Below are 144,179 nucleotides of genomic sequence, written 5' to 3'. Positions count from 1 at the left end.
TTATTTCTCACGCAATCAGTGTCTATTTCCTTTCTTTTTCTTTTTCCTTATATCAAGCATGTCATGAATCTCATTTGCCAGCCGGTTACTTTCCAATTAATTACCCTCTATTTCCGTTCTCTCTCTTTCCATGGGCTTTCCTTCTTTGTTTCTCAATGAGATATTCATGCCTTATTCTTTGCTTAATTTCCGAAGCAGCTCCGTGATGACTGATAACCTAAGAACGTATATAAATTGGTAAAAATTAATGCAAAATAGCAAGGTGGGACTATTTCATAAGTAAACAAATATGAAAAAGCCTCCGGCCTGTTCCTTGTCCGCCCCGTGGGCCGCGGCAGCCGTCTCGGCCCAGCACTCCCGTGCCCATCAAGCGTCCAACTCCCTTGGCCCCAGTACGCCTTGCTTTATGTTAAAGAGCCAGACACCGACGTTGTAATACCCACAAGCCTGGATTGATTGGTCTGCTACGTTAGCATCTACACAGCAGACAAGAGTTCGAATCCCATTGTCCACATCCCAATTTTATTTATTTTTCTTCTTCTCGCATTCAACTGAAGCTGGGCCAACGACCCAGCCTGCAGGCCCAAGTCGGTAGGAACACACATCGAACCTGATGGTTTTGATGCATGGGCACGTATATAGATTAGTACCACCTTGGGTAAACCTCGTGTATATATTTTAAATTCAAACTGAAAGCGTAAAATCACGTGAAGAAGCGTATTGTGACGGTGAACCCGACAAAGTCAATCCGTGCTTTATTATTAGAAAAGACTAGTAGAGTGCCCGTGCGTTGCCACGGGCCTGAAAAAAATGAGAACGTTCTTTTGTTCATATTATTTATCAATATTCGATATTGGGCAATTCTCTGGCAAACAATTACACATGAAATTAGGTACTTGAAACCATACGGGTACTACACATACCTCCTACCATTTAGGAACCATGGCAAGACAATATATTTCAACACTTCCTCATCTACTATTCATAGCTTGCACATGCCCCACCTACTTCTCTTGGCTCAAAAGGACTGAGTCCCTTCTAGGATATCTCTTCCTTGAAGGCCATGAAATCAATCATTCAGTAAGATCATTTGTGATCGTAAATGGCATTTATAATTAGTTGATATTATCATTTGCAATATCTCAAAATAGTAAAGTTTATAAATGCAATACTTTAAAAGAACTAATGCTCTGGTATCCATAGAGCTAGAATACATAAATACAAAAAAATAGAGGCATGTAACTATAACATTAGATAGCCCCTGTAAATTGCATACATATAAACCCTTGTAATTTTTTCTTGAATTTTTTTGCAGTAGGCTTTTAACCTAGTGTTTTCCTGAAACAAGATACTTATGTGAATAAAGCACTACTTGAGATAGCATTGTCAGTTGGTTCGCGCTAATATCAGGCCAACTTTCAAAAGGATATTGACAACAACCACTCCAGCTAGTAGATTCTCCAAGGAAAAAAAATACTACTCTACACATATAGCAAACCTATGTAATTTTTTAGTACTCCCTACGTTTCTTTTTAGTGAGCACATAAGGTTTGGTCAAAGTAAAACTTTATAATTGTGTTTGTAGTAGAATGCCCGTGCGTTGCCACGGGCTCTTGAAATAGTTTACAAGAGTTACATGTTAAATTCCACACGTACAAAGAATATAACACAAACACAATTATTTAATACCTGGAGTCCATTTTTGCAAAGTAAATTGATAACATAAAGAAAAATTAACGACATGTCCATGTAACAAACTGAGGGATGTTCCAACTAAACATCTATTACAAAACTATTAATATCTAGATGATGCGCTTAAGAAATTCTTTCACAATGTCAGGGAAGTCTCCTTTAGCTTCATTGCCACGATGTTTTAGCAAGTATAATAAAAACTGCTTCCTCAATTCATACCCATCCTGCACAAACAATACATGTAGTTAGTATGAAAATTACACGCCGAAGATCTTAAAACATGTAACGGACAAAACTCACCGGGCAAATCGGCTTGACCAATTCTTTACCGTTCCACCAGAGCATAAAATGGAAAACAAAATAGCCAGACACATTCCTGTAAAACTTTAAATTAATAATATAAAGAATATAGTGATAACAAAAGTAAATGTTTTTGTTATGAATTCATTACCTGTCTATACTCGTTGGAACACCGAACGGAAATAAACGTTGCAATTTAGATATATCATAATTCCAACCAGGCAGCTTTATTTCGAGTGCTTCTTTGAAATCCCTTGCAAAACTTTTTAATTTCAGTGCATGCCTCATCTTTTTTTCCTCTAACGATTGTGATGTTTGAATAGGATCCATAATATATAGAAGACGTGCCTCTTTGTCGATGACGTACAAGATGTATCGGCCGATGGATGCATAGGGAAGATAAATCTACAAGTGGGGCTATTAGAAACAACAATAAACCATGATAAAAATGGACAAAACACTTTACTTACCTTGTTGCACGATGAGATGTCGTTGTCCATCCCAGGCCAGCTATCAAATAATGTTGCCAACGTCTGGATAGTTTCCTTCTCGCAAAACTTCTGACCTCATGTTGACTCTAGCATCATGGACTAAGCAAAAAAAGAAATATTGTTTCAACATGTTGATACTAATGACACATAGAATGAAGAGTTATGATAATTTACACAAAATCGTAGATCCATGTAGTGTACAGGAGGGTCTGTGAACAGTACTCCCTCGTCACATGCCAGCATACGCACGGCGGTGTTGAAGCAATCATTGTCCATGGGCTGCTCCATGTTAAGTATGCACTGAAGTTTCTTAAGATTTAAGCCCATTGGCTCGGGTGTCGAGCTCCGGACCCATACCTTCCTAAAAATTGGACGGTAAGAAGAACAATAATATACATCCGCACATTAAATATTGATACATGATACTTACTCCAAACACCCGGCATCATCGATCGACATGACGTAGTTGCAGAGGCCGGCAAGTAATTCACGTTGGTCCGTGGGTATGATAGTGATTGGCGCAGGACGTTTGTCTTTGACTACGTCAGATGGATTCTCCAGGATCTCGAGATCAGAATTCGCTAAAGTTTCTTCATCATCAGGTTGATGGTATATGGGACCTCCTTTTAGCTTATTCAGCTCTGAATCGAGCAAAATGACAGCTAATTTTTGTCGAAAATGTTTCATATCCTCCTACAAAAAATATATATAAACAATTTATATAAAATTTTGAGATAAAATAACGAGATAATGTATAAAAATGAAATACCTGGGTGAACTGGTCTGACAATCCATGTGAAGTCCAGTATTCCATATAATTTAGCATAAACAGTCCACATGATACGCTAAAATATTATAAAATAATGCTTTAGAATATCACACAGATGAATCAAATGAACAAACCATTGTAACAAGTGCTTACCCATCGGTTTGTATTGCCTCATGAAACTGCTCTACTACCGTCCATTTTGTAACATTGAGATCGGGCCACTTATGACCTCTGATAAAATCCGGACTATGCTCTACAAGTTTCAGACGCTTCTCGAGTCCTAGTAACTATTTTATATATAAGAAATATTAGGGATCAAGGCAAACAAAAACATATGTTAAGATGAATAAAAATAATAGATAGTTACCGTAGTAGCAAGGTCATTGCGTTTGACCCGAGAACCAAGTGAGTCCAATACTTGAATCTCACGTTTTTTGGCATTAGCGACTGCTAGATACCAATGGTAGCCCGGCATGTTAATCGAAATGAATAACTGGTGTAAATATCATACAAGTCACGGTTGCAATTAGATATAAATATTAATAAATCATTATACATATGAATTGAAAAAACAATCCATAATTATATGCATGGATAACGAGACAAAAACTAACCATGTCTTGCTGTAGATAAGTATTAACATGATGCACAATGTGGTGATATTTTGATGGGTCTATGTCTCTTTCCCCGTCTTCTTTTATCTGGCCAGATACAAACGTGCTAACAATGTGTACCTTTTCACCAGCCTTGTCTTGTAGATGGTCATGAGCAAGCATGCAATATATGTAAGCATTTATCACCTGTAATCAACATTTAGATTATATTGTACATTTTATGATATTAAATATTGTTCATATTATTAATTACAAAGTTTGTGCAATTGGTCTTACACCATCATGTAAGAACATATCATCTTTCATAAGGCATTCCAAATCGTCGGTTGATAACAAGGCATCTCCAATGTCCATGAACTGGGCATTCTTGGGGGCAGACTTGATTGATTCGATGACTGTAATATCCCTAGGGGTACAAACATAGTCTGTCGAATTCATAAATAAATAAGCCAATTTAGCAATCAAACTGAGCAAAATTAGTTGAATACAAAAGGCAATATCACAAAAATAAGATTGATAGTAATATTAAAAAATACCTTGTGGGATAACATGTAAATTAGCATCCTTTTTGGTTTGTTATGAGATATAACCTCTTCGACATTTTTATGTTATGAATTTTCGTCCCCTTTCAGCAACATCGCATCTGAACCCTCAGTGGATTCTTTCCGTGCATCTCCAAAGTCCATATCCATGTCTCCTATATTCTAAAAAAACAAAAATATAAAAATAGACCATTCGTGTTTTCATATATAATATACATACAGAGGAAGGTTAGCTATATGCACATCTTCTCGTGGTGTTTCAGTGCGGTCTGTCATCGTTACATCAGTGCATATGTCGGAACCAATCACTTTGTATCTACGATGAAATATATATGATGAAATATAAATGATGTTTTCTACTGCATAATATAATCATATATAATATCTGAAAAAATAGTAGTGAAAATAACACACTATTTTCTCTATAAAAAACATAATTGACATTATTAGGAAAATATGTTGATTAAATAATTTAAATAATTGTACTAACACAAAATTAGGGGAAAACAACAAACTGTACTGTTCATATATAATGAGTAGTCATATGAACATTATTTAAATTATTTATATAGGCCATGGAAATTTGTCCAACAAAAGAAAAAAAACATCAAACAAACATTCTTCAACCAAGTAGATTTATTTATACATCAACCAAGTTTTGTTGTGGTACCCTTAGTATATGAAAGGTAAATATAAAAAATATTTATTTTTATGAACCATATTTAATAAATATATATATATATACTTTTATTGTTTCTGTGAGGTATGTATACTTTTAAAATCCTACACATGCGAGTCTAGCATTTCTATCGTTGAGCAAAATTTGCACACAAGGCCCAAATTAGCTACCCAGCATGGCCGAACCTGCACCCAAACTTAGCCCCATAAAAAAATAACTATAAAATAAATTACCTTATCCACATTATATTTTTTCTGAGGGATTACATTATAACTGGACAAATGGGCCGGCACTTACCGGCCAGGAACGCGTGGTGGCCTTCATGGCCCAGGCACTATAAAGTTGCCTAACGGGCCGGCTCGACGGCCCACCTGGCACGCTGGCGTCTGGGCCCAAACCCTAACCCCACTCACTGGCAACCCTAGCCTTATCCCGTCCCCCCGCCGCATCCAAACCCTAACCCCACTCACTCACCATACTACCCTCCACTCACTCATTTCCTCTTTCCCTCTCCCCTTCCCCGCCGCGTGCCTCGACGAGCCGGCGCCTGCGCGACTCCGCTCGCCGACCGCCGGATCCCATGCCGCGGCAAATCCTGGGGCGGCCTCACCGGCCCTCTCCACCCCCACCAGCAGCTCGGCCCTCTCCCCTCCCCCCGCCGCATGGCCGTGCGCCTTGACGAGCCGGCGCCCGCGCGACTCCGCCCGCCGGATCAATCCCATGCCACGGCAGATATTGGGGCGGCCTCACCGGTCCTCTCCACCCCACCAGCAGCTCGGCCATCTCCACTCCCCCCGCCGCATGGTTGCGCGCGTCGACCGTGTGACTCCGCCCACCGACCACCTACCTATGCGGCCAGGGGATCCGACGAGCTGTGTGCGGCGCGACCAACGGGGACGGACGCAGCGAGCTCAATGAAACGGGCGCGGGTGCTCGGTCCGGTCCCATTCCCCTCGCATCCGCGGCGGTGTTCGTCTCCTCGATCTGCATCGCCAGTAGCTCAGGTACGTCGCCCCCCTTCTTGATCCCGCCCCTCTCCTCCTCTTCTTCTTTCTTTAGATCATAGTTTGATGTGGTTCCTCTTTCCTGATGAGCCGAGGCGCCGTGACCCGGCCTCACAGCCACGGGAAGGAGCGACGACTCCCCAACTCTGCGGCATGGCGTGCTTTGCCAGTTCGTCACCAAGTCCCCAACGCTGTCATCGGCCGGACCTACGACGGTGCTAAGATGAGTCTTCCTCTCTAAAAGCTTCTGTTTAATCTCTAACGGATCTATTCTTCTAACCAGGAAGCAATTTAAGTAGCAAGTTCGTTTCTCGTTGGTTAGTTGTATCGTTGTCTCCCAACACTGACACTAATTGACAGCCAACCATGACCATCAATTTAATTTCATTTTTTAGTTTCCTACTATTTTTCTAGCTAAGTGAAATATATATGAAGCTATGAAACTTACCTACGCCCATGACTTGACTCTTGGTTGTGAATTCTAAATGGAGTACATGCAGCCAATCTTTTTGAATGAATTTGCTCATGATTTGTCTGGTTATTCTTCACCATGGGTGCATGGCTATTCTTGGGTTTGAGCCTTAGGCATGCAACAATGAGATCTAATTGCATTGTTTTGTTGACTATTTAAACCGAAATCATTCATCAATTTTGATCGGAAATCTTATCCCAATACTTTTGATACAACAAAAATTGTTTCAACTTGCCATGTGGAAAATCAAGTAAGAGCATATCCATGTGTTTGTTTCCTAAGAATGGTACGGGATTTACAAACTTAAAAGGTATTAGATGTTTGACAAATATTTTTAACCAAAATTGTTTGAATTTTTTGTTCTGATATGGCTGTTTGACTGATTGCAATGTTGTTTTGTTCGTAGTTTTTTTCAACTGTGTAAGCATATATTTATATTTTGTACACCCGGTGCAACGCACAGGGCATTTGCTAGTTCGTTACCAAGTCCCCAACGTTGATGTTCCTGATGCTGACGATGATGGCATGGGGAAAGAATGTGTTATCTGCAAGATAGGACCAAGGGACACTGTTGTATTTCCTTGCAGGCATTTGGTAAGATAATTAATTGTAGCCTGTAGTTCTACTTTTGCTTTCTCAGGTCTCACTTATACATTACTTAATATTGTTATCTGATTGGTCCTATCTTGTACAGTGTATGTGCAGTGAATGCGCACAAGCTCTAAGGTTCCAATCAAATAAATGCCCCATATGCAGACAGCCTGTTGAGAAACTAATGGAGATCAAAGTTAGGAGTGCTGAGCCATAAGGAAGACTACTGGTATGGTTGTTGCTGCATCCTGTTGTTTATTGTCCATATCTTTCTAAATAATATCAGTCTCCAAAGTGCATAGTTATGTTGTTGGTTGTGATCTAGTAATAAATATTAACGCTATCATATTGACACTTGAACTATCTTGCTTTTCACTTGTCACCATACAAATATCTACTGTAAACAATCAGTTTCAACTTGAAGAGGTAGATTGCTACATTGCACAAAGTTCAGTTTCTAATGCATCCGTGCATGTTAGTAGGTGACGGCATGCAGCGAGCACTATATATCATTTGTTTTATTACCCTGATTGCTTGATTGATTGACAGTGTATTGTGTATTGCATGTTAGTATGTGTTGTGCAATGTGTATTGCATTCATTGACAGTGTATTGTATATTTGAGCAATTTGCTGTTTTATTTCTAAGCTGGCAATGGGAGCAGCATAATTGACTTGGCTTCTCAACAACTAATTACCAAGAAAGAGGCATGCTACGGTAATTATTGTTGTGGTCTTGTATACCCTCGTAATTATTTGTTGTTGTCGTCATGTATAAATAGCCAGATTCTTTTTTGGTTTTTTCTTGGGCGTCGATGAGCACAGTAGCTCGGAGGAGGCCACCATGGAGCTGATGCCACCTCAGCAAACAAAACCTGTGCATAACGAGAATGACGAGGCGAGCCAATACTACAGAGGAGCTGAACCATAGTGAGGTATTAATTTTAAGTAGCAATATTGGTTGCTAGTATAGGAAAGGTTTGACGTATCTGTCCACCTTTTAAAATATAAGTATCTAAATACTGAATAATGATTATAGTGCTTTAAGACAATTAGGTGCCGTTTGGTTTAGCATATAAGTGTCTAATTACTATATATAGGTATCTATCCACACTTTGCTTTAACAATCAGGCATCGTTTTCTTCATCTTGCTAGCTCCAGTTTGTTGCAGAGGAACTATAGTGATCTATGACCGGACTTCCTGTTGATTTAGTGATTTATGATTCCTACAAGTATATAGGAATATTTTAGCTCCATCATAGGAAAAATAATCTGAAATAGAGTTTCGGTGAACTTGAATATCATGGCGTGCACTTGCTTCATTTACCTAGTTAACAATAAAAAGGCCAAGTCTTTCATATTGAAATGGCATTTTTTTGTTCAACATGATATTGTGATTCTAGCCTCATTTAGTCTGTGTTGCAGGTTAAGAAATTTACAGTTTAAAAATTAATATAGCAGCGATCCCCTTCCTATAGTAAAAAATGCTTATCAGGAATCCTGATATTACAAAAATCCATCAATGGTTATGTAAAATACATAATATTCACTGTTGTTGGCATTTTCACAATTAGCTTGAATTTATCTCACTGCAATTCATTGCTCATGGCTTCTACTGGCTTTTCTGTTTTGAATGTTCTCTTTCTTTAGGAATCTGGCTATCTGGCTATTGTTTGGTGCTAACTGTTGTGGTAAGTCATATTATATCTTGTGTCAATAGTCTGTATAATTTTTTGCATCATTTGCACTCATACGCCTTTTTTTAATGATGGTAATATAGGGAGCGCATGTACGTGCAACTGTGGAATGATAACCCAAACCACCTCAATCAGAAAGGGGAGGCCAAAATATGATATGGTTTAGTACCAGTTGATTGAGCAACAGAAGGTAATGCCTATCTTAGTAATTCTAAGCTCATTTCCCCCCAATAAGTGTTCCTTTGTTACCTGTATTATAATTATTATTCAGTGAATTAAATCAGAAGCTACTTCTATCAAAAAGCAGTTTCCTTTCCTATGAGGCTATGATGGCAATCAATATTTTTGTAGTATACCTCAACCAAACATACTTTTGATAGTACACCTCAAGCAAACATAACGACTATTACAGTTTTCGAGAAAATAAAGATCCAGAATTGTTCATACCTAGAGGTACTCGCCTTCTTGATGCTCCTTGCTTACACAGAGTACTCCTTGGGAACTTCTCCTCCGGGTCTGGCTGTTGTGATGGACGAAAGAAGAGCAAGGAGGGGGAGGAGGGATGGCAGAGGAGGTTCACATATATAGGTAGGCCATGCGGAGGATAACTGGCTAGCAGATCATTGCTTAATCTAGCACTACCATATATACCTGTCCCCTGCACATCTATTTCCTTTTTCCATCAAAATCACACCTGTTAATAAATTAGGCATTGACGGATTTTACAGGATGTTAACATAAAATGGTAGGCCATGCAGAGGAAGGCTGGGTAGCACATGTCTTTGCTTTTTTATATATATACTTATGTATGGTGCAGATATCTTTCCTTTTTTCATCAAACGCATAACTTTTAATAATATATTAGAAAAGAAGTCAGAAATCAAAACTTACTATAAAATTAGATTGTCCTTAATGTCCTATCCATACTTTAGATCATGATGATGTCAATTGTCATGCCTTAATTTTTTTTGTGGTACTCATTTTTTCCAAAATGCTTATGTTCTTACACATAAGCTTCATGAACTTATCATTGATTAGCATGTATCAAAATAGAACATTCACGGCGTGCACACGTACATATCTACTATTAACGTGGTTCTAGTTGTGTACTGTAGGGTACTGATCAATAAGAAAAACCATGCATATATCATTTATTTTACTCTATTCAGGAACAGATAAAAAATAATCAGCGTTTATTCGCTAGCTGGAATTTAAGGCAATGACGAGAGAGGAAGATCAAGGACAACTTCAGGATTAAATAATATATGCAAGGTACGTGCCGTATGACCTTCATATGCTTATTTACTATTCTATAGCTGGAATGTGATTATTTCTGAAGAATAAAGTATACATCGTATCGTATAATAGTGCGTGTATGGATGAAGTTATACGATACGAGATTAGCTACAGCAAAAGAAAATTAACGACGTGCACAATAACGATGAAATATTAATGAATTTATTTGTTCACTTAAATAATTCACTGAAAAAATGATCAGGAAAGCACTACGTGCTAATCATGCATTTTAATTTGCATTGAAAAATTAGGCAGTGAGAACTGTTCATCGGTACAAAAGCTAGGGGTGTGGCACAATTGTAATCTAAATAATAGTCTAATAGGCTAAAATATGTGTATAAACAATTGCCAAAAGCTAGGGATCGCTGGCGCATTGTTTCCAATGATGGGCTCCATCGCTGATCGATACGCGTGAGTGATCGTTCACTGAGGTGTCTTGGCAATTAGGATGTCGATGCAGCATATATATAAACGGATATATTTTTAATGCTTTTTATTGCCTGCCAAATATATCAAGTCGTTTTTAAGACGTAGATGATTCTTTCTAATTATAAAAAAACGTGACGGGGGCGTATCAGATCTTTCTCCTTTTTTATAGTTGAATATTTTGTTCCTAAGGCATGACATATTTACAGTTCAATCTCAACGAATCGAAAAAATCAACCTTTGTATAAAACCAGATATCCCGAATTAAGTACGCGTACAAATAATACATACTGCCATAATGGCTACACTTAGAGTTGACAAGCAAAAAGAAAACACACTTTAACAGAAATGATTGTTCTGTGTGAATACATTATTATTCCAAATGTAGATAAAAGGACCGAGGGAAACGAGCTTTTTATTGAGCCGTGTTGAAAAACAAAGTCATCTACTGTCCATTTTTCCTGGCTACAACTGCAGCATTGACGTATGATAGTGCTTCGTCAAGTGTCATTAAGCAGGCTTCGTGGATATCTACGAAAAAACAATTTGTTAGTACTAATAACATTGTAATACAGAAAAGAACAAAAAGCCATAAAAATCGAAATAGTTTATATAACTTACCTTGAAGATGATGAACATCATCATTAATGTTGGGGGAGAACAAGAATGTGCTCTCCCTCATAGTCTCCATGCACTTATCCCTCCGGTTTACCTATATGTACGTAACTGTAGTTTTCTCGAACAAATTTTCAGTGCTCTGCAAGTGGTACAAGTGAGGACCAGCATGCTCTTGACTTAGGCGTATAAACAGTATCTCCCGTCTGGAATGATAAAGATATGTTGATGGTAGGCAACTATCAAATATTAATAATCATATAAAACCTCAAGTACTGATTGGAATTTACCGAAAATTCATGATGCCTATCTCAACAAAATGGACCTGCCGTCTATATACTGAATCCCACCTATGTTGTATCCTACCAGCATAGACAAGAATACCAAGAACATCTGGAAAAAATTAAGTCTGGGTGAGACAAAATGTTAAATTGATAAATATGCAAAAACAAACTAAAAGATGTTGCACCAGTAATGGTTTTGTCCCGTAGCAAGGATATGGCACCAAGTTGTGGGAAAAATGGTGGACAGATTGTCAATGCAATACTGTGCACCGATGTCCTAACCATGGTTATAGCATTTAGTTCAATGACAAACTCCATGCATAGATATCAGAAGTGACCATCTAGCATTTCCGTGGGGTTTATCCCGACGCTACTGAAGTCATATGTTAGCCCGGTCTGCAGAATGGCGTTGAATCGATAAGCTTGGTTGCTGAAGGCAATTGCTTCAATCTTTGTTCCCTAGAAATATTTAAAAATTCAGATAACAAGACTTTAGAACACATGTGTATATACATTAAAAAAGGTTGCTATATTTAGTGATCACTAATCTCATACTTCCTGGTCCAGAAGTATGCAACGAAAGTATGGGTTTCCCATTGCATGCACCCTGATATGGGACTTCCACATCACCTTAGCTCGAATTATCCAACATCTTTGATAGATATGTTCCATCTGTACACTTTGAAAATCCAGGTACCTACATAAAATAATACGAAATGATGGGATAAACAAACGGTGATGTCAGATAAGCGTGCATGAAGATCTGTACACTTGCCTGTTCATTGGAGGAATGGTAGGCAGAGGCATGATGGGATCCGGTGGATTCGCCATCACGCTCCTGGAGGGCCTCGAGCTGTACGGTATCACCATGGTCAGGGAGCTAATGGATGAAGTGTTAAAGAAAGATAGAGGGGCGCACGGGCACGGGTAGTGGCATTTATATATATAGTCCAAGGGGCCCACAGGCGGGAAAATCAAAATTCTTTCAATATTTGCATGTGGCCGTCTAGCGAAAAAAAACCTCTACTATCGAAACTATTATAAATAGTAAGTTATGAGAGTTCTTTGGCAACAAAAAATTTATTGCTAAAACTTTTTGAATCAATTAATTATTTATAGATATTTCAGATTCTTAATCTGATCGAAATCATGTCAATTATTTCACCAGTATCATTGTTTCCTTTTCGCATGTGAATCCGCTATATTCAATATAACAAACTGCGGGAATATAATGATGACTTCAGATTTTTAGTTAGGAACGCAATAATTGGATATATCAAAATAATTAAGGTGATAGTGCGTTAAGGTAAGTGTAGTCACGCAATTAATATATTACCATGGATTCGCCAATATTTCGTCGATTAAATATATTACCATTAATTACCAACATGTAATCAATTTCAAAAATCGATTATTTACTCAGCTTTTATTATACTATATGTTTTTTTAAATCCCAACATATTTGATTTTATAACATGTGATGAGACGTCGTTGTGTTACTTTGCAACAACTATTTTACGGGCATTTTAAAATAGTAACAAAAAATTAAATCGAAGTTATTAGCAATAGTAATAATTTGTTCAGTCGGTCTTTGATGGCTTGATTCGTTGGTCGCGGTTGCATGCACAATTGAGTATGCACGTGAAAAGCTAACTTTGATCTGTTTTTTAATTAGCGTCTCTTTTTTAATTTGATTCTGTATGCACAGTGTAGTAACAGCCGCAATTTCAAAACAAGCATGCTTAATTGAGAAGCCTGTGCGTTTTGTGACGTAAGTTAGTTAATATAGCACAAACGCAGTAAATGCCATTTGTAATAAAAAGAATATTTCGATGGAAGTACGGATTACAGCATTTGTACCGCGTATTCATATAAGAAAAAGAAAAAAAATAGCATGTTCGGCGATAAACCGATTAGGATTTTTTTAAAGGAAGCAAATAAAATAGTTAACATGCACGTATTGTACATTTTTCAAAAACACTTCTAAAATTTCCTTATACACGGGATTTTTTTAAAACTATGTTGAATACTGTTTTCTTCAAATGCATTAACACTTCATTCAAGTTTGTGCCAGCTGTAACATTTACTTACATTTCCTTGTTCAAACAGGAAAAAGAGAACATCAAAAAATAAACATGAATTAGGGAAATAAATAAAAAGAAACCTATTGAGATCAGCTTACAACTCTTTCTTGCATTTCATGTGTAATACCTCATGTATATCAAAAAATATAATTGGACTACAAATCATTCAGTCCAACACAGCATTGCAAAAGATCATATTTATTATTCTTTTTCATCACAACAATCTGTATAACATACATACGTACATATGAGAAATAGTAGTAGAAGTACACGCTCCCATAGCTAGGAAATAACATAAATTTGTGTATTTATGCGTATGCATTAGCAGCAACGGTATTACACACATGCACTATCTGTTTATGAATTAGCAGAAGTAACACATCAGCGGCATCATTCGTTAAGAAAAATTACGCTTGTAGAAAATCTATATCAGCGATGATGGTGTATACATACAAATATTTTAGGTCTGAACTATTACAGATGCGCAGTAAATTCATGATGGTAAATGAACCAATGCAAGAAAATAATATGTAACCTGAACTGAACTGTTAAATAATTAGTTTAGATACGTGAAAGTATCAAGTATTCTAATTTTTTTCCAAATATTGTACACTTCAGCAATCAGACATGTCAGTTGTCACATTTTTTCAAAGTCGCACGGGCATATAAAGTTATTCGCATGTACGCAGGCTAGCTTTTTATTATTTATTTGTAGTACATATGCAAAATATATATTCACAAGCTTCACAAACTTCCCTCCTGCGTGTGTTGGTCTTATAATTCAGACCAATCAGAATATTATAGTTCTGACCTAGCAGATGATTGTAGAGGATCATAAGGACGTCCATAAACTTACATTCAAACATACTATCAAAATACCAAAATAATAAGAACAAATATGTTAATTTGCCGTAATACAATAGTTTCATTGGATGTTCCAGGTCTTTATCCTGCCAATCACTATATCTGAATCACATATTACACATGAAAAAGTACGCTTGTAGAAAATCTATATCAGCGATGATGTTGTATACATCCAAATATAAAAATACCAAATAAAAAAATATATGTAAAAGAAACGAAATTCAGCATATCTTGACCATCGCAAGAGTAAATGCTCCGTCATTACTAAACCTGCCAGTCTATTAAGACCGAACTTCAGCCTGTAAGGACTTCCTTGTAGACGATGTTCTTGTTGGAAATATGCCCTAGAGGCAATAATAAATGGTTATTATTATATTTCTTTGTTCATGATAATTGTCTATTGTTCATGCTATAATTGTGTTATCCGGAAATCGTAATACATGTGTGAATACATAGACCACAACATGTCCCTAGTGAGCCTCTAGTTGACTAGCTCGTTGATCAACAAATAGTCATGGTTTCCTGACTATGGACATTGGATGTCATTGATAACGGGATCACATCATTAGGAGAATGATGTGATGGACAAGACCCAATCCTAAGCATAGCATAAAAGATCGTGTAGTTCGTTTGCTAGAGCTTTTCCAATGTCAAGTATCATTTCCTTAGACCATGAGATCGTGCAACTCCCGGATACCGTAGGAGTGCTTTTTGTGTGCCAAACGTCACAACGTAACTGGGTGACTATAAAGGTGCACTACGGGTATCTCCGAAAGTGTCTGTTGGGTTGGCACGGATCGAGACTGGGATTTGTCACTCTGTATGACGGAGAGGTATCTCTGGGCCCACTCGGTAATGCATCATCATAATGAGCTCAATGTGACTAAGGAGTTAGCCACGGGATCATGCATTACAGTACGAGTAAAGTGACTTGCCGGTAACGAGATTGAACAAGGTATTGGGATACCGACGATCGAATCTCGGGCAAGTAACGTACCGATTGACAAAGGGAATTGTATACGGGATTGATTGAATCCTCGACATCGTGGTTCATCCGATGAGATCATCGTGGAACATGTGGGAGCCAACATGGGTATCCAGATCCCGCTGTTGGTTATTGACCGGAGAGGCGTCTCGGTCATGTCTGCATGTCTCCCGAACCCGTAGGGTCTACACACTTAAGGTTCGGTGACGCTAGGGTTGTAGAGATATTAGTATGCAGAAACCCGAAAGTTGTTCGGAGTCCCGGATGAGATCCCGGATGTCACGAGGAGTTCCGGAATGGTCCGGAGGTGAAGAATTATATATAGGAAGTCCAGTTTCGGCCACCGGGAAAGTTTCGGGGGTTATCGGTATTGTACCGGGACCATCGGAAGGGTCCCGGGGGTCCACCGGGTGGGGCCACCTATCCCGGAGGGCCCCATGGGCTGAAGTGGGAAGGGAACCAGCCCTTAGTGGGCTGGGGCGCCCCCCCTTGGGCCTCACCCTGCGCCTAGGGTTGGAAACTCTAGGGGTGGGGGGCGCCCCACTTGCCTTGGGGGGCAAGCCACCCCCTTTGGCCGCCGCCCCCCCTCAGATGGGATCTCCAGGGTGGCCGGCGCCCCCCCAGGACCCCTATAAATAGTGGGGGGGGGGAGGGCAGCAGTACTACAGCCCCTGGCGCCTCCCTCTCCCCCTGCAACACCTCTCCCTCCCGCTTGCGCTTGGCGAAGCCCTGCCGGGATCCCCGCTACTTCCACCACCACGATGTCGTGCTGCTGGATCTCCATCAACCTCTCCTTCCCCCTTGCTGGATCAAGAAGGAGGAGACGTCGCTGCTCCGTACGTGTGTTGAACGCGGAGGTGTCGTCCGTTCGGAACTCGGTCATCGGTGATTTGGATCACGGCGAGTACGACTCCATCATCCCCGTTCACTTGAACGCTTCCGCTCGCGATCTACAAGGGTATGTAGATGCACTTCTTTCCCCTCGTTGCTAGTATACTCCATAGATGGATATTGGTGATGCGTAGAAAATTTTAAAATTCTGCTACGATCACCAACAGTGGCATCATGAGCCAGGCCTATGCGTAGTTACTATGCACGAGTAGAACACAAAGCAGTTGTGGGCGTAGATGTTGTCAATTTTTCTTGCCACTACTAGTCTTATCTTGTTTCGGCGGTATTGTGGGATGAAGCGGCCCGGACCAACCTTACACGTACGCTTACGTGAGACAGGTTCCACCGACTGACATGCACTAGTTGCATAAGGTGGCTAGCGGGTGTCTGTCTCTCCCACTTTAGTCGGAACGGATTCGATGAAAAGGGTCCTTATGAAGGGTAAATAGAAATTGGCATATCACGTTGTGGTTTTATGTAGGTAAGAAACGTTCTTGCTAGAAACCTATACAAGCCACGTAAAAACTTGCAACAACAATTAGAGGACGTCTAACTTGTTTTTGCAGCATGTGCCTTGTGATGTGATATGGCCAGAAGATGTGATGAATGATATATGTGATGTATGAGATTGATCATATTCTTGTAATAGGAATCACGACTTGCATGTCGATGAGTATGACAACCGGCAGGAGCCATAGGAGTTGTCTTTATTTTTTGTATGACCTGCGTGTCATTGAATAACGCCATGTAAATTACTTTACTTTATTGCTAAACGCGTTAGCCATAGAAGTAGAAGTAGTCGATGGCGTGACAACTTCATGAAGACACAATGATGGAGATCATGATGATGGAGATCATGGTGTCATGCCGGTGACGAAGATGATCATGGCGCCCCGAAGATGGAGATCAAAGGAGCAAAATGATATTGGCCATATCATGTCACTATTTGATTGCATGTGATGTTTATCATGTTTTGCATCTTATTTGCTTAGAACGACGGTAGTAAGTAAGATGATCCCTTATAATAATTTCAAGAAAGTGTTCCCCCTAACTGTGCACCGTTGCGAAGGTTCGTTGTTTCGAAGCACCACGTGATGATCGGGTGTGATAGATTCTAACGTTCGCATACAACGGGTGTTGACGAGCCTAGCATGTACAGACATGGCCTCGGAACACACGCAATACACTTAGGTTGACTTGACGAGCATAGCATGTACAGACATGGCCTCGGAACACGGAGGACCGAAAGGTTGAGCATGAGTCGTATAGAAGATACGGTCAACATGGAGATGTTCACCAATCTTGACTAGTCCGTCTCACGTGATGATCGGACACGGCCTAGTTAACTCGGATCATGTTTCACTTAGATGACTAGAGGGATGTCTATCTGAGTGGGAGTTCATTGAATAATTTGATTAGATGAACTTAATTATCATGAACTTAGTCTAAAATATTTACAATATGTCTTGTAGATCAAATGGCCCACGTTGCCCTCAACTTCAACGCGTTCCTAGAGAAAACCAAGCTGAAAGATGATGGCAGCAACTATACGGACTGGGTCCGGAACCTGAGGATCATCCTCATAGCTGCCAAGAAAGATTATGTCTTAGAAGCGCCGCTAGGTGAAGCACCCATCCCAGAGAACCAAGACGTTATGAACGCTTGGCAATCACGTGCTGATGATTACTCCCTCGTTCAGTGCGGCATGCTTTACAGCTTAGAACCGGGGCTCCAAAAGCGTTTTGAGAAACATGGAGCATACGAGATGTTCATAGAGCTGAAAATGGTTTTCCAAGCTCATGCCCGGGTCGAGAGATATGAAGTCTCCGACAAGTTCTTCAGCTGTAAAATGGAGGAAAATAGTTCTGTCAGTGAGCACATACTCAGAATGTCTGGGTTGCACAACCGCTTGTCTCAGCTGGGAGTTAATCTCCCGGATGACGCGGTCATTGACAGAATCCTTCAGTCGCTTCCACCAAGCTACAAGAGCTTTGTGATGAACTTCAATATGCAGGGGATGGAAAAGACCATTCCTGAGGTATATTCAATGCTGAAATCAGCGGAGGTGGAGATCAAAAAGGAACATCAAGTGTTGATGGTGAATAAAACCACTAAGTTCAAGAAAGACAAGGGTAAGAAGAACTTCAAGAAGGACGGCAAGGGAGTTGCCGCGCCCGGTAAGCCAGTTGCCGGGAAGAAGCCAAGGAATGGACCCAAGCCTGAGACTGAGTGTTTTTATTGCAAGGGAAGTGGTCATTGGAAGCGGAACTGCCCCAAATACTTAGCGGACAAGAAGGCCGGCAACACCAAAGGTATATGTGATATACATGTAATTGATGTGTACCTTACCAGTACTCGTTGTAGCTCCTGGGTATTTGATACCGGTGCAGTTGCTCATATTTGTAACTCAAAACAGGAGCTGCGGAATAAGCGGAGACTGGCGAAGGACGAGGTGACGATGCGCGTCGGGAATGGTTCCAAGGTCGATGTGATCGCCGTCGGCACGCTACCTCTGCATTTACCTACAGGATTAGTTTTAAACCTCAATAATTGTTATTTAGTGCCAGCTTTGAGCATGAACATTGTATCTGGATCTCGTTTAATTCAAGATGGCTACTCATTTAAATCCGAGAATAATGGTTGTTCTATTTATATGAGAGATATGTTTTATGGTCATGCCTCGCTGGTCAATGGTTTATTCTTGATGAATCTCGAACGTGATGTTACACATATTCATAGTGTGAATACCAAAAGATGTAAAGTTGATAACGATAGTCCCACATACTTGTGGCACTGCCGCCTTGGTCACATTGGTGTCAAACGCATGAAGAAGCTCCATGTAGATGGACTTTTGGAGTCTCTTGATTACGAATCATTTGACACGTGCGAACCATGCCTCATGGGTAAGATGACCAAGACTCCGTTCTCCGGAACAATGGAGCGAGCAACCAACTTATTGGAAATCATACATACTGATGTGTGTGGTCCAATGAGTGTTGAGGCTCGCGGTGGCTATCGTTATGTTCTCACTCTCATTGATGACTTAAGTAGATATGGGTATGTCTACCTAATGAAACACAAGTCTGAAACCTTTGAAAAGTTCAAGGAATTTTAGAGTGAGGTTGAGAATCAACGTGACAGGAAAATAAAGTTCTTACGATCAGATCGTGGGGGAGAATATTTAAGTCATGAATTTGGTACGCACTTAAGGAAATGTGGAATCGTTTCACAACTCACGCCGCCTGGAACACCTCAGCGAAACGGTGTGTCCGAACGTCGTAATCGCACTCTATTGGATATGGTGCGATCTATGATGTCTCTTACCGATCTACCGCTCTCATTTTGGGGCTATGCTTTAGAGACTGCCGCATTCACTTTAAATAGGGCTCCGTCGAAATCCGTTGAGACGACACCGTATGAATTATGGTTTGGGAAGAAACCTAAGCTGTCGTTTCTAAAAGTTTGGGGATGCGATGCTTATGTCAAGAAACTTCAACCTGAAAAGCTCGAACCCAAGTCGGAAAAATGTGTCTTCATAGGATACCCTAAGGAAACCATTGGGTATACCTTCTACCTCAGATCCGAAGGCAAAATCTTTGTTGCCAAGAACGGGTCCTTTCTGGAGAAAGAGTTTCTCTCGAAAGAAGTGAGTGGGAGGAAAGTGGAACTTGACGAGGTGATAGTCACCCCTTCCGAACCGGAAAGTAGCGCAGCACGGGAAGATGTTCCTGTGGTGCCTACACCGACTGGGGAGGAAGTTAATGATGATGATCATGAAGCTTCGGATCAAGTTACTGCTGAACTTCGTAGGTCCACAAGGACACGTTCCGCACCAGAGTGGTACGGCAACCCTGTCCTGGAAATCATGTTGTTAGACAACGGTGAACCTTCGAACTATGAAGAAGCGATGGCGGGCCCGGATTCCAACAAATGGCTTGAAGCCATGCAATCCGAGATAGGATCCATGTATGAAAACGAAGTATGGACTTTGACTGACTTGCCCGATGATCGGCGAGCCATAGAAAATAAATGGATCTTTAAGAAGAAGACGGACGCGGATGGTAATGTAACCATCTATAAGGCTCGACTTGTCGCTAAGGGTTATCGACAAGTTCAAGGGGTTGACTACGATGAGACTTTCTCACCCGTAGCGAAGCTGAAGTCCGTCCGAATCATGTTAGCAATTGCCGCATTCTATGATTATGAGATATGGCAAATGGACGTCAAAACGGCATTCCTTAACGGCTTTCTTAAGGAAGAATTGTATATGATGCAGCCGGAAGGTTTTGTCGATCCTAAGAATGCTAACAAGGTATGCAAGCTCCAGCGCTCCATCTATGGGCTGGTGCAAGCATCTCGGAGTTGGAACATTCGATTTAATGAGATGATCAAAGCGTTTGGGTTTACACAAACTTATGGAGAAGCCTGTGTTTACAAGAAAGTGAGTGGGAGCTCTGTAGCATTTCTCTTATTATATGTGGATGACATACTATTGATGGGAAATGATATAGAATTCTTGGAAAGTATAAAGGCCTACTTGAATAAGTGTTTTTTCAATGAAGGACCTTGGAGAAGCTGCTTATATATTAGGCATCAAGATCTATAGAGATAGATCAAGACGCCTCATTGGTCTTTCACAGAGTACGTACCTTGACAAGATATTGAAGAAGTTCAATATGGATCAGTCCAAGAAGGGGTTCTTGCCTGTATTGCAAGGTGTGCAATTGAGCACGGCTCAATGCCCGACCACGGCAGAAGATAGAGAAAAGATGAGTGTCATCCCCTATGCCTCGGCCATAGGGTCTATTATGTATGCCATGCTGTGTACCAGACCTGATGTAAACCTTGCCGTAAGTTTGGTAGGAAGGTACCAAAGTAATCCCGGCATTGAACACTGGACAGCGGTCAAGAATATCCCGAAGTACCTGAAAAGTACTAAGGATATGTTTCTCGTATATGGAGGTGACGAAGAGCTCGTCGTAAAGGGTTACGTCGACCCTAGCTTCGACACAGATCTGGATGACTCTAAGTCACAAACCGGATACGTGTATATTTTGAATGGAGGGGCAGTAAGCTGGTGCAGTTGCAAGCAAAGCGTCGTGGCGGGATCTACATGTGAAGCGGAGTACATGGCGGCCTCAGAGGCAGCACAAGAAGCAATCTGGATAAAGGAGTTCATTACCGACCTAGGGGTGATTCCCAATGCGTCGGGCCCGATGACTCTCTTCTGTGACAACACTGGAGCTATTGCCCTTGCCAAGGAGCCCAGGTTTCACAGGAAGACCAGGCATATCAAGCGTCGCTTCAACTCCATTCGTGAAAGTGTTCAAAATGGAGACATAAATATTTGTAAAGTACATACGGACCTGAATGTAGCAGATCCGTTGACTAAACCTCTCCCTAGAGCAAAACATGATCAGCACCAGAACTCTATGGGTGTTCGATTCATCACAATGTAACTAGATTATTGACTCTAGTGCAAGTGGGAGACTGTTGGAAATATGCCCTAGAGGCAATAATAAATGGTTATTATTATATTTCTTTGTTCATGATAATTGTCTATTGTTCATGCTATAATTGTGTTATCCGGAAATCGTAATACATGTGTGAATACATAGACCACAACATGTCCCTAGTGAGCCTCTAGTTGACTAGCTCGTTGATCAACAGATAGTCATGGTTTCCTGACTATGGACATTGGATGTCATTGATAACGGGATCACATCATTAGGAGAATGATGTGATGGACAGGACCCAATCCTAAGCATAGCATAAAAGATCATGTAGTTCGTTTGCTAGAGCTTTTCCAATGTCAAGTATCATTTCCTTAGACCATGAGATCGTGCAACTCCCGGATACCGTAGGAGTGCTTTGGGTGTGCCAAACGTCACAACGTAACTGGGTGACTATAAAGGTGCACTACGGGTATCTCCGAAAGTGTCTGTTGGGTTGGCACGGATCGAGACTGGGATTTGTCACTCCGTATGACGGAGAGGTATCTCTGGGCCCACTCGGTAATGCATCATCATAATGAGCTCAATGTGACTAAGGAGTTAGCCACGGGATCATGCATTACAGTACGAGTAAAGTGACTTGCCGGTAACAAGATTGAACAAGGTATTGGGATACCGACGATCGAATCTCGGGCAAGTAACGTACCGATTGACAAAGGGAATCGTATACGGGATTGATTGAGTCCTCGACATCGTGGTTCATCCGATGAAATCATCGTGGAACATGTGGGAGCCAACATGGGTATCCAAATCCCGCTGTTGGTTATTGACCGGAGAGGCGTCTCGGTCATGTCTGCATGTCTCCCGAACCCGTAGGGTCTACACACTTAAGGTTCGGTGACGCTAGGGTTGTAGAGATATTAGTATGCGGAAACCCGAAAGTTGTTCGGAGTCCCGTATGAGATCCCGGACGTCACGAGGAGTTCCGGAATGGTCCGGAGGTGAAGAATTATATATAGGAAGTCCAGTTTCGGCCACCGGGAAAGTTTCGGGGGTTATCGGTATTGTACCGGGACCACCGGAAGGGTCCTGGGGGTCCACCGGGTGGGGCCACCTATCCCGTACGGCCCCATGGGGTGAAGTGGGAAGGGAACCAGCCCTTAGTGGGCTGGGGCGCCCCCCCTTGGGCCTCACCCTGCGCCTAGGGTTGGAAACCCTAGGGGTGGGGGCGCCCCACTTGCCTTGGGGGGCAAGCCACCCCCTTTGGCCGCCGCCCCCCCTCAGATGGGATCTCCAGGGTGGCCGGCGCCCCCCCCAGGACCCCTATAAATAGTGGGGGGGAGGGAGGGCAGCAGTACTACAGCCCCTGGCGCCTCCCTCTCCCCCTGCAACACCTCTCCCTCCCGCTTGCGCTTGGCGAAGCCCTGCCGGGATCCCCGCTACTTCCACCACCACGCCGTCGTGCTGCTGGATCTCCATCAACCTCTCCTTCCCCCTTGCTGGATCAAGAAGGAGGAGACGTCGCTGCTCCGTACGTGTGTTGAACGCGGAGGTGCCGTCCGTTCGACACTCGGTCATCGGTGATTTGGATCACGGCGAGTACGACTCCATCATCCCCGTTCACTTGAACGCTTCCGCTCGCGATCTACAAGGGTATGTAGATGCACTCCTTTCCCCTCGTTGCTAGTATACTCCATAGATGGATCTTGGTGATGCGTAGAAAATTTTAAAATTCTGCTACTATCCCCAACAGTTCTTCATCGAGGTCAGTAAGGACACAGTCGGTCCTTTTCGCTTCTTTGGATTGTCCTTTAGCTTGTTGGCCTTCTCCTTCGGCTTCTCCTTCTGAATGAGTATCTTTATGTTTCTCTTCGCGGTGGCTCGAGACAAAGCAACATAGAGCTGACCATGAGAGAACACGGGATTGGGTAGGTAGACACCAACTATCGATATGGTCTGCCCTTGAGCCTTGTTAATGGTCATAGCAAAGCTAAGCCTTATAGGAAATTGCTTTCTCTTAAACTTGAACGGAAACATGTCGTTTTCAGATGGGCAGAGAGGTATTCGAGGAAGGAAGACCCTCCTGCCAGCGTGTTGACCAATCACGATTTCTGCATCAATGGTGTTCCTCTCAAAACCTCTTACAACAAGCCTAGTGCCGTTACACCGTCCATTAGCTGGATCAATGTTCCTTAGAAGTATGACAGGGCAGTTCAGCTTTAGCTTGAGTGCATGCTGAGGAAGACCATTAGGAGTCAATCCATTAAGAAACTCCTGAGCGTAGTAGCCATATGGGTCGTCCTCTGCAATGTCAAAGCTATGGTAGATTACTTCATCTCCATGAAAACGGTCTATCATGTGGATGTTTATCTTGTCGACATTGTCGTTTGTCGTGGAAAGGATTGCTCGAGATGCCATGTAATTGGAATCAGACATGTTGTCATCTAGACTCGGAAACACGTGGTCAATAAGTTTCTCCAGGTCGTCAACCTCGCCTGTAGACGGCAGACAAATATCTTCAGGGAGTAGTATGTTGCCTTGATCGTCTACATCCTCAGTGCCATTGCTGACCCTTAGCAAGTAATCTGCAAACCATGTGTCATTATGAGCCCTCATGTTGGTGATGAGCCTAAGCTGCCGCATACACTTCCACAGATGAGAACTTCGGATGGTTGCATCAATTATCTGGCCCCGCGACCCCCTTCTGACGACCGGAAGCACCTGCCGAAAGTCCCCACCAAAAACAACAGTCTTTCCTCCAAAGGGTCGGTCACGTATTCCCATGATGTCGCGCATGCTGTTGTCCAATGCCTCTACCGCTTGTCGCTTCGTCATGCTGGCCTCGTCCCATATTATCAATGAGGCCATCCTTAGGAGCTTGGCGGTCCCACTCTGCTTGGTGAAGCTGCACGAGGCTCCATCATCGCAACTCAATGGGATCTTGAACCTCGAGTGGGCAGTCCTGCCGCCAGGCATGATAGAAGCGGCGACGCCCGACGTCGCGGTAGCGATACCAATCTTGCCTTGGCTCCTCACCTTGGCAAGCATCGCCCTGTATAGGAAGGTCTTCCCTGTACCTCCAGGGCCATCAACAAAGAATACACCCCCATCACCGCGTTCAACAGCCGTTAGTATCTCATCGTATGCGGCCCTTTGTTCCAAGTTTAGCGAAGATACCAACTTAGTGTCATCCATGTCAAACTCAACGGTTGTTTCCTCGATGACCTCTCTTGCCTTGCCCTTGGTTGGGTCAAACGCATCATCTATGCTCGGAAGAGCGAAATCAACAATATCTTTACCCATGGACTGCAGCATACCCCTAATGTCTAGCAACACCATCTGCTCCACCTTGTCAGGGGACGTGCGTGATCGACGATAGTCATCTGACATAGGCTCGAGGTGCCTATCCCATGAACCACGCACGTCGGCTGGCTCGCAGTGCACCAAGATGGTTGCGAAGAGCCTCCTAAGAGAACATGGCATCGCCCACTGCTCAGCCTCAGTAAGACAGTCGTCGAGCGTGTTGTCTGCCTCGATGAGTCCCAACCTTTCAGCAGCCTCTCTAAAGCTCCCACATAGCACGCCGTCCATGGTGAGCAAGTCGTCAAAGGATGTTTTGCCCGTAACATGGTTTAGCAACACACGCAGATAGTATCGGTCCCCCTCGGCAGGATTGGCAGACACGATGCGACCTATTTGGAAACGCTCGACCCGCGGCTTCCAAAACTTCTTTTTCTTCTGCCAAGTGAAGCTTCCGGGAAAATCCTTGTACAATATATTTCTAGCCCGAGGGTGTTCCTGGTTAGCCTTGAAATACTCCGTTAACATGGATTTTGAAATATTTTCTGAGGCGACAACATTTTTCAAGTCAGCCTGGGCATTGAATGCGACCCTATGTATATTCGGGAGATGAAGAGGCAACTGCAAGACAGGAGGGTAGTTGGCGCAAAGTGGAAAGCCAAATATCCTCCACATAGCCTCCGGAGGGGTGATCCACCTTGCGTCAACGTATCTCTTGATCTCATCAATGTTACCATCGGCGTCGGGCTGGTCGATGCTGAAAGAAGCCTTATCATGGCCCTTGTAAATGTACTTGTAAAGATATTTGACGGCCTTTATGCTCGAGCAGACCTCAACGTTGATGTGGCAATTGAACATCCGCAGAAGGTATGGGTTATAAGGCATAACCCATCTGTTGTCCAACATCTTCCCTCGGACCTTAGCACGCCTACCATCGTCTCTACATCGATAAACTGGGTACGAGTCCTTCCCCTGTGCTATGTTTTCATTGAACGACCGCGGGTATCTGCACTTGCATCCGTTTTCTTGCATGCAAACATTCTTCGGGTTTAGAGCACCGCATGGTCCGTGCATCATATGTTTTACCACCATTGCATACAATTCCGGATACTTATGCTTGTCTGGGAGCTCTGCGGAAATGAGTCGGTCATACTGCTCGGGGACGATAAGCTTATATGTTGAGTCCATGATCAACAGAAAATGTGCGTGTGGGAGGCCCCTTTTTTGAAACTCGACAACATATACATATGCGACAACAACACCCAGGATGTGCTTCTTGAACAACATGTCCTTCATAGCCTCTAGTTTGCCAAAGAACACGCGAGCCACAATATCAGGTCGGTCTTGCGCCGTCTGACCAGGCAGCAACTCATTCGTTATCTCTTCCCATTTTGGATTGCAAGTCATGGTCAAGAAGATGTAAGGCTTCCCGTATGTATGTACAATTGCCATGGCATCCATATGCCTCTTCTTCATGTCGCGGTCGCCACCAGGGTATGTTCCAGGGAGAACTATTCTTACCCCAACAGCGCTTGCTCGTGTCTCCCCCGATGTCTCTTCGTGCACTGGCTATGGTTCATGCAGAGAACGGGGATGCTGTTGCTGAGGGACAGCAGCAGATGATTGACCTTGGGATAACTGGTCCAGAAGGGCATGCTCTCTCAAGACCTCCAGTTGTAATTCCTTTGTCTTGACGGGTTCATGTTTTTTTTGACAAAATTCAAGTCCTTGATGAGATAGCTTTAACATGAAATTTGTCTTTTCCTCTCACAGGAAGGTAGTGATGAGTCAATTAAGTTTCTCTTCTTTTTTGCAGTTGGAAGGCGAGGCTACTTCACGGGCAATTCGATTAGCAAAATTCGTCAATACACCGTTGTATGTTGTTCATGTGATGAGTACTGATGCAATGGAAGAGATTGCCAAGGCTAAAAGAGAAGGTATGGTGCCTGGACATTTGGTTCAAACAAGTTCCTCATCAATGCAAATTAAGACAGAGTTATTTTATGAACATTTACTTTCAGAACATTGGCTAGTTTCGGCTTTGTACAAAAAAATCAGGACTGGGTCGGTCCCAGAATAACTTGTTGGGGCTTCAGAACTAAGTGGACCCACGGGATTGATAATACCCCAAATCTAAGTACTAAGTTGATTTAAATTTTCAACGCGTGTCAAATTGTGAAACAAACTGTAAGTTGATGTAAGCTCAAACTTTGCAGGTCAGAGAGTCATCGGGGAACCTATGGTATCTGGGCTAGTCCTTGATGATTCTTGGCTTTGGGATCCTGACTTTGCAACTGCTTCAAAGTAAATAGAACACACACAATCAGTATATGTTTATGTAGCTGTGGTTCCTCTTATTTCGTATCTTGCTTCTAGGTATGTGATGAGTCCTCCAATCCGGGAAGCAGGGCATAATAAAGCACTTCAAGCTGCTCTTTCATCAGGAATATTACAGGTGACACGCTTGAATCCAGAATCCCACCTTAATTTCCTGAAGTGTGAAGTTGTGGAGTCCTTAAAATAAAGCGCTTCAAGCTGGTGTTTAGCATCTGCTTGAAGATTGTTCGAGGCGGTAAATTATAAAAGGAATATTATTTTCTGAAAATATTGTTTGTACATTGTCTACTATGGAGACGGAAACATCCCTTGAATAAGCACCGAACTGTTCTTTGTTCCTATGCAGCTTGTGGGAACTGATCATTGCACCTTCAATTCCACTCAGAAAGCTTTCGGTTCTGATGATTTCAGGAAGATTCCCAATGGCGTAAATGGTAAGCCATAGGGCTTGAACAAAGGAAACTGTGTTGTGTCATTGCAAATGGAAGCTGGCTAAGGCATCTCTCTTTTCATTACTTGATCCCAGGTATTGAAGAAAGGATGCATATAATTTGGGATAGCATGGTGGTAAGTTTTGATTTCAAATGTTGTTTTTCGTGATGGGTACTAAGTTGGTTCCATTGCCGGTATTTCAATTTTCTGACTTCATTCAATATATGTACAGGAGACCGGCACAAGCACAAGCAACCAAATCAAGCCTACCATGCTCCAGCAAAGATAGTCATAAACGAGTATAAACTTGAGATTCTATATCTATTTTCTGTACATAGGTAATGTGCGATACGTACAGCAGAAGTTGGATGCTGGGCGCGTCCAGAAAGGGATCACGGCGTCACGTAGACGGGATCGCGGCCCCGTCTCCTAAAGCGATCCCACACCAGATCATCGAGGTTGTCCTTGTGTGCACCCAAACTCCTAAATTGCTGGGAGTACAGGTTTTCTTTGAGTATGTCTACTAACTTCTTCATGACATCTTGGTCTAATTGCTTGGTGGCCGCCTTACGATGAGTGATGGTTGGGTCATCATCATAGAAGTATAACTGCAGATGCTCAGGACGGGAGCTAGGCCCGAACGAATGCACATTGTGGTAGATGGTGCCGTGTGCCCGGAATGTGTAACCCTAGACTTCATGTTTGTGTAGTTCTCATCAAGGCTGACGCCAAGGGTTGTGAAGGCGAAATGCCCGTTGAAGAAGCGTATGTTTTCCCGAAAATGTCTAGAATCTGCATCCATGCTTGACCATAGCCTCATCAGCTCTGGGATTGGCTCAGGTTGTTTAAGTTTGATCTAGCCATTGCGACAGCAGAAGCCGTCAGTCTCAGACACAATTTTTTTTGCCTTGCAGTGTTTGCAGTTTGCGTCGAGCTTCAGGATGTGAGTCGTGTCTGGGATGTTTGTGTAGACAAAGTCTAATGGATCAACCTCGCTAGGTATAGCAGACGACATGATCGCTTCCTCTTCATCCTCCAAGGTGTCATTATCGTATCCTACGTGCATTTGTTGAAACATGATGTTCAAAACATTATTAACTACTAACTATAATTATGATAAAGCCCCACAAATTCATAGATTATAGTTGACCATACCTTCGTCGCGAAACATGTAGTACTCCTCATCCATAAAGTCGGATGGTGTCATCTCATCGCCAGTGATTGTAACATCCCAAATTTTCAATTTGGTATGTTATACATAGATCATCATTGCATATCATGTTTTATTGCATTTTGACAAATCCTCGACAAATCCTAAGCAACTCAAGGACCTTCGGAGAGAGTTGGGGATTTTTCTTAAATTTTCATATTTGATTTTCGTCAAATATTAAGACGAGGATTTTGGTTTTAATTATTTTCCCTCCGGAAAAATATTTCATGTTAAAATAAATGAGAGGAGACAATATGACTTCTCCAAAACAATTGAAATACTGGAGGAAAAAAGTTAAAATCATTATTTGGAATTTATTTGGTTTTTATTTGCAATTTTTATTGCATTAAAAATATTGCATGTTTTCAAAGTATTTATTTTGATTTAAAAAAATGTGCACCCTATTCTAGATTTTCTAACTACATGGGGAAAATTTATTTCATATTTTTCTGATTTTTATTTATTTTTCTGTGAACTATTTTCCGCGGAACTTATAAAAAAAAACCGCGCGACGCCCGCTGGGCCGAAGCCCAGCCGAGCGCCGGCCCGCCCGCGCCCTCTCCTTCCTCCGCACGGGACGCCGCCGCCGCCATGGCCGAGTCCGGCCGCCGCACGCCTCCCCTCGCCCGACCCCTCCCCCAAGCCACCTCGCACCCCCCCTCCTATATATACCCCCCCTCTCTCTTTCCTCTCAACTCGAGCCGCCGCCGCCGCAACTCGCCTCGCCGCCGCCGCCGCGTTCGCTGCCGGGAGCCGCCGCCCCGCCTCGCCCGCACCCCCCCCCCCCCGAGCCCGCACCTCGCGCCCCTCGCCGCCCGAGCCCGGAGCCCCGCCGGAGCCCGACGAGGTACTGCCCGCGCCCGTTGACTTTGCCGGTTTTCGTTTTAAAAAAAACCCTTCGTTTAAAAAAAACCCTAGATCGGTTTTTTTTTCGGTTTTATTATTTTGCGAGCATTCACCGAATCGTTCGTTTTAACGAACGCGTTCGTCGGTTTTTCTCTGTTAACGAACGTCCGTTATTTAACCGTTCGTCCGTTTTTCTTTTTCGTCGGAGTTTTCTCGTTATTTTCTCAGATTCGATCTCTGATCAAATCTTCGATTCTGTTTAACTTTTCGCTCGTTTATCGGAATCAGGCGATTCAAGCGCCTAGAGTTTCGTCTCGAAATTCTCTTTCCGTTTAACCTACTCAAACAAGTTTTTGCTACAGTAAAATTTGACCTAGATCCAGATTAGCAAACGAAGTTTCTCTCTTTCGCCGTTTGACTTTCGTTGCTTCTTTCGAGTTGATTCTTTTTGCAAACCGGAGTTCTTAAGTTGTACTTTCTGGTTGGATCTTTCATTCGAGTTTTACCTGTGCATTAGATGAGTACTGATTGTATGCTTGTTTGTTTGCGATAGAGTACCCGGAGTGTGCCGCTTGTTACTTCGACTCGTTAGCTTTTGCGGATCATCAGCAAGGCAAGTAACACTTTGATCATACCCCGTTCATACCCAGTTTTATTGCATTAGATCTGTTTTCCTCAAACACTTGCATGATTAGGATCTAATTAAACTGTGGGTACTGGGAAGTAGTTGAGGTAGTACCTATTACCTGTTTTCTTATCAAACCCTTGGGAGTTACTTCTACGTTGCTTTTATTATTGCCATGCTATGCTCGTAGACGTGGATTTGGGTTTGAGTGATATTCATGACAGATGTGAGATGTTTATTAATGGTTCAACTTAAGGTGGCAACTAAAACTCACATCTGGGTGGATTGAGGCACCTGGAGAACCCAGTGTTGCCTGTATGTATAAGGTCCGCCACCCAGGCTCAAAGGGATCATAAGATTATTCATGCTAGAAACTTCCGTGTGCAGCCACAAGCTATTATGGGCTCTAGCATAGCTGAGTAGGTTACAGGATCTCTTGAAGAGGTGGACTAGCAGATGTAGGGGAAAGTAGGTGTACCGGTCCACCCGGAGTAAAGAGTGATTGTTCCTGAAAGACTGTGTCTCGGTCATCCGTTTCTCAAACATCATGTAGTGCGAGAATCAAGCGGAGGCGGTCGAGTCTTGTGGGGAAAAGTGCACAAACCTCTGCAGAGTGTACAACTGATCATGATAAGCCGTGTCCACGGTTATGGACAATTTGAGTATCTAGTACCTGGATTATCATTTGAATCTCATCACCATGTTACTTATAATTAATTTTGTTGGGTTAATGATGACACTTAATTGGGATTGAGTTGGAGGTACCTTCTCAATGTTTCACAACCACCATGATAGTCAAATAAAATTTATTCCTTTGAAGTAGGATAAAATTGGCTTTCGCAAAACTGTAACCATAGAGCTTTCCACCAGCCATATATGCATATAGTATAGCATTATTATTGTTCATTGCTCTCTATGTGTTACTTTGCCAGCATATCCTATGTGCTGAACCGTTTTCGGGCTGCAACGTTTCATGTTGCAGACTTTTCAGACGACGAGTAAGGTGCCTTAGGTCGTGGTCTTATACTCAGTGATGCCGCTGGAGTGATGGACTCACTTATCTTCCAAGTCTTCCGCTGTTATCATTTTAGATGGCCTTAAGCCATGTTTATCATACTTAATCTCTTCGGAGATATTTGATGTAATAAGTGTGTGATTGCTACTCTGTTATAAATCCTCCATTTGTACTGTGCGTGTCAGCATTACTGATCCAGGGATGACACTGGTGCACAGCAGCACAGGCCATTTGAGGTCTGGTCGCTACAAAGTTGGTATCAGAGCACACGTTGACTGTAGGACACGACCACTAAGCTTAAGCCCTAGAAAACTTCTCTCTTCTCATTTCTGACCCCTCTCCACTTTCTACTCTTTTAGGAATGGCGAATGCAAGGAGCAAGTTCATGCAACCGGATGAAGACACACCGTTTGGTCGACACTTGAAGGAAGTCACCAAGTACTTGAACATAGGAATACCAAGCATCACCGGAACCTACAACGCCACATTACCGGAAGAGGAGAGCTGGAAGATTCAAGTTATCATTCCAGGAAGGATGTTTGTGCCAATTACGGAACCCATGAGATTGGTTTTCGAAGCACCAACTTGGAGTTTAGGGAAGAGCATGGCCGCACACATCGCCATGGGACGCATTGGAGAAGTCTACCACTAGGAGCTTAAGGATACAATTTACCAAATTTGTGGACGTCGAGACGCGCAATGGGAGATGATCAAGACCAAGAAGGATGGATCAATTGCAGCTTTCATCCAGGAGCAGAACCAACATATTCGTCGCCAGGAGAACCAGATGTGCACGGACAAGGAAGAACTGAAGAAGGCATTAACGAAGATCAAGGAACTCCAAGAAGAACTCAAGGCTACACGCGAAGATTATTTGGAGGAAATCAACGCACTAGTAGGGAAGATTGACGACCTGGAAAAGAAGATTGGAGTATTCGTGGGAAATCCAGTGCCAAAAGCAGAAGTCGACGAATGCACTTGTCCGGATAACTACATCATCATCGACGACACCGACTCGGAACCAAGTGAAGACGACTGGATTGATGAAGCTGGAGCGGACATCATGGAGTCTTCAACGGATCAGAATTTCTAGTAGACCACCATATCAGTAGTAGTTTTCCCCCATTCAATAGTATAGTTCAAGCACTTTGTAACGCTAGTTAGATCGATTGTTTTGCCTTGTTTGATTTGATTGAGTGATATTGATTGAACTTGTCTCATGAGCATATGGGTAGTGTTTTCCCTCTAGACCTCATTCTACTCTTAACTCTCATCTTTTCTAAACCCATCAGATGCCTCCGAGACGCGACACCGGATTTGTTTTCCCGCCAGAGATCACCCAGTTGATTCAGCAACAGAATGCCCTGATGCAAGTGTTAGTTCAGAACCAAGGCAACAACAACAACAACAACCCACCGCCACCACCACCTGTTGATCACTTAGCCCGTTTCTTAAGGCTAAACCCGCCGGTGTTTTCCAGTAGCACCGAGCCGATTGTAGCAGATGATTGGCTCCGCAAATTTGGAAGGGAGTTGACCACTGCAGGATGAACAGATGCGGAAAGAGTGCGTTTTGCCGCACATCAGCTTGATGGACCCGCAGCATCATGGTGGGAGAATTATACAGCCACGCACCCTATTGACACTGTCACATGGGACCAGTTTCAGCAAGCTTTCCGTACAGCTCATGTTTCGGCAGGAGCTATGGCTATGAAGAAGCGTGAGTTTCGTAACCTACGCCAAGGAGGACGCACCGTTGGCCAGTATGTGGAGGATTTCAGTAAGCTAGCACGTTATGCACCAGATGACGTTGCTACAGATGCTGCCAAGCAGGAGAAATTTTTGGAAGGGCTGAATGATGAACTAAGTATGCAGTTGATGGTAGCAACCTTCAACAACTACCAGGAGCTGGTAGATAGAGCTCTCATGATTGAAGGGAAGCAACAGCAGATTGAAAACCGTAAGAGGAAGTATGGACAAGGGAAGTACAATTCTGGAGCCCAGCAGAAGCCCCGTTTTACCCCAAAGCCGGGAGGACAGTTTCAGCATACCCATGGAGGAGGTAGTTCGCACAACCATAATGGCTCCAAGAATGGTAATGGGAATGGAGGAGGAAACGGACAGAACCGCACCAACCCATCTACCCCAACCAAGAGAGATCTAAGTCACATTACTTGTTTCAAGTGCCAGAAGACGGGACATTATGCTACTGATTGTCCCGAAGCCCAAAATGGAAATGTCAATGGAAGCTCTGGGAAGAAGCCGAACCCGTTCAACAAAGGACATGTGAACCACGTGAGCGTGGAGGAGGTTGAAGCTCAGCCTGATGCAGTAATAGGTAAGTTTTTGGTTAAGTCATTTACTGCAACCGTTCTTTTCGATACTGGTGCATCGCATTCATACATATCAAGGGATTCGTAAATAAGTTTAAGATGTCCACTCAAGTTCTCAAAACCCCTATGTTAGTAACCTCGCCAGGAGCAGAGTATATGGCCACCCAAGGATGTTTTCAGATACCGTTGGCCATTGGTAGGCATGTTTTCCCCTCAGACCTCATTGTTTTGGAATCGCAAGGTTTGGATGTGATTTTGCGAATGGATTGGCTATCTTTGTATGGAGGAAACATCGATTGTGCCAGCAAGACGATTTTGCTTACCACCCCGGAAGGAAAAAGGATCAAGTATGTATCCCGGCATATGCCGAAGAGGACTCAAGTAAATTCCTTATCAGGAGTTGTACAGGAGGAAGTACCAGTGGTGAAGGATTATCCGGATGTATTTCCAGAAGAGTTGCCAGGCATGCCACCAGATAGAGACATTGAGTTTATGATTGAACTTTTGCCAGGCACAGGGCCAATATCTAAGAGACCGTACAGGATGCCCGCAAAGGATTTGGAGGAAATTAAGAAGCAAATCAAGGAGTTACTGGATAAAGGCTATATTCGCCCAAGTTCGTCACCTTGGGGATCACCAGTACTTCTAGTGGAGAAGAAAGATGGATCACTGAGGATGGTTGTTGATTACCGAGGGTTGAATGAAGTGACCATCAAAAACAAGTACTCGCTGCCGATGATCAATGATTTGTTTGACCGTTTACAAGGAGCTAAAGTATTTTCCAAGATCGATCTACGATCAGGGTACCACCAGTTAAAGATTCGAGAGCAGGATATACCCAAGACGGCATTTACCACCAGATATGGATTGTATGAGTATACCGTTATGTCATTTGGACTGACTAACGCACCTGCCTATTTCATGAACCTGATGAACAAAGTGTTTATGGAGTTTTTGGATAAGTTCGTCGTGGTGTTCATAGATGATATTTTAATCTTTTCCAAGGATGAGGAAGAGCATGAGGAGCATTTACGATTGGTACTTGAGAAGCTCAGAGAACATCAGTTATATGCCAAGTTCAGCAAATGTGAGTTTTGGCTGAAGGAAGTTGGATTCCTTGGACATGTTATTTCTGGAGAAGGAATAGCAGTAGACCCTGCCAAGGTTGACACAGTGACAAGTTGGGAATCACCCGCGACAGTTGGAGAAATCCGGAGTTTTCTTGGACTTGCAGGATACTACCGGAGATTTATCGAGAATTTCTCAAAGATTGCTAAGCCCATGACTGAGCTATTGAAGAAGGACACCAAATTCAATTGGACTGAGGAATGTGAAGCTAGTTTCCAAGAGTTGAAGAAACGATTGGTTACCTCACCAGTGTTGATTCTGCCAGATCAACGCAAGGACTATGAAGTCTATTGTGACGCTTCTCGTCGAGGACTTGGAGCAGTGCTTATGCAGGAAGGAAGAGTTGTGTCGTATGCTTCACGACAACTTAAACCCCATGAGAAGAATTATGCTATGCATGACTTGGAATTAGCAGCTGTGGTGCATGCATTGAAGACATGGAGACATTTTCTCATCGGAAACCATTGTGAAGTGTACACGGATCACAAGAGTTTGAAGTACATTTTCACGCAGAAGGAGTTAAATCTCAGACAGAGGAGATGGTTGGAGCTCATTAAAGATTATGATATGAGATTGCATTATCACCCTGGGAAGGCTAACGTAGTAGCAGACGCGTTGAGCCGCAAGAGTCATGTCAACACCCTCATGACAGGAGAATTACCTCAGGAGTTAGCCGAGGACCTTCGCGAGCTATGTTTGGAGATAGTCCCAAGAGGCTATTTAGCGACATTGGAGATTCAGTCTACCTTGATGGAAAAGATCAGAGAAGCTCAGAAGACAGACAAGGAGATTGAAGAGATAAAAGAGAAGATGAGCCAAGGAAAAGCCAAGGGATTTCGTGAGGATGAGCACGATACCTTATGGTTCGAGGACCGTGTATATGTGCCCAATGATCCGGAGATCAGGAAGTTGATTTTGCAAGAAGCCCATGATTCAGCATACTCGATTCACCCAGGAAATACCAAGATGTATTTGGATTTGAAAAATACTTTCTGGTGGACCGGAATGAAGAAGGATATTGCGGAGTATGTAGCAGTTTGTGATGTATGTCAGAGAGTGAAGGCAGAGCATCAGAAGCCAGCAGGATTGCTACAGCCATTGCCGATACCCGAATGGAAGTGGGATAAAATAGGCATGGATTTTATCACGGGATTACCCAGGACTCGTTCAGGCTATGACTCAATATGGGTTGTAATCGACCGTTTGACGAAAGTGGCTCATTTCATTCCAGTGAAGACCACTTACACCAGTGCTAAGTTGGCAAAGATATACATGACCAGGATCGTATGTTTGCATGGAGTTCCGAGGACCATTGTATCAGACAGAGGAACCCAATTTACCTCGAAGTTTTGGAAGCAGTTACATGAAACGTTGGGAACCAGGCTGGAATTCAGTACAGCTTTTCACCCGCAGACAGATGGACAGACCGAGAGAGTCAACCAGATTTTGGAGGACATGTTGAGAGCATGTGCACTAGATTATGGATCTAGTTGGGACGACAATTTGCCATATGCGGAGTTCTCGTATAACAACAGTTATCAAACCAGTTTGAAGATGGCCCCTTTCGAAGCTTTGTACGGAAGGAGGTGTAGAACACCGTTGTTATGGGACGAAGTTGGAGATCGTCAGTTGTTTGGACCAGATTTGATTAAGGAGTCTGAACAGAAAGTAAGGTTGATTCGCGATAGGCTCAAGGTAGCCCAGTCCAGGCAGAAGAGTTATGCCGATCCTAAACGAAAGGAGACAGTTCACGAGGTCGGAGACAGAGTGTATCTTCGAGTATCACCCCTTCGAGGAGTGAAGCGCTTCGGAGTTAAGGGAAAGTTAGCGCCCCGTTTTATCGGACCATACAGAGTGTTGGAACGTATGGGAGAAGTTGCCTACAAGTTGGAATTGCCCGAAGGATTGTCTGGAGTACATAATGTATTTCACGTTTCGCAATTGAAGAAGTGCCACGCAGAGATGGCTGAGATACCACTGAGAGATACCGTGCCACTGGAAGCGATTCAGTTGGAAAATGATTTGACGTATAAGGAGAAGCCAGTTAAGATTCTCGAGTATGCCAGCCAAGTTACCCGCAGCAAGGTTATCAAGTTTTGCAAAGTTCAGTGGAGTCACCACACAGAAGATGAAGCCACCTGGGAGCGAGAGGAAGATCTACGGAAAGACCACTCCCACCTGTTTTCTAGCCAACCCGAATCTCGAGGGCGAGATTCATCTTAAGGGGGGTAGGTTTGTAACATCCCAAATTTTCAATTTGGTATGTTATACATAGATCATCATTGCATATCATGTTTTATTGCATTTTGACAAATCCTCGATAAATCCTAAGCAACTCAAGGACCTTCGGAGAGAGTTGGGGATTTTTCTTAAATTTTCATATTTGATTTTCGTCAAATATTAAGACGAGGATTATGGTTTTAATTATTTTCCCTCCGGAAAAATATTTCATGTTAAAATAAACGAGAGGAGAAAATATGACTTCTCCAAAACAATTGAAATACTGGAGGAAAAATGTTAAAATCATTATTTGGAATTTATTTGGTTTTTATTTGCAATTTTTATTGCATTAAAAATATTGCATGTTTTCAAAATATTTATTTTGATTTAAAAAAATGTTCACCCTATTCTAGATTTTCTAAATAGACGGGGAAAATTTATTTCATATTTTTCTGATTTTTATTTATTTTTATGTGAATTATTTTCCGCGGAACTTATAAAAAAAACCGCGCGACGCCCGCTGGGCCGAAGCCCAGCCGAGCGCCGGCCCGCCCGCGCCCTCTCCTTCCTCCGCACGGGACGCCGCCGCCGCCATGGCCGAGTCCGGCCGCCGCACGCCTCCCCTCGCCCGACCTCTCCCCCAAGCCACCTCGCACCCCCCCTCCTATATATACCCCCCTCTCTTTCCTCTCAACTCGAGCCGCCGCCGCCGCAACTCGCCTCGCCGCCGCCGCCCCGCCTCGCCCGCACCCCCCCCCCCCCCGAGCCCGCACCTCGCGCCCCTCGCCGCCCGAGCCCGGAGCCCCGCTGGAGCCCGACGAGGTACTGCCCGCCACCCGTTGACTTTGCCGGTTTTCGTTTTAAAAAAAACCCTTTGTTTAAAAAAAACCCTAGATCGGTTTTTTTTCGGTTTTATTATTTTGCGAGCGTTCACCGAACCGTTCGTTTTAACGAACGCGTTCGTCGGTTTTTCTCTGTTAACGAACGTCCGTTATTTAACCGTTCGTCCGTTTTTCTTTTTCGTCGGAGTTTTCTCGTTATTTTCTCAGATTCGATCTCTGATCAAATCTTCGATTCTGTTTAACTTTTCGCTCGTTTATCGGAATCAGGCGATTCAAGCGCCTAGAGTTTCGTCTCGAAATTCTCTTTCCGTTTAACCTACTCAAACAAGTTTTTGCTACAGTAAAATTTGACCTAGATCCAGATTAGCAAACGAAGTTTCTCTCTTTCGCCGTTTGACTTTCGTTGCTTCTTTCGAGTTGATTCTTTTTGCAAACCGGAGTTCTTAAGTTGTACTTTCTGGTTGGATCTTTCATTCGAGTTTTACCTGTGCATTAGATGAGTACTGATTGTATGCTTGTTTGTTTGCGATAGAGTACCCGGAGTGTGCCGCTTGTTACTTCGACTCGTTAGCTTTTGCGGATCATCAGCAAGGCAAGTAACACTTTGATCATACCCCGTTCATACCCAGTTTTATTGCATTAGATCTGTTTTCCTCAAACACTTGCATGATTAGGATCTAATTAAACTGTGGGTACTGGGAAGTAGTTGAGGTAGTACCTATTACCTGTTTTCTTATCAAACCCTTGGGAGTTACTTCTACGTTGCTTTTATTATTGCCATGCTATGCTCGTAGACGTGGATTTGGGTTTGAGTGATATTCATGACAGATGTGAGATGTTTATTAATGGTTCAACTTAAGGTGGCAACTAAAACTCACATCTGGGTGGATTGAGGCACCTGGAGAACCCAGTGTTGCCTGTATGTATAAGGTCCGCCACCCAGGCTCAAAGGGATCATAAGATTATTCATGCTAGAAACTTCCGTGTGCAGCCACAAGCTATTATGGGCTCTAGCATAGCTGAGTAGGTTACAGGATCTCTTGAAGAGGTGGACTAGCAGATGTAGGGGAAAGTAGGTGTACCGGTCCACCCGGAGTAAAGAGTGATTGTTCCTGAAAGACTGTGTCTCGGTCATCCGTTTCTCAAACATCATGTAGTGCGAGAATCAAGCGGAGGCGGTCGAGTCTTATGGGGAAAAGTGCACAAACCTCTGCAGAGTGTACAAACTGATCATGATTAGCCGTGTCCCCGGTTATGGACAATTTGAGTATCTAGTACCTGGATTATCATTTGAATCTCATCACCATGTTACTTATAATTAATTTTGTTGGGCTAATGATGACACTTAATTGGGATTGAGTTGGAGGTACCTTCTCAATGTTTCACAACCACCATGATAGTTAAATAAAATTTATTCCTTTGAAGTAGGATAAAATTGGCTTTCGCAAAACTGTAACCATAGAGCTTTCCACCAGCCATATATGCATATAGTATAGCATTATTATTGTTCACTTCTCTCTATGTGTTACTTTGCCAGCATATCCTATGTGCTGACCCGTTTTCGGGCTGCAACGTTTCATGTTGCAGACTTTTCAGACGACGAGTAAGGTGCCTTAGGTCGTGGTCTTATACTCAGTGATGCCACTGGAGTGATGGACTCACTTATCTTCCAAGTCTTCCGCCGTTATCGTTTTAGATGGCCTTAAGCCATGTTTATCATACTTAATCTCTTCGGAGATATTCGATGTAATAAGTGTGTGATTGCTACTCTGTTATAAATCCTCCATTTGTACTGTGCGTGTCAGCATTACTGATCCAGGGATGACACTGGTGCATAGCAGCACATGCCATTTGAGGTCTGGTCGCTACAGTGATGCAGTCTTGGAACCCATCGATTTCGTCTGCATTATCTCCATGGCGAATGTGACAATAGACAACGTCATGTCAGATGAGGGTTGGTGAGAATGAGCACAACAAGGTGACAATAGAATTATCATACCATTGGTACCAACAATGAAATTCGGCATGATTGTCGTCGGGTCGCCATCAGATGAATCACCTTCGGCGGCCCGAGAGAGGGGTGTTGCGCGGGATAAGTTTGCTAGGTCCGGACGTGGGAGTGCGAGGGATTCTTTGCATGGGGTGTGCTTCTTTGCCGCATAAGTTGCCTTTATTTTTGCACTTAACTCCCCCTTCTCTTTGTTACATGCCCTCCATTCTCGCAGCGTGGTATTTTTTTCTTCAAGATCGATAGTTCCATGCTCTAGATGTTTCCGATATGTTGCTCGCCTCCGCGCGTTTGTTTGCTCCATTTGATCAGGAGTTAAGCAAGTTCTGCGTTGCTTACCACGCTGCTTCCTAGGTAGTTGGTTATCATGAATGACAGCTGTACTGATTGTATTGGTATGAGGCAATACCGCCTCATCTTGTGACAATGACGTATAGCTGGACCTATTTGGGTCGGCTGGTTATACAACAGTGTAAAATGCTAATCAGTACTGCATTAATTGATCATTGATACAAAAGGTACCAGCATATTATGCAGGTCATATCAGCTGACTCCTTCCGTCCATTTTCACAAGGTATTAATGTCTAATCAAAAGTCAAATGAGAGGACGATAAAAAAATGAGTTTGATAAGCTTGTTTTCCAAGATAACTTATTAAACACTTGTATCCAGAAACATTAGGAATATATATACTATCAAGAGGCAGCTGAATCAAAAAGCATTCTATCATGATATTGTAAGGGCAGGAAGGTTATCATCTTTGTGCTTCACGGTAGCTCGCCCTTGAGCCTTGATCTGGCTATTTTTGTCGGCAAGGAGCATAGGGTGAGCTTGTACCCCATTAGTGATATCACCGAGAGCGCTCCGTGGAACATTTTGCATACCTGCAATATGGTTGCAGGTGTCATACTCACGGATTCTCAGATAATAATCATACTGTTATGAACAAAGGGAGTATATTCAATAGACGTTTGGCCTGTAATATAGAAATAGTCGTACCCGACATGTCAACGGCAGGCATATTTTGATGGAGATGCTTGCCGGCGGCGTCATCATATTTTCTTCGATAACCATCTACCAACGGAGCTTTCATCTGTTCCTTGTTAATGTCAGCATTTTCCTTGTTCTTAAGATACGTTGCCCGCCTCCGCGCATTTATTAGCTCTTTCTTGTCATCTAGTAATAGATGCATGAAGGTGTGAGAGTAGTGAATGCAAGAATGTACATTGTTTTGATTTAAAATCAAACAATCATACCAGATATTGAAAGTTCAGGTTGACTTCCATGCTGTACTTTTTCTGCTTCCTCCTCTTTTTTCATCCGATAAGCAGCTCGCCTCTTGGCGTTTATCTGCTCCCTTTTTTTCATCGGACAAGATAACTTTCTTAGATGGTTTGGAGACACGCACGACAGATCCTGTAGTCATGTGCTTGGATGTTGAACCGGATTGTGGTAAAACTTGAGGAGTTGCATTGATGTTTACGTGATTTCCTCCATACATATGAGTCAAATCTAGAGCCTCTGGAACAAAACCAAACCAAAATGATAATGTACTTAGTATGTTAATGAACATCTGCAACACAACCTCTATAAGATAGATACGGTTCACAACGAAAGACGAATCTTGTAATACCGTTTACACTTTGTGCTACGGCTGCGGCTAACTCGTCAGTGAGACAACTGAGAGACACAAACGTTGATGAGGTTGCCGGGTTGCCCGCTTGATATAAAAATAACCGATAGTGGTCATAACGGGTCAGTTTAGTACTATCCGAAGAGTAGAGAGTACTGATTATGTTTTATACTAACCTGAGTTCAGTTCGGAAGGCCGCGGTACACATGTGACATCACCATCAGTGGGTTGAGGAACAACAACAACTGCGGTCTGTTCAGTGATGGACTGATCTGAAATTGGTTCATACAAGTAAATAGACGGTCTAATAATAGATGCAGCAAGCTGTGAGAGTAGTCAAAGCAGGAATGCACATTGTTTTCATTAAAAATCAAACAATTATACCAGATGTTGAAAGGTAAGCTTGACTTTCATGCTCAAGTTTCTTTGCTTCCTCCTCTTTCTTCCGCCGATAATTAGCTCGCCTCTTGGCGTTTATCTGCTCCCTTTTTTCATCAGATAAGATACCTTTTTTAGTTTGTTTGGTGACATTCTCGAAAGATCCTGTAGTCATGTGCTCGGATGTTGAAACGGTTTGGGATAAATCTTGAGCAGTTGACATAGTGTACAGGTGTATTCCTCCATCAATAGGAGACACATCAAGAACATCTGGAACAAAACAAAAGCTAAATGTTATTGTTCTTAGACTGTTCTTGAATGTCTGCAACACAACCTCTATAAGCATGATAAATAACCGAGATTGCCGGGTCTCCTTTTCAATATGTTTTTTGCTCACCTGAGTTCAGATCGGGAGGCCGCTGAACACATGTGATATCACCATCAGTGGGTTGGGGAACAATCGGGTCTACGGTCTGTTCAGGTATCGAGTGGCCTGGAGCATGGTTCATACAAGTAACTGAGATTGAAGTCACGAACTTAAGAGAATAAAATGATGAGTACTCTATCCGCACAGCCTCATACCTGGACTAATAGGGTGATTATCAACAACGTTTGTCCCAGCCATCTGATAACCTACACCTTCAGTACCCACAATTTCATTATCCGGAAGAACCGGTTGTCCAGACGGTTCAAGTGTCAGCCCATCTGAGTGTCATTCATACAAGTAAGCGAGATCAATTCGATAAATAAATAGTATTAAATCATGGTAAATTGACAATCCAACTGTCATAAATGGGGTACTCAGGTTGTTCTCACCATCATTTGTCCAATCCAAATTATCTGAAACAACGTCATTTAAGGAAATCACAATCGGGATATAGCTTGACATGTGCGGCAAGTTTTTTAGTCAAAGATTTACCTCTAGGTACCTGACGCTGTTGTATGTTCCGCGGATTTGCTTTGTGGATTCCCCATACTTACCTACAAGCAAAGATTTCATACTATTAACAATGGCTTGTGAACTGAAGTTGTCTACCATCTTAATGATCTTATTTTGTTATGTTTCATACTGAAGTTGTCTACCGTCAATCATTTATTTTGTTATCCCCTTCTGGACGCGCCCAGGATCCAACTCCTGGCCTCCGTATTGGGAGGTTTTATGTAAACAGACTGATTCTTAATTGTTATGTTTCATGCACTTTCGTTCGTGAACTTGGAGACAACTTGGAGACTATGCTTATTGGACAGGCTGCTTCTTGGCAGTGCAAAGTAAGCAGAACAAGCCACACAACCAAGCAACCAAAGTAAGTAAAAGCAGCACAATCAGTTATGCAAACATGTACAACAACTAAACATGTTCAGCAACATGCGTAAACAGCTCCTAAGCTATTCTGTTGCAAATTTCAGCTCCTAAGTTATGCAAATGGAAGTGATGGTCAAGGAACATGGTGAGTGCATACTCTCTTCTGCATTCTTGGACTATTCTTTTCCTGACGAAGATCCTCTGTACCAAATTTTCAGGGATCAATTCTTTCAAGTTCTTCATGGCATATAAAGGTTCCTTGATGGACGACCTCCTCCTTGAAGGCTTACAGAAATGCAAGTCTCTTGGTGCACTGGCTATGGTTCATGCAGAGAACGGGGATGCTGTTGCTGAGGGACAGCAGCGGATGATTGACCTTGGGATAACTGGTCCAGAAGGGCATGCTCTCTCAAGACCTCCAGTTGTAATTCCTTTGTCTTGACGGGTTCATGTTTTTTTTGACAAAATTCAAGTCCTTGATGAGATAGCTTTAACATGAAATTTGTGCTTTCCTCTCACAGGAAGGTAGTGATGAGTCAATTAAGTTTCTCTTCTTTTCTGCAGTTGGAAGCCGAGGCAACTTCACGGGCAATTCGATTAGCAAAATTCGTCAATACACCGTTGTATGTTGTTCATGTGATGAGTACTGATGCAATGTAAGAGATTGCCAAGGCTAAAAGAGAAGGTATGGTGCCTGGCCATTTGTTTCAAACAAGTTCCTCATCAATGCAAATTAAGACAGAGTTATTTTATGAACATTTACTTTCAAAACATTGGCTAGTTTCGGCTTTGTACAAAAAAATCAGGACTGGGTCGGTCCCAGAATAACTTGTTGGGGCTTCAGAACTAAGTGGACCCACGGGATTGATAATACCCCAAATCTAAGTACTAAGTTGATTTAAATTTTCAACGCGTGTCAAATTGTGAAACAAACTGTAAGTTGATGTAAGCTCAAACTTTGCAGGTCAGAGAGTCATCGGGGAACCTGTGGTATCTGGGCTAGTCCTTGATGATTCTTGGCTTTGGGATCCTGACTTTGCAACTGCTTCAAAGTAAATAGAACACACACAATCAGTATATGTTTATGTAGCTGTGGTTCCTCTTATTTCATATCTTGCTTCTAGGTATGTGATGAGTCCTCCAATCCGGGAAGCAGGGCATAATAAAGCACTTCAAGCTGCTCTTTCATCAGGAATATTACAGGTGACACGCTTGAATCCAGAATCCCACCTTAATTTCCTGAAGTGTGAAGTTGTGGAGTCCTTAAAATAAAGCGCTTCAAGCTGGTGTTTAGCCTCTGCTTGAAGATTGTTCGAGGCGGTAAATTATAAAAGGAATATTATTTTCTGAAAATATTGTTTGTACATTGTCTACTATGGAGACGGAAACATCCCTTGAATAAGCACCGAACTGTTCTTTGTTCCTATGCAGCTTGTGGGAACTGATCGTTGCACCTTCAATTCCACTCAGAAAGCTTTCGGTTATGATGATTTCAGGAAGATTCCCAATGGCGTAAATGGTAAGCCATAGGGCTTGAACAAAGGAAACTGTGTTGTGTCATTGCAAATGGAAGCTGGCTAAGGCATCTCTCTTTTCATTACTTGATCCCAGGTATTGAAGAAAGGATGCATATAATTTGGGATAGCATGGTGGTAAGTTTTGATTTCAAATGTTGTTTTTCGTGATGGGTACTAAGTTGGTTCCATTGCCGGTATTTCTGTTTTCTGACTTCATTCAATATATGTACAGGAGACCGGCACAAGCACAAGCAACCAACTCAAGCCTACCATGCTCCAGCAAAGATAGTCATAAACGAGTATAAACTTGAGATTCTGTATCTATTTTCTGTACATAGGTAATGTGCGGTACGTACAGCAGAAGTTGGATGCTGGGCGCGTCCAGAAGGGGATCACGGCGTCACGTAGACGGGATCGCGGCCCCGTCTCCTAAAGCGATCCCACACCAGATCATCGAGGTTGTCCTTGTGTGCACCCAAACTCCTAAATTGCTGGGAGTACGGGTTTTCTTTGAGTATGTCTACTAACTTCTTCATGACATCTTGGTCTAATTGCTTGGTGGCCGCCTTACGATGAGTGATGGTTGGGTCATCATCATAGAAGTATAACTGCAGATGCTCAGGACGGGAGCTAGGCCCGAATGAATGCACATTGTGGTAGATGGTGCCGTGTGCCCGGAATGTGTACACCCCAGACTTCATGTTTGTGTAGTTCTCATCAAGGCTGACGCCAAGGGTTGTGAAGGCGAAATGCCCGTTGAAGAAGCGTATGTTTTCCCGAAAATGTCTAGAATCTGCATCCATGCTTGACCATAGCCTCATCAGCTCTGGGATTGGCTCAGGTTGTTTAAGTTTGATCTGGCCATTGCGACAGCAGAAGCCGTCAGTCTCGGACACAATTTTTTTTCCTTGCAGTGTTTGCAGTTTGCGTCGAGCTTCAGGATGTGAGTCGTGTCTGGGATGTTTGTGTAGACAAAGTCTAATGGATCAACCTCGCTAGGTATAGCAGACGACATGATCGCTTCCTCTTCATCCTCCAAGGTGTCATTATCGTATCCTACGTGCATTTGTTGAAACATGATGTTCAAAACATTATTAACTACTAACTATAATTATGATAAAGCCCCACAAATTCATAGATTATAGTTGACCATACCTTCGTCGCGAAACATGTAGTACTCCTCATCCATAAAGTCGGATGGTGTCATCTCATCGCCAGTGATGCAGTCTCGGAACCCATCGATTTCGTCTGCATTATCTCCATGGCGAATGTGACAATAGACAACGTCATGTCAGATGAGGGTTGGTGAGAATGAGCACAACAAGGTGACAATAGAATTATCATACCATTGGTACCAACAATGAAATTCGGCATGATTGTCGTCGGGTCGCCATCAGATGAATCACCTTCGGCGGCCCGAGAGAGGGGTGTTGCGCAGGATAAGTTTGCTAGGTCTGGACGTGGGAGTGCGAGGGATTCTTTGCACGGGGTGTGCTTCTTTGCCGCATAAGTTGCCTTTCTTTTTGCACTTAACTCCCCCTTCTCTTTGCTGCATGCCCTCCATTCTCGCAGCGTGGTATTTTTTTCTTCAAGATCGATAGTTCCGTGCTGTAGATGTTTCCGATATGTTGCTCGCCTCCGCGCGTTTGTTTGCTCCATTTGATCAGGAGTTAAGCAAGTTCTGTGTTTCTTACCACGCTGCTTCCTAGGTAGTTGGTTATCATGAATGACAGCTGTACTGATTGTATTGGTATGAGGCAATACCGCCTCATCTTGTGACAATGACGTATAGCTGGACCTATTTGGGTCGGCTGGTTATACAACAGTGTAAAATGCTAATCAGTACTGCATTAATTGATCATTGATACAAAAGGTACCAGCATATTATGCAGGTCATATCAGCTGACTCCTTCCATCCATTTTCACAAGGTATTAATGTCTAATCAAAAGTCAAACGAGAGGACGATAAAAAAATGAGTTTGATAAGCTTGTTTTCCAAGATAACTTATTAAACACTTGTATCCAGAAACATTAGGAATATATATACTATCAAGAGGCAGCTGAATCAAAAAGCATTCTAACCTGATATTGTAAGGGCAGGAAGGTTATCATCTTTGTGCTTCACGGTAGCTCGCCCTTGAGCCTTGATCTGGCTATTTTTGTCGGCAAGGAGCATAGGGTGAGCTTGTACCCCATTAGTGATATCACCGAGAGCGCTCCGTGGAACATTTTGCATACCTGCAATATGGTTGCAGGTGTCATACTCACGGATTCTCAGATAATAATCATACTGTTATGAACAAAGGGAGTATATTCAATAGACGTTTGGCCTGTAATATAGAAATAGTCGTACCCGACATGTCAACGGCAGGCATATTTTGATGGAGATGCTTGCCGGCGGCGTCATCATATTTTCTTCGATAACCATCTACCAACGGAGCTTTCATCTGTTCCTTGTTAATGTCAGCATTTTCCTTGTTCTTAAGATACGTTGCCCGCCTCCGCGCATTTATTAGCTCTTTCTTGTCATCTAGTAATAGATGCATGAAGGTGTGAGAGTAGTGAATGCAGGAATGTACATTGTTTTGATTTAAAATCAAACAATCATACCAGATATTGAAAGGTCAGGTTGACTTCCATGCTGTACTTTTTCTGCTTCCTCCTCTTTTTTCCTCCGATAAGCAGCTCGCCTCTTGGCGTTTATCTGCTCCCTTTTTTCATCAGACAAGATAACTTTCTTAGATGGTTTGGAGACACGCACGACAGATCCTGTAGTCATGTGCTTGGATGTTGAACCGGATTGTGGTAAAACTTGAGGAGTTGCATTGATGTTTACGTGATTTCCTCCATACATATGAGTCAAATCTAGAGCCTCTGGAACAAAACCAAACCAAAATGATAATGTACTTAGTATGTTAATGAACATCTGCAACACAACCTCTATAAGATAGATACGGTTCACAACGAAAGACGAATCTTGTAATACCGTTTACACTTTGTGCTACGGCTGCGGCTAACTCGTCAGTGAGACAACTGAGAGACACAAACGTTGATGAGGTTGCCGGGTTGCCCGCTTGATGTAAAAATAACCGATAGTGGTCATAACGGGTCAGTTTAGTGCTATCCGAAGAGTAGAGAGTACTGATTATGTTTTATACTAACCTGAGTTCAGTTCGGAAGGCCGCGGTACACATGTGATCACCATCAGTGGGTTGAGGAACAACAACAACTGCGGTCTGTTCAGTGATGGACTGATCTGAAATTGGTTCATACAAGTAAATAGACGGTCTAATAATAGATGCAGCAAGCTGTGAGAGTAGTCAAAGCAGGAATGCACATTGTTTTCATTAAAAATCAAACAATTATACCAGATGTTGAAAGGTAAGCTTGACTTTCATGCTCAAGTTTCTTTGCTTCCTCCTCTTTCTTCCGCCGATAATTAGCTCGCCTCTTGGCGTTTATCTGCTCCCTTTTTTCATCAGATAAGATACCTTTTTTAGTTTGTTTGGTGACATTCTCGAAAGATCCTGTAGTCATGTGCTCGGATGTTGAAACGGTTTGGGATAAATCTTGAGCAGTTGACATAGTGTACAGGTGTATTCCTCCATCAATAGGAGACACATCAAGAACATCTGGAACAAAACAAAAGCTAAATGTTATTGTTCTTAGACTGTTCTTGAATGTCTGCAACACAACCTCTATAAGCATGATAAATAACCGAGATTGCCGGGTCTCCTTTTCAATATGTTTTTTGCTCACCTGAGTTCAGATCGGGAGGCCGCTGAACACATGTGATATCACCATCAGTGGGTTGGGGAACAATCGGGTCTACGGTCTGTTCAGGTATCGAGTGGCCTGGAGCATGGTTCATACAAGTAACTGAGATTGAAGTCACGAACTTAAGAGAATAAAATGATGAGTACTCTATCCGCACAGCCTCATACCTGGACTAATAGGGTGATTATCAACAACGTTTGTCCCAGCCATCTGATAACCTACACCTTCAGTACCCACAAGTTCATTATCCGGAAGAACCGGTTGTCCAGACGGTTCAAGTGTCAGCCCATCTGAGTGTCATTCATACAAGTAAGCGAGATCAATTCGATAAATAAATAGTATTAAATCATGGTAAATTGACAATCCAACTGTCATAAATGGGGTACTCAGGTTGTTCTCACCATCATTTGTCCAATCCAAATTATCTGAAACAACGTCATTTAAGGAAATCACAATCGGGATATAGCTTGACATGTGCGGCAAGTTTTTTAGTCAAAGATTTACCTCTAGGTACACCTGACGCTGTTGTATGTTCCGCAGATTTGCTTTGTGGATTCCCCATACTTACCTACAAGCAAAGATTTCATACTATTAACAATGGCTTGTGAACTGAAGTTGTCTACCATCTTAATGATCTTATTTTGTTATGTTTCATACTGAAGTTGTCTACCGTCAATCATTTATTTTGTTATCCCCTTCTGGACGCGCCCAGGATCCAACTCCTGGCCTCCGTATTGGGAGGTTTTATGTAAACAGACTGATTCTTAATTGTTATGTTTCATGCACTTTCGTTCGTGAACTTGGAGACAACTTGGAGACTATGCTTATTGGACAGGCTGCTTCTTGGCAGTGCAAAGTAAGCAAAACAAGCCACACAACCAAGCAATCAAAGTAAGTAAAAGCAGCACAATCAGTTATGCAAACATATACAGCAACTAAACATGTTCAGCAACATGCGTAAACAGCTCCTAAGCTATTCTGTTGCAAATTTCAGCTCCTAAGTTATGCAAATGGAAGTGATGGTCAAGGAACATGGTGGGTGCATACTCTCTTCTGCATTCTTGGACTATTCTGTTCATGACGAAGATCCTCTGTGCCAAATTTTCAGGGATCAATTCTTTCAAGTTCTTCATGGCATATAAAGGTTCCTTGATGGACGACCTCCTCCTTGAAGGCTTACAGAAATGCAAGTCTCTTGGTGCACTGGCTATGGTTCATGCAGAGAACGGGGATGCTGTTGCTGAGGGACAGCAGCGGATGATTGACCTTGGGATAACTGGTCCAGAAGGGCATGCTCTCTCAAGACCTCCAGTTGTAATTCCTTTGTCTTGACGGGTTCATGTTTTTTTTGACAAAATTCAAGTCCTTGATGAGATAGCTTTAACATGAAATTTGTGCTTTCCTCTCACAGGAAGGTAGTGATGAGTCAATTAAGTTTCTCTTCTTTTCTGCAGTTGGAAGGCGAGGCAACTTCACGGGCAATTCGATTAGCAAAATTCGTCAATACACCGTTGTATGTTGTTCATGTGATGAGTACTGATGCAATGGAAGAGATTGCCAAGGCTAAAAGAGAAGGTATGGTGCCTGGCCATTTGGTTCAAACAAGTTCCTCATCAATGCAAATTAAGACAGAGTTATTTTATGAACATTTACTTTCAGAACATTGGCTAGTTTCGGCTTTGTACAAAAAAAATCAGGACTGGGTCGGTCCCAGAATAACTTGTTGGGGCTTCAGAACTAAGTGGTCCCACGGGATTGATAATACCCCAAATCTAAGTACTAAGTTGATTTAAATTTTCAACGCGTGTCAAATTGTGAAACAAAATGTAAGTTGATGTAAGCTCAAACTTTGCAGGTCAGAGAGTCATCGGGGAACCTGTGGTATCTGGGCTAGTCCTTGATGATTCTTGGCTTTGGGATCCTGACTTTGCAACTGCTTCAAAGTAAATAGAACACACACAATCAGTATATGTTTATGTAGCTGTGGTTCCTCTTATTTCATATCTTGCTTCTAGGTATGTGATGAGTCCTCCAATCCGGGAAGCAGGGCATAATAAAGCACTTCAAGCTGCTCTTTCATCAGGAATATTACAGGTGACACGCTTGAATCCAGAATCCCACCTTAATTTCCTGAAGTGTGAAGTTGTGGAGTCCTTAAAATAAAGCGCTTCAAGCTGGTGTTTAGCCTCTGCTTGAAGATTGTTCGAGGCGGTAAATTATAAAAGGAATATTATTTTCTGAAAATATTGTTTGTACATTGTCTACTATGGAGACGGAAACATCCCTTGAATAAGCACCGAACTGTTCTTTGTTCCTATGCAGCTTGTGGGAACTGATCGTTGCACCTTCAATTCCACTCAGAAAGCTTTCGGTTATGATGATTTCAGGAAGATTCCCAATGGCGTAAATGGTAAGCCATAGGGCTTGAACAAAGGAAACTGTGTTGTGTCATTGCAAATGGAAGCTGGCTAAGGCATCTCTCTTTTCATTACTTGATCCCAGGTATTGAAGAAAGGATGCATATAATTTGGGATAGCATGGTGGTAAGTTTTGATTTCAAATGTTGTTTTTCGTGATGGGTACTAAGTTGGTTCCATTGCCGGTATTTCTGTTTTCTGACTTCATTCAATATATGTACAGGAGACCGGCACAAGCACAAGCAACCAACTCAAGCCTACCATGCTCCAGCAAAGATAGTCATAAACGAGTATAAACTTGAGATTCTGTATCTATTTTCTGTACATAGGTAATGTGCGGTACGTACAGCAGAAGTTGGATGCTGGGCGCGTCCAGAAGGGGATCACGGCGTCACGTAGACGGGATCGCGGCCCCGTCTCCTAAAGCGATCCCACACCAGATCGCTTCGCGTCTCCTAAAGCGATCCCACAGCAGATCGCCGCCTCCTGAGATGTTTTTTTGTATGACCTTCAGCATGAAATATTCAGTATGAAATAATGTGTATGAACTTGCATTACGTAGCACTGAAAGGGGAGCAGCGCCGGTTGACACCCTGTGGGTGGTCAGAAGGTGGCCGCCTTCGGATCGGGGTCGTGATCTCCGGCGAACACGACACGCGGGATCGCGGCCCCGTGTCCTCGCCCGATCCAACAGCAGACCGCCGCCTCCTGCAAGTGCGACGGCGAAGGGATGGATCCGCCGCGGCGCGGCACAGGGATGGATCCGCCGCGGTCTGGGCGTAGGGGTGGTTCGGGCGTGCGATCGGGCGGCGGCGGAGATCGATCTGCTGTGTCGGGCGGCGGCGGAGATCGATCAGCTGTGTGAACGTGGGATCGATCCCAGGGGTTTTGTTTGCACCGGTTTTTTTAATCGAGTAAGGCAGAGGTGGTGCGATGACGAAAAAAAACGACGGTAGGAGTATGACGAAAATAAACCAGCGAAAATTAACCGCGCGGACTATTCACCAAGTCGTCCATTAAAAGTAGAGACTAGCAAAAAGGCCTGTGCGTTGCTACAGGAAAAATATTTATTGCAGTATCATAGTCTAACAAAAATTCGTCTTGGAGCTCGAGGATACGGAGGGTTTTTTATTTTATAAATTCAAAATTAATGTTTGAATGCTTAAAATAACTTGAAGAAAAAACACAGTATCATGCGGGTGTATATATCATGCTTGAAAATATTCATGACGAAATACATTGAAATGCGGGCTACACACTAAAAAACAAATCACTGAAATTGAAAACTATGAACAGTGCAGGCATTGTTCACTATATAAAACCAACGATATTCTCTTTTTTGTGTAAACTGTGAACTGTGCGTGCACGCGCACGTGCGTGTGTGTGAAAGAGAGATTCAACACACTGTTGTATTGATCACAGTTTTTGTCTATAAATACATCTACATGAGCATGCATACGTGCATGGGCTGGAGCAAACAATCACCCGGCAGCTAGCTATGGCTCCTGCTCGTCACCCATGGCCGCCAGTTCAGGCTCCGCTATCTCAGCCCCGTCAATATATAGGTTAGAGATTCAGGAGTTTGCGGCGGTGACTAATGCTCGGCTGCGGCTATGGGTTCATGCCGATCACGAATTTCCACGGCATTGAGCGAGCGGGATAGAGGAGGCCTGTTGCTAGCTTGTGTAGGTGACGAAGGAAGAAACCATTGCTTGGGTGTAGCGGTGTTCCGGCGAAGTCGGTGAGATTGAATGCTTTGGTGCGGCAATGTCGACGAGATTGGACGGACGGAACTTGGGACTCAATGCCTTTTTGTATGTAGCTTCAGCTTGCAGAACGAGTAAAGGAGTCCGTGTCAGAGGCCCCATGGTCGCGTGCTCTAGCAGAGTTCATGTCAGAGTACTTGACGGACGACAATAGGGAGGAAGTAGGGGAGAAGATGGAGAGGCAAGAGATCGCTTTTTCTTTTGAGCGAGCCCGGCGGCTGGGGTGCGTGCGGAGTTGAGGGAACGAGCGAGCAAGAGATGTGAGCCGTCTCTTTTCCATCAGGCCCAAGTTGACATTGTTGGCCCATGTTAGCATGCATTGAGGCCCAGCGAGATGACTGAGGAGAACTTTGTACGCATGGGCAGAAACGCTGCCGACGAAATTTAGTACCACCTCGTGTATATGTTTTAAATTTAAAATAAAAACGTAAATTCATGGGAAGAAGCGTATTGTGACGGTGAACCCACGGAGTCAATCCGTGCTTTATTATTAGAGAAAAAGACTAGCACAAATGCCCATGCGTTGCAACGGGAGAAAAATGACGGGCTGTTGACAAAAACGATGGACCAATTGAGAATAGGGTTCTTTGGGGCGCCGGTACGGTATATGTGATATTTATTCTCGTTGTCCCGAGTCCTAACCTAAATCTGACCATAGGCTCCTAGATTTTCAGAAATATTGTGCATCATACGAGCTGTGATATTATTTGAATCTTGGTGCAAAAATTCAGACCAATGTATTCTACCTACTGTTGCTTCTCGGCTTCAACATCATTTGAGCTAGGCAAATTGAGCATTGTTACCATGGTTAGAAAATTACAGCGATTGAAGAAATAGCAATGCAATGTACAACAGATTGGACAAAATCTAAATTTATACATATACTTGCCCTCCATTGTGATATATGTGCTGAAGTTACCTGTACCAACATAGAAAGAAACAAATAAAACAAACTGCCATAGTACCGCACGTCTTCCCATCCACATGATATGCCAATGCATTTGTTCCACGTAGGAATGTTGATGCATTTGAGGATAGATTTGTCATGTGAAACAACAGTCAATCTTTTTTTTAAGGAAAAAATGGGACCTTTAAAATCAAAAGCTTACACTGATTTTACCTTTTTTGCGTTGTGCAATAGATCCAAACAACAGTATTTTCTGCATCCTTTCAAAATTTAATAGGTTTTATTGCTATTTCTGTCAAATTTGAATATAGATGCTAGTGTAGTATAACTATCACTCAAACGTTTGGCTATGTGTATGCCGAAACCTGATCCAGTTACATGGTTCAGTTTAGCAACTGAATTACAATGAGCAATCTCTGTTCCTCCATATCTCTTGATTTTTCCGTAACACTCTAATTTCACGCCCGGGAGGTGGCGAGCTGTGGGGTATATTAACTGAGAGAGGCGAGTTGTGGTGTGCAATGGTCATCTGGGGACAGTGGCTGATAAGTGGGGGGCGCCGCATGGGGTGGTGACTAAGGGGCAGGCACCCGGAGGGTGGGCAACCTTGGAGAAGTAGGCGGGATAGGGGCATAGGCGGCAGAGGCATGTTGTGAGGGGCAATGGTGGAAAACCATTTGGGTGGAGGTGGGGGCTATAAAATGAAGAATGGGGAGGAGAAGATGGGCGGCTGGAGCGCCGCTGTCGTCGTCGGTGAACCACCGCCCAGCCGCTGCGCGACGTTGTCAACTTAGGCCCTCGGAGAGCTGCGAGTTCAAAATAGACAGGAGCAAATATGAAATTTTGCAGTCTATTTTTTCTCTAAATAAAAGGGTGGTTGTACGGCGAATTTCCTGAAAGAACCTGAATGTGAATCTGAATGTACAGAGAAGCAAGTACATGAGCTAAGCATCTTGACTTGATCTTCGGCCAGATGTGCAAGCAGCGCAAGCATACGATAACACACAAAACACACATAGATAGAACAATTTTTCTGGACATATGAAGACTCCTAAGTGCTTCTAAATTTTAGGAAAAAACATATTTCCCTCATGCCACTTATTAACATGACATTTCTGGGAGTGAAATGAGACACCAATAAAGGGAAAAAGAAATAAAGATAGATATGTCATATGTGACAGATAAGCCAAGATAAGGTATCTAACAGGCTAACTATTTGGAGGGGACATAGTAAAGATTAAAGATAATCAATACAAATGCTGTTCAACCATAGCTTACGAGGAAACAAGGTCTAGTATTTTGCATAGCATGAAAATATTAGTCAGAATATCTGTACAGATACATGTAAACCTGAAGGAAACACATTTGTCTAACTAAAATAAGACAAAGAAGAGATGCTTACTGTAATTGCATTCCCAACCAAGTGAAATACTACGCCTTGCATGCCTATGAGCTCATCAAAAGGAACATCCTCGGAACCATCCATGTCATCTAGACCATCTAACATATGCTCAACTTGGGCCTATTAGAGTTATTTGGATGTTTGTCAGAAAGCTTCTTCACCCAGCTAGCAAGTCTTCAAATCAAGCATGCAAATGTAGATTCTTTTCCTTTACAACGTTTCATGCTTGATCAATAATCTATAGTCCGATGATCTGCTTGACAAAAATCAAATATCAAAATTAATCGCAGGTTAAATAAGCAGTGTAGGAGTAAAGCAACAGACCTATCAGTTACACAAATCGTTTCAGGTTTTCAACCACAGAAGTGCACAGAAAACATCAGAGATCTCCACACAAATTCCCATTGGTAAGTAGCTCGGTCTACCATATGTTTAACACTAACTACTTCTTTCTGCGCCAAAAAGAAAAACAGTAAATGCAATTCTGAATTTCAAAGCTCGTATACTGATCCAAAATTATAAATAGATATTTGATCTACAGGAAACACATGACCACAAACACTAATAACTGGCACAGATCATTCCAAGCGCAACATTTTCTGATATATAGGTTGTACATGAGAAAAATTCCCCACTGCATTATCTAACCACGTACAAGACACTACTTCAGACCATCAGTTACAGAAAGTAAATTTTGCAAAATTGTTCGTACATACTTAGTCTTGAGTCTTGACACGGGTTTCATTAGTCATATAAATAGGAATTTTCAGGTTGGGATAGGGCGTAATTAAAAAGCAGATGAGAATCATGAGATGCGAGCTTGGCTTCAACAACCATGAAGATATATCAGGAAATTGCAAGGTTTGCTTCAGTGAATACCTAGTGCAGAATCGACAGTTCCGACAAAGTCTGGAGTCTGGACCAGGGGCGAACGGCGGGTGGTGTGCTGGCAGCTCGATCCCCTCCTCCTTCCCTTGGGCGCCGCACCAGGAGAGGAGCGCCGCGCCCCTCGGGCGCCTGCGCGTCCCGCCCGGCAGTGGCTTTGACGCCGGCGAAGGCCTCGCACCTCGGGGGAGTGGAGACAGAGATATCAAGGAGAGCCGGTGGCATCCTTGGTCCTTGCGCACGGCAGCGCGAGGCGATGGCAGAGATGCTGGGGGAGCCGCGTGAGGCGATGGCAGAGATGCTGGGGGAGTCGCGCGGTGGCGAGGTTAGTCGCCTCGGCGGGGTCCTCGCCCACGATCAGGACGTCCACGGGCGCTCCATCGTGTATATCGGCGGGCGCCGTGCTCCAGGGAGCCGGTGGCTAGGGCTCCGTCAAGGCTATTTACCAGCGGGGGAGGACTACAACGGCGATTGGGGACGGAAGATGGTGACGAGGGCTGCCGGAAGCGGCGGCGCGGCGGCGCGGCGGCGAAGGGAACCCTACCGTCGGGGCGTCTCGTGTCCTCGTACGGGAGAGAGAGGGCCTCTGCACAGAATAGAGTAGGGAGTGGGGGAGAAGGGGAGGGGTGAGGCGAAAACTGGGGGGCGCCGTGGGCGGAGGCGGAGGAGGAGATGCAGGAAGACAGCGAGAAGGACCGTCGCTGGAGGCAGCGGCGAGGAGGACGTGCGGGTCGGGTTCGTCGCGGTGGTCGTAGAAGACGGCGCGGAAGAGGGTGCGGCAGGAGAGGTCGCGCTCCCGCAGGATGCCCTGCCGGTACGCCGCCTCGTCCCACTCGCGTGCGTCGAGTCCTGGCTGCGCCTGCACCGTCGTCGTCGCCGTCGCCGTCGCCTCGCGATTCTTTGCTGCTGGCTGCGCTCAAACGGGATATGTGGGCCTGAATTACTGGGCCGAAGCGCACGGGCGGGCATCGTTCGATGCACACGACGTGGTACGTGGTTCCCCGAATTAGTACCACCTCGCGTATATGTTTTAAATTCAAACTAAAAGAAAAATCGGCTGCAGGGCCGCATGAAGATCATGAAGCGGATCGCGGAAGCCAGCAGCGGAGAAGCAGCGTGGCTTCCACGGATGCCCCGCCTGGTGCTAGTGCACCGATAATCGAGATTCGTGCACCGGAGCCTCACTACCCCGTGGATGATGTAAAGGAGATGAAAGAATGTGATCTGCATTATCCCGTGGGGAACGTTTCCACGAAGGTAGCTAGCGGCAGTGCTTTACCCTGTACACCTGGAGCACTCCACCACAACAACCCCATTGCATATGGCTATGCTCGTGTCACGGTGGAAGACATAGTCCAAGAGTTTGAAGACCTGGAGATTGACAAACCTACACCCGAAGGGGAGAGAAGACTTGGAGATGTCAAGCGCCAGATCATTCTATGGAAAAAGAAGTACATAGTGTTTCCAGGCGAGGCGCCAAGGCTAGCAAGTCCACCCCTCTCCGATGGTGGTGGTGGTGGTGGTGGTGGCGGTGGTGGCGGTGGTGGTGGTCGTGGTGGTTCACCTACACCTCCTTCACGCCATTCGACGCCGTCCCCCGATCCACAACCTCCGGCGGGTACGACGCCCCCCAATCCTCCTCCGGCGGGTACGACGCCCCCCAATCCACCTCCGGCGAAGAAGCAGAAGCAGGCGGACAGCAAGGAAACCCGCTCCTGGACTATTAACCCGGACCCTTATGTACCTAAGACCACAAGGGTACCGGAGCCATCACTGAAGCCTCTCCTCCCAAGGCCTTGGGAACTTAGTGAAGCTGAAACCAAATTGGCCGCGTCTGCTGATTATGAGAAATGGAAGGCGGATATGAAGGCGATAAAATAGCCTGAGCCCAAGCAAGTATTCACTGAGAAGCAAAAGAAGTGGGCTAAGGATTTTTTGACGACACCGTCCCAAGCCGAGCTGAATATGCCTGACGACTATGGACATGAACTTCGTAGGCAAGCAAAAATATTGAAGGAGGAGAAAGAAGAAAGTAAAAAAAGCGGGAAACAAGTTGACCAGCTCGGGATGCAGAAAAAACAATCGATCCCCCCGCTCATAGTGAAAGCCAGTCCGGAAGAGGACCCCGAGATCATAGCAGCTGCGGCAGCACTTGGATTGACTGTAGCGAGTGCCATGAAACAAGCGTCCGAGATGGGTTTGACTCTTCGTGCCTTCTTAGGCCTTGAGGATGCGCCAGTATGTGAGATAGCATTACAACATGTGCGGAATGGGCCTCTCGTCGAGCCTGCGCAGGAAAAGAGTCTACCACCACAAATGCGAAATCTGCTACGTTGGTACAAGCAATTCATAACATGGGCCGACAAAGAATATGTTTATGCGGATGTTACAGAGGAGCATCACACCAAACGGTACTCTGTACAAGTTCATATGAGTGAATTGTTCCAGCTATTCAATCTGCGCGACCTCGACAAATCTATGCTGAGTTGCTACGTTCTGTGAGTGATTTATTTCTACCTCATCTCGTTCTTCATTGCCTGCACTATATATATATATATATTGTCCTAACTATATTGTTGCGTACGCTATTATGCAGATTGAAGATTTGGGAATGCAAAATAAGAAACATCCATGATGTTGGGCTCATTAACCCACATATCGTTAATGGACATGTGTTACAAAATCACCCCGAAGACGTGGAGAAAGACTTGTACAAGTTTCTTAGAAAGCATCAACTCAAAAGTCATATTCTATTTCCTTACCATTTTGGGTGAGTGTTTCTCTCTTGTGCCCATTCTCTTTTGTTTACTCCATGCATGGTATGTCTAATCGATGAGTTATGCATGACTGTGCATGTAACGTGTCCGCAGGTTCCACTGGATTCTGCTAAATATTGAACTTCACACCTCCAGAGTTCTAATCATGGACTCTATGGATTCGGATCCAAAGCGTTGGGCCGACATGAGAAAAATGCTGCAAAAGTAATTATTTTCAATCATTTGAGCTCTATATCAATCGGTCTCTTTCATTCATTTCCTAATATCAAGTAACTAATAACTCCCTTGTTCATTTAATTTTCTTTGCCCTGTAGGGTTTGGAGTCGGTTCTCAGAAGAAATTGTCGGTGAATTCAAACATGAGCTAGATTTTAGAAGGTTAGTTAATGTGGATAAGCAGCCACCGGGGACCAATCTATGTGGATACTATGTTTGTGAGAACATCCGGAGACACACCTCTGAGCGGAAGGCATCGGATAGCGTGCGGAACGCGACAGATAACTTGCGGAGGAGGCTTAGTCCAGAAGCTCGCTTCCGACCAATTCAAGAAGAATTAGCAGGATTTTTCATGAGGGAAGTCATCAATCCTAAAGGAGAACACTATACCGAGGACGAAGAAATTTATATGCATACCCGAGATTGAAACTTGTTCGAAGTTGTATATGGTCATCCATCCTAATTGTGTATGGAAACTTGTTCGAAGTTGTATATGGTCACCCGAGATTGAATATATATTATATATTCCTCTTGAATTCTTCTTGTTTGAAATTTCATATGCATGTATATAGTAGCGTAGAATATGTGTACTGAAACTTCATCAAAATTAAAATAAAACACAAAATAAAATAAAAAAAAATAAAACACTACAAATTAAAAAGAAACCAGGTTTAGGGGGGCTAAAACCCTAAACCTCCCGGTTAGCCACGAGAACCGGGACTAAAGGTCCTCCGCCCCGACGGACCCCTGGCGCCCACGTGGACGGGCCTTTAGTCCCGGTTAGCCACGGTCGCGGTTTGTAAGAGGCGCGACTAAAGGGGGGGGTTTTTAGTCGCGCATATTTAGTCCCGGTTGCACAGCCGGGACTAAAGGCCTTTGCGAACCGGGACTAAAGGGCTTTTTTCTATCAGTGGAGAGAGTTTGAGGATACAGAGTTATTTACCTAGTGAGTAGGCGTAAGAGGCCCCGGTGACAAAATTGAATGACATGAAGGAAATAAACAGCCTCACATGCAGTAGATGACACCTGATATCCCTCAAACAGCTGGTACACCTCCAGCTCTACTAAATCCTGCACTCGAATATGCAAATCAAGGTCATTCACTTGCTGCATTTCTCAAACTTTCATGCCAGCCAGTCTGTATTTTCAATGTTGGAGTTTGTAGGGTAATTTTTATCCATAGGTACAGTCTTATGCATGTTTCGCAAGCCAATAACAACGACATAATCGTAGAAGGCATGCAATTCCTATAACTGAAGCACATGCATCTAGCTAACAGAAGCGAATAACCATGAGGTATGGAAAAAGGAAAATACTGACAATATATAACCGTATATATTTTCAGGTTAGGCTCATACAGAACAAAAGGAGCTTTCAAAAGGATGGAAACTGCAGAGGAAAAAAATGGGTGAAGAATAATTAAGAGAATTTGAATATAGAACCTACAGAGAAAAAGGGTAAATAATTCCGAAAATTTGAAGAGAAGGTTGCTCCAGCCATATGCAACCTTACCATCTTCTGAAGTTAGCGACAGTTCACCATGCATGGCACTTGTTCGCTTCTGGCCCAGCAATATCAGAATCTTTCAAAGCTTTGTATTAAAAGTTGGGCTTAGTCCTTTCTCTAAAAGTAGAATAAATATCATCAATCGATCTACACACTGCAGATCCAATTTGTTCTGGAACATGTAGCCGTTAACTTAGCTCAGCCATTACTTCTGCCTATGAGGAAAGCGAATTGCGTACAACCAGAAAATCGAATATAATTAGGGATATAAGCCATTGCTACCCATATAACCTGCCCTACACCAGTTTTCACTCTCTAGAAAGGGTACCTTTAACTTAATAAACAGTACTGCATAAATAATATATAGATTAGTCCATTTGAACTACAAAGAATCCATAGATTACGTGTAGATAGATTGCCTTAGCAGTAGAAAGAAAATATATATTTTCCTGTAGATACAAGGTAGATATGTGAGACGGACAAGGGCATAGGGCATAAAAACTGTCGCTCAGATGCGAGGAACCATGCTTTGAATGTCTTGCCATCTGTTCATATATAGGAAAGGCAATTCAGCTCCCAGCAGGGTGTAGAAAAAACATGTAAAAGGGATCCTCAATGCCAATTTTTAAAAACAGAGACGCCGATATATAGACAGGAAAATATATTGCCTCACCCATATGTTGTTTCATGAAGGCAAAGAACTATGGGAAACATCACAAAATATGTTAGTAATGTGGTATTTTTACCGGAAACAAAGTAATTTGAAATCGCATAGCCAAACATATATTAAGTAGATTTTCTTCTGGTTTAATTAGATCTGACAATAAGCTGTGGATAGCCCATATGATAGCATAACTAAAAATATACTAATATCCTAAGTGATTCCTAGTATAATCATCTAGTGACTTATCTATAAAGATTGGACACTGGATCACATACTTATGCCCCTATAGGGGTGACCGGCAATGAAACTTCACGGTGCCGAGAAAATGAATAGCTTCGCCGCTAGTCTGCTGCAGTTCTTTCACTTGGCAGCTTCACTGCAGCTCAATCTGAAGCTTCACCAACAATGGCGGCTGGCTGTCTGAACTGATTCAAACTGTATTCGATGTGTCTTCTCTTGCACTGCATATTCCAAGGTGAATTGCAGTTTGCTCTTGGCATGAGTTGAGGCGATTGAACGACCTCCTCCTCTGCCAACATGGATTGCATCGTCATTGGGTGTTGGGGTAGTGGAGATCAGCGGATGGGTCCGACGGCGGGCAGAGTGCGCCGGGAAGAAGTGGCTGGAGGCGAAGCCTGCGGGGTTGGGGAAATCAATGTGGAGGTGGAAGCAGCGAGGAGGAGTCCCGATGGCGCCATGGTGGCAGAGGCGGGGGGATCCGTCGCCGCTGCGTCGAGCGGCGCCGGCGGTGGAAGGCCGCCGCGGGTCGCCGGCGGTGGTAGGCCGCGGGTGTGAGGGCACTTGGGGTAGGAGTAGACGCGCTGATGGGGTAGGCGGTGGCAGCGCGCGGCGACGGTAGACGGTCCGGCGACGCGCGGCAAAGAGGGGCGGAGGGCCGGCGACGTGCGACGATGGGGGGCAGGGGGCCGGCAGCGCGCGGTGAGGCGGGGCGGGGCGTGGCAGGAGGTGGGGCGGTGCGATGGAGGTGGAGATCAGCGGATGGCCGGAGAGGTCGCGTGCGGCCGCGGCAGCGGCGGCGTCGTACTCGTACGGATAGAAGGCGAGCCCTCGTGTTCGTGTGTGCATGTTTTTCTTTTACAATTCTGCTCGCTCGTGTGTATTTTTTCTCGCTAGTAAGGCCCAAGCCCATCCACGAAGCTCGTACGCACACACAGCCACGTGAACCAGATGTAAGAAAACGACGGCGAACCCAACAGAGACAAAATTTAGTACCACCTCGAATATGTTTTAAAATTCAAACTGAAAGCGTAAAATCACGGGAAAAAGCGTATTGTGACGGTGAACCCGACAAAGTCGATCCGTGCTTTATTATTATTTTATATATATATATATATATATATATATATATATATATATATATATAATAGCAAAAGTGCCCATGCGTTGCAATGGGAAAAAAATATCGCACATGGTTCAAGATTTTAGCATTTCAATCACCGACTTGCATATGTCTAGTTCATTCAAGCACTGGCTCTTCTGCCATGACCTCTAAGCTCATCCTCGCTTAACTGTGAAGTCGAGAGAGTATCCATATCGGCACATATGCCAGATTATTGCTACACCTCACCCTTAGTGTTTTTATTTTTGAAGAGGCTTGTTGATTGTCTATTTGGGGACATATATAAATTGATGGGATCATATGTAAATTTGTGAGGTGGTAGTATTTTTTTGAGTAGATGATACTTTTAATTAATAAAGAATTTTTTATGGTACTGAGGGCTGAATCATCTTCTAAAAAAAGGGATGTGGCTGAATTATAGGCAGCCCGTGACAGTGAAATAAAAGGTCGCTTTTCCCTAAAAAAATGAAATAAAAAACGTTCCTTCTAAAAAAAGAGAGCTTGTGCCCGCTGCAGCCAGCAGTCGCCGCTCCTAGCGCACGCGCGCATGTAATGCGCCCAAGCAAGGAGAGGCCGAGCTCTTCCCCGGGATGCCATCTCCGCCGGCTTCCTCTCGGCTCCAGCCGGCGAGGCCAACTGTCCGCTATAACCTCGTGTCGCCGCCCTTCTCTATGCCTTCTCCCTTCCCTTCCTCCCTCTCGATGGTCCTCTTCTTCTCCCGCCTCTCTCCTTCCTCATCTCTCTCTCCTCCCTGTTGTTCCTTCTCCTTGTTGCTCCTGTACAATGAAGCGATTTGATGGGTAAAGAAGCGTGTCTCTATCGATTGGAGAATAATTTTATTTGATCGGTGATTGATGTAAAAAAAATCCTATTCGGTGAGTGCTCTACCGTGTCCAGCTCGCTCGGGTGCCCATTGCATTTGCATCTGGCTGTAGACAACGATTCCACGAGCCCTCTCGCGCGGGCGACGAGTGTCGTGTGACCCCCACACGCATCGTGTCTGACCTCCGGTATTATCTTTCTTCTTAGTCGCCCTCATCCTCGTCTCTCCCCCCATGCCTTTTCTCCCCACACTCTCGATTCTCTCTTCCTTCTCTTTATAACATATACCTTATCCTTCCAATATTATTAGGGAGCTAATAAATATTCCACTATATCGGAATCACCCATAAACACACTTGCAAAATAATTATGTGCCTTTTCTGCTTCAAGTTTGGTCTCCAAACTTTGCCCTAAAATCTTTCATCACTTTCCCGAGCTTCACCAAAATTCTCAACATTTTGGACCTTCCAAACCACCACTCCCTATTCATCCATTTGAATTAAATTCAAATGAGTTTGAATCTAAACCTTGCATCCATGCCCACTCCTATTTTCTTCAATCACGCTCATTTTTTCGAGTCCAGGAAAATTATCCGCATGGCAAAGTTCCTTCTCTAACCTTTTTCCTTTCTCTCTTTTCTTCCTTCCTTTTTTCTGTTTTGGGAAAATATGAGAGAGGGAGTGGAGCCCAGCAGCCTCCCTCTCTACTGGGCTGGCCTCCCAGGCCCACCTAACCCTCCTAAACCCTTAGGCCCGACCCCTCATCTGGACCCCCACACCGCCGCCACTCTCACACACGCACGCATCAAGCCAGGGAGAGCCCTGCTCGATCCCCTCCTACCTCGATGCGCCGTGAGAGAGAGAGAGCAGCGCCGCGCCCTCGTCCCGTTCCCCTCGCGCCCCAGCCTCCTCAGCGCCTCGCCGTCGTAGCCCTGGCGAGCGCCGCCCCTGCGCTCCCCTCGGCCTCCTCTGCTTCCCGCGACGCCCAAGGTCCTCGCCACCCTCCAGCGACCTCGTCTCCGAGCCAAGTCCCGCGCCACCGCTGCCGTTCCCCCGCTCCGTCCTCCGCCTTCTCCCTCCCCACAGGTCCTCCACTACTGCAGCATCTTCACCACCTCGCCAGTCGTCGCCATCAACCCCTCCGCCTGCGTCCTCGCCAAGCTGTTGCTGTCTGCGAAAGGAACGCCAGCGCTCGCTCGTGGTCGAGTCTACCGTGGTTTTCCATCTTGGTCGACGGATTTGTAACCTCCTTATTCCCCTTTGCTACCTCTTCCCAATTGTGGGATTAATTTCTGTTTCTGTCCTCTGCTCATTGACTTCTGATGCGGCAAGGCCTCTCACGTATAAAAGTTGATGGGATTGGTTACAAAGGAGCGAGGTGGGACTATTATTACTTTGCAAAGGAGCGTGACCTAGCTAGTTGCATGTATTGGACGGGAGGTATCGATATAGCCGGGCTTGATTCGCTGTGCCAGCTCATGGGCTGGTTCGTTCGCTAGGCTGTACCTAAGAAAACTGAAACTGTGAAAAAGGAACTGGACGGACGAAATGTAGTTCCACCTCACGTATATGTTTTAAATACGAATTGAAAGCGTAAATTCACGAGAAAAAGCGTGTTGTAACGATGAACCCGACAAAGTCAATCCGTGCTTTATTATTAGGGATAGATAGCACATATGCCCGTGCGTTGCAACGGGAGATAAAAATTTAGTGTCATCAGAGCACCTGATATATGTCACAAAAACTATCTAAACTTAACATGCTATACGTTGGGCACAAGCAACAATTGTCCCCTCTCCTATGATGAGCCGTCTCCCACTTTTGGCACCAGTTTTTGGCTGGAAAAGAAAAACTAAAACAAAGTCCATTACATCCAAATATCCATTTCTGAGCCCGGGCTCATCGGCCCCCTGAGAAAAGTAAATTTAGAAAAATACTAAAGAATTAAAAAGAACTAAGTTTTTTTTTTGCATGGAAGATGCTTTAGTGCATGAGGTAGTACAATACATTACTTGTGGTAGTGGTAGCGGCACAAGGATGCCATGAACAGATAGATATCCACTTAATCTTGCTGCTGAATCCACCACCTCGTCTTTTGTGCAGTTCTAAGGCAACTCTGACAACAAAGATTTTATCCCAACTTCCTCACAACCCTTCGCTTTAAATCCCACATGGGATTGAGAGTCCCTTCTATCGCCTACCAATACAATAGCTAATCCAGGAACATGTGCAACTGCCTTTTTCATTCGACGAAATTCTTCAGCAATCTGTAACTTTATGTCCTCTGCAATTGACTTGCCATCAATAATGAGGCCCTGGATGCGCAATCAACTATTTAAGCAATAAAAGTGCAACTCAAAATCACAGATCATTAGCATGAGATTCAGAACTACACTGGGAAACAACCGTGAATTCAACATATGCTTGTCATGGATAGTACGCTCGCTTTGAATCTAGTATATACTACACATCACAATATGCATCATACCAGTTGATGAGATATGTGAGGTTTGACATCAAAATTCTACATACTATTAATCTAAGATCATCGTATGAACTGATTGAAAAATAAACTAAAAGGACAATTACCGAGTTTTTTTACCATACAGGGAGGCTTGCAGTACTTTGTGCCACGTTGTTCTATACAGAGCATAAAGGAAGGGAAGCAAATCAAACAAATATATATACAAACAAAGGAGCAATTATTGTACGGATACATATTGTCCAGTCAAGAAAATCATTCAGAATTTCTCAACCCTACCGAACAAAGTTATAGGCCAAACCTCATCCTATTCGTCGTGCAAAGCTATAACTACATTATCACACCCTTTTTTCTACCATCTTGTATATGCACTGAACCAAGTGCAGTACTTTCCCCTCCAACGTCTCATCAGTGCAGACCACACATTGCATACATGTCATCTTCAAACCATAAAGTCTGTAGTATGGCAGGAAGTTTTACAATTAGGATATGTAATTATACAAACAACGACTGGGCAGGCAACTACATGTTGATCGATAATTCAAATTGTTATAAGCTATAAAAACATCTATTCAGTAGCAGCAGGGAACATACTGATAGTTCGGATCACCATATGTTTAAAATGTGCATTATTCACCCTCACTTCAAGTCGTCTAAACCTTGTAGCAAGTCCAGATACATTGGTTCATATTGTGGCACTGCCCTGACCTTGTAAATAATTTTCTACTTTCATGACTCATAACTCATGACTGTGAAAGGTAAAATCAGTAATTACAATTATATGGCACTTCTTTCAGTGCATTCAGAGAGAAAGGGGGCGAGAGTAGCTACCCCCCAGTATTAACCAAATAAATCCGCAATAAGATATCCTCTAATAACATAGTACTAATTAATGTATATGGACACAAAACACACTCTTCAGACAAAAATCTTGTTCCTGGACCATCCAAAGTGTATTTGAAAGACATACATATTAGTGGACTCCCACGTCCATATGTATCTTAAATTTTTGAAGCCTAAGATGTGGTAGTACCTGCTTTTGTTAGACAGCTCCATATTTTGGATCTGATTGCAAGCTCCATATGCATCAGCCTAGTAAAGGCATCTGGGTGATTGGTTCATATCTCCAAACCTGATAAACACAAGCGGTGAAAGGATGAGAAAATTGTGAATCAACCAAACATTTGCACAGTTAGCTTATAAATAAATTGGACGCCAAATATTTGAACAATCTGGCTAACCCATAAAACTGACAAATCTAAGCTGGAACTGCAAGCTAAGCTGAGACAATGAAAAGTGTGAAGATGGACTGATGAAGGTAAAGTAACCACTTGAGTAAGTAAAGAATAAAGCAACAGGGACAATAACGATGCCGCTCTACAATCGTCTCTCTAATTCCATTCCCCTAGCTTGCCCTCTCATCTCCTTGCACATCAACCAGAACATCTGACCAAGATGAGAGAGGAGCAGTGGTAGGAGGGTGATGCAACGTGATGAGCTGCGGCACGATCGATCAGACGTCGTTGTACTGACGGCGAGGGAGCTCTGCGGTGAAACCACCTATCAGCCGTACCTTGATAAGGATCGGAAGAAGCCTTCGGTTCAGGGTCCAAAGAAGAATACATGTACATGGAAGGTGGACCACAGGGTGGTGTCTGGTCTTTTGCGATTTATTGCCTCATGGCAAGGGATCGAGAAGGATGCGACACCATTGACCACAACAAAGGCGAACAAAGAAATCAACCATCAACCTTATCCTCTCCAACCACGTTGGGTGTCCCATGGTGCCGAGTGCAGCTGCCGTCCCCATTATCCTCTCCAACCACTGAACCCCGCGATGCCCAGCCGCTATCTCACTCCTGCTCCCGAACAGCCGCCGTCGCGCTCCTGCTCCCGAACGTCCGTCATCGCTGGACTGTGCTCCAAGTCACCGCCGCCGCCTCCGCCTGACTGCTCTCTCCTCGTCAACCCCCTCTCACTCGATCTCAATCTAGAAGCCCCCCTGAGCTCCATCGACCGATGAGAGAACATCTCTCACAGATTTTGCCACCAATCCTTGGGAAAAGGACAACATAATGATTTGCCGGAGATCCTTAAGATTTGGCCGAAAAGGACAGTATAATGAATTTTTTAGACACCGAAAGGAGAGCCCACACATAATATGTTTTTCTTAGAGAATGATGCAGATAATATGTAAGGAAATACTAACAAAGAACATGGCATAGGGTTGAGCTGAAACTTCACAAAACCTAATGCATGAACGGTACAGGAGTAGTACTATAGTAGGGCCAAGTAGCATAGCTACAAGTTTCACCAAAGACACCGTCTGAATGGTATCTGTACACCAAGAGCATCTACTAACAGAATGAGGCTATAAAACTTACCTCCAGCAGACATGTGGGCTGTGACCCAAGAGCCTCTAGCATCCTGTCACAGGAACCGGCTCTTTCGCCGCGCCAGCAAGTTCTGGGTCACCACCCCCCATGGTACCTCATTTACAATACTGGAAGCACACAGAAACGAACCTGCAACGCTCAAATTGAACACACAAAGTTACTAAACTACAGCTGCACACCTCGTCAAGCATCTCAAAGGTACAAGGCTTACCGGAATGTCGTGCGCTGCGTGCAGAAGAAAGGATGTGGCGTTCGCATATAGCGTGTCATCGGTGGCAAAGTCTCTACTGTGGAATTTAAGCAGACAATTAATATGCAGTTGTGATATTTCCAATTCAATGCATAAACTAATTTGGGTTTAATCTCTCAAACTGAAATAATGATTAATTTTAGGAAACAACATTCAGCTAAAAACGTTATATCTCAAACAAAACCCATGTTTAATCAGGGATGGCATGCTCCTTTGTCCTTTAGATGTACATGTAGTAAGAGAATATCTATTACTCCCTATTAGATAACAGAAAAGAACAAAAAGAGAAATAATCAACAATAATGGTAACAAGCAAGATATAAGGAGCATAGGGATGTCCATCTTGAGTGCAGTCATCGCCAACCAAAAACAATTTGCTGTACCCAGATTATAAACCTGCAGCCACATAAAACAAAATTAAGATCTGCATCAATCAAGGGTTCTTACCAACTCAAAATCAGCACCCAAGGAATTGGCAGTATCGAACCAGCCAAGTCCCTTTGAAATCCGGGTTGGGCACTCCATGGATTTGTGTTGAGAAGGACACCAACGTCCAGTGGGCATTACCAAAGTCTCCCATCGCAGCCTTGCAGCTGCAGGCTCCCCCTCCTCCTCCCTTCCTCCCTCTCTCCCTCCACCGTCTTCTCCTTCAATCACCGCATCCCCGGCGACCCCAAGAATCCGAGGCGTGATCGCCCCAAATCGCACCCCATCTCCCTCGCCCAAAATCCCAACGAATCTCGCGTCACATCAAGGGATGCAAGAATCATGAATCACCAAGTATATTCATCAACAATCCGGGAAGAAACCCCTGTCCGCGGTGGTCTGGCCATGGACACAGACCTGCTGCTCCCCATCACCGCGCCACGGCCCCTCCACCCGCTGCCGGACCCCACCACCCGCCACCGTTGCTCCCACCACCCGCCGCTGCTGCTCCCACCGCTGCCACCGCCTCCTCCCCAGCCACCGTCGAACCACTACCACCGCGACCTCGATCCAAATCAGAGGCACGGGAGAAGGAAGAACGGCCGCCGAAGACGGATGGCCGGAGAAGAAGACCGCCGGCGGCGCCCTACCCGGATGGATCGAGCGAACCCGTGCTCGTGTGTGGGCCACCAAGCCGATGCTCGACCCGGCACGGGGGAGGGGCTGGCCCCGAGGAGCGGGGAGCCGGCGAATCTGACGGCCAGGTGCTGGGCGGCGCCCTCCATCATCGCCGTCCTTTGGGAGGGGCGCGGTCCCGGTCGAGGTGGTGTGGGGCGGGCGGCGCGGGGCAGGAGGTGGCGGCAGGATGGAGGTGGAGAAGGGATCGAGGAGGCAGGGTCGTGCGGGGCGCCGGGCTTTCTTTTCTTCTTTACTCTCCTCTGTACCGGTTCGGGTCTGACTTATGAGGGGACTGCGGGTGCAATTTCTAGAAAATAGAAGGGTCTATTTGCAAAAAGAACGCAACGGTGAACCCCCAGGCCCAATCCCTGCTTTATTATTAATTACGGACGAAATTTAGTACCACCTCACGTATATGTTTTAAATACAAACTGAAAGCGTAAATTCAAGAAAAGAAGCGTATTGTGACGGTGAACCCGACAAAGTCAATCCGTGCTTTATTATGATATATATATATATATATAATATAATTATGATTATGATTATTATTATTATTATTAGGGATAGGGATTAGGGATAGACTAGCAAAAGAGCCCGTGCGTTGCAACGGGAGAACAAAATCCTCGTATGCACCAAGCGACTCATTCGTGTTGCCACTTCTATCTTCCATCTTCTCCTTCTGATCTTATTGTGGTTTGTGGTTTAATATGCCACTGTCCTTTAATTTCGTCCCCTCTCTTTCGTTTCTCCATCAGAATCTTCACTTCCGATGTTACCGAGGTTTATGATTTATGCCACTGTCCTTTAATTTCGCCCTTCAAATTTTTATACATTGTACATTTGACTACCTAGGAAGATGGATACACCTCAGGAGTTGAAACATAGCTTCCACATATTTGATAATTTCAAAGTCGATAATGACCGTTCGTCCTCAGTGAACATGTATGTCTAAGTTTAGTAGTAACGGAAATGTACCAAATTAAACCATGCAAGTCACACACCATATATAACAATAATATTTCTAAGCGCATCAAGCAAATTACTTTGTTAAACAGAGTAACCACACAGGAAAATATATAAAATCACGAAGATGCACACTATTACAATAATTCTGTTGTGGTGAAATTAATAACAAAAAAATGATTATGGAATTGGGAGGAGATGAGAAAGATAAGAACAGTTTGATATTGTGCATTGTATATTTCACTGATTAAGGAATTACAGGTTCACGATTCAACTCGGAAGGGAGATCACAGTCAGCCAGAACAGCTAAAGCTCTCTAGCGTTGTTACTTCTCAGTCTGCAATAGATTTTTTAGGTACACAAATATACTCAGATGCAGCTTGGTCGTTGGAGCCAGGACAAGCTGTAGCAAAGGCGGACATAGGTGTTTTCTTACAAATTAACGGGCAACATACCGAACATGTATACATCTCTGCTGTGTCGCCACCAGTAGCATCAGCTCTGCAGGTAGAAGCTTATGGACTGCTGTTGGCGGTGAAGATTGCAGCTCAACTACATGTGCAGGATCCGAAGTTTTTGACAGACTCTGCCGTGCTTGCCTCAGCTGTTGTAGAACCTGATGTTACTAAAGCGGGTCCGTGGGCTATCCGGCCAATCTTAGCTGCTATCCAGACCACACCTTCATTTCGTCCATGCAGAATACTCAAAGTGCACAGGAGTCTGAATTTCAAGGCACACCATCAGGCTAGACTTGCTGTCAAAGTGCAAGATAAACCTTTCAGCTCTACTTGCCTACATTCAGATCAAGGTTTAGATACTAATATGGAACGATGTCCTGCCTGCAATGAGCTATCAGCAATGAGTGCTCAGCCACTCAAGCTGCTATTTGCAAAGTGTGCTTAATGCCATATTAATAAAATCCTTCTGTTAAAAAAATCAAACTTAATTAGTGTGCCTAACTTTCAGGTTAGTGTGTGGTTACAAATATTCCAACTACGTAACTGACCCTGAGTATGATACTCTTTGACTTCTCCAGTATAGACTAATTAATAGTACAATAATCTTTGCATGATGCAAATGTATAGAACTCCTTAATACAAAAAGATTAGATAATCCCTATTAATTTACCATGTTAGCACTTACAAAACCTACCCTGTATTGCTTGCCGCTGGCAGCACCAAATATGGACATGCCTGCCGCTCCAGTCGTAATAATATTAGCTGACAGGAGCTTCTATAAGGTAGTCCAGGCAATGCAAGAGAAAAAATTCAAACACAATGGAAGGCATATAACAACTATTAGTTGGACGACATCACATGCCAGTATGTCTCCACCAAGTAGATTGGATTTCTACATCCTGCCGCCGGATCGGTTAAGGGGTGATGATGATTCCAGATATTTTTCTTAATTTCTCTGTTCAAAGTAATTGTAATCTCGAGCACAGATTTACTCAGTGACACAAAACTGACTAAAAGATCATTCCTAGTTTTTTGTTCGTTTACTGACTTAAGTGTAGCATCCATGCATATTTCAGACTTGAATCAAACTGGGAGAAAAATAACTTATTTGTCCATAGGGAGCAAACAGAGAATTAAACACAGACTGACAAACGTTGGACTAATATAAAGTATAGGTAACGCCTAATATAAAATACAAGCAACGCCCAACTTACAGAGATTGGACACCCAGATTAAACAGAAAAAGTGCATACAACTTTAGTAAACGCCCAGGTTACAAAGACTGATTTTGATTTGTAAAAAAAGGGCAAATTTCCAAGCAATATTGAACAACGTGGGCTACTATGAGTACAGGTTAATAGATGTGACGCATTTGGTTAATGGAACCTGACTACTGTTCCCTTTAATTATTTTTACTTAATTAGCTTGGTCAGCTGATAGAACACCTTCCTTTTGTTAGCTATCTAGAAAAAACACTAAAACTACTTGTGAACCCAGTGCATCTCAATCAAGATACAGGTTAATAGATGTGAAACATTTGGTTAATGGAACCTGACTACTGGTCCCTTTTATTTTTGTTACTTGATTAGCTTGAGCAGCTGACATGACACCTTCTTTTTGTTTTTCATGAATTGCAGAAGCTTAATTACTTGAGCTATCTAGAAAAAAACATTAAAACTACTTGAGAATCCAGTGCATCTCTATCAAGATAAATCATACTGTAGGTGTTGACATCTATGATCGTTTCCCCATTCATACTCTGCATTTCTGCAACTCTACTTGAAAAGGGCATGGAGTCAGGAAAGGCTACAATCTTCTGATGGATATTTAATCCAATGGTCAGACTGTGGATACATTAGGGCCGAAGCGCCACAGGATAATTAGTTGCTAATTAAATATGGTCTGAACCTCAATCGACACACTTATTGTTCAAGTTTAAGGACCAACCACAACATACTGTTAAGCTTGCAAAATGGTCTAACATTATGGGACGGAGGGAGTACATGTGTAAATTTTATGAAAGCTAGAAACTCAAAGTCTTTTACACCCTATTGATCTACATCCAACGGGGGAAACAAATTCTCGCACACTCCTAATGACACATATGTGTTGCCATTTCTCCTTTTTCGTGTCCCTTCGTCATGTTAAAAAATAGACACATGGGAACATCAAGGCATGAAGACCACATTAAAAATTATTTTTCTTGTACGAGTAAATTATTAATTAATGTATTTCACTAAACGAAGGTGGAAATTAATAGATTAATTAATTTCTGATCCACAACCTATACAAAATAAGAAACTCTTACAAAGCCTACCTTATAAAGAAATCTGCGTAAAATCTCAACTGAACAACAAATATATAGCAGTTTTAATAGGATGGACGGAAATCAATGGTAAACTGATGCAATTATAAAGAAAGGTCAGGTAACAGCACCAATTGATCAACTGATCAACATGTATTGTTGGTTCTACTTTGTCTTGGAATGGAAGCCATGGCAATAATAATCCCCTCGCGAAAAAGACACCGATTGTCGGTGCAATGCGCATAGTCATTAGTTATTTGAACTGACAATATTTCCCTGTTTACTTTATTAGCAATTGATTCCTGATTGAAGCCATATGTTCAGATAGATAATCCATGCCTTAGGACTGAACCCGTGGCAATAATAATTCCACGAACATATTGTCCTACAGCAAAAAATATTGAGAAGGGATAGAAGCCTGGAATGATTGAACCTAAGAAGAGAAGGTAAACGGTACCTTTGCTATTGGCCAGACAGAGCAGCACAGCTCTAGCAGGTCAATCTCATCCGCGTCGAATTCATCGAGCATGGTGTGTCCGTTATTCCCTAGCAGGGCCGGCCACATGAACGTGTGCCTCTACAATACAAAGCACATCTCTATGCCTTGCCTCCACTGTTTTAAGTTTAACATAGAAGCTATATGCCTGTAGCTCCCCTCCCTTTCCTCCTGCAGTCCAGCATGGAGTGTGTATGCCTTTTCTGTGTCTTCATGAGCCCCTCCGTCAAAGTTATATACGTTGAACAATCCCTTTTGCATCATCTCATCCAAACTAACATTAGCTTCTTTGAATTGCTCGCCGGTGCATAGCTTAGTATCATACTTTGCATTCTTCTAGTCACCCTACTTCAGATGGGCAGATAATGCAACATTGTAAGTAAGTACATCAGGATGCAATACTTGGCCAGTGTGTCCTTACTGCCGTTCCCTGGCTGCGCCGTCCACATGAATGCAGGCACATCCGGATATGCACGATGGTCTTCGCCCTCGGCCACTAACCTGGGTTCAGATGGCTGCACGCTGCTGCAGAAGGGTTGCCCTTCTGGAACTTGGCGGCGGCGAGCCTCGGGTTGACGGCCTTGCTGATGCATCCCCCCTCGGCGTCGTGGAACACGATCGCTAGGCTTGGCAGCAGGAGTGTTGCCATTTTGGAACTCGGCGGCGGCAAGCCTCGGGTTGATCGCCTCGAGGATGCATCCCTCGTCAGCGCCGTGGCAGACTACGCCCAACAGTAGCAGTCAGTCCGCGTGGGCCTCCTGAAGCTCGCAGGCGGCGAGACTTGGGTCAGGTGCGTCGAGGATGGACCGGCGCCGTGGAGGTTTCGCCCAGATTTCTTTTGATTCGATCTTATTATTATGGTGCGACGTGAGGGAGGAAATCAGGGCGGTTAACTTATTTATAGCGTTTCGATCAGTTTCCGAGTTGTAATACAAGCTTCGTCATGAAGGCACTACCTTCTTGTATTCCAATGGTGCCATCTCGTTTAAATAGTGAGGTAACAAATGGACTCTCAAAATATACTTTATTATCATTCTGGAGATGTATTTGGTCCTTTATACAACATATATATGCATTGATCACCTATAATTAAGAATTAAAAAAATACATTACTAATTGATATTAGTGATTAGAAACTCTTTACTGTTTGAGTAAGGGTACTTACATCATCATTTACCCACTCTTTCTCATCTAGCAGGCACATCAATTGATGTTGCAAGACAGAACTTCCATCTATCTGAACCAGCAATTGTTTTCTCAAAGATGATTCTACTGCTATATGAGCACATAGATCATGGTCAGTCAATGTATAGTCTGCAGAAAATCAAATAATTTAAGAATATATTGTATACGAAAGCACACGTGATAAATCAAGCAAATACCTTGTGGGAGATAATCATATGTCTCATCAACTTTGATCTCTTTATGTGAATTTGGTTCCTTAATATCATGCAATGGGAAAACAGGAGATATTGTCGAGCTAGATGGGGATGGAGGTGATGGTAGTGTATCATGATTCATCTGATTATCTGATTCCGGCACAAACGATTCAAAACACTCTGAACCTGGAGAAGATGTTTTCATAGTTGGTGACATAGGTGATGGTTCCAGTACACGTGATTCAGAAATTTTTGCCTTTTTGGAAGGCCGGTTATCAAAATCCTCTGCAATGTCCAGTTCAGCGATGTCATCTATTTTCTGCAGTTAGAAAAAAAAATGTAAACCTCCAACCGTTAGATCAGTTGAAACAGAGGTAGTACACCATAGCTCCCAGTCAGAATATATGAAACGTACAGTCTTCACGTCGGTACATCCAGCATTATTGGTGCAATGTCCGAGAGCTGAACCTCCTTGGCCTCCACCTGAGTTGGATTGGATGCCTTTGGCACCTGCATGTGCATACACATCAGAGACATGAAAACCAGGCCAAATCACTTTTTTATTTATTGCATGAATGGCAGGGCAATTCTGAACATCAAGTGACAGCAGACACTTAATTCTACTAAACCATCATAGAGATGCCACACTTCAGTGTTAACAGAAATAATACAAACAGTGCCATCAACTAAAAAGGCTGTATTCATCATTCTCTCAATTGTTCTGATAAGAACTGAGCTATGTTGCATTGGTGAGCTATGTTCTTCTAACTTTTTTTCCCTGACAGAAGGGAAAACACCCAGCTTCTATTAGGTAAAACAAAGTATTACAAGGTATATATGGAGAAAAGTGTCGCAATAATAGACGCATTGTACATGTACCAGGGCTCACATATGCAAACTAATATGAAGGGGATTCATACCTCTGGTGTAGTTGCCAAAGGCAACATTGGACGGCTCAACGGATGTTCATCACTCATCTTAAGGGCCTGGAAAAAAATCAACTCCAAATCAGAATAAGCTTTTTGCAGACGGACATCAATGTTGACTAAATCATAACTGTGAAAAAAATAGCTGATCATTCTTTTATTCTCTCAAGTGGCACCCGGCACTTAATTCTACTGAAAAATATGCCGTTCAAATTAAGTGAAGCAAGTTCATACAATAATTAGAAGGTTCAGTATAGTTCTCTGTTTCAAATTGTTTTTCTTGTGATGCGGCAAAGAAATTCTCCTACAGTTGCAAAGATCATTATTCATAGTTTAATAGTAATAATGTTCAGGCAGGCACAAATTTAGGAAAAATACCACATGAATCTGAATTGAACCGTACATGATTCACAACTGCATCTAAGTACAAAACCAACAGTGGTCCTCCATCTAAGCAATCCACGAGTACACTTGATCTCAAGATTACTAACTAAAACCAAGTCTCGCAACGGTAAGAGAAGAAGACCATGACCACCAGTATCAAGTGCTGAAGAATCGTATTAGGTGTTTTACAATTACAGATAGTCGAAGAGCAGTGAAGTGGAAGCAAAGAGGCAACCAAAGCTTGATATTCAGCTCATCTCCAGCAACAGCGGCAGCAAGGTGGCGTCAGTGACGGTCACGGTCAGGTCAAGTTTTGACGAACTTCAGGCTCTACCGCGCCGTGGCGTAGCTTCGTGGGGATACATACCTCTCGTGTAGCCACCACAGGACTCGGCGGGCGTTCTTGTTCCTCCGGCGAACTCGGCGCTTGTTCCTCCGGCGAACTCGGCGCTTCTTCCTCCGGCGAACTTGGCGGCCACATTGGATGTTTGTTCAAAAATTGCAATTTGGACAGGATTATGGAGATTATGGTCGAAGGGCAAAACCTGATGGAGATTCCGGCCGAGGACCCTTGCTTCTTATAGCAGCCAATCAAATCCGGGTCGGGCACTACATCAATTTGTGTTGGAGAAGGACACGGCCGGCCTCCAATTTTCCATCCAAATCACGATAGGAGCAGCGGAGGTTGAGAAGGATACCACGGAGGAGGCCAGAGAGGACTGGCGGCCGGAGCCGGCGGCCGGTGTACCATCCTCCATGAACGCCCACGGCGTCCGCCTTCTCCTCCGCCTCGGCTGTAGCCGTGCAGCAAGCCCACGGCGTCCGCCTTCTCCTCCGCCTCGTCTGTAGCCGCACCCATGGCGTCCGCCTTCTCCTCCGCCGCGGCTAGCCGTCCGACGAAGGTGCCGCCCCTCACCTGCTCGTGCTCCGCCGTCGCTGCCGTCGCTGGAAAGGGAGGAAGGCGCCGCCCCTCACGTGCTCGTGCTCCGCCGTCGCTGCCGTCGCTGGAAAGGGAGGAGTTTTGAACGGCGAAGAAAGCCGCGAGATGGGATTGGGAGGCAGGAGATGAAATTGGGTTTTTACGTAATTATTAGTACCACCTTGTTTATATTACGATTACGATTTTGTCCATACAAATTGTAAAAGCGTATTATGACATGAGAAGAAAGCGTATTGTGACGGTGAACCCGACAAAGTCGATCCGTGCTTTATTATTAGGGAGAGATAGCAAATATGCCCGTGCGTTGCAACGGGAGATAAAAAAATAGCACATTGTGTCCACTGGATCACAATATGTTCCCCTAGCACACGCCAACATACAACATCAATTGGCATCTCGACAAATCATGACAAAGCGAACCGAACAGACCACGCAACACAACAAAGAGGGGAGCCAATATGCAAAAGAGAAAACACATGAAACCAATGGCAAGCAACTAAAAGTACTTTCATGATTTAGAATAATTATATGGAAAAACATCATACACGAAATCAAAGAAAAATGAATTATCTTTGACTCTATTGGAATTAATAGAAAAAAGAATGTACCACTGCAATAACACACTCCAAGGCAAGTAACAACATTTAACATACTTATTTCTCCTTAGTACTTGTACTGCTCAAGAAAGAACTCTTTCAAAGACAAAACATGCCACTTTAGTACCAAGATTTGTGCTCAAAGAGGCAAGCATTCAATTGCAAAGACGCAACATGGATAAATACCTTCACTCTTCCAAGTAGTTCATCATATCTCCGATGTCCTCGCAAAAATCCTTTTCTACAGTTGAAAGGACCCCTTATTACAGTGTTCAATCTCATTAACTGCTGAATTATACAAATAACATGTAAGGTTTATCTCTCCTGATTAAAGCATTGACAATAAAATCTGGAATATCTCCTTATTTGCAAGAATCTAATGCAACTTCAAGCATGTCCAATACACTCGTAATACTAAATCCATTTTTCTCCTTCTGACTCAAAGATTAAGAAGTATAAGATAGCATGAGGCTGAAGGAATCAAACACGACATTGCACCGTTGCACGATAAAAATATACATTGATTGCGGAGGTGGCCAGCTTGTAAATACATCTGGATAATCAGACGAACAGTCAACTCACGGCCTTGTTATCATCCAGCAAGAGCAGCAACGATTCGCCTAATTCGCCTTGGCCGCGCATGTGAGAATCTGCAAGTATGGGTTGAGAAGGAGCAACATCAATCAGCAAGAGCCAGCATGAACAAATTCACTGCAATCTCACATGCCTGTATAAACAGATCCGACTTGAACTTGAGGACAATTTTTTAAAAACCACAAAATCTGGTGTTAGTATTGCTGAAAAACACATGCACGTACACGAAGGTTGCTCCTTGATTGATTCCTATGGCTGGATGTACATGAAAAAAAGACAACGATACTTGCCGAAGAACAACACAGGTACATAGAAAACCCAGATCCGACGAATGCGATCCGACGAATGCGGCTGGACGTGGGTGAAGACAATTTGGTTCTGTATCTTCAGACCAAGCAACTCTGTGTTCTTATCTCTCTGGCTCTCTGCCCAAATCTCTCGGCGTGGAGCCGTGGACTTTGGTAAAGCAGCAGCACCACACACGCACGCGCTGAGGCTGCTCGAGCTTATCCTCTTCACCTCGCCACCCTGTTCCAGGGCCTCCGTACACACAACCCCGCCACCCTCACCCCTGGCCAGCGTTGTCTAGCTTTGCTCCACACGGCCGCCGCGCAGCCGTCGGCCGGAGGGACTGAGGCACTGTCCTAGGTGCCGTGGTAGCCAACTTCGTGGTGGGCTCGGTGGAGCGCGGGCGGTCTAGTTGGGCACGGCGAGCGGCACCGTGGGGGCTGAGCGAGAAGTACGACGAGAAAGTACCGCTGAGGGGATCAATCAAGGACGCCCATGCAACTGCCGCTCCATCCGCTAACGCAACTACTGATGCGGCCGTGCACAGCCGTGGCTACCATCCGATCTCGCAAACGCTCGAGCCATTGCAGCCGCCGCTCGGGCTGTCATCCTCGTTAGCTTGGGCGGACCGTCGCGAAGACGGAGGCAGCGGCGAGCGGATGGGTGGAGGGGTGACGGCGAGCTGTAGCGGGGGCGGTAGTGGATCCGCAGCGGCGAGCAGGGGCGGCGTCGGGCTGTAGCGGAGACAGCGGCAGCGCGGGCTGTAGCGGCGGCCCCGGATCCGCTCGTGAGAAGGAGAGGAAAACAACAACGCAGCGGGGATATATAGATAGATTAGTACCACCTTGGATATAGAAAATAAATATAGACGTGTTGAAGAAAAAAAAACTAAAAGCGTAAATTCATGGGAAGAAGCGTATTGTGACGGTGAACCCAACAAAGTCAATCCGTGCTTTATTATTATAGGGAAAGACTAGCAAAAATGCCCGTGCGTTGCAACGGGAGAATGCAAGGTGCGAGAATCAAGCTAGTGGCATAAATATTGTATTGGTGCAAATACTTATCATGTATTTTTTTACCATTAAATCACTATTCTTTCTTAATTACAATATACCATGAATAATATTTGCTCTCCTCCGTAGCTCAGAAATAGATGGTTCAAATTAGCGATTTAGTTTGGGAAATCAGCCAAATAAGTTAATAGTACTCCCTCTGTTTCCTTACGTTTTGGTGGTTCAAATTAAACTACCAAAACGTCATATATTTAACAATGGAGGGAGTACTTCTGAAATTATGTATAGAAAAAATTGCGCCCTTGTTGACATGTTTGTTACCACAAATTATTTTACAATGTAAGATTATACAAACAACAATATATGTCCCAGCCTTTTTCCAACACATGACAGAGTAGAGGCCATGTACACATTGTTAAAGAATGAGAATATCAGACTTATATATGGTTGGATGGATTGTACCTACAAAAATTCCCTACAAATAAACATATCTTCTTTGCTGAATGTAACTTCACCAATCAAACCTGAAGAATCCCAGAAAAAATCAATCATAGACTTCACATGGAATCAAACTTTTTTTTTCGAAACGGAGGCATAAGATTTCCCTCATCTATTAAATAAGGAGAGAATAGAGTTAGAGTTTTACAGGACACCCCATACAAGCGACATGACAATTACTCACACAAAATGATAGTCCCTAGTTTCTTTGCGCCTGCAGTAATCCATAACTTTGCCTCTCCAATGATGGTTTGGAGGAGAATAGGTGGTGGCGCTAATTTTTGCCGAAATACCCTAGCATCTCGCTCGTTCCAAATGGTCCAAGAGGTGAGCATGATGAGAGAGGTCATGGCATGCCAATTCGGGTTTCGGTCATCGGTTCGCTTGACCCACCACTTCTTGACGGAGTCATCAAGATGCCATTCGGTAATGTTGACGTGAGGTAGCCCAAGCTTCTCGATGATAGATCTCCAAAGCCTAAGTGTGACACGACACTTGAAGAAGAGGTGTGGCCCCGTTTCTTGCTCTCTCTTGCATAGTGGACAAAGACCACAATTGACCCAACCACGCTTCTCCAATCGATCGACAGATGAATTGGTGCCTAAAACTGCTAGAACAAACATGTTCAACTGAATTGTTTTCGGCACTGGATCAACTCATAATCTTACTTATACATTAAAATGTATGATGCTTATAAACCGAGATAATTTTTTAGAGCAGCTAAAAAATAATGTACAGGGACTGCCCGTAGCATAATTGATGGTTACATGAAACATCTAAAATTTTAAGAATCAAACATGATCCAAGGAAGTGACACACATCTGCAAGTATCTAATAATAAAATCCATATGAAAGATAACCTCCACTGATTGAAAAATTGTGAGTTCCACTCCTTTGCTTCAATAGCAACGGCCACTTAGTCCAGCACATCCCCATTGTCATAGATCAGTAGAAGGCAAAAATGGATACACATCTATATGGGCCTACTCCTATCATAGTTTATACATAGCAACAAACTGAGATTACATATGGCTACATAATAAGATTCCTTTGCATCATAGTGTTCTTACTTTGAAATATGGTAGCACCAAATTGGAAGATTTTAATTTGTTAGTTTTGGCACAACGGAAAATTCAATGCATATACCTACTCAACACCAGGATCAAGCAGCAGCACGATTGAGTGAAACTAACAAATTTCAGTCACTGTCTGCTGAATTTTTTTAGCCATAAGAGTAAGGAAAGCATCTGAATAGATCTCAGTATTCAAAATTAAAATTAACAGACCTACAACATGCATGTTTATGTATAACATGTCTGCAAGCAGTATCTTTTTTGAGGATTACATCAAGACTTAGGCCGACGTCAAGGCTGCATTGTTTTCCTTCCAGAGCTGATCATGGAGTTGGTCCGGGACACCATACGCAACCACAAGGTCTCCATGAGCTTTAGCATCATTGGCTAGTTCATGAGCCAGCCCATTGTTTGTCCCTCTTGACAGTTCTGATGTGATAATGCCTAAAAATTACTCAGCGCAGATTTAATATCAACAATAATTGGGTAGGACAATGATCTGCTTACAGAATCAGCCCCTAGCTCATTTCCCCACTGCATAGTCGATCTCCACCACCAAGGAGCCTCGGAATACGTTATACAATTCCTTCAGTCCAACTGTAATAGCGCTGGCTTCGGCCTCCTTGACAATTATTCATGCATCCAGAAATGCAAACACGCCACCAAGCTCTAGCACCTTCGCCTCCGACATGGCAATCAAGCATACTCGGAGCCCATGCAATGGGCCCCACGATGATCTTGCACCCTTGCGGCTCAACCGACGATGTCGTCGGCGGGTCAAGGCAGCGGCAGAGCAGGCGTGACACAGATGCCACGAGCTGCTTGGCCGCCTTTCCTCAAAATTCAACACAACAACAAAGAGAACTTGGCTAGAGATTGCACTTGAACACTTAGTTGCAATAGAAATGATTAAAACTTTCAAGAATACAAATTTGGCTGTCCGTTACAGTGGGAGATGCAGTGTATACGACGGCGAAAACAGGCAAGGAAAAAAACAGGAAATGGTTAAATGTGCTTTTACATTCTGACAGCATCCTTTTGCCCTGCATCACATATAGTAATGATGTCACAAGCATGCTCTTGACGAGAACGATTCACATGTGCTGGCGACCTGTAGAGGATGGAGAAAAGAAGGACAGAAGAGGGAGGCTTGTATCTATCAAGCATAAATATTTACTGAATAAAATCGATCTGATCCGTACCAACTTGAGCAGGATTGTCGAATAGCTTCCTCTTATATAGCATCTACATCAGAAAATCCGGCACACCAAATATATACATATGTTCAGAGATGACACAGATATCATTCTGACAATGTAAACCGTAATAAGTTACAACCTCCATTACACATGTAATTTTATCAAATTGACAAGGCAAGTTATAGGAATCGTAGCCTCAAAAATGGTATGTTCCTGTTTGAGATCTTTTATAGAATCAATAAGGTATAACGACATTAGGGATGAAGCATCAAAGATCAATTAATAAAATCAGGGATTAGGGAATCATACTTACCTTGTTAAGAATGATACTGATGGAATTAGTGAAGGGATGTGTGGTACGCAGGCCAATGGACCCGTGCATCCTTGATGCACACATGTACGTACACGAAGGTTGCTGGGTTGATACTTGAAAGGAGATCGATTCATCTGTCAGCCGGACATACACGAACACGATTTTGTTTTGTATCTTTCGGGAAAGGCATCCTTTCTTGACTATGTATCCATTACTAAATGAAAGTTATTTTCAGATTTTTTAACTTGGAAGATCAATAATTAGCCTCGATCCATATCGAGTATGTAGCAGTCCCCTGTTTTCCTTGAAAAAGCAAGATTGCGATTGCACATTTTTTATACTCAAATAGTCAAATTAATACATTTTGTTAAGAAAAAAATCCTTTAGGTGTGCCTTTTGTTTCTCGAGGGTCCACTGGTTCTGTAGTATTTGTGTCTAATTTTTTCTAGAATTCATTTTTTACTTTTTGTGTGGTGTATACAGTCAAACTAACTAACATATGCGTTCAATAGTGATTAGAAGGCACTTTCAGTCAGTTAGATGGATAAAGATCAAGCTTGGCACCACAAAAATTGAGAGGAGAACTGAATATGAATTATCCTCCATTAATCATTCATATGATCCTTAGATCATCGATCTACCAGTACTGGCAGTACATGAGTCTAAACAACATACATCTTGTGTGAGGCAAAATAAAATAAGTTTCATGAGTATCTTATGGCCATACCTGACACATAACATTATCTCACCAAATTTATCAAATCCATGGGAAGCACATTTGAAGAATAACAGGTTGAGGAAAATAAGTGCCAAACCAAATTCTTCTGAGATACTCAATTTCATGAAGACAGCACTCCCACTCCTCCCTATATTTGCAGCAAGCAGTTCATGAGAAAATCAACATGCAGTAAATGAGAGGTAGTTGAAGAAATATATCAATAACTTGCGCTGAATATAGCTATCTGCCTCAAGTACCCTGATCGCAGTGGACCGGCATTGAAAATTCGCGCGATAGGTGAGGAAGAAAGGATGTGGCATCCACGTGTAGTGGGTCATCGACGGCTAAATCTCTACTATGAAATTTAAAAAGAAAACTAATATGTGATTGTGTTATTTCTAGTTCAGTCCATAAACTAATTTGGGTTTAATCTATCAAACTAAACCAATGATTAATTTTATGAAACAAATTCAGATAGAAGACGTTACATCTCAGCAATTTGGGGTTTAATATATCAACAGAATAAATGCTTTGTCCTCCAAATTTATATGTAGTAAGAGAATACCTATTGGATAAAAGAATAGAAGGAGAAATAATCAACAGTGATGGTGACCAGTAACATAAGGAGCGTAGGGATGTCCATGTGAAGAACGGTGCAAACATGGTGATAACTGCATTGCCATTATCGCCAAGCAAAAGCAACTGGGGCAACAACCCATATTATAAACCCAAATATACCTGTGTGTTCCAATGGGAGAAGGGAAAAAAAATCCTCATACGCACCATCCCCACAATCATGCTCACCATCTGAAGTATATCAAATATAATCAAGAAGTAGACATTAATTAATGCTAACAGACAGAACAAAGTAGATCGCTATGCATGATACACATGATATCCGGTTGTATATATACAACCCCCAAATTTGAAATGTTAAAATGATTTTGAAACTCAAACAGTTTGACCATTGATCATATCAACTAATCCGCACAAAGAGTTTTACAGAAAGGCAATTAGCTATCACAAGAAAATTTGAAGGGCAAATCTCTGAAAAGAAAATACATTAAACAGTACATCAAGAATATGATTATGAAATAAAAAAACTTCCGTACTATATACCTTATCAAATCAGGTGACAAAGGAACCCCTCCATATTAATATATTTTATTATACACCAAGATCTCCTAGCTCTGTAGCAACTAACTGCAGTTTTGCTTCAATGCATGAATAGAAAAATTATGTTGAAATACTACTAACCATAAAATAGCATGATATATGTTGGCATATAGAAACTACAAAAGTAAGTTAACACATCACACAATAGTACGAGTAAGCTCAGCAGGTCTCAACTCTCAGCATGCAAGCCGTAGCATCGGAGTTGTTACCGAGTGAATTTCTCCTTCCCGCACATAGACATTGTCACATACCTCTTTGAATAGATACTTAATATGAGAATCTTGTGAAATTATTTTCCTCACGTGTTAGGATGGTGCAATGTTACGGTAACAGAGCTAACGACCCGTGTGGTAGATTTAGCCTGCTGATCATAATATATTTTGATATATAAGTAAGAATAGTGCTAAACTGCTCATATCTATCTGTTGTAACCAAAAGTCTACAAATGATGAATCAACATGTAAGTCTAGCATTGTTTCGATCATTATTAGTTTAACACTGAATAATATTAAATATATACAGAAAATTTAGCAACACAAAATTAGTTTCCTACATATACATGGGATGACATTTAGGTGGATAGTGAAATAACTATACAGAAAGGAGGAAACTTTATAGCAGCTCCGCATACTTATTGAGTAATCCTCTATCATCTGCCCTTTACATCGTCGTCCTTTTTCTCAACACTTCATCTCCCTGCCATGCGCTACGTCTGCACCAAACATGAGCAGCCACATTATGAGATGGATTCAGAATAGCTTACCATTGCAGCAAGAAAACATTTTCTTGCATGAGGAAAAGACCTTGATTTTATTTAAGTCGTACAGTGAGCAGTCAAGTAACATGCACTATAGCAGATCCTGTTCTGCCCCAACCAGGCAAGTCTCTTCAAGTACTAATGATGAATGTTCTTCTTTATTCCCCATCCAAATACCAAAATGGCAAATTGTTTAGGAGAATAACACTGTCAGTTGGAGAAGGTTGTTCTTCGCTTATTGGTCATCGGGACCAAACTTTTACACAGAAAACACATGAAACAGAAGATATACTGTACTAAGGTGAATGCATCAATCATGAGACAAACTAAAAAATTCATACACACACACACAAATTATGGTGCTGATACTGAGACGTTAGTGTGCGCCTACCTTAAATTGCATGTATCTTCCTAAGTTCGTATTCGTTTCTTCAGTTCAAGGGATCCTACTGCTCGAGTGTCAGTGTGTCCATCCCGATTGAATGCCTCATCTCAATTTGTGGTGATTCTATCAGTCCCGGAGTAACTTGCCGCGCCTTGGTTGTCGAACACAGCAAAGAGGTGCACCAAAAGGCAGAGCGTGTCGTCATTGAGCCCCAGCCCGTCAAGGTCGCGGCGGCATATTGATGTCAGGAAGATCTACGTGTTATTTGAGGCATAAACTGGGTTACAGACTGCAAGAATTCTTTCCAATCGAATCAGCCACATCCATCTCGAACAAATTAAGTAAGAAATAATAACCTGAAACTATGAGTGCTCAACACCTGCTGCAGCTCCAATGGTAATCCCCTCCTAGCACCAGCAGATCGAGCTACTGGACGCAAGCGTGTGTCAAGGTTTCCTAGTTAATTTGGTCAACTGCTCAATTTCAAAAGGGGATTTGGCTTTACAAGGAGTAGCTGGGTGACTTTCAGGTGTGCAGCACAGTACCTTGTTCGTGCTTGGGGCTCGGGGAGGAGGCCGGCAGGAGCTTCGGGAGGGCGCCGGCAGCAGGAACTTGGGGAGGCCGGCAGCCCGAGGTGAGGTCGAATTAAATTTCCGCCTCCACAGACATCCGCGTGCACCAGAGGCCACCGTTGCTGCAGACCTTCCCGGGACAGGCGGCCGTGTGACCGTGTCCAGGAGCTCTGCCTCGTCGTCATCCTCCTCCTCCCTGAAGTAATCGAGCCGGGATGCACGGAATTGTTGGAAGAGAGCAGGTGTGTGGCGGGCCTGCGAGACTCGGGGGTCGGGCGTTGAGGCGACGCAAGGCCGGCGGCGGCGACCAGGGCGGCGCGCGAGGCGGTGGTGGCGGCACGCAGCGGAGCGGCAGGTGGTGGCGGCGCGCTGGAAGTTGAGATAAGTACCTGCTCGCCGGCCCGCAACGACTCCGTCTTCTGCTCATCCTCCGGCGCGCTGGAAGTTGAGATAAGTTGAGGAAGCGGCGAGGGATGTGGAGCTCGACTGGGTCACGGTCAAAACACCGTAGTATGAAGGAAAAATCAATCGTTTCCGAATTTGAGTCTCTGATTGTTTTATTTTTTGATAGTCCAGCCGCTGATTCGTTGCAAGTAGAAAAACGGGCCCAGCAGGGAAGGGAGCCGGTGCGATCGTTCGACGCACGCGACGTGATTTCATTCGTACCACCTCGTGTATATTATTTTTTTCCATGCAAATTGTAAAAGCGTATTATGACATGAGAAGAAAGCGTATTGTGACGGTGAACCTGACAAAGTCAATCCGTGCTTTATTATTAGAGAAAGAGGGAAAGACTAGCAAAAGTATCCGTGCGTTGCAACGGGAGAAATAATTATCACCCCTAGCGCCCCCATTCCAGTTAACACTTCTTTTCTTTGTCATCATTGTCGGTAACGATGTCCACTACATGACGAACATTCCACCTAAGCTTGGAACCAATAAAGAATTGCATCACCTACATGGACAGACCAGCGAACGGTCGCGTTTGAGATCCCGGCCACATGACCCACATCTGCACAATGAAATACTTGTGCCATGTGTTTATGTTATCTGGATTTTACCAATCCGTGAAGGACACAAACAAAAACTAAATTCAATTTTATTTTAAAATAATTAACATTTTTTTGTCGGGTAACGCAATCAACGCCAAAAACACTGGAGGTTATGAGTTTGATTCCAGTAACGGTCAACTATTTTTTGCCTCATCTCCTAAACAGGATGGTGGGTTGCCTCATCTCCTAAACAGGGTGGTGGGTTTGATTTGTTGGGCCAGATTGCACGGACATGTTGGGAGGGCATGTTTCTTTTTTACTGGTGGAACGTTACGCGGGCAAATGTGGCAAAGGCCAAGTGGCCCAAGACTGACGATTGGTAGAATAGCCTAGCTCAATATGAGAAAACACCATGGACATACGAAATGGGAGGACCAATAATATTATACCTCCATTTATATATTAAAAATAGTATATATGCCCGTGGGTTAGAACGGTAGAAACAATTGACATAAATTTAGTGAGGATTGTATGTGCAAACATAATGTTCAATGTGCTACAAATTTGGCGCAAATTTTGTAAAGATTATAAGAGCAAGGAAAACATAATGGAAGAAAAAAAATGTCATGAATTTAGTGAGGATTAAAAAATGCCACATCATTTTTACTCATAAGATGGCATGGCAACCTGCCATTGATTCCCGCACCTCCTGTTAATTAGTTTTTCCTTCTCACGATGACTTCCCAGAGTGGTCGAGCACGTGCATTGCAACGGGGAAAACAAATCATTATATGTGCGTAGTAGCCCATCCATATTGTCACTTCTCCTCTTCATCACCATCGCCGATGGTTGTCAGTCATCCACCAATTAACGACGACCATGATCAATCTCAAGGTGAGCTTGGTCATCACACTTTAACACACTGTTTTTGCCAGCCCCTTCCTTTGTCACATTGTCAACCAATTCAAGATGAATGTGGTCAATTCCATGATGATGAGTTTGGTCATCGCACTGTAGCATGTCGTTCCCGCGAGCACCTCGCTATACTAACTTATAGTTTCATGGACAATGATGGTGTTCGTTGCGGTGAGGAGAGTAATAGAGGACAGGTGGAGGCTGCACCATGCGCGCATCAGCAGAAGCACATGGACCACATATCCAAACCAATGCTAGATGCAAATTGCGCTTGTATAATTCACTTAACATACGATCTTTCCCTAATAATATACATATTTGAAGGTCTAGGCCCTACGGAGTACAAAAACACACGCGACGGACGGAGGAACATTCGAAAAATCATAAGGAAGAAACGTTACTCCCTTTAATTAATTCCCAGTCAATTGTGCAACGTTCTCTAGTATTAATCACGATGTGTGCATGCAGCGCCCACAATTCCCGGGATTTAATTTCCTTCACCCTATACAACCTTCCTTCCCGTGATGTATGTGCATGGCAGCTTTTCCTTCACAATTCTGGGAATTTATTTTCCTTCAGCCTACAATCCCTCCTCCACGTGAGTGTGCATGCATGGCCCCGGGATTTATTCCTTCATGGCAGCCTCACAATCCTGGGGATTTACAATTAATTCCTTCATGGCAACATCCTTTTGTTCCCTCTGCCTATTGATCTTTCAGGTGGCTTGCATATTTCAAGTCATAACCGTATTTAAATTGGTGGGTCTGGATATGAAGTACCGAGGTGGTACTATCTTTGAACAAATAATCTCTTATAAATACATAAGGGGGGATGCTAGCTCAGTTGTGTGCTCCCTTCGGCAGTTAACCTCACGTTGGGAGTTCGATCCCTAACGAAAGCACATTATTTTTGCATCCCTGTCGGACTGCATCGGTTGTGGGCCGCCGTTTCAGCCGGGCCGTCTGCCACAGCGAGGTCCATCGATGGGCTGAGGCTTGGGCGAGTCGGAAAGATAGTTTTAAGGAGTTTTAGCGAAACTTTTAGTGCGCACGTACAATCAGAATCATATTTTAGTACCACCTCGCGTATATGTTTTAAATTCAACTTGAAAACGTAAAATCACGGGAAGAAGCGTATTGTGACGGTGAACCCGACAAAGTCGATCCGTGCTTTATTATTAAAAAAAATAGGGAGAGACTAGGAAAATTGTCCGTGCGTTGCAACGGAAGAAATCGATGGGATGCATAACCGGCTACGTGATAGGGTTAAGTGCTTTTATGGGAGGCTATCATGGGAGGACTTTACCTGAAAATCAGAGATCACAGTTGATAAGGAGGAGCCGGGGGAGGCCAATGGCATGGTTGCAAGCGGTGGCAATAGAGCAGTTGAGCTAGTCATCAATCCACGCAACTGCATGAGCTAGAATTTTTCATGACTATTATTTTTGTACTGAGTGAATTTATATTTATCATAGTCAGGATTAATAAAGCTCGAGAAAATCTGACATTAAAAGAAAGTAACTTATTCTTTTAGTATGTACGCACTTCATGCCAACCCAATAATTTAGATGCAAGAATGCGTTGAAGGGACATGAAATTGTGCTCCAAATAGGTCATGTGATCTCCAAAGAGATTGACGTCCTATATGAAAAATGAAAACATGAACATTGTATTATTTTTTATGGCTAGTCATTTTCAAAGAAACCATGATAGAGAAGCTGCATAGCAGATTACTTGGTGGCATCAGGATAAAGAAATATAGTACATTATATGGCTCAATTAGAATGTAGATTTCTTAATATTGATCGCCGACCACTAATTTAGGAAGTGCATAGAGCTGCCGAAATGATAATTAGAATGTTGAATGCTTAATATCGACCGTCAACGATTAACTCAAGAAGTGCCTTACTTGAGAGCAGCTAACAAATTAGTAGGAGTATATGTTCGGCCAGTTGCAGCTACATTATTGCAGAAATCTGCAAGAATACTAAAATGACTCGCAAACTACTTATGACATGAAGCATCCGTGGGAGAGAAGAAAAACTGATTTAATGAACTGAAGACGGTAAATCTTTAATAAGATATGTGGCACAACATATATAAAATCGCAGACTGGTCAAGGGATCCAACTTTAGAGATTGATAACTGAAATTAAACGCATCTTTTTTTTGTGGGGTGAAATTAAACACATCTCATTTAACAGTTTCAGGTCATCTAACTCTCACAATGAAAAGCCATAAATACAATAATTAATTTACAGCAAGACATATTATACGGATATTGTCTTCCAAAAATTCTAGCCTAGTTACGTTTCTTCTTTGCTTGAACAAAACATCATAAAAAATGCTAAAACATATATATTCTTTAAAATTCAGTAATCCATGTCACACAACCCGAAGAGAGAAGAACATAACTGCTAGTCGGAGGTCATCAACTAACATGTTCAGTGTTTCACTTAGTTAACTTTTGAACACTTGTATCCTTGTAATTTGGAACTAATCCAGCAGAGAATAGGAAGTAAAAGTATGTCCTCTCTCATGAAACATAGCTGTACAAATCTAAAATTTAACTAATAGAATAAGAATGCACTAAGCTCGCATGAAACATATAGTGCAAGTACTACCTCGTTGATCTGCCCCTGCTTTTGCTTAGGCCCTCTCCTCCGTACTAATAACTCCTTTGGATGCTTCTGTCTTGTCTGCTTGACGGGGGAAACAGAAAAGTTCTACAGATAAGTCCTCCTATCTATGAGATTTTCGGTTTTTATAACATAAGACTTCTCTTAAAATTCATCGATGCTTTTTGTTGTTATTAATTAGTAAGAAGAACGCTCGTCGACGCGCGGCTATCAGTGTGCATCGCCTCAGGCGACGGCTGGCATGACCTTGAGCCACTGGGCTTGGTCAAGCGGCTTGCCAATTGCATAGATGATGAATCCTGCGACGGCGAAGACGAAAGCCGGCTTCTGCATCACGTTGTACATGCGCCAGCAGTCGAGGCTCCTGAACTCATCCCACTCGGTCAGGATGCAGACGGCGTGCGCATCGCGGCCTCGTACGCGTCCGACGTGACGGTGACGGGCTGCCCGGCGGGCTCGCCCACGGCCCACCGACTGCAGGTGGCGAGGGTGCGCGTGGTCCCAGTCAAACTTGTTCATGGCGAGGTCACGCCTCACCTGCGGGTCGTAGATGCTAACGACGGCCTTGTCGCCAAGCAGACCTAGGCACATGTCGATGACCGGTGTCTCGCGGGTGTCACCGGTATCCTTCTTGAAGGCGAACCTAGCATGGCCACCTTCTTCACGGCGACGGTGTTGAACATGGAGGAGACGACGCGGTAGATGAAGCGGCTCTTGCAGTCGTTGATGCCGATGACCTGCGGCCTGCCTCCATGGACGTCCTTGAGGACCTTCACGTAGACATCCTTGAGGACCTTCACGTAGACATCCTTGAGGACCTTCACGGCGGTGCCCTCAGCGAGGAACCTCCCGATTGGACAGGATTTGGTTCAGGACGCCATGGCCGTTGTGGGTGAGGATCTTCTTGATGGCTTTGGCGGTCTTGACGGTGACGGGCACGGTGAACTTCTCGACCATGATCTTGTTGGAGTGGGATATGTCGACGATCATGCGTGCGCTCACCTAGTAGGTCAGGATCGGCGCGCGGCCTTGCCGGTGCCGAGGCCGCGGCTCTTGGTGGGGGGTGTTGACGGAGACGGAGACGAAGTCCGCCTCGCCGACGTCGGTGCTGAAGAAGAGGTTGCGGCCGCGGCCGCGGCACTGCTTGGCGACGTCGTCAGGGCCGGTCTCGTAGATGGGGAGCCGGTCGCTATTGCAGCCGGCGATCCGTGCCTTGGAGATGTGTATTAAACCGATATTTATGAGAGAAATTAGAGGAGACGTGGGATGAAGAGTTGGACTACAACTAAGAGTCCACGTTGAGAGGGGAGTTTAACATACCGAGAAAGACCAAGATGAACAGATGGAACAAAAAAAACTGGACACAACACACAAACGTTATTTATTTGAGTGTGGGTTGATTCCTAAAAACTACAGGGACTTTTCTGCAAAAAGGACGCGATGGTGAACCCGACAAAGTCAATCCGTATATAACAGGCACCACCAGGGCACCTACACCCACCCCCTCCGGCCATCGAACCAGAACTCTATTTGTTCAGGTTTCGAAATTTTGTTCGAATTTTCGATATTTATTGACGATTTTAAAAACGTATTCATATTCAAATATTTTAAGGAAAATCGTCCACACTTGTTTCCAAGAATTGTTGAAAATATTTAAGAAAAATAAATAGACCTGTCGCTAAACTACTTTAACAGGGGCGCTGCAATTTGAGCATAATCAACAGCTAGCTCATGTGGTTGGCGTCCCTGCTACCTAGCGTGAGGTCCCGAGATCGAACCCATCATGTGTGGTTTTGTTTTTCGTGCTATTTTTACGTTCTTGTTTCTTGGTTATGGGCCGGCCCGATTACGTACGCGAGGTTTCAGCCAAAGCTCGACTGGGCCAGTCCGATTACCTACACGAGGTTTCATCCAAAGCTTGACTGTTAGAGCTCTCGGGGAATAGTACCACCTTGGATTTTGATTTTGTCTACACGAATTGTAAAAGCGTATTACGACATGAGAAGAAAGCGTATTGTGACGGTGAACCCGACAAAGTCAATCCGTGCTTTATTATTAGGGAGAGACTAGCACATATGCCCGCGCGTTGCAACGGGGTAATAAAGATTGACATTATTTTACTGGAAAACTCAATCAGAATACCTGTATGAATTTCATAGAAATTTTGTTAAAAAAAATTCCAGCTAAGTCAACCATATAATACCCATTTGTGAAAAATTTCCAGCTAGGTCGACCATGCATATAATACACACATCTTGATCTTTTATCAAAACCACAGAGGTAAGTAAATTCCTATAACTGTAGATAAAACTACAATATATCCACCTAGATGAAACTGTATTACATCAATTTGTGCACACTCATTGCTCCAAAAAGATTGAGATGTAGTAGTTACCTAACAGAAGTTGACTTCCAACATGAATTCAGTCAATTACTTCCTATACATACAAAAAGAGAAAAGGTCATCAGTCATTTTCCTACATCTTTATATGTCATCTTTCTATGCCTTAATTTGGATCAATATCCAACCATGAACAATCCTTGTCTCAACCTCATTTTATATTTAATTTAGACCTACAAAAAGCAGCTAGTTTAAGAAAAATACACACTATACTGTAAGGTCACTTAAGTGACGTGTAGTTTTATGTGCATGATATTTTATGAAATTCAACCAGCTAAGGATTAAAAAAAAGCTATGTCTTTTATTCCGAGCAATCGCAATAATCTACACTGGAATTAGTTAATACCGTGCACCTTCTGTATTTCTGCTGAATCCCGTTGGTCATGGTCATGTACGCATAGAAATCCATAAAACTCGAGCACAGGATTGGCAATGTTGTTAATCAGGTGATCAATATGCCCCTTTTGTTTTTTGCCGACCCCCCATTTGCTCGTATATGGATGCAGGCATATCCATCCAGTTTCTTGCCTACGGTTAATAGAAACCAGAATTCTAACATGCATAGTGTCTCTCCTTGTGCACTGGATAGCATCATGGGACGTTGCTGATGACTGTAGTTAGTGCAACGGCAGCGCTGCCCTGATGATGCAAGGTGAAGCATATGTGATCTGCTGTACATAATCCTAATTTATTTTTCTGGAAATCCCAATTGAGCGATCAAGCCTAGAGCAGTCAATATGTGCACGCATGTAGAATTGGAACAATCGATCTGGCATGTAGAATTGGAATCCATCAACGCATATGCTGCCGAGCAACTGACGGATCAACATGGAAGAAACTGCACAGGTATATATATGTCCTAGACTTCCACGGAATTCTTTGCTTGAAAGACTGCAAAGGGAAGCTTTTGGTCTTCGATCACCATGGATCACACTGGATTTATTGGATTAGCAGTACGCCTTGTTGACTGTGTAATTGGACATATCAGGGAGGGATTAATTGTCATCACCTGTTGGCCGCCACCCGCCGATCTGATCCCATCAAAACTGAATTGTTAGACCTGTCCAAATTCCTAACCGCCTCCTCTTCCTGATTCATATGGAACTATGGATACCCGATCTGAGCACACACCGGCAACCTGCAGGTCTCCCCTCTGAATCTGATCCGAGCAATCGACGCGCAGGTATAGCGCGGCCCTTTTTGGCGCTGGCTGCTTACTCGCCGTCTGACTTCACCGACACCCCCCTCTCTGGCTGCTACTCGCTGTCCCGAGGCTCTCGTTGCTTGCGTTCGATCCACACTGGAGAAAACAAACAGGAGGCGGCGGCGCCTGCGAGCGGGCCAATAGAGGAGAGGGTTGTTGTCGCCCCCCAGTGTTGCGAGCTGCTGCAAGCCGCGGACCGTGGAGGAAGCTGGCGGCGCTGTCGTGAGCTGTGCTGCCGCAAGGCTGATGACAAGCCGGCTTGCACGACGACGCGGCGCTGCAGGACCGAAGGAGGACGAACCCCATACAAAAACGATGAACGAATAAAATCTTCTCTACGTGAGGAGATTGAACCCACGGGCATACCAGTTTTTATTACTCATTATTAGGAGAAAGGTGACCCTGCCGGAGTCCCTGCCGGACACCCCATGGGTGCACGAAGTAGTTTGTGTTAGAGATGGTTTTGGGTGCAGGGAGGATTAGATCAAAAAGTGGAAAGATTGGATGAAAGAAGAGGAAGGAGAACAGGTTGGATCAAAGACGAGGAAGGAAACCTGATCTGCTGCTGAACTACATCGATGTGCTATCGGGGACGTCTCGTGCAGAAAGAAAGAAGCAAAGTAGAGAGGAAGTAGCAGATCGATCGATGATAGAAGAAGGAGACTCTTTTTTTTTGAGTTGAATAGAAGAAGGAGACTCAGTCTGGTGGTTAACGCATCAAGTTTTTTATAGGAGAAGGAAGGCCCAGCCCAATTTGGAAAGCGACCGACGGCCCAACAATCTTTAACGCAATCAATCTTTTCCTAATAATAAATCAATCTTTAGTACCACCTCGCTTATATGTTTTAAATTCAAACTGAAAGCGTAAATTCACGGAAAGAAGCGTATTGTGACGGTGAACCCGACAAAGTCAATCCGTGCTTTATTATTATAGCAAATATGCCCGTGCATTGCAACGGGAGAAATTAGTCTATACATCAAAACAACATCCGAACGGTGGCGTCCGGCCATGACACGGAGGTGCAGGCCAAAATCTAGATAAATGTAGTTATTTTTTGTTTCTCCTAAAGTCAGATTATTTGCATGAAGAAATGATGGGTAACGTAATAGATGCACTATTTTTTTCTATTAAAAAATTACAGACTAATAGCACAACATAAAAATCAATGAGTTTATCCCTTCACATCGAACCACGGGCCTCTGCATTTTCTATTTATCCCATGTCAGCACAAACCCATATAGACAACAGCAACAAAACTTCTCATAAAAGACAGAGTTGAACCAAGTTGAGCTGCAGTCTAGCTTCGTGTGGTCGCATAAATTGGGACGGCTCATGTTGTGCGGTGGTAGCATACACTGGGACATCTCTTGCTGTGCGGGGTGGGTTGACGGCAGAAGTCTCGCATCTCACAACAGCAGCAACACGTGGCCTAGCAGTCGGAGTAGGAATGCAGCTTCGATCGTCAGAGCGTTGTGTGGTGGGGGCGGACAGACAGAGCATGCAGCGGCAACCTTCGGACCTCATCTTGTTTAAATACTCTTTATGCAGCCCATAATCCTCTGCCTTTAATTACTGAGGTAGCCTACAAATCCTCTTTCTTTTAAATGATGGGGCAGCCCACACAATCCTCTGTTTTTTGTCATGGAGCGTGCACAACACCCCCCCCCCCATCTTGTTTATTTAGCTCACATCCTTTAGTCACAACAATGTTCCTTTCCTCGTTCCCCACGTTTGCTTGTTGACCATAACGTATATGAACAGCTGCAAATCCTTTTCTGACAGCGAGGTGGAAGTAATAAACATGGCATGTGCTAGCTCAGTGGTTGGTGTCTCCTAGACTGAACGAAAGGTCCTGAGTTCGACCCCAGTATTCTGCATGGCGTCTATTTTTTGCTGCTTTTCAAAAATCCCATGCTAGCCCCTGTCGGTCAGATGCGCCAAGGCCCATTACAGCAGGGGCGGAGGCCCATTATTGCTGGCGAGGCAATGTTGACGAAAATATATAATCAGGTGTGGTGCGTCAAAAATTAGTACCACCTCATAAAAAACAATAATAATATAGATCATCTAAGCGGGACAAAGCCGGAAAAAAACTGAAAGCGTAAATTTACGAGAAGAAGCGTATTGTGACGGTGAACCCGACAAAGTCAATCCGTCATAAAAAACAATAATAATATAGATCATCTAAGCGGGACAAAGCCGGAAAAAAAACTGAAAGCGTAAATTTACGGGAAGAAACGTATTGTGACGGTGAACCCGACAAAGTCAATCCGTACTTTATTATTATATTAGGGAGGGACTAGTACAAATGCCCGTGCGTTGCACCGGGCGAAAAATGAAATATAACCTACTCCCCGTGCCATTATGCAATAATTTTTTAATCCAATTTCACGGGGACATTATCTTCTAGTGCTTTGACACAAATCACCCTTCTACTTCTTCCTTTACCCACTGTCCATGTGTCTCCAATCAAAACACATTATCACAATCTACATGCAAAAAAAGGACATTATCACCATCAACGAAACAGGTCATTCGTAACCCTCCCACGTGCACACTTTGAATTCCAAACACGTAACCATGCCATCAGCACTCAGCATCAAGTTTTGACTACCATCGCTGACATGTACGCACCATACTCGGCACCCTTCCAATCGGCTCACTCCATTTGCCATTCCCTCCTCTCTTTTCTCTTCCTCATCAGATCATGTAATAGTGCAACTGTAAATTCCAGTAAACCACTCCATCAGCTCACTAAAGTTATCTAAGTCACTGAACACTGTTCTCTGCAAACCATTTTGTTTGAATATTACTCAAATCTACATTCTAAAATATGTCTACATACATCCGTATGTAGTCTATATTGAAATATCTAAAAATACTTATATTTAGGCGGAGGGAGTAGAAAATAAAGAGCATGAAAGTGTATACTAAGTAGTTCCATATTAGGTTTCAGAGCACAAATTTGTATTCCTGTCAGGAATTTCAAGACTTAGCTTTTGAGTTTTATACAGACAGATTCTCTTGTTGCAGCAGCAGAATGGTCACTGCCATTGACATGCAAAGAGAAACCTTGAGAAGTGTAACTGTACTCAAGTGTGGAGCACACATCATTATTATTCTGAACTGGTTGAACCATTGTTTTAGACTATCTTTTTTCTGGTTTTATGCCATGACGCTACTGTTTGTGTCGTTCCGTTATCTTTTGATAACCATATACACTCTAGGCCATACAAAAAAACACATCATCATCAGTTTGGACTAAGATGAGCAATACAAATCTTTCATGAGATCGTGTGGTGCTCAAACAAATGTACAGACATCAGACAACAACATTGAGTACTCATACAGGCGTACACCATGTGTAACTATTAACAAATGGGAGTGTAGTGCTCCAATTCCTTAAGAAGCGAAGGCTGTAAGTTACAGAAAGTTGGCAGTGACTTAGTCCAAGCATCCAGAAATGAACTAAATCATTATTAGGTACATATAATGAGAAGAACAATAAAAATTGTAACAGTTAAGTATTAGCATGAGGGTACAAAAATCCAAGAACTAACAGCTCTCTTGGGCCATTGCCAGATTATTATTTTGTTCTAGAGTATTTCCAGATTTGTCGGCACGACCTTGGGCCATTATCATATCCTGACCTTGTTGTGTTTAATGCCTACATTTAGGTTATGGTCTAAAATCTGTCACCAGCAACAAGGCTACAAAAGGCTCTGCATTGGGGTATCATCAATTTTCACAAGAAAACCTAGAAAAAATAGAGTTTGTAAACAGAGCAGTCTGTCGATCAATGTTCGACAGTGATCAAGAATGCATAGTTAGGAGAGTTCCAAGAGGAAACAGAGTCCTGGAAATTTGCAAGGCTCTCTGTAGTTTGGGACAGCAAAAACAAAACATATGCCTCTCATATAATTTGTTTTGTTCAATTTAAAAATGTCTCTTCAATCATGGAAATAGATAAATTGCCATAGGCATACTCCCAAACTATGTGTGCCTCACAGAAGAGGCTCGACAAGAGTCAAAACATATGAACAACGATGACCTGAGCATCTGCATGATTTTAATAGAAGGCACGAGAATAGAAAGTATAGCTCTGCATTTACCTTGCATGATGATGCCACACAATTAATACAAATTAACTGAATTAAAAACATCAAGGCAACATACTTCTTTCAGTGGTTGTAGCATACACATTGGGGTTGGTCTCTAACAGAGCACGTGAACTGAACTAACAAAGTTGAAATAAGATGAAGTCAATTAGCAAAACCATGTTTTATTAGGGTGATAATAAAGATACAAATTTGACCTCAACGATGATGTAAGCCCTCAAATATTTTTTATGGCAGTTTAGTATTATGTTTCCCTTCTGGGATAATGGTAGATAAATATAGAAAAAAGATTGGAATTGTTGTAACTCGAGTGACAGTTCAACTGACATAGACATACCTTGCCTGGACACCGAGACTGTCGGGATAGATGAGAAGAGGGCAGTGACAAATATCAAGGATGTGAACAATTGCTGCTTGCAAGGCACATGGATGGTGGGCGTCGAGATTGTAGGCCATGCTTGTGTTCAACTCACACCACAGTGTTGCACCTTCCTTGATCAACCTGTATGACACATGTGCAATGCAACACAAATTGATATGACATGAGATAGCGGCAAAAGAAAATCAATCGCTAGTTCAAAAATCCTAGAAGAATTCAAGCACAGCACCTACATCTTTCTTGCCGATATTCATGGTCTTCTCCTGCAACACGCTGAGGTCGTTGACGCTCCACCGCATAAACTGTGGGATGACGAATAGCGACATCATCATGAAAAAAGATTCCAGGCAACAACATGGTCATGGTCAATCCATCGGGGGCGTTGCTGAGGACATGATATCACACCAACTGGTACTACACTTTTCGTGAAAAAGTTTGGTAGCACACTTTGTTGAGAATCATGTATCAACACAAATCTTATCAGTATAGGAGCCGAGGTGGAAGATCATATATGTATCTATGATTGTGTATATCTAACATTACATACAATGGAAGTGCATCCAATGAGGCATAGACGAAAAGATGGGTGCCGTGGCTGTCAAGAAAGACGGTGGGGGGCTGGAAGTTGCCGAGCTAACTGCAGAAAATTTGGATGGTATTAACTGGCAGACATCATCAAATGGTTGATTTACTGAAGAAAACAAGTTCACAAAAATCATATCAGTGGTGGCTACCTGTCTAGGCTCCGGGGTCCTCAACAGCAGGCAACGTTGTGCGGCTGCACTCTGACAGGGCACTTGGCGTAGCACTGCTCATCGGACCAGGCAACATGCATGGTAGGCGAGCTCTTTCTCCAGTTCTGTAATAGACACCCTCATGGAACCTTTTTCTTCTCTGAAATAAATGGTGCATCAGTATTATACTCTCTTTGGACACATTGTAAAACTGAAACTATGGTCTATGCCGTCAGTCAAAAATTTTTGTAAATTGTGTCAACCGTGCGCATCAATCCAAGCAAACAAAGACCTCCCCTAAAAAGGCAAACAAAGACCTTAAGAGCAATGAAACTCTTCATTGTCTAAAATCAAAAGACTGAATCTGCTCTGCATCGTGATTTATTTTGAACTGTACTGAAGAATCATACAGAGGACTTGTCCTTGCAGCATGACTTTTAAAGTTGGAATCCTTGCAGCACAGCTAATTAATCCCAGACTACAGAGTGAACAGCAGTACAAATTGGTGAGACCTAATAACATATAGAAATTTTATCTCTCCTGCAATGTCTATGGCGCTTTCATTCGCTATCAATTCCAGGAGTACACACTGCAGTGGTCAATAGGATGTAACACGAGAGTCCTTTGCGTTGAAATGATCCTTGTATAGTTGAACCAAGCCACTGAATTCTCTGAAACACGTCATCCCAGCGTTCCCATGCATACTGCCGAAATTAAGAACAACTGGGAAATATAAAGTATTCAGAGCTGCAAATTTCTTTACCCAGCAAAAATCTAGATACTGTATATTTTATAACAGACATCCATGCTAGCGTTACAAAGTACAGCCACCATACAAACAAAATATGGACAGTGAACAGTATCATCTCCAAGCAAAATCTACAGTCAGCTACTTCACCATGTTTTTGTTTCAGCGGGTTATGTTTACTCATTACTTTCATATTGCCTAGAAACCAAAGTAAGAAATGTTCTCTTGGTAGAATAAATTTTTTCCAGATACCATACCTGAGTTGATAACAATATGTGACAAGTGAGATGCCTTGAGGCCAAAACAGAGTCAAGCAGAGCAAGTTTGCATCAACAAGAGAGAAACATAAGCAATCAGACCTAGGCCAATAATGGTAGACCGGGCGGCGGCGAGGGAGCGAATCGAGGCTCTCACGGTGGCCCAACAGTTTGATGCAGATTGGTAGCACCTGTGTGAACAGGACAAGCTTCTGGTGCTCCTGCAACAGCTCCGACATGTAGTGGCTGCGGCGGCACCGACGCCATCCAATCCGACGACACAGACGGGCACAGAAAAACAAAGGCAACCAATTCAGCGAGGCCGCCCACCCAGAAAAACGCACCAAAGAACCAATCTTTCATAACCAGAGAAGAAGGCGAGACCCAATCTCAGCCGCCGTCCGTCCTTACCTGCCTATGGCCCTCCTGGGAGAGAAGCAGTCGTCCGCGCTGTGCAGGCCATCCATCGAGCGTCGCACCACGGGCCCCGCCAATCGGTCCCCAGCCCGCACGGCCGCGCGGGACTCCCGCACCGGCGGCAGCCCCAAGGGGCCTCCAAGTCGATGCTCGACTCGGCACGGGGGAGGGGCTGGCCCCGAGGTGCGGGGAGCCAGCGAATCCGTCGGCCAGGAGCTGGGCGGCGCCCTCCATCATTGCCGTCGTTTGGGGAGGGACGCGGTCCCGATCGAGGCGGTGTGGGGCGGGCGGCGCGGGGCAGGAGGTGGCGGCGGGAAGGAGGTGTAGATGGGATCGAGGGGCAGGGTCGTGCTCGTGCGAGGCGCTGGTGGCTTTTTTTCTTCTTTTCTCTCCTCGGTACCTGTTCGGGTCTGACTTATGAGGCTGAGGCCCAAGTGGCAATGCTTCAGCCATGTGAGACGATCTCAGGGCAAGGCCCAGGTAGTAGTGCGGGACAGATCATGTAGTACGTACGAAAATTTTGCGACGTGGTGTTTTAAATTTAAAGTGAAAACGTAAATTCACAGAAAGAAAGCGTATTGTGACGGTGAACCCGATAAAGTCAATCCGTGCTTTATTATTAAAAATTAATATTAATATTAATATTAATATATATATAAGGGAATATGCTTTATTATTAGGGATAGATTATTATTATTATTATTATTATTATTATTATTATTATTATATATATATAGCAAAAGGGCCCGTGCGTTGCACCGGGAGAACGAAATCACATGCCCCTGACCCAATAAGAATCAATCTTAGGAATAGCCACCCACAATTGGTACACCCACCATAGCTTCTGATCATGGCGTTTTAAACATAGTGGTACACTTAATTCAGAAGCCGCAACAACTACCAAGAAGGCAACCAGCTCGTATGAGGTTTTACATTGTGTTACAGGTGGCAAATTGTCTAAAAGGTTGCCACATCACCACTGTCCACTGATGCCAAATGAAAAAGTTATTACACCGGCTTCACATCATATGGCACCGCCCAGTCTGAAAGAAGGAACCCAGGTTTAGATAAAATGCTATATAAAATCATCACTGAAGCATCTCGAGCGAGTTCTTCGTCCGTCGAAAATTTCCTTTGTTCTCCAAATCAATTCTTTCTATGGCTGAAACCACCACCCCATCACATTTTTATGTTCAGTTTAGCACACATAGTTTAGTAGTACAACATAGAGAAAAGCACAAATGTATTTAGAACTGAAAGTGAATATAAGAAGCATGACCATATTGTTGGAGATTATTAATCCAAGTCCTATAGAAAATAGAAGTGTTGAAGCAGTCTGTACACAAAGTTGCAAACCAATCCGGATGAAGTAGTCTATAAGTAGTTACGGATTGTAACGAGCTGACGTTAAAACTGAAACCAGAGCAGACACACAATTTCTCTCTCAAAAGAAAAAAATATCATTATTATAGCCGACTACATGAATTTATAAAAACAGAAGTGAAAAGAAAATCAAGTTACAGATGAATAAATTACAACTACAGATTTAACAGTACCTGCACTGTGTTAAGGTCAAATTGATTCAATTGATACTAACATTCAGCATTTCTTTTGAAAATGTCTAATGCTTATAGCCCGAAAGCTGAAAAATTCTTTGCATATTGTTTTATTTTTTTGGAGCTTATACATGTATGGGTGGGTGCATCAGAGTATCTACTTCTAGTGTGGATTTTCTAACTTGTAGTTGTATTTTTTTACATGGTCTTCCTTGGTCTTTGTACCCGAAATATGACTGTTTCTTGCAAAAAGAAAACAAAAACTCAAATGTGCAGTTATTTTTTTTCATGTAGAGCATACATGTTTTGATTGTTTTAACCTATTCTTTAAAGATGTTTTGATTGTTTGCATCTAATTTTAAATTTAGAAAAGAGAAAATACACTCAAATCGTTGCTCCAAACATCAATTTTGTGAGTGCCCGTGAGTTTTATACAATTTTATATGGGTGTTCGGCTCGGCTCCCATCCCCATGGACATATGTTCATGTTCTTACAAACGCTTGTAGACGGTGGCAACTGCTGACGCGGATGGTGGTATGTGTGCATGGCATGGTGGTCTTGGCTCCCACTCACCGCCGACCATGCTTCTCGACAGATTGGTCCTAGAGTATTCCTATTCCTATCGTCTTGAAGCTAGCGTTTATCAGGTGTCGTTGGAGGAATAACCTGAGGAGCATGGCGTGCTTCCTCATTGCATCACTCACCGTCGAGTCCATACTGGGTTATTCCTCTTTATTTTTTTGGCAGCAACATACACGGTGTGTTTTTCTAATTGAAATCAACCGATGTGCTTGCGGGAACCATGGGAGTATTTTTCCGTGATGGAAATAAATTCATGAGTTTTTCCTTGTGTACACGACTTGCCCATCTACTACTCCCTCCGTCCCAAAATTCTTGTCTTAGATTTGTCTATAAATACGGATGTATCTAGTTACATTTTAGTGTTACATACATCCGTATCTAGAGAAATCTAAGACAAGAATTTTGGGATGAAGGGAGTATTTCTTTGTGTATATTCATCATTTTACCAAACTTGCCCATCTTCTATCGAGTGAACCGCGTTTCGGCTAGCTCTGAGGCATAGTGATCCGTGTACATTTGTTTTCAATTAAATTTAAATTCCTCCATCATGACCAAATCCTATATGTTCCTGGATTAAGCACATTTAAATTGATCCAGGGCAAATATCCTCACTTCAAAACTCGAGGGGAATTTTCCTCGCTTCTTTTAGTTCTTTGTTTATTCTAAATTAGAAAGAAATAAAAACAGCAAAGAGAGAGAGAGGCCCACTTGCCTAGCTGGTCTAGCAAAGGCCCATCTCCTGTTTCTCTTACCCTAACAGAAGTTGCTCAAAAAAAAACCTAGAGCAGACCGATCCTAAAATTCCTCTCCTCTCTCTCTCGACCCTTTCCCTCTTGCGCCGCCATACAGGCACGCTAGCCCCCATGCCCCGATCTCCTCGCTTCCCCCACTGCCCGCGCCTCTGGCAAGGCGTTGCCGCCGGCGAGCTCCTCCTCCGCGCCTCCTCTCCTTCCTTTTCTTCCCTCCCCTGACCTCGATGGTGAACCAACGCCGCCCAAGTTTGCCCGCTGCCGGCCCACCCTCCCACAGTCCATCGCCACCTCTGTTCTGGCCATGACATCGCCTGAGTTCCCTCTATTCTTTTGCCCTCCCACAGTCGACCACTGCCTCTGCTCGGGCCATGACATCGCCTGAGTTCCCTCTGTTCTCTTTCTTTGTTAATTCCTTTGATTCTTGAGGTAGCATCTCCCGCTCCATTTATTCCATCTTTGACCAACTCCTTTGATGCTACTTGTTGTCGTCAACTCACAAACACATTTAAATTGGTGGGACTGTCTACAAGTAAACAATGTGGGACTATCTATTAACCATAATCTTCTAAATTTTATTACAGAAACACTCGCTGGGGCTGGAACATCTCACACAGACAGGCTGAGGCCCAAGTGGCAACGCATCAGCCATGAAATGATCGCAATTGGTCGAATGGCACGCTCATTGAACGAGGCATTATCAAACACAATCATAAGCACAGAAGAAACTCACCTACATCTATCTCTGTGAACCCGCAAAGACATCCAAAATCCCACAACAATTCCACCATATTGCCCAATGCCATGCAGCAGCCATAAAATCCCAGTCACACATATGCAGATCCGCAACTGTAATTAGCGTTCATGATCCAGGGGTCAGTGGAGAAACATCCCTGTCACATACTTCCTGAGTAGACATTAAAGTAAATCAGTAAATCTCTTTGAATTAATTGCATACATACCTGGCCTTCGTCTCTGATTGATGCGCACGATGCACCTTGGCTGTGTCCCGGACCACCACCTCCTCGCTCTTCACCTCTGGTCCACGGACGGACTCAACGCCAAGGAGTTCGCGCTGCTCCGCTCCATCGTGGCCGCGCGCGCGCCCAGCAGGCTGCTTGTGTTCGGCCTCTCGCCGCAGCTCCTCGCGCTCGCCGCGGTCAACTCCGGGCAGGGCGCTGCCACCGCCTCCGTCACCGACAGCGCCGAGGACGCGCGGGGCATGCTCGTTGGGCGTGGCCCCAGCAGCTCGGCGGCCGTCCATGTTTCAAGGTACCCTGACCCGGCCGGGGAGGCGTGGGCGGTGCTGCGGCGCGCGAGGTCGAGCTCGGTGTGCCGGCGCCCGACGGGGACGGTGCGCAAGTTGGGCTGCCGGCTGGTGCTGACCTCCTTGCCGCGGGAGGTGCTCGACGCGAGGTGGGACGTGGTCGTCGTCGACGGGCCGAGCGGGGCAGGTGAGGTCCCGGGGGGCGGGAAGGATGGGCGCCATGTACACCACGGCCGCGCGCGTGACGGGCCGAAGCGGTGGACGTGACGGTGCACGAGATGAACCGGACGACGGGAAGATCTGACGCCACCGCCAATCTTCTCCACCCAGCGGCGCCATGGCTGCCGACCGACGAGCGCCTCATCGCGGCTGCTGGCCGACGAGGACAGGGGAGCTCAGGTGCTGGGATGGAGACGCACCTACAGGGGGGCCGGGGACGCCGGAGGCGGAGGAGAGGCCGAGAGGGACAGAGGCGGAGGGGAGAGCCGGACGGCCGACGAGTTCGCCGACGAGAGCCCCGCCGGAGCCGTCCCCCATTCGACCTTCTCTGCTCGGCGGCGCAGCTCACGCGCGTATCCATGATGGCGTCCACGATGTTCGATCGGCGTGGTTCAGCGTTCTCTCAGATCTCGCTACTTATAGATGTGCCGCTCCTATCCCGATGGCTACGGAGGTGACAGAGTCTCCGAAACGTTTTAAGGAAATTTTAGCTACAAGTTTGGGCACATAAAACATATAGTACCACCTTGTGTATATGTTTTATAAATTTAAAGTGAAAGCGTAAACTTACGGGAAGAAGTGTATTATGACGGTGAACCCGACAAAGTCAATCCGTGCTTTATTATTAAGGGAAAGACTAGCAAAAGGGCCCGTGCGTTGCAACGGGTCCATCTCTCTTTCAACATCATGATATCGAGTAGAAACGGCTCATCATGGCTCATAAACTTGGTGCAAATCTCTAACATTCTAAATATTAGCAGAACATTCTCATATGGATGTATTTTGTAGCTTACACTATTACACAATGTATGATACATCCTAGATTATGTGACCGAGTCATGTAATTTTCTTTTATGACCGATTGTGGTCCATTCTCTTTAATGCACTATTCCAGCTGCGATTTTGATGTATTTTCTTTTCTTACAACTTTCAGTTATTTTGATTTAAATTGCAACCGTACAACTCCGACAAAATAAAAATGTCATATTATGTCAATCTGATTATATAGTGATTGATTATGCATTTTAGTGGAATCCATCGGTAAGGATACAAATCAGTTTTTACTTAAAATACTATTTAATTTAAGTAGGGTATATTACTTTGTATTAATTTTCTTTTATTCTGAAAACGCTTCTGTATGCAAGTTTGGTCGATTATGATGTGTTGTTTATCAGTATAATATTTTTTTTATTTTGTAACTATATGTGTTGAATTGTTGATTCTGGCACATATCTTCTACTCTTTACCAATTATCGAGGGATTTTATGACTTAATATGCAGAAATAGATGGAGAAGTAAAAAAAAAACATAGCTGTCATGTGGCAGTACAGGTTTGAGCTGTGAGCCAAGAACGATTCATCTTGTAGCTATCCTTGTAGCATGTCTCCATACTCCCAAACGTGTCAAGCAGTTATTAGGTCTCTCTTCCTTGGCTTCATCGTTGTCCCTCGTTATCTCTCTCTGAGATCTAATCCGTTAGATCGTTTGAAATAGTTTGATTCCCGAGTCGCTCCTTGAGACCCTGAAACCTAAAAGACATATATAAATTAGAAGAATTTAATTATTTTTTTGAGACAATTTAATTTAAGATAGCAAGGTGGGACTATTTATAAATAGGCAAATTAACTGATAGGTGGGCTGATTTTATGTGCACGCATAGGCCCACCAGGGGCGCCAGATAGGCCCAGCCGGGGACAGACGATGTCGGACTATTTCCTTATGTACCTAATCCTAAATCAGCATGCAATTGTGGAGTAGAGCAGCTGGATGCAGCCTTTGCGATGGAAGGTTTGATCCCCCACGCCGCCGGCATTATTTTTTTGCCCCCTGAGTTGAAGGAAAATAAAAGTGGACCAGGCCCAGCACGGCGGCCGTGTGGCCCAATAGTTTTCGGACTTAAGGTGGCAAATTAAAGCGGCATATGTCCTCGAATTAGTACCACCTCGTATATATATATCTTCTTATTAAATTCAAATTGAAAGCGTAAAATCACAGAAAGAAGCGTATTGTGACGATGAACCCAAGGAGTCAATCCGAGCTTTATTATTAAAATAGCAAAAGAGCCCGTGCGTTGCAACGGGTGCAAAATGAATTTGACAATTCATATGGTATTTGACTGTTTACCTCCCGTGGTGAACTATAGCACCCAATCAGTCGGCTTCTGCCTCGACTTATCTTTCGTTTGATGTAAAATTGCTGGGCATTCGGCAGCCATGCTACTATTGAGATGCAACACTCATCCTTGAAAAACAAATAAAAATGATACCCCCTCCTATCTAAAATAAAATAAGTGTCGCAGTTTTAAACTGGATTTAGTTCAAGACTGCGATACTTATTATGGATCAGAGGTGGTATTACTCAGATATGTGTATTTGAAAGCTGACATATAAAATTTTCACCATATATGAACCACAAAAATACATATGCAGGAGGAACATTAGTCTACTTAAGATCACTCGACATGCTAATGCTGCTAGCCACACCCTTGCTTGTATGGGACGGGCGCAATAGCGAACTATGTGTTGGCTTTGAAACTTCCCCGAAGAGATAGTAGCATAGTTAAGTCTAAATGTAATCATCTCGTTTGATTAATGAAAGTTCCTTCTTCCGCAAAAAAAAAGGAACTGCAAAAATACAAAAATACATTATTGATCAAGCTGATTAGTCATGGTATAAATACATGCCACTCATTGTAGATAACATTGAGAAATTATCCAAATTTTATTGTTGGATTTGGATTGAAATAAACTTAACTTAGGTCTGAAAACTGAACAAACTTCCTTCAAAGTGTGAAATTATCTGCGCATACTCATACATGCTCAGTGGAAGCAAACCTTTTAGCAATAATGATATACTATCACATAGTATCTCTATCTAGATCTCTAAATAGTTGAAAAACACATGTACATATATTATTGGCTCTAAGTAATGCAGCGACAAATATATTTACTTCGGATAGACCTTGAGTTTTTTATGGAGACGACTACAAGCGTGAGTAATTGTGGATATAAATTATGACAGATGTGGCACTAATAGAAAATAAAAAGTATCTTGAAGTCTAATTCAGTTTAGTTAATGTCAATACTGCATCTAGCTATTTGCTTCATGCACATAATGACATATGCATAGGAACGCACCTGAGGACGTGACGTGCTCAAAGTTGTTAGTATTTTTATCTCGGTCCGCCTGCAGTAATCATCCGTACATGCATCTAGCTGCTTGCCCTCAGTTGATAAGCATGCATCCAGCTAATCGTCATCCGGTGCCCTGATCACCCAGATATTACTTGTGGCATTGGTTATAGCGACGGCGGCCGCGGTGCTTCAATGTGATAAAGCCATCTTTCCTGGAGTTTCCAGTCAAGGAAGACGACATGGTGATTTGTGAGTACAGTATGGGCAGAGGGCGGCGCGGGAACGGTCCAGGCGCTCGACGACGAACGGTAGCCAGAGCAGCGGATCAGTGGTGGATCAGGTTTTTCTGGATCATGATCTCGTGGTTGTATGCATTGGTTTTCTAGTTCCCATATGGCCGTATTGTTGGCGGTCAGAAGGACCAATTGACGAACCAGCTGAACGAGCAACTTCGGCCAATGGCGTTTGATCGATCTCAAAGTCTCAATTGTGTGCTGATCAGACTGTATTATTCACGTACATGAGAAGATAATCAAATCGTCCTTCTGAATCATGGTTGGCTCCTTGACACGAGCCACCACACCTCAAAGTGGGGTTGCGCACCTGCGCCGCCGCTGTCTTAGCAGCTCCAATCGACCATGGCTGTCCGCTGGACCGGTGGGTTCTCAAAAGCAGCGATGGCAGCACCCCCCGCGTCCTCGCTTGATGAGATGGCTGATGTGTGCGACCGTATACTACCGCGTTCTCATGGTCGAGATGAAGTGCCCCGTCAGATCGGCCGTCAACCGGCTCCTTCCGCCTCCAGGGGATCCACCTCCTCCCCTTCTCTCTTTCCTGAATCTTGAGCCCATATTTATGGGAGGGTCAAGGGAAAACTCCAAACTGATCGAGAGTCCGCCCTCGTCTTAGCTCTCTGATTTCTATTTGTTTGTTGGGCTAGGTGGACCAGAATAATGGGTCGTGGACCAGAATAATGGGCTGCCTAGGTTGAATCTAATATTTGAGGACGCGAGATGAAAGCTGACGTACGGACAAGTCAAGACGGACGGAAATTATAAAATTTAGTACCACCTCGAATATATTTTAAATTCAAACTGAAAGCGTAAAATCACGGGAAGAAGCGTATTGTGACGGTGAACCCGACAAAGTCAATCCGTGCTTTATTATTATTAGGGAAAGACTAGCACACGTGCCCGTGCGTTGCCACGGGAGAGAGAAAAATAAATTTTGCGATGGATGAGCTCTCAAACACGTACTACTAACAATACATGCTGAGTGTGCAACCCGACCACTGGCATATTGCGGCTCACTGATCTGAACTCGTAAGGATAAGCCTAACAAAATGACACGGAAAGATCATGCGAGAACGACATTCTGATGGCCACATCAAAAACGCATGTGCTTCACTGAGGAGCGAATACCAATTTTCATGAAGCAGGCTCGGCCATATTATTGAGACGCACATCATAGCTCGGGGCTTGACTGATTTTGGACTGGCCAAACAATCTGGTGTTGGCGGAGGTCACAGCCATCCCCTTCACTATCCAGTTCTTTGGATCTTTTGTGACCTTGACGCGGGTGAGTATGGTGGCTGGGGGTGGCAGAGATAATCTTATACTCGTGCATGATAAAGTCTTTGCTAAGCTCATCGTGTCAAGGTAGAAGGTGAGGTTATACCATTTATACTTGATGTCCACCTCAACCGTCGCCGTCGAGGTGCACCAGAGTGACGATCGCAAAGTATTCTGCCCCTGCCAGTTGCCACCTTGACTATGCAATTTTAATGGTACCCAAAGAAGAATACTTCGTCGGTGTTGTCAAGATCTTGCTTTTGTCCCCTCGCAAAAAAAAGATCTTGCTTTTGTAGGAGCTCCCATGGCAATATGCAATGAGACGTGAGCATGCTGTTTGGGGAGGTTGCACACACGGGGAGGAGGAACTACCCAAAGCGACGTTCATAATTTAATGTTACTATTTCTTTGCTTGAAGCAATTGGAGATAAAAAGATCAAATTGGTTGTATTTTAAATACAAATGATCTGACAATTCGTCTTTTTTGCTTGCAGATGTTTTTGTTATAATGTGGAATTGTATGATATGTTAATCATATATAATAGAAAATAGAAACTGAAAGCCAAACTCTATCGAAAAGATATGGTCGACTGTTTGTTTTACTTTTGTTTCAGGATATGGGTGCGTGTGCATCCCATTAATATGTGGATAACTCACCACAAAATGAATAACTCACATGTGCATCTCTCATAGAGCACGCGGCAGAACCTGGCGCCGCCTCGTTCGCCTCGCCTGCGAGCTTGCAACACCCGTCCCTACTACATGTTGCATTTTGCATTATGTACACCATCTCATGGCAGACTTCGCGAAGCTTGCTCCTCTCCGATACAGACCGTACGCACGCGTCGGACTCACACAAACTCCACATCTCCACAGTACACATAATGCCCGCACGGACACGCCAGTGACAAGCAAAAGGAGGACACGTGCATGGGCGCATGGCGAAGAGCGGCCGGCACGGAGGAGTGGCGTCGCAACGCTGACATGCAAAGGATGAGCCCGGAGGAGGTACATGCGGCGGGGGTGTAGGAGTCCAGATCGAGACCATAGGCCGTGCTTGGAAGAAGTAGAGGAGGAGGCTTAGTTGCGGCTGTATTTATTGAAGGAGGGCCGGCCGTGGCTGGGTGTATTTGTGTCGTTCACGGCAAGTTGTGGCACCTTATTGTATTAGGACTTTGCTACGGGCTGTGTTAGCCCTTGATGTGGCCCAGGGAGTCTGGCGGGGAAGGGAGCAGGTGCGATCGTTCGATGCACCCGATGTGGTTCCTCGAATTAGTACCACCTTGAGTATATGTTTTAAATTCAAACTGAAAGCGTAAATTCACGGGAAGAAGCGCATTGTGACGGTGAACCCGACAAAGTCAATCCGTGCTTTATTATTAGGGAAAGATAGGGATGAAAGCGTAAACTTACGGGAAGAAGCGTATTGTGACGGTGAACCCACAAAGTCAATCCGTGCTTTATTATTAGGGATAGACTAGTACTAATACAAATGCCCGTGCGTTGCACCGGGCGAACAAAATATATCATATGCCTCAGTCCAATAGTACACAAAATCAAGTAAATCATCTTATAGTCTATAAATGGTGGTTTAGAGTTTGAGAATATGTAGTTGCAGCCGAAACAAAGTTGTTCTTAGATTTATTCATGACGTGCGTGGAATGGGGTGTGTGGAATTTAAATCATAGAAATATCTACCTGGTTGTGAGTATCTCTTCATGCCTTTGTTGGAGTTGCTTAGTGATGCCCAAAACATATCGCATTATACCATTAAATAGTAAAGTCCATTTTAGTACAATGTTTTTTGCTTCACTACGGAGGTAACACGAATTTTCATGAACCAATGTTGGCTAGGTTTAGGGACTGTGTAGCATAGCACTATTCGTGCCCAACAATCAAGCACCTATTTTTAACCGGTACTATCTTTTTCATTATAATTCTCAAAAATTTATTGTACATGAACAATAAATAAACAATTTCTTTATTATGACTTAGACATAGTATTTTCTAACATAATTTTCCCGGTGATTACAAACAATAAATAAATAATTCTAGCATAATTTTCTCTCGAGTTATGGACGGGGTAAAACTTCGATCATGGGATTATAGCTAGTGGCAGAGGATGAAATTTTTTTGAGGAGGGAGACTTTTGATTGATTTCTAGCTGGTTTACTTTGTTCCCACAATCTTTTTAGAGATCAATCAACTCATGACGGGACAAAACAAATGACAAAAAATCACCAGGCTATTTTTGTCTGTCAATCCCATAAATCCCTCCCTTTCCTTCTTTATTATCAATTCCCGGAATCCCTCCTTTCCTTCTTTGTTCTCTCCATTCTTCCTTATTAGGACACTTTCTTCTTATTACGGGACGTCTGGCTTCCCACTTTTTTCCCGGAATCCCTCTTTCCTTGTTATTACGGGACAGCTTCCCACTTTCCCTTTTTTTGCTTTCAATCCCCGAATTCCCTCCTTTCCTTCTTATTACCGGAAGGGTTCCCACTTTCCTATTTTTCTTTGCTGTCAATCCCGAAAAACCCTTCTTTCCTTCTTTATTTTTAGGACGAGAGAACTGGTGTATCACCCGCTGTCGCGAAAACAGATCCATCATGTTTGAAAGAAGCATAGTGGAGAAAATCATACCCAACAGAAGCATAAGGAATCAAGCATTCTACAAGAAGAATGAGGACAGAATGCACATAAGAGGCTGGTGTGCTGCTTGCTTTCTTCAAACAGTCTGAAAGTATGCAAATATGAAGTACTGACCTGTTTGCTAATTGCAATGGCATTATTTTCTGGTATTGGAGACCGTGCACCCCAATGGCCTCTAGAAATTGACAGAAACATATATCAAAGTATGGAGGGCGAGAGAACTGGTGTATTCCTCAGGAACAAAGAACTGTCAGAACTGGTGTATTCCTCAGGAACATACTACATTATTGTTTAGTATGGAATCATACTCATGCTGAGGGTTAACCAAGTCAAGTATTGGTTCAACATGATCTCCTGGGGGGGGGGGGGGGGGGGGGGGGGATGCAATGGTAAAAAAATTAGCTTTTTCTTCTTACTGAAAGTACATCTATGTAAGAACAGGTGGTTAAGCACAATCCCAGCTAATCTAGCAAACCAGGCCACGAATGAGAGCTTTTGTACATTACCTTGCAGAGAGAGCGGCAGAAAGCAGCTCTACATCTCATGCCATCTCCAACCTCGAATGTGGCCGTCATCCCCGTAGCTGCACAAACCATGGATCAAAAAATTCAGTCGCTGCTCTTCAGGTAAAAGCCTCTTCTTTCTGCCAAGGGTGTTCTTTCAGGTAAAAGCCGCTGATCGTTGTAGAACTTGGCATCATAGACGGCGCCGCTATGCGCTTGGACGATGCAGACGGGTCGACCAGCACGGTGGCAGCCGGCTGAATCAAATCAAGGGGAACGGGGTGTTTGTACACACAGAATAGAGTAGGGAGTGGGGGAGAAGGGGAGGGGTGAGGCGAAAACTGGGGGGCGCCGTGGGCGGAGGCGGAGGAGGAGATGCAGGAAGACAGCGAGAAGGACCGTCGCTGGAGGCGGCGAGGAGGAGGACGTGCGGGTCGGGTTCGTCGCGGTGGTCATAGAAGACGGCGCGAAAGAGGGTGCGGCAGGAGAGGTCGCGCTCCCGCAGGATGCCCTGCCGGTACGCCGCCTCGTCCCACTCGCATGCGTCGAGTCCTGGCTACGCCTGCACCGTCGTCGTCGCCGTCGTCATCTCCTCGCGATTCTTTGCTGCTGGCTGCGCTCAAACGGGATATGTGGGCCTGAATACCACCTCGCGTATATGTTTTAAATTCAAACTGAAAACGTAAACTTACGGGAAGAAGCGTATTGTGACGGTAAACCCACGAAGTCAATCCGCGCTTTATTATTAGAGATAGATTAAGGAAAGGTTAGCACAAATGCCCGTGCGTTGAAACGGAAAAAAAATGAACACTACGACATGACGGGCATATTCGCGACCGCATAGACATGGGTATATCATCCATGACATAATCATCACATAAGCAGACATCACTGGTATCTTTTCCAAAAATAATATCGCACACCTTTACCCTAATAAGCATGGCTCAAGGACCCTCTCCACTCAATTTCAACATGCCGCTTATCCCCAAACGATGGCTTAGGGATGTTAAATAACAACTATGATAAAATTATTTATAGACCTGTATTTACAACCCATCACACATCAAAATGATATAGGAAGATGTAAAAAACATCCTTTGGAAAATATTTTCTAGATTATTATGCTGTTTAGAATTATTATTAAAGAGTTTATAAAATAAGTAAAATTGAATTAGCAAGTTGGATGGAAATTGTACACTGTAATTTCATGTCCAACAGTCCAACTTAGACAGCTCCATCAAATACATATGTAGTGTCCAAACAAATCATACACTGTAATTTGAAGCGAAACTGCCTCATGTACGATCTATTATCATACGATTTGTACGACAAGAGACAGGCCTGTTTCCTGAGGTTTGGGCCCACCACACCAGATGAGTCTTGTCGTGCAAAGATCGTACATAATTTGATCGTACGTATAGCAGCTCTCAATTTGAAGTACAGATTAGACTGATGCATCAAATATAATGTACATCTAAAGTCTGAATTGTTCTCCTTCTAAGATATCCATGAACATTTAGTAGACATTTTGGTTCCATTGCCCACGACCAATTGCCAATCATGAACCCTAAGAAACGGGATCAAGGAGTCAATATTGAACGTCAAAATCGACAGATGAAACATTACGGTATATACATGTAGTTCTGGGGACCTGTACCTCTCCCTAGTGCACTGCAGCGTCACATGAAGCCACCCAGCAGCCAACAAACCAGATTGATCTGTCAAAAGTAGATTCCAGACGAATCAGCATCACCTGTAAATCAAACAGGGGTTTCTTCCACAGAGTGTATATGTCACAGCACCGCAACAGTACACACTCCCCAATGTTTGTAGCAGAATCCCGTGCATCCATATTTTGCGGAGGCTAGTCGTCGATGGCATCCAGTGCATGGCCACGTCCACGGCAAGTCGTTCCAACGACCACGCGACAGCAACATCCTTTTCTCCTTCCGTCACTTATCTTGGGCACCATCATCGGTGGACGGTGAGAAGGACCAACACATTCACGGCCTAGCTGCAGAACTTGAGGTCATGGCCGAAAGCGCTTGCAGGGAACCGGCAGAGCACGCATATTATAGACCTGGGAACACAAAATCCATAACTTAGTTCTTATAGCATGTAAAATATCTTTGCTTGGTTGTAGCTTTGACCAAATCACCAGAAGAATGGGCACCAGATTGCAGCGTGAGTGCAGATTAGCATTTATTTTAAGTGCTATTATGCTGGCCTTTGAAGGTATGGTTTGTTCGGATTTCAGTGTGAGAATTCTACAAAAAAAACTATCTTAAATACCATTGTTATCCCTAAAAAAAATCTCAGTGTAATGGAAATCTATATAAGAAAAGATATGCATCTACGAACATGCAGCGTCCCTTCTGAATAATCATTAGATCACTAAACTGTTAACAGAAGGATGTAAGTGCACAGAGAGGACATGATCAGCAATGGAAAAAGCAAATTTGCAGATAGTAAATAACCTTCTATAGTTAGACTATATACACTAAGAGAATCTGGAACAAAACGATTCGCAAAATGTACAGAAACTTAACTCTACAGCCTCCGGTGCAGGCTATACAAAACTTAAAATCCCTATGTTCTCTTCGTGAAAATGCCTGTGCGTTGTAGTAGTCCGTGAAGGAAAAGAAAATGTTCTGCACTCTGTCAGCTTCCTGCAGAAGTACGAGGAAGAGATGGGCGATGCGATGGAAAAGATGAGTTCAGAGAAGGGAAAGGAACAACTGACCCCATCCTTTACCACATAAATACCTCTTTCACTGCCACCCATACAGTGGACTCCGCCCGAACAGGGTTCGGCGTAGTTGAACACTGACGCAAGTTTTTAGCAGATCAGTGGCTGGGATGGGCGGGGGCTGTAGCCAGGGATTACAGAGGCTAAGTGTATCTGTCGACATACTATCAGTTACCAGTTTCTGATAGTGTGGAGGAAGCTGAAGCCCAGGCAACCCTGGTTCGGCTGCATGCTCTGGCAAAAGTTTTCAGAGGACCCGTGAAGCTTGAGATGGATTGCAAAACGGTGACTGAATATCTAAACTCGGATGTGCCCACTCTTGCTCCCTGCTATGGAGTGATCCAAGATATAAAGGCGGCCCTGTCTTGCTTTCCTTCGTTCAAAGTTGTATTTACAGGAAGGAGGAGTCTTGTTAGCTTTAACACCAAACTTGGGAAAGATCTGAAGGATTATGTCATTCAAATAGCAGGTGAGGGAAACACATCAATAATATATAGCAGAAACATATAGATGAACTATAGCTCTATATAGAAACCATTGCTTTCCGACATACAAAATGGTACGTACAAAATGAGATGAGCAAGAAAGCTTGGTACAAATACACAAATGCAGTTTCTGAACTTACTGTAATAATGAACATACAGATTAATAGTTAAGTAGGAGGATAGTTGTGCGGTTCGTTTCTGTTCTGAGGGCTAATGCTCATTTCCAGAGGAAAATAATCTCAGATTTCTAACTGAACTATAATCCCATGTAGGTATGGTTGCAGAACAAAGAATATATTACACATCGATGTAATCCCTTCTTCTTCCTCACAGAACTAAATAAAAGAACACACAGGAGTAAAATTAGAATAAGTGAATAAAAGAACACACAGGACTAATTTAAATTATGAATTGGGCAGAAACTTTTTCATGGTTGCCTAGCAAATGAAAATAGCATCTTATCATATACTGGGTATTCAACAGAATCAAATACATGGTCAGAGTGTTCCTGAGATTGATGGTTTTTTAACTCTGTTCCTTGACAACATGGCCACTGCTTGCTTACTGATGGATCAGATAGACAACCAAATCCTAAGTTTTGTTTTACTTTCACTTTGCAATTTAATATATGCAGCAGGACACTGTGGTACTACAATTTTCATTAAAGTACGTAGCTACTAAAGGCCCCTAGTCAACATATTAACATCATGGGCAATGTTTCTGAATGCCTGAAACATTACAGTGTGGCAAACAATTCTGAATTATAGTTTCCTGAAACTGACATGTTTCTGTGAACATCTCAAACCTGGTGGATTTGCTGTCTAAGATATTTTCAACACGAATTGGTTCATTTTCTTTTATAAATTCAGGTTCAAAACTATCGCTTCTTAAGAGCAATTTCTGTACCTTTTTTTTTCGATTAAACGCAAAAGCTTTGCGTTTCTTTTCATTGAAAAGGGGGGGTTCAGTTACAATCATCCGAGGATGTGCGGGTTACAGACGGTTAATTAGTGCACATCCCAGGTTTGGGGCAGCACAAGTCGGAGGCCAGGTGCCGCAGCTGCTGCCCATGAGCGGGCCTCGTCCCTAATGCTATCTAGGAGTGTGTTGAGGGAAGGCATCGCATTGTCAAAGACGCAGCTGTTTCGGTGCTTCCAGACCATCCATGGCACGAGCAACGCAACAGATTTCAGGGCCTTGCGCAGGGTCGGCGGCGTGTCTTCGTTGGCCTGTCTCCACCAGTCCGTAAGCGATGGTTCCTGCGAGGGGATCGGGGCCGGGATGCGAAGCCAGGCCAGTGTCTCGTGCCATGCCTGACGGGTGAGGGGGCATTCCAGCATGAGGTGTCGCACCGTTTCCGGCTGCTGGTCACATAGGAGGCAGCGGGGGTGATGCTGGAGGCCATGGCGAGCCAGCCTCTCAGCCGTCCAGCATCGGTCCTGGTTGGCCAGCCAGTGGAAGAACTTGACTCGCGGTGGCGCCCAGCATTTCCAAATCAGCTTCCATGAGTGGCAGGCCGTTGCTCCATGGAAGGTCGCCGTGTAGCAGGACTGCGCAGAGTAGCTGCCGCTCGCTGTCCAACGCCAGATCAACTTGTCCGGTGCGGTGGAAAGCTCGGTGCGCTGCATGATCTGCCAGAGTTGCAGATACTGACCAATCTCGTGGAGACCGAGGTTTCCTTGGATGTCGCGTGCCCAGGAGTTGCCATTGAGCCCATCCGCCACAGTTCTCGTCGTCCGTCGTCGCTTGGGGATGCAGCCGTAGAGATTAGGCATGAGCTCGCGCACGGATCGGCCGCCAATCCACCGGTCCTCCCAGAGCAGGGCGGACAGCCCATTCCCGAGGATCGTGAACGTGGATGCCCAGAACAGGGCTCGTTCCGTGGGCGAAAATTGGAGGTCGAGCCCTTGCCATGCTCGCTCCGGGTCCGTTCTTGAAAACCATAGCCAGCGTAGTCTCAGGGCGAGGCCGTCCCGCTTGAGGTCTCGCACGCCAAGGCCCCCGAGCTCGATGGGGCGGCACACTCTGCTCCAGTTCACATGGCAGTGTCCACCATTGGCAGCAGCACGGCCAGCCCAGAGGAAGCCGCGCTGGAGCATTTTCTGTACTTGTTCACTGTCAAATTATTCAGTATATTGTCAACTGAAAATAGGCTGAACATGTGATTGCTACCTGCAGTCAGTTTTCCTTAAGAAAGAAGAAATGATACGGAATTTTGGTCTATTGAGCTTTCTTCTTAATGAAAATGAGGCATCTTTGAGAAGAAAAATTAGCAATAGCATTCATCATCTAGTAGGGATGAATGACACGGGTACCTTTAATATTCTTACTTGCGGAATTTCTATGCTGATTTCAGTACAGTTTCAGACTTTAGAAAGTATGAACAAGACAAAACTTTAAATATTTAATGTCTGACTTTTTTGTTTGACGAAACCAGTGGAAAATATATTCTATATAAGTGCGAACAGATCCAGAAGGAGGCCCGTAAGAAACTATTTCAGCCAAGCAACCAACCAGACTATGACAGAATTAGAAGAGTCTAAGCAATCACACATGTAACTCCAGGAATCAGAAAGAATAGTTCATTCAGATTCCCTGCCCAATATCATTGAATAACTAATATAACAAGAAAAAAAATAAGCTCCTACATTCAGCAATATAAAGCTAGCATAGTTGGCACCCCAAATTGAAGAATCATTCTGCATCCTGGAAAGGATAATATCAGCAAGTGCTGTGCAGGTCAAATTACCAACCAACAAAACCATGATATGCATCATGTGACAGTAGCATCGTTTAAGGGAAAATGCTCTACCAGGAGACTGAGAGCATACATGCTGATGACCACATCGCTTCGACAGGTATCCATTGGAATCTCAGGTGCATCGTATAGTGTTGTATTATCGAGTTCCACCATGTGGTCAGCTGTAAGCTTGCTGATGAAAACAACCTGGGAGTTTTGAAGTGCTGCTGTAGATTCCTCACAAAGGTCAAACCAAGTTACCAAAAGGATCAAAGTAATTCAAGACATGTGAACTAAACCAAGAGGCGGCAGGGAAGAACATGTATGTGTGTACCTGCGGATGATCGGCAAGATTAGGTCGGACGAAGGGTGTCCTCACACAATACATGTTTGATGAGACACCGGCATCCTCATACATCTCTCTTGTTTAAGTTTTCTCTCCTTGTTTGTTGGTTTCTTTGCTAAAAGAATATGACAGCAAGTCGTCAGGCAGAAATAAAAATCACCATTGGTATTAATAAAGAGATTTCGAGAAAGTAAAAATACGTCAAATAGGAGAAGCTTACATGCCATCTTGAAATTCCTAGAAACCGAGTGACATCCGATGCATGACCAACATACACTGGAAACAATACAAACCTGCATGTTCTGTACACTCTCCTGAGTTGAATCCTGAATTAAGTATGACAATGGGACAACTCAAGATATATCAACCTTCAAATCCATTACCCTGATCTGACGGCAGCGACGGTCGTAGGCGGTGGGAGTCAACCAAGAAGAGGATGTGTGCAGCGTTGGAGCAGGCAGAGGATGCGCGGCTCCTCGAGGAGGACCCGTTCCGGTCGTGGGGATGTGGATCCAGGCGGCAGAGCATGGCAGGGGTGGGGTGGCGGCGCTGGGAGGTGCAGCAGACGGGGAAGGCGAGGGGCAGCCGGATCCGCAGGTGCTGGCGACGAACGACGGCCGGGTCGGGCGCTCGGGGATCAAGATGGGAGGTGGGTAGGCGGTGGCGGCGCTCGGCGGAGGGGGTGGCCGGCGGCGCGCCGTGAGGCGGGGCGGGCAGGAGGCGGCGGCGCGCTGCAGGATTGGAGGCAGGTCGTGCTGCTGGCTGGGCTATTTTTATTTGGAAAAAGTCCATTTTAAACCTTAAACTTAGGCGAAATGGACCCCAAATCAAAATCCCGGTCGATTGCACCCTAAACTATGCAATCCCGGTCTAAATCAAACCCTGACATCATTTGAACCGGGATTTGTGGGCCGGCCCACTAAATTATTCTTTCGTTCAATAACAACAATTCCAAAAGGCGCATACCCTGGGGAGCTCGTAACTTTCGCTGAGCCGTAATTTTTTTTTTGAAATAACTTTCGCTTCAAAAAAAGTTCGGAGCGATGATCGTGCACACCCTGGGACCTCGTAACTTTCACTGGGCCGGTTCCTGATACTCGCGCCAAAAAAGCAAAAAAAACACCTAAAAAAAATTCAGAGGGAGGATCAAACTCACGCCATGATAACATCGAACTAGTATGGCTAACCACCTGACCTACTGTGCGCTACTGTTCAATAGCAAGGCGAAAGTTTAAGTACATTTGTAGTCGCGTGATTTATTACACACGTAAAAGGTTACTGTAGCACTTTGTTTTTTATATTTTTAAACATTTTGGGAAAAGCTCATGAATTACAGAAAATTTCATTGGTTTTGAAAAAATGATCAATTTTGAAAAACAAACCGCCAGGACATATTGTTTCTACATTGTTTCCAAATCCCATAAATATTTTTTTGAATGCGCAAATTATTTTGAAGTATAAAAAACCGGCCTATTTGGAGCTACTGAATAGCAGGCGCGAAAAAAATTTGAAAAGTTATGCGGGAGCATCTCAAACACGCGACCTCAGTTTTATTAGCTGCTGCAACTTGCCAACCGAACTAGTGAGTTCAACAGATAGATTCACAGCGCGAAACATTATGTATCGAACTGCTTTTGAACATTTGCAAATATTTTGCACTGATAATTTTATAATATCCATTGAACATTTTCTTAATATACAATGAACATTTTAAATTATACACAATGAACATTTTTAAATATATGATGAACATTTTTAAATACACATTAAATATTAGGGTAATATACCACTGAACAAAATTCAAAAACATAGGGAAAATTTATATTCATTGAGCAATTTCTAATATACAATTAACAATTTATTTTGCATGATGAACTTTTTTGTAATATAAATAGGAAAATGATCTGAAGGAAATAGAAAAAAGAAATCATAAAAAGGGAAAAAGAAAATAACATAAATAAATAAAAAAGAAAAACGAAAAGAAAGCAGAACCAGTAAAGAAAAACCAAAAAAAACAAATAACAAACGAAAAACGGAAGCAACAAGGCGCTGACGTGAACTGGGCCGGCCCATCCACGGGCGCTGCGAGCGTTTCCTCCCCAATCCCGGTCCACGTCAGCAATCCCTGTTTGGGAAATGATCCGAAGGTTCGATTTAGACCGGGATTGCAGAGTTCAGGGTGCAATCGACCGAGATTTTGACTTGGGGGTTCATTCCGCCGGACCTCTACAAATTCAAGGTTTAAAATGAACTTTTTCCATTTTTATTTTCTTTTCTCTCCGTATACCGGTTCGGGAGGACCATGGGCTGAATACAAATAAGGAAACCAGGCAAATTAGCGGCCGGCGCGCGTTCGGCTGGAGCCGGGTAGGCGGCGCCCCGTGGCCCATAGCAAATTTTCTGGCCCATGATACGAAGCTGTGAAAACGAAACTGGACGGACGAAATTTAGTACACCTCATGTATATGTTTTAAATTCGAACTGAAAGCATAAATTCACGAAAAGAAGTGTATTGTGACGATGAACCCATGGAGTCAATCCGTGCTTTATTATTATTATTATTATTATTATATATATATATATATATATATATATATATATATATATATATATATATATATATATATAACTAGCAAAAATGTCCGTGCGTTGCAACGGGAGAGAAAGTACGCATGCCCTATCTCAATAAACATAGTCTTAAGATCTCCACAGTCCACGTGTTTTTTTTTCAACATGATGCCCATCCGTGTCACCTCCTATCCTCCTTCCCATCGTCACTGATAGTGTCGTAGTGCCCGAGACTACTTCCGTACTTTGCTACGGAGCAAAGCAAAACGCTGCTAGAAATGAGTAGTGCGTGTTTATTAACATAACATCCTATCATTAATACTAAATAGCACATAGATAATTAATAGTACATACAATCATTTTTTGTGACCTTCTAATGTAACTAAATGTTTTGGCTAGCTAACAAAATCCTCTGAGATTCGTTTTTGCGGGGAAAAATCAATTTGAGATTATGAAGAAAATTAATGATTTTCCTCAATAACGAATCAAACCATTACATGAGCAACCAACTGGATTTATCTATTATATGCTTGAATTAAATTAATATTTTGTTACTCATATTATTGCTATTTACTCTCGGAAAAATCATGTTATTTATTTTAATCCACTATAAATTTTTTGATTTTGTATTAATCAAACTGCATTTGTTAATTATTTATAACCGACCATGCATTAAGCTTTAATGTTTGTTACCCTGCAAAAAAAAGTTTTAATATTTGTGAGAGACCAATTTTTTTCACATCGGTAACCCTAACATGCACTAATTGTGTTTGTACCTATAAAAATAAAATGGTATTTTACCGCATTAATATTTGTGAACTGAAACAAAGTAAAGTGAAGCAATTGCCACACGGCGGAGTTTCCAGACTTGCACTAACTTTTCTTCTCGAGCTATAGTCATGCTCAAACATAGGGCATACGAAAGTGTACGGATTGTGGATCTAGGAAAATTGTGCGTACCCACATTTTACCTCATTAATATTTGTGAAAATAATCATGTTATTTATTTTCATCCACTGTACATTTTTTGATTTGTTTATTAATGAAACTGTATGTGTTAATTATTTATTTTAACAGCCATGCATTAAGTTTTAATGTTTGTGAGCGGCCAATTTTTTACACTTCCATAACTAATTTTTAACTTGATGAAAAAAAGATCGACAAAAAAGTTGCATCCTCTTTGACATGTACTCCTAACTTCAGTCGGCTAAAAAAGAGTTCAGGTCTCCTTTCTTTTCCCCACTTTAAACTTGATAGAAAAAATAGGATAGAAAAGATCCAATTCAGTGCCTACTTTTGTTTCTGTTCGCACGACGTTCTAGCGGTAGAAACTTGAGGGCCAAGGCGCGTCTACGTTAAATTCTCCTCTTTTCTACTCCCTCCGTCCCAGTTCGCAAGGCAAAATTCTAAAAACTATTTGTCCCAAAATCTTCCACCCCTAGGCACATTTGTATTCAATTTGGCACTAGTAGTCCATCAATGTTTGCATGCAAAAGTTGATCCACTCCTCTTTCACCGTGGGAAACCACTCCACTAAATCTGCATGCACCACAACACTTACTCCTCTTCCCACCCTGCATGCACCACAATTCTAATGCGTGTTGGAGTACTTCCTCTCATCTTCCTCTTCCACAATGCAGTGTGAAACAGTTACTGTTTTGCATGCTGAAACTTGTATAAAATGGCAACACATGTTCCTCCTCTTCCCACACATTCAGTTCATTGCCTCATCTCCCCCCAACTATATCCAGCGCCACGCCAGCCGCCTTCTCTGCCGTTAGTAGATGCAGCAAACTCACTGGTACGGTCTACATAGAACAAATTATTTGTACACTTGAGTATGCAAGGATATCACAGTCGCAGAACAAATTATTCCTAACAAAACATAGCGTCTCTCATGCTGTGGCTGACGAAGGCCTTTTATTCTTCACTTCACACAATTGATGGAGAGCTAAGATCTACGTACGTACATTACACGGCTCACAGAACATGACTCCCCAAACTGAAAGATAGTTCAGAACGAAACAACATAGAAAGAACTAAAACAACAGCAAAATAGTAAACAGCTACAAGGAAGGAGATCAGCGGAGGCAAACATCCTGCAGCAGCGACTCGCAGGCAGTTTCCTGATGCAATCGTCGAACGAGACAGCATATCCTGATCAGGCAAGAAGGACTACGTACCTCTCGGTGCAGAATATGGACGAATTTGGTCCGACGCAGATGGAGCCATTCATGATGTTCAAGCCGACGTAGGAGGACGTCCTTCCGGCGGCGCATGCACTGCCGCTCCCGCCCGGCGAGGTGGCCCAGTTCGACGAGCCTGCCTGATTTGGAGAAGGAGGTCGAGGTGGGCGCGACAGACCGACGCGGCGTCTCCCTCCGACGCTGGGGCTGGACATCGGTGTAGAGGCAGCCGTTCCAATGGAGAACGACGGCAGTGGTCCTCGACCTGCAAGACCGAGTGGAGGAAGGCCGCCGCCATGACGAGTACGAAGTGGAGGAAGGCCGCCGCCATCGCCGGAACGAGGAAGGAAGGCAGCGCGAGTCAGGCCTCGGAGGCCAAGAGGCGGCGGACGACGATGTCCCTCGTCTCCCCCGTTCGACGCCATGAAATCGAGGAGGAGAGGAGATGAGATTGGTGCTAGACTGGGTTGTTCGTCTCCGTAAGTCCATGGCTATATAAAGAAATCTGGGCGCTGCTTTCGTTTGAGTTTGGAACGAAATCCTTGCGCGCGGAATCAAATCTCTGGTTTAGGAAAGAAATCTGGGCGCGATAGCAAAATTTAAGGGGAAAATATCGCGCCGAAGGAGGAAGGAGCGCACGAGGCGGAAACAGCGCGCGGGGCAGAGGAAGGAGCGCGAGATTGGCGCTGCATGCAGCGATCGGGCGGTTTTTTACGTGGAAAATCAGAGCCAATGAAAATTCACCTTGGGCGAGGATATTTGAAAACTTTGCCTTGCGAACTGGGACGGAGGGGGTACATAGGACTCACTTTTTTATGCAGCACGCATGCAGCGTGTATTAGGAATCTCTCTTAATTTCCCTCGTTTAATTGCCGACCATATTTCTTAGGAATCTCTTAATTACCCATTTAATTGCCCACCATATTTGTCAAGCATGCATTAGGAATCATGTTCCTTAATTATCCCACAATAGTACATTCAATTGCCCTTAATATTTCTGCGGTACACGATCCTTCCTTTCTTTTTTCTTTCGAGAATCCTTACTTCCTTCCTTTCTGAGCACCAACTACGAATCCTCCCAATCAGCAATTTCCGAGCCGGCTTATTAAGGCGATTGATGGTAGGTAATTTGAACACTTATATAAACTAGTAGTACGCCCGTACGTTGCTACGGGCTACAATGCATAAAAATAAATCACACAAATGGTCATATCCAAGGTCAAATCTTATTCCTCATACATCCGACCATGTTAGGACATTAAGCAAGCTCCACAAAATTTAACCGTCTGGATAGTCCGGACCCACCCCCCCCCCCCCCCCCCCAAAATCCAACCCATATATTATCCCAACATGCGGTCCCAACAGGAAAACCCCACCCCACGACGCACACTTACCTTTCTTGTCGGACATTCCACTTACCGCTCAGTTTCCCGTCTTAGCAGGACATTTCTCGCTGGGGCCCTCGTTATTAACTCTTGAAGCAACCAACAACCCTTCTATCCTAACCAAAAAATTGTACGGCTTGATGAAAATAATATATGGACCGCTCGCTCATGCTGTTTGTTGCAAAGAATCTCACATGAAATGTTATACATATGTCACATTGGTTCACTATCCTATCTATAATGCAGTGACAGTAGTTTAGAGACTCTCCTAGCACTCCAAATACCGGCAACAAAATCACCAAATATATAGCATCCGCAGCTACCATGAAATAGGACACTAAACAACATTTGCATCAAGCAATCAATTTATGCACCAAGCACACTGAGCAGAAGCAACAAGCTATCAAGATTTCTTCTACTCACAGAACTGACAAATGTGACTAACTCTGTAAGAAGCTTTGCCTTCAGAACCTAAAAATGGTGTAGTCCCATCACTACTTCAGCCGCTCTCTGATCTCAATAGAAAACATGGAGATCGCCTAAAAAACATAGTACACTTCGGCTGCACTTAAATAAGCTTGCTAAAAAGAAACTTCTCAAGTGACGTAAGAAAAAATATAAGTAACTTCCACTTGATAGTCGCATCATTTGACTTATAGATTTTCAGTTAGCATGGCAACTGAAGTGAGTCTGTTAAATGCTAAACACAGATTTAGAAGAGTTTCCAATGCTCATCTGTCAAATATGCTACTGTATACTTAGAGCATCTCCAGCCGCCCCCCCCCCCCCCAGGAGCCTTTTTTCTCTGCCGGCGATGCAAAAAGGGCAAAAAATGGCCCAGCCGTGCCCCCCAAGCCCCCCCCCCCGACCTCAAAATTCCGCCGGCGAACCCAGGCCAAACCCAGCGCGCTGGGGGGGGGGGCTGTTGGGAGCGCCGGCGGAAGAAACGGCCAATCCTACTCCCCCACGCGTTTTTTTCCTTGCCACCTAATCACTTTTTGCCCCGCAATTCTTCTGAGGACACCAACGGCTGGGGATACGGATTCTTGGGGGCGCCGGCGGAAGAGTTTTGCCCCCCAGGACGTGCCATTTTTGGTCCGGCGATTGTCCTGGGGGGCTCAAACGGCTGGAGATGCCCTTATGTGAGCTGCCAATGATCATCATCATCTGTCAAATATACTACTGTATACATATGTGAGCTGCCAATGCTCATCTCAAGAAAGGATTGTATACCCAAAAGACCAGACCTTATACGGGCCTTATTCTATGAAACAATTTCAAAAAGGCTCACCATGTATCCACTGCTAGTAGTGTCTATAAAAGAGCTCTTTTTCCCTACATCGGCGAGTTAATACTTTGATCTCTACCAACTGGAAGCACAAATAGCTATATTTAAAAACAGGAACATCTGCTATCTTCATGAGTAAATAAACAGTAAAAAAGTAGATGACCAAACCCAAATATTTTCATGAATGTTACAGGTCATTTTTGTTAATGAGCAGTTCCTAATTCCTATCATGGAATCACTGCATGATGCATTACACTGAGCACCTTCTGTGTGATATGGAGATGGGCAGAGGCAAAGATCAAGGAATTAAAATTCGAAAAGAATAAATAAGCTATCAGTAAGCCAATAGAAATCGACACAGAAAAAATAAATAAGTTTACTTCAGTAGCCGATAGGGATCGACGCATTTGGAGACATAACTACCACAACAAAGATTCCATCGTTGTAATAATAGCCTTAGTGCTGAATTATACTCCTTAAAATATGTCTCGGGTATTTTCTTCAAGTACCTTGTAGGCAACAAGAATGACAATGATTCTAGGGAATGAAATTCTCTCGCAAATAATCTGACTTGTATTTTAAATTCACCTAGCTGTATGAAAATCAAAACCAATCATTAAATAGGTTATCCAAAGAATTGATAAACAGACTTTAAGAGCGAAAGTGTTTTAACCTGAACTTCCAAGAAATCATCAAAGCAGAAGTGGCTTCCCTCCCATCAATAATAAACTTCCAGGTGAACAGGAGAAGCATGACCATGGAGAATCATAATGCATTGATGTATTGCAAGTTTCTTGAGACCAATATAATAGCTTTGAAGATTTCCTACACCAATCCCGGCCTCATGGCATTCCAGACAGCCTATGTAGATGAAGCAAGTGCAACCATATCTTGTAAAAGAAAGATATACCAGCTTCACAAAGGTACTCCTGAAAATATCTCAATTAAAAATACACATCTCTCTATGGTTCCACCTTCATCATAATGTTACCGTCATATGGAAGAAAGATATATATTACAAATATCATCCATATGTCAGTCAAAGGCTGAACAATTACTATTATGAAATACAAAAATAGTAGACGTGATGGAAGATGGTTTCAAAAACACCGACGACACGCACTCGTATTTTAAAGTCTTCATACTGTAGAGTTATCTCCCTGCAAGTTATGTGTGCTAAATAATCACAACACTTGGATAGCACCTACACATGGGATTATATATTCAATTCACATAATCAGTTCTTCTGCTTCTATAAATTAAGAATTGCATAAAAAAGTACGTGTCTATCTAGTAGTACTCCCTCCGTCCGAAAAAGCTTGTCCCTCAAATGGATGTATCTAGCACCAAGTTAGTGCTAGATACATCCATTTAAGGGACAAGCTTGGGACAAGCTTTTTCAGACAGAGGAAGTATATAAGATAAGGATTTGAATTGTTGACGCAAGGCCGGTGGAGCCGTGCATGGTGCACTTGCAAAGTGCTTTCGAGCATGGACGTCGTGCACATAGTGCAAAGCTGGCTGGAGGAGTTAATAGATTGGATCCCGGCATACTTAACGTTGGCTGCCCCTACCTTGATTGATTCCCATGCTGGCAAGGTTGCACACATAGAGGAAGACTCGATGGATTCTTGCCGGCTAGAAACGAACAAAAGCAAGCACGCAGGTGATGCCTATTTCTTTGCAACAGATGCGTGTCGCCTGACGCAACGGGGGAAAACAATATGTATATAGTGATTTTACCTCAATAGATATTTTGGTAGCTCCACTCCATTAGTATGAAATTTGTGATGTTGAAAACCTGAAAAAAAAAAGGAAAATAATGATCTCAGTGGCAATTGTGTCAGCTGTTGAATAGGTACGACATTTATTTCAGGATTACAACTGGTCTCTCCCATTGAACAATGTCATGAATTCTTTCAAGAGAGAACCATACAGTAAAAAGCTTCAGAACACAATGTACTCTGAATCAGGTCATATTCAGGCCATATACATCGAGCTTATACTACCAAAAAATATCAGCTAGAAATCTAGCAAGTATCTTCAAGGATCAAGAACATGAAAGAGGAATAATGACGAAAGAACTAAAAAAACTAACCTCCATATGGAAGCATTAGATGCACTTGTGAGTCCAAGCATATTATCTGCAATAAATAGAAAACAAGTACATAATTATATTTTTCTTGTGGGCAAAATGGTAGACGGTGATAGAATGCCCGTGCGTTGCTACGGGCAAACACCAGATGACCATGCATTGCCATGAAATAATAGAAATATACACATTTATCAAATTGTTATTTAAATTCAGAAATACGTTGTTAAGCATGATGGCATCTGGTTTCATCAAATAGCGACAAATTCAAACTCTCTCCGGCTTCTTTCTTTCTTGGCGGTCTTGGTGTATCCTAAACCAGAAAATCGCTCGCCACCAAAGAACATATACCATCCATTACTAAATAGTATCAATATCACTCAATTCACACCTCCATGCGTGTCACTATTACAAGGTACACAAAATCTGACAATTCCTTGTAATGAGCCTCTTAATTTCAGCAATAATAGCACAAAAAGAGAGATCCAACTTCCGAGAGTGTTCTCTATCAATAGCATGGCCATTCCATTCTTCATAGCAACAATCAGCCTTAAAAAACACTATAAATTGTTTAAGTTCATGTCCAATATTAGGCCCAAATTGTTAACTGCGGCCATTGGTAAGTATGTAGAGCACAAGATATTCACCCTTTGGCTGGTCCCTCTCTAGCATTTTTCCCTTCTTGGACTTAATCACACTACTTCACGTTCTGTGTTGGATCTTGTAGGTAACCCATGCTCCATCTCTGTTCTAAAAAAGCAGCTAAACCTTTTGCTAAGTACCTGGCCCACTCCTCCGACTACCATCTAAATTCAAAAGCTCTTCCACCCTAAAAATTAATAAAGTTAATTAGAAACACAGACGAACCAATAAACCATCAAATGCAACCTTCAATAAAAAGCTGATTGTATATAGGAAAGGGTTCATTTATCTTGAATCAAGATTTTTTTACAATGTCATGAACCTGGTGCCAACGGCGTACTCGCAGCGGCCGATGAGCCTTTGGCCACTGCCTACACTGCGCTCGCGCACGCCGCTTCGCTGCTGCCGCAAGCACCGGCCACACTCCCCGCCGCAAGCAGCCGAAATGATGGAACTCCATGCCATCATAAGCCAATCCAGATGTTGAATTAAGGCTAGTACGACATCCCATATTTGAGGATTGCACCCGGAAGATTGCACTCAACACGCCAGTTGAAACCAAGATTAAAAATACAGATACAGAGAAAACAAAGATAAGCAGGAATAGGATGTTGATGGCCTGCTCATCTTGGTCCCTCTAGACCCAAAAAGTTCGTTACCTTTGTAGAAAAAAGATTTTTTGGTTCCCCTGGTATCTAGCACCAGCGACAATTTCCTATTGTGGCGACACCCCGACATGGCCCTACTTAAGCTCCTTCTCGTTCTTGCTTTGGTTCCGGTCCGGCAAACCATACCATCTTCCAAATATTTTTACACTGTAGCATCCTAAAAGTTCTCATGTCTTCCAGTACATTATCTTTTGTAGAATCATCATATATAGCTCTTAGTCTACGTCCTCCCAACCTAATGCAAAATGAACAAAATCAGATATCTATACATCAGTACACAACTTAGCATATACTCCCGCCGTCCCATAATATAAGAACATTTTTAAGCTATATCATGGGAGGGAGTAGTAGACAGAGTACTGTTTCAAATAATGGTCCCTAAGAGAAAGGTTAACGTTCCCAACCAGACTTGTGAGCATCTTCGAGCAACATACAAGCCACAGGAGTGTAATTGGATATCACAAGTGTCAAATCAATAGCTGAGCATAGCATCTCTACATGGACTAATAAAACCAAAATAAATTTTAACATACCGCCGGTCCTACAACAGTGGTTGATAGTGAATTTGGTAGACACCCATAAATGACAGTCTAGCAGTGTCTCCGACTCTCTATACATTTTGAGTCTCATGTTTTCAGCATTAGATATCTCCTTGGATACAATGAAATTTATGCTTCATAGGAGGATCTGCACAAAATAAATGAAAAACACTTAAGTTTCTCATCCTTGTAAGAAGAGGTAATTCTATCGAGAACTTACTAAGGGCATTCAATCAATTCAATTCATGAAAAGTTGTGTCCGTTGGAGCTTGTTATGCCAACTGAACCATGTTGACCGACCCCAATAAGCATATGCACTCACGTTCTCTACTCACATAACAGAGTTATGTCTGATTCTCCCGTTTGTTGTACTCCCTCCGTTTCTAAATATAAGCTATTTTAGATAATTCAATAGGGACTACATATGGATGTATATAGACATTTTTATTGTGTAGATTCACTCATTTTGCTTCGTATGTAGTCCATATTAAAATATTTAAAAGGTTTTATATTTAAGAACGGATGGAGTAATTCTTTATCCCCATTAGAAATTGATGGCCAGGGATCAAATGAGAAATGAATAGAACCTTGAAGAACAACATCAAATAGACCTTCCTCATTCTCAGGTAATTAATACCAAGGGAGGGTTCCTGTAGGATAACTATATTCACCTTCCAGTCTTTGCATCCATCACAGCCCCAAAATTGATTGACATAACCAGCCAGAGAACGCACCTGCCCTGCTGCCCAAAAAGGAGGAATGCCAGACAGCAGAATGTAGAGTATAACTCCAGCACTCCATATGCAATTATTGGCTCCATATCTCCGCTTCAGCACCTCCGGAGCCACATAATAGGCACTCCCAGGAATATCCCTGAACTTCTCATCTGCATTTCCATTATATCCCATTTAATCTTAAGCACTGCATGAGCTTAGTTGCCAGAATTTAATTCAGGTAGCACTACATATACAATTGTAAATTGTAGAGACAACATGAACTAAGGGGAATAGTTGAGGTTTCTTCCCTTGTCCCTTCTCAAATAGTATGTCCAGTTAACCAATTAATTACTCACCGGCTTGAAGGAGACGGAGAGGCTGAAATCAGTGGGCTTGAAAAAACACATACGTGTACAGTTGTCCAACAAGTTGACTGAAACATGCATCACAATACATCGTCAATGGGTTTCTCCTTGCTTCATCTTAACCAACACGCAGCGCAATACATCGTCAATGAAATGAGATTTCAACAAAGGAAGAACGCTACTTAATGAGTTTAAGAGGTTTCGGCCCAGCATTGACTGAAACTGTTTCCGAGAAATTAGACCTACACCGAGATTGAACAATATAAAGAGTATTCCCTGGAGTAAATACTGGCTCTAAAAATTGTCTAAATGAAATCGGCGCGTCAGAGCCCTGAGATAAACAGACCCACTAAAAACTCCATATATTAACAACTGTATGATCTAGCTGGGTGCACAAATAGGTTTTAAAGAAACTCACAGGAACAATCTTGGAGAGCGTAAGTAGATATTCAGTCAAATTAAAAGGCGAAGTCGGAGCAGGGAACAGTTGATCCGAAAGACATGCCGTTCCAATGCACAAACATCCATATGCGTGTTCAGGAAGAAGAAAAGCACAAAGATGTCATCTCCTATAGCTAGCTAATGTACTATGGTAAAGATCATACATACTTTGGGCGAGCGAGCATTGCATAAAAGAACAAACACCTTAAACTACAGAGGGCATAGACAACAAATAACACCTAGTCACAGAGGCGACACTCACCAGCAAGCAAGCAGCGCACGCACAACGCAACCGTCTTAACCCCTTCACTCACTTCATCGTGTAGTTGAACTGCTTACACCCCAGGCACTGCACCTCGTCGTCCCTAAGGTGCTCAACGGTCAGCTAGACGAAGGTATTCTTTGAGGTCGCACCGGATGCAGCAGAACACTGGTATACTAAGCATCGGCTAGCTCGGAGGTGTGCCCTGCATGCACCACCCAATCATGAGGTTACCAGGGTGTCAGATCACAAACTATTAGTTAGTTTTGCAATGCACTGGAAAAGACCATATATTACAAAATAAGCTCATCTCACTGCGGCAATATTGCTAACAGTTCAGAAATATTACAAAATAACACAATAGCACACGCAGTAGCAGTAGCGAGCAACATTCCCTGCACTCTTCCATCTAGTGACCATCCTCTCCCTGCTACCTCCACCACCCCCACACCAAAAGCTCATCTGTACACTGGATCCATGTGATCTCTCAGTTCTCTCTGCTCTCTCACGCAGAAAACACAACAACAAGCAAGCCTCTCTAGCCTCCCCCAATCCAACTAAATCAGAGGGGAAATCTCTATTACCTGGTGGCTAGTGGCTTGTACCTGATGGATCCATAACTGGGTGGATGGATCTCCGGCTCGCGGTAGTATGTGTGTTCTCAAACTCGCGTGAAGAAGAAACGTGTACCTGTACGAGAGGTCGAGAGCTTTACAGCAGGAACACGCCATGGAGCCTGTCTCCTCTGCATCCTTCATTCATCTCGTTCTTTGAAGAAGAGAGGCATCCCTCGCACATGTCGGCAGCGGCGGCAACGAAGAGGCGGTGATGGTGGAGGCAGTGGCCCATCCCGGAGATCTCGCCCGCCGCCTGATGGACGTCCTCCGCGCCGAAGAGCCGGTCGATGCGGGAGCAGTGGAGGCATGGCGGCATGAGGCCGAAGTAGGCCGTGAAGCGGGCGACGGCGTGGGAGAAGAGATTGTTGAGCGCGAGGGAGACGGCGAGCTCGCCCCCGCCCTCCTCCGCCAGAGAGAGCTCGCCGGTGTCGGGGCTCCGCCGCTGCTGCTATGCTCGGCTGCGGGAGCGGGAGCGGCGCCCCCCCGCGCACATCGTGGGGAGCCTGGCCAGCGCCGGCGGCGGCTCCACTTGGTCCTCGGCGGCGGCGGATCGACTCGTATCTCGGCGGCGGCTCGTCTTGGATCTTGGCGGCGGCTCGTATTGGGGGTTGGGGCGTCTTTGAGAGATTGTAGGATAGAATACATAGATCGAGGGGAGCCTCGCTGGCTGTTTTTTTGCTACGTGCAGGGAAGGGACGAGAAAACCGACGAAAAAACCAGCGAAAAAACCGGACGAAAATGGTGGGACGAAAATAAACCTGAAACGGAGACTACCAACTGAGACATTAGGAGTAGAGATTGATGGTTGTGCTTTTAAGAGGGCGAGGTGGTACTATATGCTAACATAGCTAGGCCAAGTTGAACTTGGTGTCGATCGTATGGGATGGAAGGTTGCGTGTTCGACTCCTCACGCCCGCATGTTTATTTTTTTACTTCTCGCGTTCCACTGAAGCTGGGCCAATGACCCAGCCTGCAGGCCCAAGTCGGTAGGAACGCATCGAACCTGATGGTTTTGATGTATGGGCATGTATATAGATTAGTACCATCTCAGGTATGTAGAAAATAATATAGGTGAAAAAACTGAAAGCGTAAATTCACAGGAAGAAGCGTATTATGACAGTGAACCCAAGGAGTCAGGTATGTAGAAAATAATATAGGTGAAAAAACTGAAAGCGTAAATTCACAGGAAGAAGCGTATTGTGACAGTGAACCCAAGGAGTCAATCCGTGCTTTATTATTAGGGATAGAAAAAATAAACTAGCACAAATGTCTGTGCGTTGCAACGGGTGAAAAAGAGAAACCACACTTGCCTAACCCAATGGCTCAATGCTCCCCCCCCCCCTCATTCGACAACCCAGCGCCAGACATTATGACATGAACAAACTCTTTGAAGTCCTCCATGAAAATATGTATTGCGAAAAAAATGTGAACAAATTTCAGAATTGTACTGAAGGAGTGTGGAATTTAAATCACAGAAATATCTACCTGGTTGTGAGTATCTCTTCACGTCTTTGTTGGAATTGCTTAATGATGCCCAAAAAATATAGCATTATACTGTCAATAGTAAATTCCATTTTAGTACAATGTCTTTGATTCACTACGGTGGTAACACGAATGTCCATGAACCAATGTTGGCTAGGTTTATGGACCGTAGCATAACACTATTCGTGCCCACTGATATTAGGAGCGTTGTACAAAGACTCTCTATCCCTGGCTAATATAACAGAGAATTGTGTGGAGTTTATCTCAGACATAGCGGGGACTCCGAGTCTGACTCTTATTGCTTTGACAATGTCACCAGAGATGAGAGTGTATCTTACCTATGCAGAGACCGGGTGTAATGCTTAAACCTTTTAAGTAATAAAACGCCCCCTTTCAAAAAACATTGGAAAGCAAAGTTGTTTCAGTAAAATTCCAAACCCAAATATCTAGATTCTTTTTTTTTTGCAGGAAAACTTTGTCAAACTTGCAAAAGTTGTTAGGTTTTCTTGCTTCCCGCAATTTAGTATTTACTTGTGTGAGGTTTGTAGATGATCTGAAAACTACGGCTCGTATGACATGAAGATATAGAAAAGGCTTGATTCAAGTACGAACAAAACTTTTGTCAGACTTGAAGAACCCGTATGCAACACGAAAAAATAGACGTGTTTATATATTATTAAACGGAGTCGTTGACCCTTATAATCATTATATGCGAGCGTACAATCTCGTTTCAAGGTGCACATTTGAGAAATCCTTTGTTTTAAAACAGCAATCAAGTCATTGGGTATGCCCGATGCCATAACATATACGGCCGGTCTGTTTTTAAAGAACAATCAATCACCTATTTGTAACCGGTACTCTCTTTTTTATTATAATTCTAAAAAAAATGTACAGGAACAACCATAAATAAACAAATTTTTATTATGATTTAGACATAGTATTTTTTTTGCAGGTTTTAAACATTCCTAACATTCCCCGCAAAAAAACAATCCTAACATAATTTTTTCTTAAGTTATGGGCGGGGTAAAACTACGCGTTCATGGGACTATAGCCAGTGGCAGAGGATGTAAAAAAACATTAAGGGGGCGAACTCTAAAGCATGAAAGAAATTCTTTCGATGGAAAATACTAAAATGCACACAGATACTTTTATGTGAAATGTACTAAAATTCTTTGAAAACCAGCATCACATTGAAGTGACGAGAATGGTACCATGATGCAACCATATGTTTTTGCTTAAGTTAATCATAAGTTAAATATCATAGGATGTGAGCATATGATGAGTACATCATCCAAGAATAAAATTTCGCTAAGATTTGCTGAAAACACAGAGAAAACCAAGTTGAAGTCTTTGTATGCAATCAGATTATGGGGGAAGACTGTTTGGCGATGCAATGATACTGCAAGGACAAATATAAGAAGCAACAATTAACCATACAATTATACCTGAGCACATATAATATCGATGGGCAAGATTTATTAATTAGAAATAAATGAATTTAATAAACAAAATATCTCTCTTTCCCTTCCGTTTTCAGACGAGCCATGGAGATGGGTTTTTTGCTGGTCGCCCTTGTGCGTCGCTCCTTCTTATGATCGCCGCCGGCCTCAGCGCGCTAGTTCATCGAACTATCAGAACACTTTAATTACGGGATTTCCTTCTTTATTTTCTCTTCCCCGAATCCCTCCCTTTCCTTCTTTATTTTCTCTCCTCCTTTCCTTCTTTATTACTTTCCTCATCTATATCTGTTTTTGCTAGCTCCGACTTTAGCTCTTTTTCCTTCCTTCTTATTACTTTCCTCATCAGCAGCCTACCCACCATTAGCCTCGATTTCCTTCCTATCCCGTTTAGGAGCCCACCATTAGCCTCGCTCTCCTTCCTATTTTTCTGTATGATCTCTGGGATGGCTTCCTGATAACCAAGGAATTCGAAAACCTATATAAATTGGGCAGATTGATTGTAAGGGGGCGATGTGGTACTATTTAACAAGGGAATCAACCTTCGATTCTACAAATAGCACAAGTTAGCTCAACTGGCTGTGCCACTCTGTCCTTATCGTTATGTGCTGGGTTTGAGTCCTCTCACATGCATTTCTTTTTTGCTTCAATGGGGATAGATGGGCCAGACATGCATTTCTTTTTGCTTCAATCGGGATAGATGGGCCAGACATGCATTTCTTTTTTGCTTCAATCGGGATAGATGGGCCAGATTTATTGGGCCTGGCTCGGACTCGGATAGGATAAACGATATTGACGGACGATGGTCAACAAAAGTCACATACGAACGCTGGATGGACGAAACTAATAGTGGACAAATTAGTACCACCTCGTTTATATTACGATTTTGTCTATACAAATCGTAAAAGCATATTATGACATGAGAAGAAAACGTATTGTGATGGTGAACCCACGGAGTCAATCCGTGCTTTATTATTAGGGAAAGATTAGGGAAAGATTAGATAAAAACACTTCTATTAAATTTTAGTCGACTGATGTTGATTTGGCTTCAGGTCGAATTTTTAGGCCGTCCGATTTCTTTGCGGATCTCACCGTGCACGTAGATCAAATCAGTTGATTGTTTGACCTTTTCCCTTTAGTGCGTTTTTGGGTCGTGGGTCTTGTTCTTCACGCGGTCTCACTCGGCCCATTCTTCTTCAATGCGGGGGTGGAGCAGTGACGGAGAGGCCGTTGTCGATTGTTCGTTGCGCCAGCATGACAGGAAGAGGAGGAGTAGGCGGTGGAGGAAGCGGAGCTACCGGCGAGCTTCGGTAGGAGGTGAGCTGCGCGTAGGAGCGAGGCCATGCTGTGAAGGGAGGAGTGTCAGACCCGAGTTGGTATGAAGATTAAGATTCAGACAGAATAATTGAACCACACAAATCTTAGCTGCTTTTATCGATAAATTTTTTAGTTCGAGTGCGATACGAGAGGCACCTATGGCCAACCAGGAACACTGACGGCTGGGGGGGACCTAATAGAAGAGAGATAGCAAGAGGGTTATAGAAACGCGGATTATAGCCTTACAACTTGGAGGAAAAAGAAGAGAAAAAGCAAATGGAGTAGTTGGCTCTCAGAAGGCTTGCGGAAAGCCAACAGTGACACGCGAAGCGGTCGCAGTTGTTAGATGCAGATCGGACGCCATCAGGGTCTTCATAGCTTGCGAGGCGGTACGAAGACATGTGGACTGTCAGATCGCAGGTGGACGACAGGCTGAGCATTCCGCCAACGATTGTCTCATTCAAGCTTAACTGAATTGGCGATGTAGTGTTAAATTCTTCAGAGAACACATACTTGGGTCCCGACAACTCCCCCCCAATTCAGACCAAACTTGTCCTTGGGACTGAAAATTAGGGAATACTTTCTGAATAAATGTTACATCTTCCCAAGTAGCTTGTTCAGTGGGTAAGTTGCTCCATTTGGTCAGCCATCTAACACCATGTATGTTGATGTTGCCTTGAGCTCTACGAATGAGTTTGCGCCCAAGTAGAAGTTCAGGTTCCATAAGAATAGTGCCACCAGGTCTAGCAAGGGCAGCTTCGGATTAGGAATAGCCTGAGGTCCAACATGTTTTTTAACTGACTGATGTGAAAAGTGTCATGAAGCTTGCAGTAATTAGGGAGTAGAAGTTTGTAAGAGACATTTCCCACCCTCTAAAGAACCCTAAAAGGGCCATAAAATATGGAGTGTAGTTTCAAACACTTGTGTATACTGAATGTTGTATGCCTGTAAGGTTGCATTTGAGGTATATATACCATGTCACCAACAGCTAAAGTCCTCTCAGTTCTTTTCTTATCAGCATAATGCTTCATTCTGGCATGTGTTGTTTGTGAGTTCTCTTTGATATGAGTTGTTGTTTGTTCTGCAGCCATGACAGAAGAAAAATCAGTAGTTTATGTTGGGGAATGTAGTAATTTCAAAAAAAATCCTACGCACACGCAAGATCATGGTGATGCATAGCAACGAGAGGGGAGAGTGTCGTCCACGTACCCTCGTAGACCGTAAGCGGAAGCGTTATGACAATGCGGTTGATGTAGTCGTACGTCTTCACGATCCGACCGATCCAAGTACCGAACGCACGGCACCTCCGAGTTCAGCACACGTTCAGCTCGATGACGTCCCTCGAACTCATGATCCAGTAGAGCTTCGAGGGAGAGTTCCGTCAGCACGACGGCGTGATGACGGTGATGATGATGCTACCGACACAGGGCTTCGCCTAAGCACCGCTACGATATGACTGAGGTGGATTATGGTGGAGGGGGGCACCGCACACGGCTAAAAGATCAACTGATCAACTTGTGTCTATGGGGTGCCCCTCCCCCGTATATAAAGGAGTAGAGGAGGGGGAGGGCCGGCCCTCTCTATGGCGCGCCCTAGGGGAGTCCTACTCCCACCGGGAGCAGGATTCCCCCTTCCCTAGTAGAACTAGGAGCCCTTCCAAGTAGTAGGAGTAGGAGAGAAGGAAAAGGAAAAGAGAAGAGAAGTGGAGGGGGCGCCGCCCCTCCCCCTAGTCCAATTCGGACTAAGCCTTGGGGGGGCAGCCTCCCCTCTCTCTTTCCCCTAAAGCCCAATAAGGCCCATATACTCCCCGGCGAATTCCCGTAACTCTCCGGTACTCTGAAAAATACCCGAATCACTCGGAACCTTTCCAAAGTCCGAATATAGTCGTCCAATATATCGATCTTTACGTCTCGACCATTTTGAGACTCCTCGTCATGTCCCCGATCTCATCCGGGACTCCGAACTACCTTCGGTACATCAAAACACATAAACTCATATTACCGATCGTCACCGAACGTTAAGTGTGCGGACCCTACGGGTTCGAGAACTATGTAGACATGACCGAGACTCGTCTCCGGTCAATAACCAATAGCGGAACCTGGATGCTCATATTGGCTCCTACATATTCTACGAAGATCTTTATCAGTCAAACCTCATAACAACATACGTTGTTCCCTTTGTCATCGGTATGTTACTTGACCGAGATTCGATCGTCGGTATCTCGATACTTAGTTCAATCTCATTACCGGCAAGTCTCTTTACTCGTTCCGTAATGCATCATCCCGCAACTAACTCATTAGTTGCATTGCTTGCAAGGCTTATAGTGATGTGCATTACCGAGAGGGCCCAGAGATACCTCTCCGACAATCGGAGTGACAAATCCTAATCTCGATCTATGCCAACCCAACAAGTACCTTCGGAGACACCTGTAGAGCACCTTTATAATAACCCAGTTACGTTGTGACGTTTGGTAGCACACAAAGTGTTCCTCCGGTATTCGGGAGTTGCATAATCTCATAGTCATAGGAACATGTATAAGTCATGAAGAAAGTAATAGCAATATACTAAATGATCGAATGATAAGCTAATGGAATGGGTCAAGTCAATCACATCATTCTCTAATGATGTGATCCCGTTAATCAAATGACAACTCATGTCTATGGCTAGGAAACTTAACCATCTTTGATTCAACGAGCTAGTCAAGTAGAGGCATACTAGTGACACTTAGTTTGTATATATATTCACACATGTACTAAGTTTCCGGTTAATACAATTCTAGCATGAATAATAAACATTTATCATGATATAAGGAAATATAAATAACAACTTTATTATTGCCTCTAGGGCATATTTCCTTCAGTTTGGTCCATAGGGTAGAGAGCAGCTTCAGCCAGAAGAGTAGGAGACATGTTGTACAAAGCTTGGAAAGGAGTGATTTTGAGGGATGTATGGTAACTTGTGTTATACCACCACTCAGCTAAGGACAACCAGTGCAAACATTTCATGGATTGGATGAAAGCCATGCGCCAATTATTTTCCAAGCATTAATTTACCCTTTTAGTTTGGCCATAAGTATTCATGTAAACTTTAATGCACAATTTCTTGAAGAGATCTTGCCATAGACGACTTGTGAATACCATGTCTCTGTCAGTAACAATCATAGAAGGGAGGCCATTCAGTCCGAAGATGTTGTCGATAAAAGCCCTAGCAATAGTGCTGACAGTAATAGGGTGTTTCATAGGAATGAAATGGTTGCATTTAGTGAATTTGTCCACAACTACCAAGATCATGTCCTTATTATTGGAAGTGGTAAGACCTTCCACAAAATCCATAATGATGTGGCACCAAGAAATAATTAGGGACAAGAAGAGGTTCCAGTAACCCAGGGTACTTGCAATGCTCAACTTTATTAATTTGGCAAGTAGGGAATTGCTTGATGTAGTCCGTAATAAATTGTTTCATTCCTTGCCAAAGGAATAGAAGTTTCACTCTCTGATATTTAGCTCTATAACCAGAGTGACCACCCAATTCTTAATTATGTAATGCACATGATAGTTTAGTTCCCAGAGTGTTGTTAGCTCCAATGACAACTTTATTTTTGCACCTGAGTATTCCTTGTTGCAAAGTGTGATTAGGAACAGAACCAGGACTTGTGGACAACTGAGTCAGTGTAACACCCTGAATTTTGCCTCATGATAACTCAGAGCCAATAGTGTTGTTTGGACCCTTAATTGTCTCTGAGTTGGATTTTTTCTTGTTATTTGAAAGTGTTCTTTTCTCTTGTTTGAATTTGAGTTGGATCTTTTGCTTGTTAAAAGTGCTATAGGACTTAGGAAAAAAATCTTATGACCATTCTAATCCAGTACTGAATCCCAATTTTCTACCAGTGATCATGACATGGGAATAGGTTATAAAAATTAATTATGTTACAAAATATTTTGGCCAAAAGCTATTTTCCAAATTTAGGTTTTCAAAACCCTTGAGTCATGGATTGAACTACAAGTCATTGATTTCAGTGGAACAAAAACTTGTCAAGGCTATTTATGGAACATACAAGTTATAGGACATCCCAAAACCACAAAAATATTATTTGAAAAAGTATAAAGTATTTATTTTATCAGCCTTTTCTTAAGGCCAGAAATGATCTTTAATAGGAAAATTCTATTTTTATGTTCAAAAATATTTGAGAAAATTTTGGGAAGCTCACTGATAACCCACAAGTATAGGGGATCGTTTGTAGCCTTCTTCGATAAATAAGAGTGTCGAACCCAACGAGGAGCTAAAGGTAGAACAAATATTCCCTCGAGTTCTATCGACCACTGATACGTCTCCAACGTATCTATAATTTTTGATTGCTCCATGCTATATTATCTACTGTTTTGGACATTATTGGGCTTTATTATTCACTTTTATGTTATTTTTGGGACTAACCTATTAACCGGAGGCCCAACCCAGAATTGCTGTTTTTTGCCTATTTCAGAGTTTCACAGAAAAGGAATATCAAACGGAGTCCAAACGGAATGAAACCTTCGGGAACGTGATTTTCAGAACGAACAAGATCCAGGAGACTTGTACCCTACGTCAAGAAACAAAAGAGGAGGCCACGAGGTAGGGGGCGCGCCCTCCACCCTCGTGGGCCCCCTGTTGCTCCACCGACGTACTTCTTCCTCCTATATATACCTACGTACCCCCAAACGATCAGATACGGAGCCAAAAACCTAATTCCACCGCCGAAACCTTCTGTACCCACGAGATCCCATCTTGGGGCCTGTTCCGGAGCTCCGCCGGAGGGGGCATCGATCACGGAGGGCTTCTACATCATCACCATAGCCCCTCCGATGAAGTGTGAGTAGTTTACCTCAGACCTTCGGGTCCATAGTTATTAGCTAGATGGCTTCTTCTCTCTTTTTGGATCTCAATACAATGTTCTCCCCCTCTCTTGTGGAGATCTATTCGATGTAATCTTCTTTTGCGGTGTGTTTGTTGAGACCGATGAATTGTGGGTTTATGATCAAGTTTATCTATGAACAATATTTGAATCTTCCGAATTCTTTTATGTATGATTGGTTATCTTTGCAAGTCTCTTCGAATTATCAGTTTGGTTTGGCCTACTAGATTGATCTTTCTTGCAATGGGAGAAGTGCTTAGCTTTGGGTTCAATCTTGCGGTGTCCTTTCCCAGTGACAGTAGGGGCAGCAAGGCACGTATTGTATTGTTGCCATCGAGGATAACAAGATGGTTTTTTTTATCATATTGCATGAATTTATCCCTCTACATCATGTCATCTTGCTTAAAGCGTTACTCCGTTTTTATGAACTTAATACTCTAGATGCATGCTGGATAGCGGTCGATGAGTGGAGTAATAGTAGTAGATGCAGGCAGGAGTCGGTCTACTTGTCTCGGACGTGATGCCTATATACATGAAACCTAGATATTCTCATAACTATGCTCAATTATGTCAATTGCTCAACAGTAATTTGTTCACCCACCGTAAAATACTTATGCTCTCGAGAGAAGCCACTAGTGAAACCTTGGCCCCCGGGTCTATCTTCATCATATTAATCTTCCAACACTTAGTTATTTCCTTTGCTTTTATTTTACTTTGCATCTTTATCACAAAAATACCAAAAATATTATCCTATCATATCTATCAGATCTCACTCTCGTAAGTGACCGTGTAGGGATTGACAACCCCTTATCGCGTTGGTTGCGAGGATTTATTTGTTTTATGTAGGTGCGAGGGACTCGCGCGTAGCCTCCTACTGGATTGATACCTTGGTTCTCAAAAACTGAGGGAAATACTTACGCTACTTTGCTGCATCACCCTTTCCTCTTCAAGGGAAAACCAACGCAGTGCTCACGAGGTAGCAAGAAGGATTTCTGGCACCGTTGCCGGGGAGGTATACGCAAAAGTCAACATACCAAGTACCCATCACAATCCCTTATCTCCCGCACTACATTATTTGCCATTTGCCTCTCGTTTTCCTCTCCCCCACTTCACCTTTGCCGTTTTATTCGCCCTCTCTTTTCCGTTTGCCTCTTTTTCGCTTGCTTTTTGTTTGCTCGTGTGTTGGATTGCTTGTTTGTCGCGATGGCTCAAGATAATACCAAATTATGTGACTTTACCAATACCAACAATAATAATTTCCTTAGCACTCCAATT

General features: G+C 43.5%; 5 protein-coding genes, 5 long non-coding RNA genes and 4 pseudogenes across 40 annotated transcripts; 4 read left to right on the top strand and 10 right to left on the bottom strand.

Annotated features, from left to right (window-relative positions):
• Positions 1-23,487: 23,487 nt before the first annotated feature.
• Positions 23,488-26,523, bottom strand: LOC109768129 (uncharacterized). Its single transcript, XM_073511677.1, has one exon. The coding sequence runs from the start codon at positions 26,521-26,523 to the stop codon at positions 23,488-23,490; it is 3,036 nt and encodes a 1,011-aa protein (XP_073367778.1).
• A 92-nt stretch (positions 26,524-26,615) lies between these two features.
• Positions 26,616-27,995, top strand: LOC109768130 (dihydropyrimidinase-like). The gene is made up of 6 exons (XM_073495919.1): positions 26,616-26,723; positions 26,864-26,984; positions 27,264-27,351; positions 27,424-27,502; positions 27,731-27,818; positions 27,911-27,995. Exons 1-6 carry the CDS (start codon positions 26,619-26,621, stop codon positions 27,982-27,984), a joined length of 555 nt encoding a protein of 184 aa, XP_073352020.1. The 5' UTR covers positions 26,616-26,618; the 3' UTR covers positions 27,985-27,995.
• A 13,348-nt stretch (positions 27,996-41,343) lies between these two features.
• LOC120975649 (uncharacterized) lies at positions 41,344-42,497 on the bottom strand. The gene is made up of 4 exons (XR_012180951.1): positions 42,059-42,497; positions 41,851-41,946; positions 41,675-41,761; positions 41,344-41,562 (listed from the first exon to the last, which is right to left on the bottom strand). It is a non-coding gene; the product is annotated as an uncharacterized lncRNA (long non-coding RNA).
• Positions 42,498-43,497: 1,000 nt separating this feature from the next.
• Positions 43,498-45,067, top strand: LOC109739533 (dihydropyrimidinase-like; annotated as a pseudogene).
• Positions 45,068-49,659: 4,592 nt separating this feature from the next.
• Positions 49,660-51,252, top strand: LOC109739532 (dihydropyrimidinase-like). The gene is made up of 7 exons (XM_073495918.1): positions 49,660-49,684; positions 49,758-49,963; positions 50,104-50,224; positions 50,505-50,592; positions 50,665-50,743; positions 50,972-51,059; positions 51,152-51,252. The coding sequence occupies exons 1-7, from the start codon at positions 49,660-49,662 to the stop codon at positions 51,223-51,225; spliced, it is 681 nt and encodes a 226-aa protein (XP_073352019.1). The 3' UTR covers positions 51,226-51,252.
• Positions 51,253-58,658: 7,406 nt separating this feature from the next.
• On the bottom strand, positions 58,659-62,476 carry LOC141042314 (uncharacterized). Its single transcript, XR_012204526.1, has 2 exons — positions 61,464-62,476; positions 58,659-61,069 (listed from the first exon to the last, which is right to left on the bottom strand). It is a non-coding gene; the product is annotated as an uncharacterized lncRNA (long non-coding RNA).
• A 2,529-nt stretch (positions 62,477-65,005) lies between these two features.
• On the bottom strand, positions 65,006-70,017 carry LOC141042312 (uncharacterized). 7 transcript variants are annotated; one of them, XR_012204519.1, is made up of 6 exons: positions 68,945-70,011; positions 68,459-68,534; positions 68,236-68,376; positions 66,885-66,983; positions 65,382-66,307; positions 65,006-65,221 (listed from the first exon to the last, which is right to left on the bottom strand). It is a non-coding gene; the product is annotated as an uncharacterized lncRNA (long non-coding RNA). The 7 variants fall into 7 exon arrangements; XR_012204522.1 differs by adding an exon at positions 66,446-66,510 and having other exon boundaries at positions 65,006-66,307; positions 68,945-70,006; XR_012204524.1 differs by having other exon boundaries at positions 65,006-66,307; positions 68,459-68,893; positions 69,065-70,017.
• Positions 70,018-70,770: 753 nt separating this feature from the next.
• LOC109756691 (uncharacterized) lies at positions 70,771-76,165 on the bottom strand. The gene is made up of 5 exons (XM_040403695.3): positions 76,123-76,165; positions 75,618-75,712; positions 75,206-75,521; positions 74,989-75,137; positions 70,771-74,906 (listed from the first exon to the last, which is right to left on the bottom strand). Exons 3-5 carry the CDS (start codon positions 75,417-75,419, stop codon positions 74,736-74,738), a joined length of 534 nt encoding a protein of 177 aa, XP_040259629.1. The 5' UTR covers positions 75,420-75,521; positions 75,618-75,712; positions 76,123-76,165; the 3' UTR covers positions 70,771-74,735.
• A 7,446-nt stretch (positions 76,166-83,611) lies between these two features.
• Positions 83,612-87,170, bottom strand: LOC109756692 (uncharacterized). 6 transcript variants are annotated; one of them, XR_012204512.1, is made up of 8 exons: positions 86,608-87,170; positions 86,419-86,518; positions 86,069-86,316; positions 85,724-85,933; positions 85,552-85,632; positions 84,864-85,281; positions 84,483-84,551; positions 83,612-83,892 (listed from the first exon to the last, which is right to left on the bottom strand). It is a non-coding gene; the product is annotated as an uncharacterized lncRNA (long non-coding RNA). The 6 variants fall into 6 exon arrangements; XR_012204513.1 differs by lacking the exon at positions 85,724-85,933 and having other exon boundaries at positions 84,864-85,284; XR_012204514.1 differs by lacking the exon at positions 85,724-85,933.
• Positions 87,171-91,206: 4,036 nt separating this feature from the next.
• On the bottom strand, positions 91,207-91,861 carry LOC109756687 (UDP-glucose 6-dehydrogenase 2-like; annotated as a pseudogene).
• A 5,165-nt stretch (positions 91,862-97,026) lies between these two features.
• LOC141042311 (uncharacterized) lies at positions 97,027-102,039 on the bottom strand. 16 transcript variants are annotated; one of them, XM_073510188.1, is made up of 7 exons: positions 101,432-102,038; positions 100,016-101,266; positions 99,829-99,918; positions 99,511-99,727; positions 99,240-99,404; positions 98,961-99,016; positions 97,027-97,505 (listed from the first exon to the last, which is right to left on the bottom strand). In XM_073510188.1, exons 4-7 carry the CDS (start codon positions 99,642-99,644, stop codon positions 97,444-97,446), a joined length of 417 nt encoding a protein of 138 aa, XP_073366289.1. In that variant the 5' UTR covers positions 99,645-99,727; positions 99,829-99,918; positions 100,016-101,266; positions 101,432-102,038; the 3' UTR covers positions 97,027-97,443. The 16 variants fall into 16 exon arrangements, 2 of the variants coding, with proteins under 2 accessions (XP_073366289.1, XP_073366288.1); XR_012204511.1 differs by lacking the exon at positions 98,961-99,016 and having other exon boundaries at positions 101,432-102,035; XR_012204508.1 differs by having other exon boundaries at positions 98,961-99,021; positions 99,515-99,918; positions 101,432-102,032.
• A 3,277-nt stretch (positions 102,040-105,316) lies between these two features.
• Positions 105,317-106,269, top strand: LOC109756688 (arabinogalactan O-methyltransferase 1-like; annotated as a pseudogene).
• A 6,884-nt stretch (positions 106,270-113,153) lies between these two features.
• On the bottom strand, positions 113,154-114,612 carry LOC123497569 (THO complex subunit 6-like; annotated as a pseudogene).
• Positions 114,613-127,573: 12,961 nt separating this feature from the next.
• LOC109756694 (uncharacterized) lies at positions 127,574-134,425 on the bottom strand. 5 transcript variants are annotated; one of them, XR_012204496.1, is made up of 11 exons: positions 133,834-134,425; positions 133,144-133,348; positions 132,432-132,508; positions 132,094-132,245; positions 131,354-131,507; positions 130,463-131,055; positions 130,158-130,339; positions 129,517-129,562; positions 129,162-129,219; positions 128,092-128,279; positions 127,574-128,010 (listed from the first exon to the last, which is right to left on the bottom strand). It is a non-coding gene; the product is annotated as an uncharacterized lncRNA (long non-coding RNA). The 5 variants fall into 5 exon arrangements; XR_012204493.1 differs by having other exon boundaries at positions 128,092-128,347; positions 130,812-131,055; positions 133,834-134,405; XR_012204497.1 differs by having other exon boundaries at positions 128,092-128,347; positions 130,812-131,055; positions 133,728-134,350.
• Positions 134,426-144,179: the final 9,754 nt, after the last annotated feature.

Source organism: Aegilops tauschii, chromosome 3 (assembly GCF_002575655.3).
Source record: "Aegilops tauschii subsp. strangulata cultivar AL8/78 chromosome 3, Aet v6.0, whole genome shotgun sequence".
NCBI classification, from domain to species: domain Eukaryota; kingdom Viridiplantae; phylum Streptophyta; class Magnoliopsida; order Poales; family Poaceae; genus Aegilops; species Aegilops tauschii.
Note: the sequence above shows the minus strand (reverse complement) of the source record. Positions and strands in the feature narration are given on the sequence as shown.

Bases quoted from the DNA above. Each gene is read 5' to 3' on its own strand.
- LOC109768129 (XM_073511677.1), bottom strand. From the start codon at position 26,523: ATGAAGAAGAGGCATATGGATGCCATGGCAATTGTACATACATACGGG.
- LOC109768130 (XM_073495919.1), top strand. From the start codon at position 26,619: ATGGTTCATGCAGAGAACGGGGATGCTGTTGCTGAGGGACAGCAGCAG. The intron at 27,503-27,730 runs GTGACACGCTTG...GTTCCTATGCAG, and splicing joins TTTCATCAGGAATATTACAG to CTTGTGGGAACTGATCATTG. The intron at 27,819-27,910 runs GTAAGCCATAGG...ACTTGATCCCAG, and splicing joins GATTCCCAATGGCGTAAATG to GTATTGAAGAAAGGATGCAT.
- LOC109756691 (XM_040403695.3), bottom strand. From the start codon at position 75,419: ATGTCACCAACTATGAAAACATCTTCTCCAGGTTCAGAGTGTTTTGAA. The intron at 75,138-75,205 runs GTATTTGCTTGA...GATTTTCTGCAG, and splicing joins ATATGATTATCTCCCACAAG to ACTATACATTGACTGACCAT. The intron at 74,907-74,988 runs GTAAGTACCCTT...TCTTAATTATAG, and splicing joins AAGAGTGGGTAAATGATGAT to GTGATCAATGCATATATATG.
- LOC141042311 (XM_073510187.1), bottom strand. From the start codon at position 99,644: ATGACCATGTTGTTGCCTGGAATCTTTTTTCATGATGATGTCGCTATT. The intron at 99,405-99,510 runs GTGCTGTGCTTG...TGTGTCATACAG, and splicing joins TATCGGCAAGAAAGATGTAG to GTTGATCAAGGAAGGTGCAA. The intron at 99,017-99,239 runs GTATGTCTATGT...TTGTTAGTTCAG, and splicing joins AGTCTCGGTGTCCAGGCAAG to TTCACGTGCTCTGTTAGAGA.
- LOC109739532 (XM_073495918.1), top strand. From the start codon at position 49,660: ATGGAAGTGATGGTCAAGGAACATG. The intron at 49,685-49,757 runs GTGGGTGCATAC...CCAAATTTTCAG, and splicing joins AGTGATGGTCAAGGAACATG to GGATCAATTCTTTCAAGTTC. The intron at 51,060-51,151 runs GTAAGCCATAGG...ACTTGATCCCAG, and splicing joins GATTCCCAATGGCGTAAATG to GTATTGAAGAAAGGATGCAT.